The 144,179-nt window shown below is 31.0% G+C and overlaps 2 protein-coding genes and 1 long non-coding RNA gene across 4 annotated transcripts; all 3 read right to left on the reverse strand.

Annotated features, from left to right (window-relative positions):
- Window positions 1-371: 371 nt before the first annotated feature.
- On the reverse strand, window positions 372-1,846 carry LOC139907649 (uncharacterized). Its single transcript, XR_011784375.1, has 4 exons — window positions 1,354-1,846; window positions 822-980; window positions 726-768; window positions 372-661 (listed from the first exon to the last, which is right to left on the reverse strand). It is a non-coding gene; the product is annotated as an uncharacterized lncRNA (long non-coding RNA).
- Window positions 1,847-18,867: 17,021 nt separating this feature from the next.
- On the reverse strand, window positions 18,868-25,408 carry LOC121132490 (uncharacterized). 2 transcript variants are annotated; one of them, XM_040727897.2, is made up of 7 exons: window positions 25,142-25,408; window positions 21,404-21,678; window positions 21,106-21,344; window positions 20,848-21,044; window positions 20,662-20,776; window positions 20,316-20,471; window positions 18,868-19,528 (listed from the first exon to the last, which is right to left on the reverse strand). In XM_040727897.2, the coding sequence occupies exons 1-7, from the start codon at window positions 25,406-25,408 to the stop codon at window positions 19,275-19,277; spliced, it is 1,503 nt and encodes a 500-aa protein (XP_040583831.1). In that variant the 3' UTR covers window positions 18,868-19,274. The 2 variants fall into 2 exon arrangements, with proteins under 2 accessions (XP_040583831.1, XP_040583832.1); XM_040727898.2 differs by lacking the exon at window positions 20,316-20,471 and having other exon boundaries at window positions 19,056-19,528.
- A 94-nt stretch (window positions 25,409-25,502) lies between these two features.
- LOC121132491 (protein MTSS 2-like) lies at window positions 25,503-119,880 on the reverse strand. The gene is made up of 6 exons (XM_040727900.2): window positions 119,570-119,880; window positions 46,387-46,448; window positions 37,833-37,906; window positions 31,063-31,147; window positions 29,125-29,216; window positions 25,503-25,666 (listed from the first exon to the last, which is right to left on the reverse strand). The coding sequence occupies exons 1-6, from the start codon at window positions 119,651-119,653 to the stop codon at window positions 25,503-25,505; spliced, it is 561 nt and encodes a 186-aa protein (XP_040583834.1). The 5' UTR covers window positions 119,654-119,880.
- Window positions 119,881-144,179: the final 24,299 nt, after the last annotated feature.

The following is a 144,179-nucleotide window of genomic DNA, read 5'->3' on the forward strand; positions in this document are numbered from 1 at the left end:
GGAGCATCTAAATATTTACCTTGTTCCCGATTATATACCAAAGTTGAAGAAGCACATTACATAGGTGATAATCTCAGAGTATCTATCAAATAACACTCCCCTTAAATAGAAAAAACAGATCTGGTTGGGTTTCAATCACTGATGTGAAAATGTATCTTGAAATAATTTTAGTACATGACTTCTCCTCCAATCGTTGTCGAGCTATATGAATAAATTAATCTAAATGTATCATTTGCATATCTGGAGTGCTGACTTGGAGACACAAATAAATAAATTCTTAGTATAAAGAATAATAGTGACAATTCCCAAGACATATTTATAAGTGAAATAAGTGTTTCAAGATAATAAGTAATCCCCGTCCAAAGTTGATTATTTCTGTTTTTTATTATAAAATAAATAATTTATTTAAATATAACAAAATATTTAACTACGTGTAAGTTTCAAAATTATAAATAAAATTTAATACATGAATTTTGAATTTTTTTTTTTAATAATTAAACAATACCTCTTTTTCAAAATATGTGTCGTCTACTTTTTTTTTTTTTTTTTTAATATTTTTACTGCGTTGTTTTTTTTTATTGTATTTTTTGGACAAGGCTAGCTATTCCATTCCTGATTCTAATACGTATCAGAAGTTGATGGTTTTGGCATAACTTGACTTCTATTAATTGCAATAATTGTGTATTAATTAAAATAGATTATGAATAATTGAGGGTTATATTTACAGTTCTGATTCGTCCCTGTTTTTTCTTTGTTGAATGAGTACTTCTAAGGGAATTTAAGGAATTAAATTTAAAAAAATTATATTCACTGATACATGCTTGTTATGTTTCATTTGACTGTTTAAAAAACATAAAATGGAAAATATTGCCGACCACTAGATGGTTCGGCTTCATTTCCACTTTTTTCAGCTTCCTCATGTCCGTATTTATCTGGTAGGTATTTCCATTTTTAACCAAATCTTCAACATTGCATTTCATCTGTAGACAAAAATATAAGAAATTGAATAAGTTTATCTATATTAATTTTATATTTCAATAGCGAGTAGAAATACAATTATTTTTCTTCCTTAGCCCGAGTACTTTCATGAACACATAAAAAAAGAAAAGAAGAAGAATACATCCCCCTTAATAATCAAGCACCCTTAGTCATCTTCTGGATGATATCGATCATTACTGATTAAAGGGATGGCGGGTGGGATAACAATTATCTATCTACTCGCAAGTGAAATATGAAATTAATACAGGTTATCTTATTTAATTTCTTACAATAGAACGGGGATGCTATATTGCTTTTCTCATTAAAAATTAAATTTTTTCTAGGATTATTTGAAAATGTGCTAAGGGAAATTACCTTTATATTAATTTCATCGATAGGTCTAGGTCCAATATTATTAAAGAAATTATTAACATATTGTCTTTCACTCCAGTGAATGGAGAAGGAGGTCAAGGTTATGGATTCAAGACTGATTTTCAGTAAAAGAAGGCTATGTAATATTTTTATTCTCACTATCAACTCCATATTTTGATCTTCTTTAAAATTGGATTTTAGTCTGCACTGAAACAGTGAACATATCTAATTTAAACTAAAAACTGAGCAAGAATATCCTTGTGTCCTTTGGTTTCGGTTAGTAAAACGATATGATAAATTCATGCATAAGTATTTATCATTCACCTGGCAGTACAAACAAGTTCCTATAAGATTTTTACTTGCCTCTTTTACTATGTGAGACCTCATTGCTTGATTTAATTAGTATCTTAACTTCCAACAAATAACCATTTACAGTTTTACGTAATAATTAATAATATAAAGAACATTGTGTTACATGATTTTGTGGTGAAGCAAATCTGGAATGAAAATTAGACTACGTACATTAATGTGTATAATGGAATAGTCATAACAGCCAAAAAGGAATTACACCCATTAACTACGTGGATTAAAGAAGTTAATTTTCCTTTTTAAACCAATGTCTTTATATAACCTAAACTGAGTTTAAAAAAATTTCAGCGTAGTTCTTTTTTAAGTTGATAAAGAAAATATTTTTGATAAATTATAGATTTAGCTACTATGTAGTTCTTAACGGTTAAAGAACTTGGACTGCTGTGATAGAGCTTTCAATATCGATGATTCAAGCATAATTATATTTACTGTAATGCAAGGACGGGTTTCTTATATGTTCAATTATGTCAGGTGTGCTGAGACGTTTTTTTATGTAATTTTTTGATTTGTGACAATTGTTAAAGTTACACAAAACCCTTAATAAAAATTGGTTAATCACAGACAATTGGAACATGACGTTTCTTCGCAGTGAGTGATTGTATCTTAATGTGAACCACGAAACATTTATAAGCTTACAATATACGACTTTTATTCAGAAGGGAATCTATGTATAATCCGACAAAATATCAGTCACAGTCATAAAAGAGTATTCTATAATGTCCATCAGGATTGGGATGACTTTTAGAGGTATTCTGAGATAATTATATTACTATTAATCTGAAGTTGATTAGAGTATCTCATTATTTAGTCTAAAATACATTTAGATTAAAGATACATTATACAAAAACATATTCATGACTAATACTTTATTTATATTATGAATCTTAAGTAATCACCAATTCGCCAATACCAAAGAGTATTTTCTGAATAATCACGATAAGCTAAACTAAACTCATGGTTGCATTCCTTTAACATGGTGCTAACCAAATTAATTAGGAAAATAATAATTATTGCAATCATTTTCTTAATTGGAACTTAAAATACTCATAGAAAATGTTAAAATAAGTAATTAATTATAAAATATTATTTCGAATAAATAATCTAGTTGCTATGGCACTTTTCCTTCTTCACTAACAAAATAATCCCTTAATGCATATTGAACAAGGTTGTGCCGTGTTCAGGTTCTGCGGTTCTATCGGTCATGGATCTTTCATTTCAACAGTTTTCAAAGTGGGGCCGAGAAGGGGGGCGTAGGGAGATGGAGAACTGACGATTGCTGCTTTCAGTCTACACATACATAGTACAAATGTAAAGGGGGCCTCAGCTAAAAATGTATTAATATAGGGGGGCTTGGCATAGTAAAGCTTGAGAAACCCTGGCTCAAGAAGTATTATAGTTATCATATTGCAGGGCCCCGACAAGCTTAATAGCGGATCTGGATCCATAATCTATCCCACCCTTTCGATCTTTTATTTATACCGTCTGGTACCTAAAACCACTTTTACAGATCCATAAGAAGCCCTTGGCTATTTTGAGCTCAGATACAACGGTATCACTCTGGCGACGCATACAAATTATTGGAAAACACTGCAATTACTCAAAAGAAAACTAAGAAAATGGACTGATTGATTTAAGTTATTTTATTTTTATTATATATATGTATTGTATTTTTTTACTATATTAAAAATAAGTTATAAAGCACAAGAACAAAGACCGATGAGCAATATATTACGGTCTTGGTTCGATTTTATTGGTTCCAATTCTATTAGTTCAAGAACCGGAACTGCAAGACCGCTAAGGGCATCACTTTGATTTTGAACTATGCATCATCCAGTAGATAGATAGATAGATCAAAAATTGTTTTATTGTTTTTCAAAGTACTCTCCAGTATGATTTATACACTTTTACATACGCTCAAACCAATTGTCAAAGCTCTTTTTCCACTTTGAATGAGAAACCTCCAAGACATGGTTTTTATACGCTGCAACAACATCTTCTGGCGACAAAAATCGTTGACCACGCATTTTTTTTTCTTGATATGTGGGGTTAAAAAGAAGTCATTGGGTTCCAAGTCAGAACTTTACAGAGGATGAACCATCAACTCGATGTTTTGGCTGGTCAAAAAGGTGCTGGTTTGAGCCGATGTGTGAGAGCTGGCATTGTCATGGTGAACAACGATTACTCTTTTCTGTTGTTCGTTTTTCGAATTTCTCCGAAGATTTCAGACAAAATAATTGTGATGTACCACTCAGAATTGACTGTCCTACGATGCTCAAGTAACAATCACCACATGACCAGTTTGCCCGAAGAAACAGGCGACCATTTGCTTCGAAGTGCTTCTTCCACGAACTACTTTCGTTGGATTTAGCTCGTCTTCGAAGACCCATACGGTCGATTGTTGTTTTGTTTCGGACTCATACGCATAGATCCATGATTTGTCACCTTTGACGATCTTATAAATGTCTTTTGAAGCACCGCAAACGTATTTTTCAACATTTCTTTGCACCAATAGACATGAGCCTTCTTTTGAGCGATTGTCAAATTGTGCGGGATCCAACGAGGAAAAACATTTTTTACTTGCAATATCGAATGTATGGTGCTGGAAAAAATGCCCAAGGATGCCTCTATCTCACGGTATGTCACATGACAACCTTGAATTATCACTTCATGCATGGCATCAATGTTCTCAGGCACAACGACCGTTTTTGGACGACCTTCACTGAATTCGTTTTTGAGCGAGTGTCGGCCACGATTGAATTTATTAAACCAGTTTTTCACATTGCAATAGGATGGTACTTCATCACCATACAAAGATTTAAGTTTATCAATGCACTCTTGTCGTGATAATCCACGTCGAAAGTTGTGAAAAATGATCGCATGAAAATGTTTACGAGTTAATTCAATTTTTTGGTAAATTAATTTTTTCAAGTCACTGTAAACAACACAAATGATGGACGTACGTCAAAACATTCTGAGTACGATTATGCTACAAAAATGTCAAACTTATCAAAGGAAATATCAAATTACACCTGGCAACACTTAGTGTAGCCTAGGCCAGAAATATATATAGCAGTCTACGTAAAATACTTACCGAGCTGATAGCAAACTAAAAGCATGTTCTACAACGCGTCCAGCTCTAGAGAGACGATAAATATATATATATTTTTTTTTTGTCGAAGTTCCTTCCTGGGTAAGGCTTTAATTAATTTAGGCTTAGCAGAAAAGTTTCATTACCCAAAAATACTAATTAATGGCTTTCGATTAGTATTTGTATTGGGTAAAAGGGAGAAGATTTACGTTGAAGTATATACTTTGGGCACATCAGTGAACACACTTTAATGCCGAAATGACCATTATTAAAACTTTAGTGATCATTGTTTGCTAATACCTTTGAATTTGCAAAATAGAGTGAAAAAATCTGTAAGAGTACTTATATCTTGCAGGTTATAAATTAGTACTAATATGCTCAACAATTTTACATTCTTATCAATGAGACTACAAACACATTTCTGATCACATAACTAATTAAAACCAGCAATAATTAAAAGATTACTTGACCTTGGTTATTAACATATTAGATGTGATATTTTTTTAGGTTTGGAAATAACTCGGCGGTAAATTTTATCTATCTATTATTCAAAAGAGAGAGTTATATTTTTTTAAATTTAAAAAGACCGATATAAAAATAGGTATATAATTTGGAGAAATTATTGTTATTGTTACATGAAAAAGTAAATAAACAAATTCAGATTGGTGCACTTTGCATTTACACAAATAAATTTCATAAAAATAATAACTTTTAATATAGTTGTTCTTACTTTGAAACAATTATAGACGCAATTTAGATGTCACATGATATTGCATCTGGGATAATCAAATTTGGCATTTTCCTCACACATTGGACATTTGCAACGTCTTAGCTAAGAAATAGACATAATGAGGTTGATACCATTGTTGCCTTTTGTCAATTTTTTGCTAGCTGTTCCTCTCAAAAATATTTTTGTCTCTCTGCTTAATGATTGATTAGCGCTTATTATATTATATGTCGAAGGAATTATAAATAAAGGAGATATAAATTTGTTCTAGGTTTCATGGATCACAAGGTTTGAACATCAGAAACCCTACTTACCAGATAAATATAAGTCACATCTCTTTCCTTCATATAATTATCTCTTCGTATACAGCTGTTATTGCATCCCAGAGATCCACTCCTCTTAGGCTTTTTTAATATTTCTAAACACAATTAGGAAGTGTCAGATTTAAATGGGCACTTCTTTTCAACTATAGTCTACCTTCTTGCTTTAGAGGAAGGGTTCCTAAACTTTTTCTGATTGGCACCCCCTTGGTTTCACTAGTAACTTAAATATAAGCCCCCCCCCTAGAAACACTTTTAAGTTTTTCAACTATCCATTGTGGTTGTCTCCAATTTCAAGATAGAGAGAGAAAGTATGACATAGGGGCAAACTTATACAATGTATCCAAAAACTATATTGAGCCAAGACCAAAGTTCAAGATATCATAACAAGATCCATGCCTACTTAAAAAAGTATTTGACCTGCATTGAGTATTATGCCATAAGGTGAAAATATATTTGATTGCTTTTCCAACATCATATTAGGTAGAGGGGCCATTCAGTGTAATTACCTTGATTTTCTTCAATCAAATGAAAAAGCTTAGAATTACCAACCGTGGGCTCTATGTCTTCTTTTTAGTAAGTTTAAACCTGATACGGATTATTTTCATTTTGAAAGAAAAAACTTATAGATTTCGATTTTGTCTAATGGGACTCAATACTTCGAAAGATGAATATTGCCAATGGGAAGAATATAGACGCTGTAGAAAATGTAAGACTTGAAAGAAAACTAAAGAAGCTCGCAGGATATAGCTTTGAAGTAAAACCACATTATTCCTGATGTTCTCTCTTGATATACTGTTTTCGATCCCCCTGTAAGTTCTGAAATATAAACAAACCCACTAAGCTCTCAAACAATTGCTCCGGATCGACAACCATTGATAACTGCTGCAAATAAGGATTCCAAGTATCAAGTAATGCTAACCACTCGAAGTCGAAGGTTGATATATTGTCTATCGATGGAAGAACAGAAAATGAGAAATGATAGAAATTGTTGAGATCTATCCATTCTTACCTTATGTAGAAATCCAAGAAGAGGATATCCTGGGAAAAATTGCAAGACTAGTGATAAAAAAATGGAATGGGAGATAATTCAATATTCATACTCATATTGATTGCATATTGCTTATGAGTTCCACTCATTACAATTTCCTATCGTTTGTTTATGTGTTTTTGTTTTCTAATTAATAATGAGACTCGAAATCATTTCACAGTGAAACACTTGCGACTGGAACACAAAACCTTAGTATCCAAAAATACCTTTTTATTAATATGATAGATAAGTTAAATCCTGTAAAACGAAATGGACTAACATAGATATCATCAAGCTTGCTTTGTAATCAACTTCAAGATTACTTGAGTAGGTTAGTACATGTATTTGGTTGGAGCTTCATATACATATATTAGTATACTTTACATAGCTATATATGTCATATATGAATGGAGGGTGTGCTCCTGAAGACTTTTTCTTCAGGGTTCTCTCTTTAGAGAGGTCTTTTAATAGACTCAAGTTCAATTTAAATAATTTTTTACTCGGCCTTCCTCTACTCTACTATGTGAAAGATGGAAGTGAGATTCATATTTAATTTTTGTTTAATTTAGTTTATTTTCTGAAGTTTTCTTTTTCTTTGGCCCTTCTGTTGGAAGATTTGGATCGGGAGAGTGAGGGTCCTTTTTAATAGCGACTATAGCGTATAATTGAAGTGCTGGTACAAAATACCATTTAAACGCTACCACCGACACTGAGGACCCTTCTAATATGCTATAATACACCCCGACCCCGGGTTGTGCAGTCCAAAAGCTGAGCTTAAAGCAAGTTAAATGTTTCTGCTTCCCTTGAGAATCCAGAAATCCTCATAATATCCAAAAATACTCCCTGGCCCTCATGATGTACGTCTGAAGTGCTGGGCCCCAAGGCAGTTTAAATTTACCGCCGTAGCATTTCTCAGCAACAATGACCCCTTCTAATATGCTATAATATACACACCCATGGGTTGTGTATAAGAATTACTGTGCCCAAAATTAGGGTAAATTCTTCTACTGCTGTTTCCCTGAGTATCAAGGAACCCTTCTAATATCCAAAATACTCCCCTGTCATCAGGTTCCTTAGGAAAAGTACTGGGCGTAATGCCACCTTAAACTCTACTTCCACTGCGTTTTTAAGTACCAAGAACCTCTTTTAATATGCTATGATACACCCTGGCATATTAATTGTGATCCATCCACATCTTAAAAGCGTATTTGCATAATACTTCATTACTACAATAAATAATATCAAATACATACCTTTTATTTTTCTGAGTATATCAATTTCGATTTAACACCAAATATCACACAAACGTTGGACAAACATTACAAAGGACTTGATTAGAAGTAGGCTGTGGGCCTGAATGTGTCATAGTATATTAGCTGGGGTTCTTGGTGCTTCAAAACGCGATTGCCGTTGAGTTTAAACTACCTTGGGGTACATCACTTTAAAAAAAACTTGAGCCTGGTATATTTAAAGGGTTTTTTGATTCTAAAAGGAAACAGAGGTTGAATAATTTAACACACCTCGTGGTCAGGAGCTCATCTATACAACCAATAAACCTGAGTTTGAAGGGGTCCTTGATACTTAGAAATGCGGCGATTGTTGAGTTTAAACTAGTTTGAGGCCTAGTACTTCAACTGTACGATGTATGTTTGATGCTTTGAGAATCTGCAACAATGGAATTTGACCAACCTCATGGGCCAGCCGTTCATCTGTACCACCTGTGGTTCGTGTCTTGCTATAGCATATTATAAAAGAGTCATAAAGGCTGAGAAACAGGGCAGAAGTGGAGTTTAAACTCTTGGGGGGGGGTGCTTCACCTGTATAGCCCTTGGACTGGGGATATTAAATCAGTATTTCATGGCAACTTTCTTCTTCATTTCATATCGTCCTAATATAATATAAACTGCAACTAAATTCTACACTATAATAATGTCTTACAATGAAATTATTCAAAATCATATTATTTACAGTGATGTTGCTATACGATGATATTACCCATTACAATTTTATCTCACAATAACGATATTACCCCATTTATATTGTCTGCAACCTTTTTAACACAATCATTTTAAAGTGAACCACTAAATGTCCCATATGGTGCTTCGACGAGATGTTCGTTCGGCAAATTGTCCTTAGGCAAAAATGTTTTTGGGAAAAAGTTTGGGATCAAGTTAATGATGAATACATCAAGTCAAACTTTAACTCTGATCTCACAAAGATGTTTATTGCATGTAATATAACCTTATCCATTGCTAATCATCTACGTTCAAAAAATTTATGGAGAAATACACGGGTAAACCTATCCCTTCCCGAGGAACCATCATTAAATTAATGGAGGATGTTGGTACTGATGTCATTTATAGAAATACATACAAAAATGTTTTGAGTCATCCACACCAAATGACGATCAAGTTATCAGTAAAAAGTATAAAATATTTACTAATTTCGAAATGGAACTCTGAATTTTGTACTATATAACATTAAGTATTCAATTTTTTTAAAATCTAACCCTAAAATATGATTCTATTTTAGCTAAACATATCAAGAATTATGATACACAACTCATTAAATAGCAAAAACAACTGCTTAAATGGTTACAACAACGGGGGTAGTGGCTTTGGATGGTTCGCAACTAGTTTCCTCACTTAAAGACTTGGGTATGATCTTTAGGTTTCCCAATATTACATAGTCAATAAATATTACTTTTTTTATCACTTAAGGCTTAGTTATGGTTGATAAGCTCCAAGAAATGGTGGTCAGAAAACTCATAAAAGGCAAAAACAACTGCTTAAATGGTCACAACAACGGGGGGTAGTTACATTGGGTGTAGCATTATAATTAGCAATTCTGTATATCCTTCATGATAATAGTATGTTGTTATACAAGCATAAATAACGGGGAAAAATCTTTTGATGCTCTTAATAAAGACATTACTACATAATTAGCTTTTGCTCTAAATCTTTAAGATGGATTTATTTGTAACATTTTTTTTATTAGTATATTTATTTTCTAATTTTATGATTTTGACATTTACTTTATTATTAATAGTTAGTTAGATTTCCTCGGTAGAGATATATCTATCCTGTGCACAATTGTATATAGCAACTTCCACATGAAGAAGAGGGGTGATTATCTTTTTGATTAAACTCCACGTCTCGCTTGTATTTTGTAACCTAAAGTTATGACATCTTTAACTGGATTCCGGTGTCAAAACAAGAAAATATTATTTAGATCAATCTATTATTTCAATATTCTGTATATATAATTTATTGTTATTAGTTATATGATTTTGTATATTTAACATAAATGTATGATGGTATATTTTTTAGTATGTAAATTATATTTAATTAAAGCCTTCTTTTTTAAACTTGGAACTTTAAATATATTTTGAAATACTCTACTTTGTCGTTTCATTAGCTATTATTCTGAGAATAAGGTTCATAATAAATTCCAATTTCATGGAGTGTGACGTTATAAAATCTACTGTAACGGATAAGAAACGTCGAAGTCAATTATACGTGATATATCTTCATTAAACATTTTGCTAATAAATACTTTCGTTATACCCTCAAAAATCATAATAAAGCAGGCAGAGGATAATTACATATGTATTTTAAACAATGATACCATATGTATTCCCCCCTTCTCCTTGCACGCGTTTTTCCCTACAATATTATCAACTTTACATATACGTTTACGCGCACATTAGATTTTATAACCCCCCTTCACACTTTTTTCAATGACAAGATATTCAAAAGTAATAATGGTGTCAGGAGTGAGGCTTTAAGATCTATAATTATTCGTACAGACTATATAACCATGAATTTCTAAACACCAGCACAAACTAAGTTTTATAAAATAACGGCCACCACATAGGCTTAGTTTGAAATGTATTATATTCAAGGGTGGGCCCCGTTCAAGTTCAGCAATATTATTGGTACTAGTTATTTAATTTCAACGGGTTTCGGTTCTTTTTTATAAGGGACTCAGATTGGTAACATGCACATAAAAAAAGGGGCGTCGCTTGAAAATTGGGGCCCAAGAAAGGATATAAATACAAATAGGACTGCAGCTACATTATATGCAGAGTGCGCAGTGCCCCTAGTTCCAGCAGGGGCACCTTAGACTAAGGGTGCTTAACACAAAGTGGGGGTCGTGAAGGGAATCTAGGGGGGCGCTGGAAAATGGATGATTGAGGGTTGCTTTCAGTCTACACATACATTGTATAAAGGAGGTCTCGGCATTAAAAGTTTATTAGTGTAGGGATGCCTCGGCATATTTGGGAAACCATGGATTAAAAAATATTATAGTTGTCATATTATAGGGCCCCGACAAGCTTGGTGGGGTACATAAATTCATAATCTACCCCACCCTTCCATCTTTTATTTACGCCGTGTGATGCCTAAAACCACTTTTCCAGATCCATAAGAAGCCCTTAGCTATTGGTATAACTCTGGCAACGCAAAAAAATCATCGGACAACACTGTAATTGCACAAAAAAACTCTGGAAATTGACTTATTCATTGAAGCTGATTTATTTCTTATAATATATATTGTATTTTCCTTATAAATTATATTAGGAACAAAAACAGAAGAACCAAGACCAATTAGCTATATATTGTGGTCTCGGTTCCAGTTCTAGTGGCTCAAGAACCGGAACCACTTATACCGAGAAGCCTGGGACTATATAAAGGGAACTTACAACTTCTTTTTGATTCAAAAAACCTATGGACCCTAGAAAGTATGAATTTGAATTCTTTTAATCAGCAGAAGGAGAGAGGTAAGAAAAGAATTGGAACTACGTGGAAGGACATTTCATTAATGGTCATTTGTATAGATCTCTCCTACGCAGCAATCGGATGTATGGATCAGCATCCATGCATCTTTCCCGTTGCTATGAATATCCAATTCTCACGGATACTTTTTTCAATGTCATATTCTGTTCAAGGGATCTCAACTCTTAAGGTGAGATCCGTTGAACAAGTGCTTCTCTCCGTGGAACCCATCTCCTTTAATGGAATGATCGTTCATTATGCAGATGCCTCTTCATATCAAGGTATGTGATAGTGACCTTTTATCTTGTTAATCATTGTCCCTATTCATAAATTCCCACATATTTTTTAGGAAATCATCGTATACTTCTACATATAAGAACTAAGGAGTTCCATAAAATCATAGAATAATCTAGTGTAAGACCCAGTGTGGAACAGGGGGAGTTCTCATCCTCTATCTACAACTCTTTCTTTGAAATTTTTGAAAGTCAACTCCGGTTCTTCTCCTACTCTATGAAAACTATTTTATAAATAAGTCCTTCGGTGTCCTTAATGTACGCATAAATAGCTCATCTTAATCGCATTTATATCAATTCCATTTATACGTTGGACTTCGCGATATATTATATGCTATACGGATCATTTTCAACCTTTCGACACTTCAAGCTCTCCCCTGATTTCTTTATATCTACTGAGTCTCTTTTGTCTTTGGAAAACAAGTGGTAGATGATTCTAGACCCCCAAAGATCTTCTCTTTTCTCTATATTTTGTTCTGAATCGAGAATCCTCTTCTAAACAACTAAATTGTGAGCCACCTTATTGGAATATATGACTAGCGAAGAACTAGGATCTCCACACAAATAAATTAATTTTAGGTAATACAGTTATTTTGAACAGTTAAGTGACTATGTGTTCTACAAAATATATAAGAGACTTCTTAACTTCTGTCTATTTCTGTTTAAATATCTGAATGCCATTGGAATTCACAAACTTATTGAGTCGGAAATCCTCTTCTTAACAGCTAATTGCTTGTGACTATATTGTAATATTACTCTCACAAAGATATAGTATCTCTACCCAAATAAATAAATGATTAAATGTTTGACATACAAGCTAATTATAAGTTGTTTTACTGAAAACAAAAGTTAACATTACGATTGTTTCAGTGTTGATTGAAAAAATAATAAAACATAAATGATATTCTTTAAAATTTACATTCCCTATTTATGAGTTCATCGTTATTATTGGTTCATTTGGTTTTATTTTGGACCTACACATGCTATTTCGTTATTGAAATTCTTGTAAGTTGAATAACTATTATTGGTCTGTATTACAAACTATTCCAAGCAATATGAAAGTAGGGATGGGATACTTGATTTCCCTAGTATTATTAAAATATACATATTGATATATATCTCACTAGATAGAGTAATAGTGTATTTCCATTATATTTGATCAAATGCAATATACCCATGGTTCAATTATTTGAAATTATTTTTTTACAAATGGCATATATGCAGTTAAACTTACACCTCCAAAAAATGATTTTAAAAACAGCCAATCGGTGAGCGAGATATGCCCTTTTAAAAAATTTTAACCACTGGGTGGCGTTCACATATTTAAAAACTTTAATCACTGATTTTAGAGATCATAACTTTATAATTTGATACCAAAATCATACTTCCATCATAACCATGACCTCTAAAATCAGTGATTAAAGTGTTTAAATATGTGAACACCACCTAGTGGTTAAGATTTTTAAAAGGGCCATCCCACACTAACCGGCTGGCGGCTGATTTTAAAATTATTTATTTAGGGGATCATATTTAAAAATATTTTCCATGAAATAGCATAGTTAAAATAAATTTTTATCGTTGTGGATACAAAATTGCTCGAAAATTTGTTGAAATATAATGGAACTACCCAATAGTCAAAATCACAAGGCAAAAGAGGTTTATTCAATGCATCATATTCGGTTAAGTTAGCAAGATTGAACTCTATATTTATTATATTAAAGATAAATAATATATTAAGATCGTATTGTTGCATTATGTTTTTCACATGAGAATTTCATGTTGAGTACATAATATCCACTTATTCTTAATATGCCACATATTAAGACACTGATGTTATAAATATATATATATCATCTATCTAAAGAAAATATATTGAAAAATACTCATAATTGACTTAAATGCAGTCGTTCAAAGTTAAAAGGTAACTAAGAGTAATCTACCGTATTAATAAACGTAGACAGATAGATGTTCTCCTTTGTTTGCTTTTCATACCTACTGGGATATTGTACAAAAATAAAATGTAAGTCCCCCTTTATATAGTCCCAGGATAAGGACACAACCTTGACTATACTCTCTATTATAAACAACAGTTTGAAATTTGTTCGAGGGGGGATTTATATTTATTTTTATAAATAGTATTTAAAAATATATCTTAATAAAATAAAGGTTGAGGTCAGGTGGCTTGGCCCTCCTACAAAAAATGCCTTCGGGCTTCCATCGATTACTTGATTCGGTTACGATTCCCAATTCCAATGAAAAGCTCTAGTAAATATGGATAAAATATAATATGGAAACAAGTTGAAGAGGTTGCGTCATTAAGTATGCTTTAAAAAATGTTCCGTTTCTTCATTTCACTCAAATTTTGTTTTATCTCAGAAGAGATCAAATCATATTTTTAATATGTTGCTTATGTGATTCGCATAAATTCTACGTTGCGTTTTCATGTAACGTCTGCATTTTTAATTTTTATAACGATGTAAACCCTTTTTTTCAATTAATATCAAGAAAAAAGTGAACTATTGGATTTCAAAATTGGAAAAACAAATACAATCATTTAAATCTCTCTCTCCATCAAAAATCTATCCCTTTAATGCCTAGTTTTATTATTTATCTGATACAAAATGTATTAAAAATATGTAATTAACTATTACAATGGACAGAAAAATATATTTTTCTCTAATTATCCTACTTTTCTTATCCCTTATTAATATTATAATTCTACAAATTTAGATATTTCTTTGGGATACTTTGATTATATTCAAATATCAACGTTTATCATTGACATCGAGAAGTTTTCATATACTATTTAATTAATCATTGCTATACAGTAGAATTGTAATAAATTTTATTATATATTTAATTTGTTAGTAGCTGTTACTTTTTAAAAGTTGTTCCTAGATATAAAAAAACATTTTCTGCAACGTTTCAATACCGTAGAAAAAATATTTGCAGAGTTCAAGAAGCATAAATTCTTTTTATAAGAACATTTTTAAGCGTAAAAGTTCAAATACTGAATTTCAATATCTTTTCTATTAAGCTAATGTTTCGAAAAGTGGAACCTCTAAAAAAATTTTTTAGTTAGAAAACATAGTTTGAACTATTTTATGATAAAGAAAATAGATAAATCATTTATGTCCTTGAGTATAACATTAACATTGTTTTTTTCGACTCAAGACAATTAAAAGTAAAAGTTATATGTTTTTTGAGAATAATTGAACCTTTTAATACTTAAATTTAACTAAAATTACAACATTTCTTGTCAATAATCACGAATGAAGTGTTATGTGTCACTTTTGTTTTGATTTACTTTTATTAAGTTGACCTAGGGAATCTTTTAAATCATTAATATACATGAATCGACGCTTTGTTAAATTATATTTTAGACTTTCCGCTATCAAATGAGATATTTTTACACTTTCTGGATTCAATATTTTTGGAGCCATGAGCTTCTGAAAAAAAAAAAAACGTTTAGAACTTGAGTTATCTTTATTTAAAGTTAAAAAGATAATAAATACATCTAATTTTTTTTTTCATTTTTCAGCATTAGGCTATGAAATATATCGTTCACGGACTTTTAGCCGAAACTTTTTTTTGCCTTCGGCGGAATGTACGTTGGGCAAATTATTCTTCGGCAAAATTTGTTTTCGGCTAATTGTCATAGAACAGAATTATCATTTATCCATATCTTCACAAGCAAGTGGTTAAAAACATTGAATCTTAAAAATAGACAAAAATAAATAAAAAACTTTATAGCTTTTTTTTGAAGGCCCTGAGTATGGAAAAGAAAAACTAAGACCATATTAGGAGTCAAGGGATCAAATTTTACTATTTCATTTTTGTGACATTTTTGTTTTTGAGCAGTGTAAGTAATTACTGCCTATGTAAATGCAATTCATCGTAGTTTTTCTTTCTTTCAATTATATGAGCATGGCCCAAATATGATGCGTCATCTAGAAGTATAATTTTTTTTATTAATTTGCTCGCACCCCATTAAAAGAACATAAAATAAAAATACTATTCTAAAAGATATTGAGAGAGCAAAGCTAATTAAAGCAACCTACAATTCAGAACTTTAATACTCGAGTGACTTTTCTATGGATTTGGACTCTCCTCGCATCCGTAACTTATAACTAATAAGTTTAAATATTATTATAATGTATATTTGTGAAATTAAGTTAAAAATGTATGGGTAAAATAAAATAACAACTAAAAAAAACTGATAATAATAGTAATGGCAGCTGATATTAACAAGAATTTTAATTCAGGTGTACCTTATGTATTGCTCCCGTCTTCTCCTTTAGCTTATACACAAATCCCACCTCTATAGATAAGTAAATACTGAAAATAATCGATTATGAGGTAGCGTTCAAAATGAAATGTTCCAATTGAAAATGGGTGTTATTTTTAAATGTGTTAACTCATTTCATTTTTACTTCAACAAAGACTATTATTATATTGTCAATTAATCAGCGTATTTTTTTTCTACATTTTCTAGAAGATTGATCTTATTTACTTTAGATCAACAAAGTCATTAAAAGCAAGAATTATGACATGCTTTTATCGAGATTTGAGTTATTCTACAAGGCGAAAAGAAAGACGATATCTATCACGGCGTTACCTTGCTAACACAAAGTTACTCTATGCATTTTTTTGATTCCCTTGTCTCACTTGATAAGCTTGATGGTTATTTCATAATCTATTATTTTTGATAAATAAATGTACTCGTTATTTATTGTTATTTTAGATCAGTGTAAATAAAGGAAGTAACACGTGTATATTATTCCAATTTATGCTTAAGCAAGGAAGGGAAGACAAGCTATCACGGCTTGAAAATCATGAAAATTATAGACGTCGTGCCGAGATTCGACGGTTCAGTTGACGGAAGACAAGAAAAAAGAGGGGAAGATCATACAGGAGTTGAAGCATTCTCCAAGAGTCCTTTTAAAGCTTACAAGACATTCAAGGCTAAGAAATGGATACCAGGGAAAACCTGTTGAGGTTTGTTTGATCGAAATCAAACCCCTCATTAGTGTGATGGGAGTATCGCATTCATCAGGCCTAATCATCTCACTTTTATATCAACAATGCTCAAAGGTGTGAGCTTGCGTATGAGAGCAACGCCGGGAGTAGATGGCATGAGACACGAGTACATTCCAATCACATAAACAAAGTAGTTAGTTATAATAATATACTTATGCTTCGTTTCCGCAAGGATAGTAATACATTTTCTTGTTTCAATTTTTAGAAAAAGTTGCGTGATACAATACACGATGTGCTATATAGAGCCTATCCAGTGCCCCCCTCCATATGGAAAATCCTTTCTACACTCTTGACAAGGCAGCTACATATGTCATCATTTTTTGAACTATAAATTATTCATTTCTTAACAACGTTCATTTAGGTAATTGGTGCGTCAGAAAATTAAAGAGGAGGAAGATAGAAAAACGTACAATTTGAGGTACATAAATAACTATCATATCTTCCTCACACCCAGCAACATTTACAATTAGGTATATACCCTTAAAAAGTTATTGCTCATAAAGACTTTAATGGAAAAGTGCAAAATATTGTTGAATATATTTTCCAAATGGTGAGAACATTGTATTTATATGTGTATAAGGTTGGAATTCGTGAGCATGTTCAATATGCAAATAAAAACCGAAAATAATATTGTTATCCTGACATTTTGAGGAATGCTTGAGAGGAGAGCAGCATGACGTTGCATTAAATTAGGTGTGAGGTAAAGGAAATTAACATTTACTCTACTCCATATCAAGCAAAAGATGTTTCTTCAGATTGGATACAATGGGTTGTAACAAGAGAGGAAATAAAAAGGACATTGGAAATAATTACTCTGTCAATCCTCAATTCTATTTAGAGTAAAGCAAGGCCTTAGAATTATAACTCCACAAAAAATCCCCAAAGTCTTTCATGAGTGTAGTAGGAAAGGAAGTTCACTAATTTGAAGTTAAATAATAATTACAACAGTTCGGGAATAGAAAATTCATTCTTTGTATTACCAATTCCAAAAAATCGGGCCAGCTAAAAATACACACGATTTACATCACTAGACCTACACTTATAACTACCCGAAAGATCCTCAATATTACTCTCCGTCATTTATGAACACATAAACTCGACGTTACACTATACTCAGATGATCTTTCCCCAAGAATGGAAGGATAAGGATAGCAGTGTTGGAAAAACAAAAACGAAGTAACAACACAGTTTATTTGGTCAACAATAACAAATTTCACACTCTAAAAAATACTTTGGATTTGCATCCCTACTCATATAAGTACATACATAATAATTTCCTTTCAAAAAACTTAACTGACTAAGTTTTTATGGATAACACTGTTTATTTTAATAAAAAAACTCAAAATCTTAAAATAGTTTGGGCTGTTTGACAGTGAGAGAAATACAAACATTAGGGTTTGAGCGGGATCCGAGGATATCCCGTCAGTAAAGGATAAATACTATGGAATTTAATTATTTCTTTTTATGTTTATAAAAAGAAATAATCTTCTTATAAATAAAGCAAAGTGTATCTGTATGATTGTATGAAAAATAGTCACATGTATATCATATATATTTTTTGATCTAAAAAATAATAATAAAGTCGTATAAAAAAAAAATTGCCCGCGTGTGGTTATCAAATCAGACGTGTATACAGGGTGTACACTATATAGCGCTCACTGATGTAAGTCATGAACATTTCGTTGATCAAAGAAAAGATAATGTAGTCGTATTACTGAATTGTTGCAGGCGTGTGCATGGGTACAAAGAGAATATTTCAGTTTTTTTTGTTATTATATCATAATTCATATGCATTTAAAGTATATGTTAAGATTTGAATCAAATCTAAACGCTGGTATGTAAAATGTCTAATAATAGTAAATTAATGAACCTGTATTTTATACTAAAGATTTTATTTTAATATTGTCTTTGCAATATAAGTATATTTACTTTTTAACCGTAACAATAAATAATATAAAAATAATTTTGTTAATATTTGATCATAACTGTAATAATTAAAACCCTGTATGAATCTTGGTAAAGAAAAGAAAAACACCGAATAAGAAAATATAATGACTAATAGATAAAAGTTTTCAAATTTACTTCAATCCATCAAAGTTCATAAAATAATATAATACACAGAGTTGAAAATCGATTGTGAACATCAATTCTTCTAAGTTGTCTATAATATAGAATTGAAAGGACAAAAGATATTCATTTTTTCAGCATCATCACTCCCCTTTAAAAAGGAAGTCCTTGGAATAGCATTGCTCACAATGCCATTCTCATTCATCAAGTTAGATTCATGGAGGTAGAATGACCTTTTTGTCATTTTGAGGACTATTCAGATTAGGGATGTTTTCAATGGATCCTCGAGGAGTGATATCTTCGTCCTGGAGTGCATTGCCATTTGGTTGATTTTTGAGTTGAGACTTGCTATCTTCACTACAGGAAGTGAGATCCTTGGAACACATTGAAGATCCTCGAATAGGTGGAATGGGCTTACCATTTAAGTTAAGAGATGATTCTTTATAAATCGTACTAGACAAAAATTGACCTAGAAAAATAAAATGTAAGGTATTTAACATAGCATATTTATTATTACCCATTTTGAGAATTACGTCATCCGAATAATTAAAATGTTACAAAAAAACAACAACTCATTTATTGATTGTACAGGGTGTAACAACGAAATCTACCACCTCAGATTTCCGCATTTTTCTTGCATATGATGCCCAAATAGGGTAGTGATTTTTTTTTGTGGTGAAGTATACATATAAATGTTTCATTTAGTAGGCAACACACCATCCTGTACTCAGCAATAGTAGATTTCAAGTCTATTTAATTTTAAAAGCAGAACGCAGGTGCGCTTCTATGATGGTTTTGGTGAATAACGATCTAGATATTAGCAATATTGATGTCTCAAAGATGACAGGGATCAACAGGAGAAGCCCCTGCCTTCTACCACGGCTCCAAACGACTGAGGATTGGCTCCGGGAGCAATGGTATGACTGAGCGTCCAAAGGTATTTGGACTCCTAGCTTCCCCGAACTAACAACCAGGAAATCCTTGATCTACTTCACCGTTCTGGAATGCAAGAATTTAGATCGGGTTATAGTTTACAGGGCCTGTACGCGGTTGATGACCTGAATCAAGGCCGTTATTGATGCTAACAGAAGCAATAGTGAGTGAGATATATATTAACAACGATTGTATCAGCTGCTCAGTTTTTGTTTTCTGAAGAAATCTTAATAAATTACCAATTTTTGTTAATTTTGTAGATAGATCAAAGGTGCCGGATCTCGTTGTTATACCCCATACATAAAAGATTATGTATATTTTACCTTTCGAGAAAGAAGGGTTAAATTTAAGGTTTAAGGATCGTCTTTTAAGGTTCATCAAATTAGAAGCAAGTGCTCTATTGTCCAATATATTTGAAAATCGATTAGAATTATGTGAAAGATGGATTCTGGGTGTATGGGATTGTAAAGTTTCTTGACCTATGGGTTGGACATACAAGGATTGTTTAATAAGAAAAATATTAGTCTTTATTTCATATTTCAATTTATTAGTTATTGTAAAAATCTTAGTTTTTAACAGTGGAATATAATAAATTGAAGAGGCGTTGTGAATAATTTTATTTCCCAATGTCCTCAGAACGTTGAAATAATTATTGAAAATATATATTACCTTTAAATTTAGATTGACTATTCTCCTCTAATTTCATGGTGTATTGACTTCCATATCCACTAGATGACCCAAAAGAATCTGAGCTCGAGCTTGAACCATCTTCATTTGTGATTGGCTAAATCAAGAAATTCATAAATGCATTGCGTGTTAAAAAGGAAGCTTCTTTGAAGAAAAAAAACAACTTACAAAACTTTGCTCAGTTTTTGGCAATTCTTCTACAGTTGGTGTTTTTAACTCATTTTCTAAATCCCTCGTGTCTGTTTTGTAATGCTCGTAAGTTTTAGTAGAAGGATCCAATGAATTTCTTTTCAGATTACACTTTTTGTTTGCACCTTTCATTTTTTCCAAATCTGTGCAATTCATGTAGATTGGATGAGGTATAACTGAGATAAGAGATTAAATATGCATATTTTTAAAATAGAATAAAAGATGATAATTAATTACCCATATCTCCTCTATCAGAATGAAAATTTGGAACACTTTGGAAATTTGAACCTGGTTTTGGAGTCGCATAATGAGGTCCAGAGTCAGTGCTTACATTTTGTGTCTTATCACTGGATAAACAACGTAAATATTGTCTGCTACAGTTCAAAGAGGGCATGGATCTATCTGCAGAAGAACATCTTTGCGACATGAAGACTCCATTCATGATTTGATTTGTATCAGATACTCGATAAAAAGGGCTGAAACAGAAATGTAATATATAACATTCAAAAGCTTTCAATTTCGATCGTGATTTCACCTAAAAGTCCTTTTAACCGTGGAAAATCCATTGATATCATTGGAAAATGAGCCATTAATGGACTCTAAATCTTCATTCTCTTGAACCAAATTTTTGGAAGCTAAACAGTGGCTCTTGCGTCTATAATTTAAATCCCAAGCCGTTGTTGAACATGGACGATGAAGAACAGCTGGATGCATATTTGTGGGTGCATTTTGAAATGAGAGGGATGAATGGGGTCTGGATTGGGATTGTTCATTACTTGGGGGTTTGTAAAACTGGGTTGTTGTAGTAGACTATGAAATGTAAAAGTATAAAGTGCTATTAAAAGAAAGCATTTATATAAATGTACAATCGATTTATATTTTGTACAATGTGGTTGGTTGAAAAAAAGTATGACTTAAGTTTGAAAATGAAGGTATATAAATGGACTCATAAACATGAGTACCCATCACTTATACACATCAAAATTATGAAATAAAATACATTATACATGTATAATTTTGTTTTAATGTGAGTAATGTTTCAAACTTTATATGTTATATATATATATATTGTGTACAAGTTGCAACAAAAATTTGATATTAATAATTTCAGAGGAAGGATTTACAGTTCTTGAGATAAGGAACATTCAACATATGTATTTTTTTTTAATGTTCCTTTAATTAGTTGGATGGAGTTGCACTGATTAAGTATAATTAACCATTTTAGTATTACATTTACTCCATCTAACCTAAACATTAGGTATTTGTACTTCTATATACCGAATATTGAACCTATAGACATTTAGTTCAGGAGAATAGTTTCTCCCAACCACGTTGTCCATTCAATAATGGAATATTCTATAGATGATCGATACATTAAAGGTGTAATTTTTGGCTACTTTAATACAAAGTACTAAAATATAAGTATTATGAGGCACATTATAGAATTAAAGTGCACACGGCTAAAATGATCAATTTTATTTTTAAAATAATCCATTTTCAGACAAAGAAATTACAACGTGTACACTTTCTTATGTAAGTTCTAACGTGTACAGACATTGCAACTTGTACAAACCATATATATGGCGTATAATTATTGAAATATGAGCGCGAAACTATTTGGGGAAGGGGTAAGTTGACGTTTGTAAAGTATTAGCAAGTTTACTAACTCGGAACTAGCTACACCTATTTGAGGTTGGTTAATAGAGTTGCAAAGGGGTTTAAAATTTCTATGAAACTTTGCTATGGGAATTTTCCAAAGATTTGGTTCTGTGATTTTGAAATGTTCCGTATACATTTAAAGGACAATATTTTTGTAACTGACGTTACTCAACTTTATTTCTTCTTGTATTAATAAATTCTAGTACTGACAGTCCGAAAGACCGATAGTCTTAAGGACCTTCCCAAAGTCTGATAGGACCAGTATTAATACTGGAAGATCAAACCTGTCAAATCTTATTGGAACACAATCTAAATGCAACGGTTTAATAACTAGAGAGTGTACACTCTAGAGTGTTTGAACATTTTATTTTCCAAAAGTAAATCATGACTGTACATCCAATCGTTTATTTCCTAAATTATATATTTATTTCTTCCATAAAAGGAAAAATAAACTGATTTCAAGGGCTAATTTTGATAATCCAAAATTAATTGATCAACCAAAAAATAAATTCAGACATTCATTAAATCATTTTTTTGATTTATTTCATAACTATTCCACTTGAGAAGTAGCCATACTTGGTCAAAAAAAGGAAGAAGAAAAATATAAATGGTTGTTTTGTGTATAAAGTAAGGTTAATAGAAATACAAGGTCATACCATAACCATTTTCCGACTGATTTTTGACTTCCACCACTTTTTTTAATAGTGACGTCAAAGAGCATATACTAATACTATTAATCATATAATTTTTAGTAATATATGTTGTTAATATACCCTTGTTATACTCTATGACGTCCAAATCTGTCTGTTTTGCCGAGCAAGCAGTAATGTTCATCAATATGAAAATTCTAGCAAGCCCGATTACATGATGGTCTTACCTTGTATTTCTAATAACCTGGTTATAGGGTAATCCTTTTTGGAGTATGCAGACGAGAATAGCCCATTGTAAGGTTTATCCGAATCTGCATGTACTGTGAGCTTTTATTAGAGATGAAGAAGTCAGAAGCTGGACATACGGTACACCTGAATTAAGACTTTTGTTAATATTAGTTCCCAGAAAAACTGAGATTAGTTTTGGATTCTGCGCACATAGCTAAATTCGATAAATGTCTTCAATTAATTTGTAAAAAATCCCCTTGGTTCGAATCACATTGTGCTTCTTGTGTAGTGTAAGTTTCTTGTCCAATGACAAACTCATCATGATAACTATTTAATGAACTATTAATTATTGAAATTTGTGGCAAATAATTAAACATTTTATCATATAAAATTGGATTAACATGAATATAAATCGCAATGACATAGCCCTGCAGCATAAATCATCATAGAATATATTTATTACATTTTTTTAGTATAGTGCCCAACCGGAAAACTATCCGTTTAAAAGTGTCTGGGCGACAATATGACATTTGGCAATGTGGCTTTTTCAATTAGGTTTTTGGTAAAGTGTCCTAGGACTAGTGTTGGATCGGTCCAAAGATTGATTTCCTATTAAGTCCTCCCCCCTTTTATTCTTTTTTTTGGTCCGATCTGTTTTAACATTCAACAGTCCTATGGACAGACACATCAGTCTTTGAGTCCTATGGGCCTAAGTATCTTTAAAGCTATTCTTCACTTATACTTAGAATTTAATAACATTAAAAATAAAAGAATAATGAACGTATAATAATAAGTTCTAGTCACTCACCTCCTACTTTAAAATATATCATTCTTGTCTTTTGAAAGAGGTCATGTTGAACAGCTGAAAGGACATAGTTTAGTAACTATGTCATTTCAGAGTTCTAGTTACGATAAAATCTGATAACAACCGGGACTAGGACTGATTTTTTTTTATTAAGACCGGACTTATAGGATTGCAGTCTTTTGAGTTTGTAAAACTGATCCAACACTACCTAGAACGGAAATATTATTAATTGATTCTAAAAAATGCAAATTTATTGAAAAAAACAAATGAAATTTCAATATTACAGATTAGTAATTTGCCAAAAGGTGACAAGTGCACCAACTAGCTCCGGATTAAGCGGAAAAACTAATTTTATATTTCCCGGCCCTTATTCAAACTAAGTAAATCATTTTCATTATTGGTTATATGGGATCATACGATAAAGTGTTATAAAGGTGTGAACGTTATACTACAAACGCTTTTCGTACAAAATTGCGGTTGGGTGGCTCAATCGTGAATTATTGTACGTGTCAAAGGAAAAAATTCGCCATATTCTACATTTTTACTATCTGAAAGGAAAAAACGGATCGAAAGCGACCAAGAAAATTTGAAACGAATGCGGAGCCGATACTCTAATGGTTTGTGTTGCACAACAGTGACTTCTACATGTTCCAGTGTATAGCCAGCGCACGCGGGAGTACAAATTTGGCCTCAATAGAGGCTTGTGAAAATTAGCTGAACGAGTTTTTTTGGCAATAGGGACAAGGTATTCTACGAGAAGGGCATTAAAATTAAAAAAATTGTTGGCAATAAGTTATCGAACAGAATCGAGGATACTTGGCTTAAATCGTATTATTATTAAACTTCTTATAAAGCCTTGAAATAAAGCAAAGGCTACAAAATTACTCTTTCCCATACAAATTATATATATAAACTCAATCTATTAGCTTACCCCATTTGGAATATTATTAATACTCATTGATGAATTTGTTGTTGAATTCGTTTCTAAAGAAGACATGGAAGCGTTTCTGGATCCCATGGAAGACAACGGAGTGGATGGCGGAGTGGAGATATATAAACTATACGAGTCATCTCCTTCATAATTACTTACATCATTCTGAACATATTCTTGAATAAATGTATCCGAAGATTCTTTTTGAGAGGTCTTCCGATTTAATTTATTCAATACTTCTTCGATTGGATAAATCTCTGTAAACATTGCAATCTCTTCAACTAAAACTGGTTTCAAAAAGGCAACAAAAGTAGAATAATGGTTTCGATTCTCAGTTAGGGCTTTCTTCACGGAGTGGCGTTCATTTTTTTTCAAAGTTTTTAAACTGAATATTTAGCTCCTTACTACATTGATCAAATAATCGTTGAAGACTTGCATCTGGAACTCTTTCTTTCCTAAGTTTCTTTTTTAATCTTAAAACCTGATCTGTTTTCTTTTTTATTTGACTTTTATTTTTCTTATAACCTAAAATATATCATAAAGAGAGTTAAAAACTTTTTTAAATTTAATTGTCGTGACCAGTAATTTTGCTGCAAACATTTCCACCTCTTGGTGATTTTACTGTATAACAATTGCCGTCTGTTTATGTCTTTATAGTATAGGTTCGAACTTTACCTTAAACCATTACTGTTGTATTTTGGGATTATATAAGAAGAAAAAACAAGAATATTCAGGACATAAAGAAAAAATATGGTAGGATGGAAACAATTGGGTTTATTTTAGTTTTCGTTTTATAACTGACTGTTCAGTTTCAAACATCATAAAATTTTATTTTAAATGCATAAATGTACCCCATATTACGGGCTATACTACTGTATACGTTTCATCAAATTGATATTAAAATTAACACATGGCCTGAATAGTCCCAGGCTTCACACATAGATGGCATTTTTTAATAAATAATCCTTCAAAAGACAGCTGTCAAAATTTCATGATAATCAGTTCATAAGTTCATAAGTTTATAAGATATTCTGCTAAATGTCACACTACTTTAGTTATTTCCATAACAATGGATCAAAAACAATTTTGAGTATTAATTTTAGACTACTTAGTGATGGGGAAAAATACTGTTTTAAGCTGAGAAAAGTGTTTTGGGGACTCCCTTCCATATATCGTATAAAAAATAATAATAATTTAAAAGAAGCCAATTTTGAACAAAAAACATAAACATGTTTTACTTGTTAAGCCCAGGACCATACTTTATGTTTTTGGGGTATTATTATATGCTTTAAAAAATATTAACTAAGAACAAAATCATTAAAATTAAAGTTCCAGAAATTTAAAGAAAATAAAATAAGTAGAACTTTCTATATTGGATCATTGTATAGAATAAATACAAAGAGTCACTTTGTCTAATGTGAAGTCAAACAGGACTAATATTGGTAAAATTGAATTAATCTATGGCTAAGGATTTCATTTTTGTAGGAAGGCGGGAACGTGATTTAAGGTATAACTGAATTTAGATCTTTTTTTAATATCAGCTACCTGTTATATAATTTTGAGGCTATACAATTAATTACTGCTATAAGGAAAAAAATTTGAATAGCATTAAAGGAGGGAAAATATTATAATTATAATTTTATTTTGTATTTTTAAAACAATTTTTACCACAGATAGACGACAATAGTTCTTACTTCAGAGGGGAAAATTAACAACACGACTACTTAGTAAATAATGAACCAAAAAACATTAGACGCAACAAGGGGTTTTCCTTCTTTAATTTCTAAACTTAGTTTTAGTTTATAAAAATGTCATCCCTATATATGGGTATGTCAACAATATATGTGATTGTTTCAGGTACTTTACTCTCATACTCCTTCATAGAGTTGTGTTTACTCCCTCTAGTGGGTCCTTAAAGAAGGTAAAATCAATCCCTCCTAACACCTTTGAGAGATTTTAATTATTCTGTTTTATTATAGAATAAATTATTTAATCAAGTAAAAATACAATATTTTCGTTATATTTGCATTATAATGAAAATAAGAATATTTTTGCAAGATATTTGTAATGCATTGAATATCTCTCTCATATATATGTATCTTATTTTGTTTAATAAACGATCGACATTTTTAAGAAAAATTACAAAAACTGACTGTCTCAGGGACCAGTTCCAAGGACTGACACTCCTAATGACTGATTGGACCGGTTCTAAGACTGGGATGGACCGGATAAATAAGGACTGACACAACAATCACTTTTCCCCTTCTCCTTTCCCCGTTTACAAGATACTCTTCGTTCCCGGATTTACTTGTTTCTTTGGTCAAGAAATTGCTTTTTTCTTCCATTTGAAGAAAAAGTCTAATGAAATTCATCATCTTAAAAAATTGACTTCTAAAGAAAATGGTAAGGTTTGACATATGTAATTAATTTTAATATCAAAATCTATTTAAGTAAAAGTTTTTTGATAAATAGTTAATAACTTTTTTAGTTATGTACGAAAAAGAAAAAGTCTTATACACTCATTTGACCCCATAAATGGCGTCAAATGGATGTACCTGACTTTTTTTATGAAACTTTCCTTTTGAGAACATCCTTTTTATAAGGGGGTTAGTGTCTAGGTTAAAAAATAAACCCCCTACAAAATAAAACGTATTCCCGATTGAGTGTAGATTCAAAAGAATAAGAAACATTTTTGTAAATGATTAACTGAAATTTTCCTTATTCTTTAATTACAAAATATTGCTGTTTAGTTGAATTTATTAAGTAAGTCAAGCAATGATAACATGGAAGCATGACATATTATTAAAGCTCATGTAATCTCTTGGGACGAGGCTCCTAACGAAAAAATACATCCATTAGACCCCATCCTACCCATTGTTTATAAGGATGAGATTTAAGAATTCTCAGATCCGAAATCCTGAGTCTATTTTGAAAGGACTAGAGCCCCCTTACTCATAGGCATGATCTTGGCAGCCAAAATGTATAGAAAGGAATGATTATTTCAGAACTAACAAGTCAAAATATAGTTTATAAGCATAATATATACGGGCAAATCTCCAAAAGGAAATAACGTTCGCAGTAAAATTACTTAGAAACCAGATATGTATTGCTTGGTGTCCGGTAAAATGATTGAGGTAAAAAGTTAATATCGTTGCATGGTAAAATCCTGGTGTACATTAACATTGTAAGACAAAATTGTTGAGGATATTATCATCGTGAAGCAATATCATTGTAAGCAATATAATCTGGAGTAATTTCATTGCACGACAATATAATCATGTGCAATTTATAATGTATTTTGACAACAAAACTATTGTATGATAAAGAAACATGCCATTTAAGACCCCATAATATAACCCAGTCCACAGGTTGTACAAGTGAACTGTTGGGCCTAAGGTAGGCCACATTAAACTATCGCCGCGTTTCGAAGCATCAAGGATCCCTTCTACTACCCTTTAATACAAAACGGCCCGCAGATTGTACAAGTGAACTGCTGAGCCCTAATGCAAGTTACATAGATTTGCCACTGCTGACTTGACTATCAAGGACCCCTTATAATATTCCAAAATTCACCCCTGACGGTTCCTTGATGCCTTGGGAGACGGTGATGGAGAATTTTAACCTTTTTTGGAGCCCATCCGCTCACCTGCACAAGCATGGGTCGAGTGTATTTTTGATTCAAAAAAGGAATTGGGCGTGGATCTATGTTTATCTCATAAATGTCTAAAATTATGTGCTGAAATTTGGTACTCTAGATCAACTCATAAATTTGAGCTAGTGTGCCAAAAATAATCCCAATCTGAGAGGGTAAAAAATACATTTTTTTTGGTTGATTTGGGACAGAATTACCCAAAATGATGTGGCTTTACCAACAGGAACTATTGTTTCACAATCATGAAAATTTTACCACACAATGATATTACTACAACGATTTTGTCCAGAAACATTTCATCATTTTACAATGAATAAAACGTACTTCTTACATTTCAAATGTTCTTTTTCCAAGAGAGTTGTACTTTTCTTCCATTCTTCTGACTTTCCTTGGATAGGGAAGGACAAACAATCCAGTAACGCCCTAAAATAATAAAATTGTATTTAAGAAAGTGAATGAGGTAGATATTTGTATAAGTCCAAACTTATCTTAAGAGGTATATTGTGTTTTTCAAAAATTAAAAAAACACTTAAAATTATTTGTGAACTACTTGAAATTAAATGAGGAAACAATTAATTTTCCGAGTTTTTCTTGTATTAATATCCTTTACACACGCAATAAATCATCTTTAATTAGAGCAACCATAGAGCTCTAAAAAATATGTTATATAATTGAGGACTTTATGTTTGATTTAAGAAAAACTATTAAAATAAAAGTTTTATTAAAATCTATTATTTATATATGAATAATAAATCTCACTTTATTCTGAGAATATTAATTAAATAGTTTAAAAAAAAAGATTCCCCCTTTTGCTATTGAATAAATACTATCTGGAATATAGAACAATAAAACAGTCAAATATATATGAATATGAAAAGATTTTAAAAGTTTTCACTCTCTCAATAGCCAACTTTTATGTGTAAATATGGTGCATTAACATAAAATTAATTTTTATCAAAAATTATAAAAAGAAAATCTCGAATTATTTTTTTACTTCGTACATAGATATAACTACATATTTCATAGACATTTTTGAGTCAATAACAGGCTTTGTATTCAAATTTGTGAGATGAGTTAAGATATTCAGTAATTTTAGCTATAGTTTAGAACCTTTAATTGATTTAGAAGACTTACAGGGCTCGACATTAAAATATGTGCCCTCTTTGGGTCCTCCAGGAACCAAATGTCGCCTTCATATAATTTTTTTAATCCTATGTAATATTAAGACAAAACCCATTCATTTAGTCTAATTTCGTTACAATGAAATAGCTATACTCGGAGCTGCCGGAGATTCTGTTCACAGAGGAAAACTATATCGAGTAAACCTCAAGACACATGACTTACAATGACTTTGCTTTTAATTTGAAATAATATTTTAAAAAGTTACATATTTTTGTAAATACGAGATAGCTACGTCGCAGATTTAATTATCCAGCCCTTTATATTGGCCTTGAGACGGTCTTTCAAACAAAATCTATGAATTTCTCATTCTTTTATTCAGACAAACAATTTGGGCTACTTATAAAAGATTAATAAGAATAATTTGTTCAAGGAAATGGATGATAATTCGATAATTTTTAGAAAAATTGTGTCTGGGTTCATTTTGTGTTGACGGACACAAATGCTAATCCACAATATTCAATAACACTTTCAACCATAGGTTAAAGTTGTTGGGAATTCCTTAACATTTCTTAAGACAGATAAAAATACAGAATTGTTACAAAGATGAACTATACCTAATAGTCTGTTTATTATAGGATTAACATAAATTAAGAATTGTACAAAATCTTTTTCATTAATTTTAGTTCAAAGGGATTCAATTGCAAGAAATAAGTTTTATTGCATTATTTAATGAACAAAATTGCTCAAAAGTGTTCGACAATTGAATAATCATATATAACTCATTAATTATATGATATTATATTAATTATTTTTTCCATAATTTTTTAGTCGCTTACTAATTTTCTAAGTAATAGACGAAATAATAGCTGAAAGTGCAACCATTTAATTATTATGTTTTCATACATTTTCATAAAGCGATCATTTTAAATCTATGTTTTTTTATTGTTAAAATATATATGAATAAATTTTAATAATTTATTGTCTGATAAAAGACCTCAATTTGTGGTTTGATTAACCCCTTAACTCCATATTTGATGAAATGGGTAAATATTTTAATTTTCTAATTTAAACATATATTCTACACGTTTTTAAATATATACCCATAAATCCTTATATATACTTGGCATTTCTGTATTTTAAAACTCACCCAGCTAAAGTTTTCATTCTCGATTCCAAAGCTCTATGTCGAATAACAATCCTCGTCAAACTGGTTCCAATATCACGCGTATTACCTAAAATAATGAGTTATAAATAAGAGTCTTCCTCACATTAAGTCAGTAGTTATAGGTTTTAAACAAGTGCCCAAAATACTAAAGTGTATGATTATTTTTTGGGCTGGTGAGTCGGGTATTTTTTATTAGTAAGAATTGGACTCCAAGGGAGGGCAAATATATTTTTTAGATAAAGTTGATTCTTTGAAACCATGGTAATTAAAGTATTTAATAATTAAAAACGCCAAAATAGAATTTTTAAATTGAAAAATCAATTCAAATGAAGAAAAATCTCACAGCTTCTCGCCACATTTTCTTTTATTGCATTTCATCCCGTTTTTGTCAAAAAATACACATAGCTACCCACTCATTACTTACACTGCACCTATATAATAAAAAATAATAATAACAGTTTGAGAAACAAAAAAAATAATATGATTTGATGAGCAAGAGAGTACACGTTTCTACATACCACCTAAAGTCATATTCATTTTTTTAAATGTTATATAAAGTACTTCCTCCCGTTTTTTTAATATGAGTTAAATTAAATATCTGCAAGATTTCAATTATTTTATACAGTGCTCTCTGTATATTAAACTCCCTTTTTTATCTTTATACTGTTTTAGTATAATAATCAGGGAGCACTTTATACAGTGCAGCCGGTCACGTATTTTCAAAACATTCATAATAAATTATTTTTTATTTGGTAGAATACTCCTTAGTTGAGTTAATGTGACTTTTTATCGGAATTTTCACGAGAAATTAGAAAGATTTTTTGTCTCATGGTTATATAGTGAAATCCCTCATTCCCTTTGTGGCAAATCATTTTAGATTGAAGGAAGCAAGAGTTAATGTTATTATAAATATTCAGGAATTTAACTTTGATTCATCTATGGAGATTAATAATAATGAATCTAACTTTAGTAGAGGTTAAGCAATGAGTGTGTGTAGCTGAAACTCCCTCAAGCAGTGCTCTAGAGACTAAGGTACTAGCTGGCTCACCACGTCATATTAAAAAAAGTCTCAAGTTGTTATCATTAGTGATTAATTCTTATGGAGAGAACGTTTTAGTTTCGACTAAAAAAGTGTGAGTACCCTCATGAAAAACAGAGTAAGACTAATGCTTTCTTGGGGACTTATTTTCCATATTATTTAAGCAAAGCTTGTCTGTTGGTCGACGCCTAACTACCCAGTCAATACTAGGTAATACTGCTAGCTAAAAATATCACACGTATTGTAATGTAATATTTCAAATATAAATGAGTAGTTCTTATAGTTTTATAATCATTCTACACTTGCATCTCGTCACATATTTTATAGTCAACTTATTGTTTAACTTATAAAACTTGCTTTATTGAGGTTTGCGAAAGGAAAGTCATGTTGCTGCACGCTGTATTAAGACTTAAATAAGTTCAAAAATATAAACTATTTCCCACAAATGCCGTATAGAAAACATCCTTTGAATTTCATAAAATAGTTATGCCTAAGAATTTCAATTAAAATATATAATTGACTACGTACAAATTTAAAAAAAATATATTTAGAAATATCTTTTCAAACAAATGTCGCAATTTAATAATGAAAATCCATAACAAAAGTCATTAACACAGACGCTGAATATTATGGGGCGAGTCAATGTTTTGCAAACATTCTACAACAATTATTGTAATAAGAAACTTATTTATACAGCTGTGAAGGAATAAAAAAAAATAAAACAATTATTAGACAATAATTGTGTTTTTATGAGAGCAAAGGTCTTTTTCAAGGCCATTAATGTAATATTAACCGTTCATCAAGTCCATTAAAAATTGTTATTACTGTTGTTTTACTTTCAATTAGTTTTTACTTGACCTTATACATTAAGTATGAAAGGTAAATGAACTAAATATATACAAAATAGTGCTTCAGTAAGCATTTGTTCTATGTATTGCAGGCTTTTATATCTAATAAGGGAGGACCAAGCTAAATAAATATATTAGCCAAAAGTTAGTTTGACAGTCTTTAGCTTGTTGTTTAAAAATGGCGCATGCAGAGAAGAATTTTCCGAGAAACCTCTACTTATGTGAGTAACATATGTAAAGCACTGTTATGTATTAAATAAAATATTATCATAAAATTTTAAGAATGATTCTCCCTGCATTCCCTGGTATGTATCATTGCACACTTTAAAAAAAAGGGGGAATATAAGCTATAGAATAGAAAAAAATATTCAATTATATTCTCTAAATCTTATAATCTCCTTTTAAAAAAATCTGTAAATATGCTGCTAGATAAATTCTTAAAGTTTTACGGTCTTTACTTTTTGTTTTATAGAAATTAGTCGTTTGTTAGTAAAAAAAATCGTTTTTAGAAAAATATATAATTCCCCCCACACACACAGACATTTGCATAAAAAATATAAAATAAGTACAATATAATATAAACATATTATATTTTTACTTAATTAAATAATTTATTTTATTGTCTAACAGAAAAATTAAAAATACCCTCAATGACGTAAAGAGGATCGATTTACCTTCTTTAAGGACCAAAAAATGGAATGGACTAGACTGTGTCCTATATAAGGACTGACACAACACTATTTTACAGGTTAGCTGATTTTCGACTATACCTATCTAATTTTTGGTTGTATGGCTTGAAAAATATCATTTAGGTAAAAAATGTAAAGCTTTGCTGATCTTTGCAATAGATTAGCCGATTTTTTTGTAATGTCAGAAATATATGTAAATAAAAAATTAAAGTTTCGATTTTGGTTGTGTAAATTGATTACATTCAAATTTAAAGCTTCAATGCAATAGCTCAAAGCACTGTCAGAGTTGGATAAATCTTATAGCATTACTAAACAGGTGGGAGAAAAAGTGGTCATTTTTTCTTTTCTTAAAAAGGAAATAAGTTAGTTTTTTCTAAAAAAATTCAAAAAAGTTCTTAGAGCAAGAACGGGAGATTGAGGGGCAATTATCTTTTTTCTTTTGTAGACCGCCTCTTGTTTTTTCTAACATTGTTAAGTAAAAATACATTTTTAATTGGAGCATCCTCAATTTTACTGCTGAAACTTTGAAAATAATATATTAAGCACCCTTGAAAATAAACCCCTGAAACTATAAACTATTAAATATATTAATATCGTTTGTTGTTGAAACTAGCCGATTTTAGAAGTGCATAGTCAATTTTGCTTAAAACTGCCTGGCAATACAGCTCAGGGAGTGGAATTATTTTGGCGACTGAGGGTTGAGGCTGGAGGAGATCATTATAAATCATTACAGTATAATCATTTTCCGGAATATCCTGAACAGAAGTTGTAGTGTGTAAATCCGTCTCTCCTCACGAATTTTTACTCATGAACATCGACGACCTTGCATAATAAGTGAACTAGGAATTAAGGACAAAAAGTCGTAGTGTCTTACATAATTATCTCCTCGGGCCTCATTCCTTAGTACACAGATCGACTGCGAGCATCCCCCCCGACCGATATACATCATAAGATACCTTATCACAACTTCTTCCATATAATGAGACCTTCCATCTATTTTCCTGATCCTTTGTCAGGGCATATGCAGGATTTTCTATATATCTGCTTTTTTTTTTTTTTTTTTTGGGGGGCTGCTTTGTTTTTGGAATTCTTTTTTTAAAAAAAATCAAAAAATTGCAATTTTTTGAAAATAAATATGAAAAATTAATTTTTCTTAAAGTTTTAATTAAATTAAACTTTAAGAAAAAATACTTCAAATATTACATATTTTGGAAAAAAATTCAAAAATATAGAGTTTAAGACAAAAAATTAAATTTTTGGACAAAAAAAAATTTCAAATATAAAATTTTTTGAAAAAAAAAATTTAATATTAAATTTTTCGGAATTTTTTTTCTAAAATCTACTGTTTTTCTCAAAAAATTTCAAAAATATTTACTATTTGAAAATTTTGTATATTTGACATTTAATCTAGAACTATTAACAAAAAAAAAAGTTTTTTTTTTTTATCAAAAATTTAATGTCAAATTTAAATTTAAAAAAAAAATGTCTGTACAGGTTGTAACTTGTATAAGCAAATTGTACAAGTTTATGTTTTTTCCATCTTAAATAAAATATGATAAAACAGTTATTATGTATTAGTGAGCAATACAACCCTGGATATTTGAACTTGATAACGTGCCGCATTATATTAATAATTTGTATTAAAATAGCCAATAACTACACCATTAATATATATTGATTTTCCATAGAATATTCAATTACTGCATTAAACCATGGATTACTTAACATCAGGGTAAACTATTCATTCTTCTAATCACTCAACCTCTATATTGTAAACAGTCTGGTTTTGATTCATTAAGTTATATTATTGTATCGTCAATCAGTTAATTTTCATAATAAGTTATCATTCTTCCTAGATGTGAGATATGCCTTCAACTTGCTTGATTCCATGTTTCCACGTTAGAAAAATATCTGGTTGAAAGCTCAAAGATAATGAAATAAAAACTTCGTTATATAAATTTCCAATATCAAACATGAAAATTCTTAATAAATGGAAATCAGCTAGATTTGATCAAGACTGATGTTGAGTAATCCATGATAGGATTTTCAAATGAAATAATAATTATAGAACTGAGTAAGAAATTATAATTATATTCTAGCATGCTATTTTATAGGTGAATTAGGCTACATCGGAGTGATCATTGATCAACGTAATTATGAGTTATTCCAATTGAAGAAGATTCATAGCAGTACTATCTATATATAATGTATTAAATAAATATCAGGAAGTAAAGGTTGAACTTGCCGTCACAATAAATTATATTCATAATCAGTTAAAAATGAAAAGAAATGTCAATTCAACTTCATTATGTGCCGTATCGTCAGTTCGAGTAGTGGTCATAATAACGATTTGTTGCAGTAAAATAGGCAAAAGATGGACTAATGGTGAACATCTTGAGTAATCCACACTAAGGTTCTTAATCCATAATATAAGTTTAAAATTCCAGAGGTTAAAGGTACATATTCAAGCTCTATATATGTAAAAGGGAGGAGGATGTATCTTCGATAATAAATTCTTAAAAAAAAATGAACCATAAGCATATACTCATAATGGAAATCCAATCAGAAACGCTATTTTAACCATATTAATCAATTAGAAAAGGGAAATCAAACAAATTTTACTTTGAAGTCATCTATAGATGAAAACAAGTTCATCAAGAGACGCTCTTCTCCAATACAGGAGAAATATGATGAACTATTAAGGAACCGACAATCTCATTATTATGTTATGGATATTCCCTCAGAAAATGTTTCCCTTCGATGAGGTTTAATAAGAAGTTTTCTACCAAACGAAGTATTAGAGGTGATATGTGATCAGAAGTTAGATTTGAAAAGGCTTGAAGGAAATCCTGTACAAAAAATTAACTCTTTCTTCGGCAGAATTTATTCATACTTGACAATTGCTTCTGGAGCACTCTTTCAAGTTTCAAAACCGAAAAATAAAATTTTCGGGCAAAATATTTTACCAAACGATCCACAATTTCATGATGGATGACTTAAATCACAGATGAGAGTTTTTAATGGAAGATGGGATACGTCCCTGTCATTGCGCTTATGATTCATTACATTTTTTCACGAGTTAATTCTTCTCTTCTACAATTAATATTTAATTGAATAATTATTTATTTTCAAGGCTCTGTCGAGGAGGTTGTGTGACTGATTTATATCCAAATTTCTAGTAATATATGATTAACCTCGTTTAAAGTACTGATCATTCCACATTTAAAATTATTAATTTCATTTTTTGGTTTCAACTTGTACAAGATTGCAATTTGTACAAAGTATATATATATTGGGGGATTTTCTTTCTTTGAAGAAATTTTGGCTATATATAGCAACAGTCTTAAAACAATTTCACTCCACAATTTTAGAAAAACAATATTGAATAAAATACTATGGAAGATTTTAATATTATGAAATATTTTTAGATTGTAAAAAAATGCGTGGAAATAAAATGACAATGATAGTCTGGAAATATTAAAAGATAAATAACAGTTGGTAGGATTGACTTATTTGGCTAATTACAAAATGATTTCAAGCCTTTTTTCAGTTTCTTTTTGGAGGAAATTTTGCTTTAAACAATAAAAGTAACGACATGTAAAGCTTTAAAAGAAAGTGCGAAACGAATCATGATGTAATCAATATTAGTACAAAGTACTTAATATTACTCCATAACTAACTATTCAGCCCCTATGAATTGACCCTTAACTAAGAATTTAACACGGTAAATTCTGCGACTGGAAAAAAAGTTGGAGTGACGTCATCAGCGGTGTCGTAAAAAGCGATATTCTGCCTGAGAAAAAAGACCATGGATCCCTTCAAGCTAACAAGCATGTTTTGCTACTTTGTTAGAAAAAACTCAAGCTTTTCTAACAACCTATTGTCATGAATAAAGAAATTAGTATTTACCATATTGTATAATATTATGTTGAAAGTAGAAAATACATATACGATACCGAAAATGCAATTAATTATTATTTAATAGTAACAGTGTTATAACTTTTTCCCCATTTTTTTAATTAATTTTTTTTTATCGCAGTTGTGAAAAAGTATCCAAGGGGTCAAAATTTTTATGCATTTCTTAAATAGAGAACAAATAACGTTAATAATATTAATCCGTGTTTTATACCTATAACTTTTTTTATTAAATTTACTTAAGTCAATAAAAGAAATTACCTTTTGTACTTGAAGCAGCGTCTGCAATTTTTTGAAAGCTATCCAAAAAAGAACTCAAAACGGTGATGGTATTTCTGAAAAAAGAAAAATATATATACATACACTCATTTTATAGTAACAGTCTTGGTTGGTTTATCTGTAAGTCTTAAAAACAGAGGCAAGGTGCAATGTTAATAGTGCACCTGGACTTAGATCAAAATATGTTTATGATATACAATGGTGTTGTATTAATAAAATATTGTATGCGTATGTATGTAGCATTGAGCGTGTATACAGAGTGCACTGTATATAGTGCTCCCTGATATATATATAATATTTTTGATCAAAAAAATAACTATGTAATTGTATTAATAAAATATTGAATATGTTGCACTCTTTCTGTATATTTATTTTTTATCTCTTCCTGATGTATATCATAATTCAAATACATTGTCAGTATATGTTAAGATTTGAATAGAATATAAACGCTGGTTTGTAAAAATGAATTAAATATTGCAGGCGCTTTGTTCGGCGAGCACTGGTTTGTGTTTATAATTATTCTTTCATTCTTGAAGACAGAACACATGAATATGATTATTATGTGATGAGCAGTTACGTGTGAGTGTGCTTATAAAAACGGAGAGTAACATTGACGATTTCTTCGGGAGTTATCTTCTTTTTAATAGAAGCAAAATTTGTTTTCTAGCCTGAAGCCTAATTTCTCTGATCAATGCAGGGCACTAATTCTAGCACAGGATAAATGAAAAAAGTTTTCTTTTGCAATTGTATTTGATGAGGCTAAGCTAATGGAAAGACTGAAGATTCTAAATTACCTTTGTAAATTGCACTTAAAATGTTTTGCGTCAACATAAAACACTATTGAACAAAAATCAAGAAAAAGAAAAATCCCGATATATTTTATTTATTCATATATACTGGGTGTTTTTTTAAACCCCGAACAAGTTTATACCTTAATATCTTGCCAACTTTGAAATCTACATTAATAAAAGTGTGCTCATCAGATTCACGTGGAAAAACTTAAGAACAGTCTAAGAAAAAATAAAAAAATCTGAAGATGTCTTCTGAATGCAAACGTCGTACAGCCTTTACTGTGTCCTTCCGTACAGGACGCACGCCCAAGAGATTATTGAGCTTATAAAGTAGCTTAAATCAATTGTTTACGATGTTGGCAAGGCTCTCAATGTGTATGATCGATCGAGAAGACCTACAAGGAAGACTCAAAATCGTTTTCGGCGTGCGTCCTACACTGCTGAATCCTTGCAGGCTTCTATTCACGAGACAAAGGACAACATGGACAAGGAGTTCATCATTTAGGCTTGTGCCAGGTCCAAGGCCAGGTTGGAGGCTGTGGTTGAATCTGGATGAGTGATTGACTTCACTATCAACCCTTACATATAAGAGCACAAGATTTGTGAATTACCAAATTTATCTGGGAAATAAATTGTATATCCTTAAAATATCTAGATTAAAATCCTCACCATGTACAAATGTTCCATAGACATTCAATAGTCAATAATATTATATTTATTTAAATTTGTGGTATGAGTGAATATACACATGAATTTTACCTCTACATTAAAACCCTTATTTGATATAAAAAAGACTTATATTGACATTTTTTGTTGAGACGATCAATTTGAATTAACTCAAGTACAATTTGTGGGACACCCAAAGTGTTATTAATAATTTCCCAAAATTGATGCTTTATGGTCACAAAAATATAATGACAATGAAAAAGATGTAATTGTATCGTGTATAACGCGTGCGGATCTAAACAGTCCTTTTATTTAACAGCACAGTTCTCAAATTAACACGGAGAAAATAGTTATCGCTCTAAAAGAAGACTTAATAAACTCATTTGTGTTAAAAATGAGCACATTCAATGTCATTTTTACGAATTACAATGCCCATTTAATTGGTTAGATGGAGTTGCACTGATTAAGTATAAGTAAACATTGTAGTATTACAATTACTCCATCTAACCTAGGAACCTTTTGGTGAAATCCATAAACATAAAGTATATTTCTTTCTCTAGGAATCACCGGGGTGCGATCGTCCGCACATCAAGCTCAAGAGAATAACTCCCGAGCGTGTTGGCAAAACTTTTTTTTACTTTTTCTCTACATTCTTGGCAATGGAACAAACGATTTCAATTTTTTTTATAACTGTCTCTAAAACTGTTATTTCAAGTATAATGAATAAATTTAAATCAAAACATTTAAAAAAAAATTAAAAAAATTGTTATTGAAGGAATATTCGTCATTTTACAAATCCCTGCCCATGTATAATTCATTTTTAGGCTATTAATTGTGGTTATCTCAATTCTACTGTTATTGTTGGATGGATTTCGGAGAATTGTATTTTTTCAGAAACTCTTAGGATATCTTTTTGATTTACTTGTTATAAAATTTTCTAAGTTTGAAAAGTAAATAACTAAAATATCCATGTAGTTTGAAATTTAAATTTATTCAACTCATTGTCGTGAAAACTTCTTCTTGGAGATAAAATTTCGATTTCCTAAAAAATGATACATAAATTTTCTTGAAACGTTAAAAATAGATAAATATAGACATCAAATAATATTAAATATCTGAAAAAAGTTTTGGGACGATTTTGTCCAAACAATCATGTTTTTATAAGCCTGCATTTAAAAGGAATAGCAATTTATCACGACGTTACGTCACATATACAAAAATTTACACTGTATCAAAAAATTACCAAAGTTGCCTGCTGTCGATGTTTCAGCTTCTTTTCTTTTCAACGGTGTACTGAAAATTTACAAATTGATGAGCTCTTCATTTACTGCGAACAATTCCAAAAAGTTATGGAATAATAATGGCTTCGTTCGAAAAAGGTGTAACAACCAATTGATTTTTCCCGTTTACTTTTCGGAGGAAAGGTTGCGTGATAAAATAAAAGTAATAATGTACTATATTTAGTGTCAAAATGAATGTTAATATTCTTATTTTTTTTATTGTTGTTAAGGAAAAAAGGTTTATTTGCAAAATTGTAGTAGGAACTGATACTTTGTAATATGAAATGAAGCTACATTTCATTGTGTATAAGTAATATTTATTCATTTGAAAAATACAATTATCAAGAAAATATATAACCCTTCTCCCGACAAATTAATGATACTATTCAAATGATCAAAGTTATTTGGAATAAATTATATTATAATTAGAGATTATAAATCTTTTATATTTCCATAAAAAAAATTACACCCCACGAACTTTTATTAAATTCCAAAAGTTGAATATTTTTTTCTTCTAAATTAATTAAATTAGATGAATACTTATGTTTTTGGACTAGTTTTGTGTTTCAGTTTGAAAATCCTATACCAGTTTGAGAATGTTATGATTTTTAAGGGCCCTCTACATATGTAAGTTTGGTCTGGAATAGTTTTAAAGAAAATTCGGTCTATTTCTGTTCGTAAAGAAAAGTTAGGTTTGGATCAGTCATACATAGAGAAATCTGTCTCATTAAAAATTCCATGAATTATTGATGTAAGGGTGTCTGCACGATTTTACTGGGGGGAGGCTTGGTCGATATCCTTTGAAAAAAATTCAAAAAATTAAAATTTAATGGAATTAAAAAAAAATATATATTCATAGCTATTCACAAAAAGAATGTTAAAAAAATCATAGCTATTCATAGAAAATTAATTTTTTGGAAAATGAATTTTAAATTTTTCGGTAAAAAATTTGCAAAATTCAATTTCAAATATTAACTTTTTTTGATTTTTTTTTCAAAAATACATAGTTATTCACAGAAAATTTAATTTTTTTGAAAAAAAAATTCAAAAAAATTAATTTTTGAAATATTAAATTAAAAAAAAATTGAAAAATTAAATTTGTTGGAATTTTTTTTCAAAAATTTATAGCTATTCACAAAAAATATAGTTAAATTTGTGTTACTCTGCTGTATAATATGCCCCAATGACGATAAATTTTTCTTGTAAAAAGCAAAACTTCCTTTTTTTGGAGGAGGGGGCTACATCCCTTCCAGCCTACCCCTACAGACACCCCTGTAATGACTAAGGTTGTGTTACACTATATTATACATTGAGCTACTATGACGTGACATGAAGTTAAATATGTTGGATAAATCATATTTGGGCAACCCATAAATCAGGAGTGGGGAAAAAAATCGATCCACGTTTTAAAAACAGTTAGGTTTTTGTTGCAGTCTGAGATTGGGATCTGGACCAAAGTATAAGTCCAAATCGGTAAAGAAAAAATGACTTCAGACCAAATTGAATAAAAAATATGCACTTCCTTTTTTATTCTAACATAGGGAATTTTCAATAATTACCGCCTAATACTTGTTGAAAAGCTTTTTTTACATGCACCTAGAGCAAAACTGTGAGGAAACAAAGACCGTTTCGTCAATATTTGTCCTATGTAGTCGTCGACATCGGTGTCACCTTTATTATACCACACAATCTTTACTCCGAAAAGAAACAAAATTAAGTATACCCAATTGACCAATTCTTCCCAACTAGTGTTGTGTCGGTTCTTATCTATTCGTTCTAGTCCAGTCCTACAACTTGTCCTTTCAGTCTTTGGGACCGGTACTTAAGACATTCAGTCCTTGGGACCGATCCTATAAGATATGTATGTATTTAAATTCCTATTTTCATTATAATTCGAACATATTATATTTTTACTTTGTTATACCTTTAAAAAATAGTTTTTTAAATTCTAAACTCTTCTTCAGGTTGCAAATACAACAAGTCCAATGTCATATTTTGAGAGAAAATCAGCTTATCTGTCATGGCGTTCATTAAATTAGTTGTGAGATGACGGAAATAAATACAAGTTCCACTCCATATCAAGCAAGAACATAGGATATAATTACTTCATTTTTGACACTAAATTCTACTCTAAGTTCAACAAGGCCTTCTATGTATATCGTTTCAGCGTTACTCTCCGTCATTCATAAGCATAAGCGCTCGTGTGTACACTTAATGTTTAAATTTTCTCTCCTCAAGAGTTAAATAATTAATATAATAATTTTATAAGCAACAACATGCTTAGAATTTACAGTCCTAACTATACTTTTACCCTAGCTTTTTAAAGTATGTGAATCATAACTATTTAGAAAATTTTGTTTGTTGGGGGTTTGACATTTACTTGCTTGTCTAAATATGTTTTACATTTTTTTACATGCAAGTTGATGTAAGTCTGAGTAATCAAAATTAAATCCTGCTTTCAATATGCTTTCTTTACTTTCATATAATGAAAGTCTTTTTGTTACATACTGTTGCCTATTGGGATCCAGTTTATTCAGGAGGCAAGGGAAGTAGGTACAATTAGGTAAATAGGTGCTACAATGCATTAAGTTATTGGTTTATACCACTGAAACTTCTTTATATTTAACCCTCCGTTAGTGGACTGTTGTATATTATAGGTGGAGATGAAAATTGCATTTATTTTGTGCATGTTAAAAAAAAACCGAAAAATCATTATGGTAACTCTGTAGCTTAGCTGTTAAGACGTTTCTTTACATTAGCTACAATCAGGTTCGACTAAAGAGGAGGAGAAAAATAAATAAATAAGGACATTGGCAAGAATTAATTTGATGTCGATTTTCAATTCTACCGAGTAGAATTAATTAATTAACATAGAATTTCAACAACACTAATACTATAAATAGATGTGTGCCTGAGCTCTTTGATCATTAATGCAGCCGCCCTTATCAGTAATGATGGCTTTCAGGAGGTGGTGGAAGGCCTTGTACCCGCTGCAGATGTAGTCCTCTGTCATGGCGTCCCAGTGCTGACTGACAGTGGCTTTGAGGGCCTTGGTGCTTGGATGGAGGTGACTACAGGCCTTCTCCAATTATAACTTTGCATTAAATCTTCGTGGTTACTCCCCATCTTTTATGAGCCCACACAAATGTTAATTAAGGGTTTGAATGTAATTGAAAAGGAATAATGACAACAGCTTAGGAAAAGAAAATTAATTCTTTTATAAAATTTGGAGATCTCGCTCATAAGTAAATTTTTATTAACTATAGCTGTCATCATTATTCTTTTATTGCTAAGAAAGAAGAAAAGTATACAATAATCACTAGTGCTTGAAAGACAAAGAGTAACACTGACAATTTGTTTTGGAGTCATAGGTGAAAGTCCTTTTTGGACTGGGAGTATAATTAAGGATCGATATTGGAGTAATTCCTGCCTATATTATTGCTAGATACAGAATGGGGTTCCTGTTTATTTCATTTATCCAATAAATGTTGGCAACTAAATAAATGAAACGCCATGACAGCTAAGCTGCTCTCCTCCCAAACATTCTTACAACTGTCAGGGTGACAACTTTAATTTTTTTGGAAAAACATACGGGCGGGTCATATTATTTTAATCTCTGGACATGAGCTTTAGTTACACACGCTCGTTGTTACCAAATAAATTCGTTTTCAACTTATAAATAAGTATTAAGATACACTTCACCTATTTAATATAGATATCATAAATTTGGGGGGATGGGGTCCATAATTTACGGGGACTTATACGATCTCAGCGCCCTAAAGCAATCTATAAGGAAGAACTCTACGGATAAGAATACAATTTATTATACATTGTTGTATTTGTACGATAATGCTGTGATATAAAGGATGCGACCTCTATTTAACAACCAGCACAATTTTTCTAATAATTTATTTTCTCCCAACCTAATTGTCTAAATCATGCCAAATGAAAGCTGAATCAATCTTTTTTCATAGTTATTCTATGTTATTGCCTTCAGTATCAGTAAAATCCCCGACTTGATTTTGGAAACGGAAGCAGGTCTTGATGACAGTCTCCTATAGGAGATTCCAGAATATATCATGGGTCCTGGACATTCCATCCGATTTTGAGTTGCAGGATGAACTGTTGGTGTGTCGCTCAATGGCACCTTGCACAATTACGCCCAAGGGTTAGAGCTCCAGTGTCCTTGGAGGACAACCACTGGGTCCAACAAAGGGGGAAAAAAAATCAGCCAACCAAATCAACGTTTTTTTTTTTTGCAGTGTGACATGCAACAGAGTCTTGCAGTCACCTCAAGACTCTTCCGGTTTCTTCCCAACTCTCTAAACAAAGGAATTGCCAGGGTTAATCAGTTTGAAATGTCAACATTGTTTCACGGATTGCAACAAGGACATTCTGCTTTTTCCACAATTGTCCAAAAATACTTCGTTGCTCGATGCCATTTTTTTGACTCACGCTGAACAATTGATGCTAGCTGCAAAACCAATAAACAACTTACTGTATATGTAGATGTGTGTTAGAAAAAAATGAAATTCTAGTGGTTATTCATGGGTTTATGAACCCACTGGCTGGATATTATATATATTATTTATAAAAGTAATGTAGTGAGGAGGAAGGAATTCTTTTTTTTTATATGTTATCAGTTTAATTTAGGAAGAAAAAAATAGGACAAATAATGTGGAAGGAAAAAAACTCTTTGAAAGAAAGGTTCATAAAAACTTTGGCAATGGAAACTGTGTTTTTGGAGAAAAAAGTAGGTTATAAATATGTACTTATGTAGGTATATAAAATAAAGAGTTAGCCAAAACGTCTTCAAAAGATGAACCCATATTTGAAACATTGTACAGCTTACAGATATGACCAAAGTTGAAGAAAATATGAGCTGTCCGACTCCAAAAAGGCTAAAGGCGCGTAACCACATCTGTCGTACGTGTATATATAAAAGGCTCGAAGATGAAATCCATGCCCATCTTGGGCCTCCCTCGAACCAAATGTCGTCATAATATTTTTTTTTTTTGAAAATTCCGCGTAATATACAGACAAAATATATTCATTCAGTCTAATTTCGTCACAATGGTAGAACTATGCTCGGAGTTACCAGAGACTCTGGATATGGCTTTAGTTGTGTTTTAATTAATAATCAAGGACAAATTAGCAACCATGATATCTATAAGAACACTGGTCTGACTTTGTGCTACATCAATGAAAACAGGAAGAAACTGGAGGATTCAAAGAACCACGAGAGAACTAGTTCGAGGTTGTAGAGGTTACAAGAGGACTCCAGGAATGTCAAAGACGCCAAGTGAATCGAGAAAGTGAGCACCATCATTAAACAGCCCTCTTCATCTTGTTCAACATAAAAACAAGGCTCTTACGACACTTAACAATGTCCTTAATCTTCATCACATCAACTCCAGCATATAGGAGATCTGAGATACCTTTTAGCTTGTAGCTCGCTCATGATGATGAAATGACTGAATGATTAGTTTAGTTTGCTTATGTATAGAGGATGGCAGAAAAAAAATATCAAAAAATTATCTCTAAACCTTTTCGTAGTAATGAGAGAATAAACATTAATAAACAGTCCACGTTTTGTTTTCCTACCCTCTACTCTACGTCTTTCATTAACACACTCATATGTAGGTTTTCTTTCTTCAAGAATAATGAATACAGCCTTGAAAAATAAAAAAAGCCTGCTTAGATTGCCACATAGAAAATATTAGTCCAGTGTTTAAGGCATATTTTCAACAGTTCTATCTTTATGCTTTTAGCCGTATTATTAAAAAATATTGCACTTACTTTAGGGTTGCATGAAGCTTTCCTGCTCGTCCCGCAAATTCGTCAAAGTTAGGAATGCTACTCTGTAATGGAAAAAGAAATTAATAGCCGAGAAATGAAAATAAAATGTTGGTATAATAAGCAGTTGGAAAAATATAATTTTAATACTACATTAAAATAAAATAAAATAAGCTTATCATTTGTTAATTAAAGATGAAAAACAAATCCCATTTTAATTGTGCAAGGATTTTAAAGATTCATCCCCCCCCCCTCATTTCCAAGAACTTAAAAACAACCTACGTGGCTTGTCAACATAAAAACACTCTTGAACAAAAATCAGGAAAATTAGAACATTCCAATATATTTTTTACTGTATATATACATACAGCCTATTATTTCATAGACATATTTGAGTACATAATAGGCTTTGTAATCAAATTTGTAGAAGTAGTAAATATTTTAGGAATAGTGTACAAATTTTGTAAATTTAAGGGATTTATATTGGCCCCCATATGTCCCTTTTCAAAGAAAATATATATTTGTTTCCTCTTTCTTTTATAGGGACGATCCTTTTTGCCTACGATTTGTAAAATACCCAAATAATAATTTGTTGTTTATAAATTGACGACTGACAATTTATTTAAATTTGTGGAATGATTTAAGATACGCAAGAGATTCAACTATAGTTTAAAACTTTTATTTTATTTAAGAAACTAAAATTGCTCATGATAAAGACAATTTCAAGCATAAAATCTATCAATATTTTAATGTGGTGATCAGTTTTGGTTACTTTAAGTGCAGTTTGCGGGTCCTCAAAAGAGTTAAAATTAATAATATACAAATAGAAATCTCCATAATTTGTCTAAGAATACATATCATTCTATTTTGCTTTTGTGTAGATGATCCAAATATATTCGGCAAAATTTTTAAACAAGGATAAATTGAAACAAAATATTTTGTACTTATTAAGATACTAGAATTTGTATTTTAGTTGGGTTTTAGAAAAGTATAAATTTTTCCATTGAATAATCCAAAAATAAAAATCATCAAAACTTCTTTACATTATTCTCTTTTTTTGCTCCATAGAGGAAGTTTAGAAAGTAAATGGAGATATATTGGCTATAGGTTAAGCAAAAGCCTATCGAAATTATTATTTACAACATAAAGAATAATAATTAATTTTAAGGTTTACTTACTAAATGAGAAAAAAAGACAAAAAAAAAAGTTGTTTTAAAAGAAACAAAAAACGTTTTTGATTTTTTTTGAAGTTAGAATGTATTCAAAAGACAAAATTTGACTGTTTTTTCCCCAGTTATTATTTTTTAGACACAAAGATAACTTTTTGATCATTTCAACCCAAAAAACTTTAAAAAAAAAATAAAACAGATACCATTTCGTATAGAGAAAATGTGTTAATCTCAAAAATTGAGACAATAACAACTAAATAATTCAAAAAAACTTTTATTTTCTACAAACCTGACAACAAACTTTTAGTAACTTAAAGTTTGATTCTCTTTTTGTTTGTATATATATATGGGGTCCATTGAAATCTGAACACTTAGCCAATTCAATAATTATTGAAGGTTGAATGATTGAAATTAATTCATACTTCCATATAATAAAGCATACACAATTTTTTCCAATACAATACAAAAATCTAAGCACTCTATCTTACTTACAAGTCGTGAAAATTACACTTAAATGTGATCGACGAATTTCCATTTGCACACTCCGAGCAGTTGGGCGTCTCCAGAACCACCGTATACGCTGTCAGCATGTCCAAAACGTTGGAGAAGAAGAAGGGCTTCATCAAAAAGGCTAAACTGGATAAGGAGGAGTTAAAGAAAACAACCCAGGCCAATCCCCTTAAGTACATGAGAGGCCATACAAGAGATCTCAGGGTTTCACGCCAGACAATCCAGAGAGCTATCAAAAAAGTGGGTTGAAAGATCCTTGTGAGGGTGGAGAGACCACTTGTGACACCAGAAATAAAAGAAACTCATCTCCTCCGTTGCAAGAATCTTTTGAGTTATTTAGAAATATTTTTTGACACTTTCGTCCTCCCTGCAGCCCTGATGCCAAGCCCCTCGACTAAACTTTTTGGGTGCATGTCGAGGGGAAGGCCTTCAGTGTCTGTCATCCAAACACTGAGGCCCTTAAATCCACTCTCAGTCCGCACTAGGACACACATCTATTTAAAGTATTGATTTTGTTGGAACTCTATTATTAATTAATAAATTATATCTTGTTTAAATTTAAATTTAGAAGTGTTCAGATTTTAATGATTTATAAATATTTCGGAGTATATAAATGTTAATTGGTCTCTTAAAATAAAGAAATGTTCAATTTATGTTTTACGATATTTCGATTAATTAATAAGATGAAACATTTATTGATTTTATTATTATTATTATTGGATCCCATAAATATTTAAAGTCCTACGATCAACATCATCAATGATACTCTAATTTTAAACACAATTTAGAATAACGTATGTTCCTTATTTACGAGCTTCAAATAGAAGGGGAAAAAAAAGAAGATGTATAAAAGATCAATCTTGCCCTCATCATCGTTTATTTATTTTTCTAATATCTTACAAATAATCGTACAACATAAAAAAACTGATCCATGAGGATATAAATAATATTGACCCAAATAAAAAAATATATAGATATCTTCAAAGATAATGATCCAAAAACGTTGGGGTCTACAGTATCCTCCTCCACGCATATACATATAATGAAATACTTATCCCATAAGTACCCTATATCATTAAGATTCCTTTATGGTGGTTAGATAACACTCACTTCTGATCGTTGGTATGATTGTGCAATTACATATAACGGAAAAATTCCCTCCAAATGATAAGAGGAAAAAAAGAAAACACATTGACAAATAAATAAAATTTCAAAAATCTTTAAATTTTTACTGTGGCCATAATTTTCGTCATATTTACTTGAAAATTTAAATGAATTCTGCGTATGAATGTTAAAAAGACTCATTTGATGTAATCCCCTCTAACATCAATGAAAGACTGGATCTGGATCCGGAAGTTGGAGCCGGTGTTAACAATATAGTTCCTTGGCAGGTTAATACTTTCTGAAACATGACTCCTGTAACCACGGTCTGGATTAGGACACCAGCCATATTTGAGATCTCTCGATTTGAAATTCCTTGGTTAGAAGGAGTAAATGTAATACGAAAATGTTTACTTTCCATACAATTAGTCAGTGCAACTCCATCTAACCAATCAAAGGAACCTTAAAAAAATAATAAGAAGATTTTCAGGCGAAAAAAAAATGTTGGGAGCACGGATAAATACTTTAGTCTTTAGAGCACTTACTAATAAAAACAAGCAAAATTCATTTTAATATAACAACATTTAATTTTATTTAAATCTTGAAATATACAGAAGCTGCATATTAATTATGACTAAAGAAGGGATCTGTGTAAAGAAAAGATATAGATTCACGATATAAAATGAAAAACGGTGTATGCATGGGCTCCTTCTTCTATTTTGTTCAATATTTAATAAGTAGGGCTGTTAACATCTCCCTCCTAAAAATGAATTTTCGCCTCTCTTTGGTGTACGAAGGTGGTCTGAAGATCTTCTAACCTAACAAATATACAATACATTTTTTCGGATTTTTTTATTTTCCAACATAATCTCCTTCTAACACTACAGACTTCTCCCAGCGATGCTCCCATCTCTGTAACCCATCCAAATAGTACTAGGCGTTTTTTTCAGCAAAGTAATTATGCACAAGACACTTTTTGTTTTTTGGCTCAATTATACCGAGTTGGATTGACTTAGATGCGTCAAATTTAAACACAAAAAGCCTTTATATGTCTGCAATTGTTTTGATTTATTTTAAGTTTACAATTTCAAAAACTAATATTTAATGATAGCCCGGTTCTCGATTTTGTTCATTTTCACAAGAACAATCATATTAACTCACTTAAACGACTTTTATGTAACATTTACACGTCCAAAACTAGTGCTACTAACTTTACGTTGAGGTTGAAAACTTTTTGGATCAAACTAAGTACATTTTGAGCAATCTGGAATCGAAAAAGAAAGATGGTTTTTGTCTCTTCATGAACTATAAATTTTGTACAAAGAGTATAGGAATCGACTGGACTACTAATATATACCTTATCCTTCACATGGCCCCAAAGGAAGAAGGGGATAGGCATTAAATCACAAAATCTCAGTTGTCAATTGCGACCACCTCTTCGAGAGATAACACGATCTGGACACTTTTCCAAACTTTTCCCATAAAAAAACGATAGTTTCTTAGCTTGTGTGGTACGTAGCGTCATTTTGTTGAAAGTAAACGCTGTTCAGATCAATACTCTCCAATTCTAGTCATAAAAATCATTAATGAGCTCTTGATAGCGCAATCCATTCACCAAGCTCTTGTGATTTAAGGATACGGTCCTGTTAGCGTAGCTGTGGCAGCCATTTGCCTGATATTGTTTTCCATTATTAATGGCAAACCTTTTTCTTTACATTGAAATAAATATCCGATCATTTATCTCAAAGAATGCCACATTTCTTTGAATATAAAAAAAACACCTCGTATTAAAAAACCCTTTATTTACCTTGTACACTCAATACTGAGCTGTTACTTCTTTTCTGAACAAACCTTGGAGTAATTTCCCTGATGCTCATAAATGTTCTTACGAAACTCAAACAGTAGCTCATATTCCTAAATTCATTTTGTTTTATTAAAATATAATTATTTAGGATTTATTTAAGAGTAAAATGAAGTTAATGGATGAATTATTCAATGATGTATAAATCAAATAATAACTTTGGCAACATGAAATTAATATTTTAAATAAATTAACATGAACTAATATATGATAAAATGCATGCCAAATGATGCATATCGTTTTGAATTTTACAAAAAGAACCCTCTCCAAAGTTATGACTCAATATTATTTCTACAAGCTGTTTTATATGGCAATAAGTGAAAAGTGCACAAATATTATCCCCTATTCGAAATAACTTTATAATATATCCATTTCCAATGTAGGATGTACTTCAATATGTGGTGTGTCAACATAGAAACAACCTTGAATAAAAATTCAAGAAAATCCAAATTAATTATTTTACTTCATAATTACATGGAGATCAATCTTCCATTTACACCTTTGAGTCAATTATAGGCTTATTATTCAAATTTATGAGATAAGCTATGATACCTAAGAAGTGTAGCTATAGTTTAGAAACTTTATTTGATTTAAAAAACTAATATTGGTCCCCATATGGTTCCTTCCAATTACATCAAATCCATTAATTCTTCATTTTATTATTTTGAAGATCAATTATGGATAATGTAAGTCCAATTTCCGGAACCCCCAACGGGTTAATAAGAATATTTTGTTGATAGAAATTCCCCAAAATTTGTGAAAGTAATGTAATTCACAGATATCCTTCATTCACTTTGATGATTCTAGACACCTGAGGCTCTGGATGGAAATGTAGAACTGATGTTATTAGGTATTATACATTGAGTGGATAATAAGGTCTTACCAAGCTTTTAAAAAGAAATAGTCTTACTATAGAGACTGTTGATACGTTTAATGGTAAATTACTTACTATATTTTCTTCATTTTTAATATTATTTTTCTTAGTGTGATATGCTTGTATGCGGCTTCCCTGTTATGCATATTGACAGATTTTATCATTACATACGCCACACTCAATTTGGAGAAAAATCATTATAACTGGCTTTTGAGTTTAGAGTATATGTATTTTAAAATTAAATTTCGTACATATTTTACAAATTAAAATATGCTAATTTTTTAAAATGAATATGGAAACGTAGGTAAATTGAGATGGAGACAGATAGTAAAATTGGAATAATATGGCTTTTACCAATAACGCCCTAAATGCATTGGTATAAAAATGAAAAAGTGACTTGCATTAATTCATCATTATCAATTATCCATTTTCGTGAATATTTTCATATCGTTGATTAAAAGGATGAACTGCAATAGTACTATTATATTCAAAAAATATCAAAAACATTGAAAATATGTAATTACAATTGGTTTGATGCAAATATCCGTACAGTGTGCAAGGTAAAATTGTCGACTTTTTGAAAACAAACAAATTGGCTAAGCCTTTCTAAGAATGAAAAGGATTACAATAAAGAAAGCCTTTTCCACGGACTTCTTTATTGAGATGTCTCTCTATTTTTCAAAATGATTTAATTTAGCCACCACCATGGTCTCTAACTTGTGCCTAAAGGGCTCCTCAGGATCCAAATTTCGGTGAGGTATAGTGCAGGCTCTCTTCTCGACTACTCCCTAAGTTGTGTAGCTTGGGGAGGAGGGTGTTTTTAACTAACGAGGACCAGAAGGCCTTGAAATTGGCAGCCCACCACTCCTGCGACTTCTGGGTCGGATGACCAGATGCTTGCTGACATATACACTTGACATCCTTGAAATTGGATCAATCTAAGGATTCACGACCGTCTGCAAGATTTCCACGTTCTCCTTTTGTTCGATTTTGTGTCCCTTTGGGAAACCAGTAAGAAGACATGGCCTTCTCATCCGAGGCCACAACGTTCAGCATCATAATGTCTTGAAGATGTTTCGTCCTATTTATTGGAGAGACTATGGTAGGTATCTCAGCTAAGTAGCGGTCATTTCGGGTGTTCCTAGTCTAGTCAATGGTCCAAAACTTCTTACCTGAGAAGATGCGAACTGTTTACCCATTATGCGTTAACTATGTAAACAATTTGATCTGTTTTTGTCGGTGCTAATTTATTAATTAATTAATGCGGGATAGATGACATATACTACTTTTCTTCAGGCAAGAACTTGATCATCAATCAACCTTAGGGATAATTTTAACTTCCCCGATGAAGGATTCGCCTCCAGACAGGGTTCCTTTCACCCCACCTCCGAGTGAAGAACCTGCACTACAGTCCGAGGAGAATGAGGACCAGGCTTAGGATGAGGATGACACCTTGAGGGAACGCCAAGGTAATTTGTCTTTTATTCGATTAAAAACAAGAAAATTTGACTGCTCCTTTCTGAACCCCGATAATATTCTCGATTACGATGTGGCAGAAATTGGTATAAACAAATTCGATTTTCTATCATATAATATTTCAGAATTAAATTCAGAGATGAGAACAGGGAGGGTCATCATAGGTCTCGTGACCCCTGTGATCCAATTTCCAAATTTAAAAATATCAATTTGTCACTAACATACCAAGAAACTTCAACCAAAGAAGAGTTTTCTGTTGCCATACATGGAATGCAAGGTATTTTAGAAATATATCCAATTAATTATTTCATGATTTTAACCCTAAGATGCCTTGGAAAGGCCTCCTTTGAAGAAATACGCAACTCACTTGACTTCTTTGTCCATAAGGTCAAATATCTGGTGTCAGTTCGCTCTAAAATCAATGAGAAAAGTCTCCAAATCCATCCAGATTTCAAGAATAGAGAAATAGGAGCCAGTATTTTCCTTTTTTTAGGCCTATGGTGATTCAAAAAACCTACCCGCCTTTCTACCTTTCAGAAATTTAATAATTAAATTTGAATTTTAAAGAGCAAGGAAACAATGTTCCCAATGTTTTAAATTTGGTCACATCCTCAACGTTAAGGTTGACGGATGCTCTCCCAATAAATATATATATAAAATTAAAAGTGGGCATGAAACGAAAAACTTATTTTATGATATATTCGATTGTTTGGTTTAAAAGTTAGTTAGTAAAAAAAAACATGTTCATTTAGTTTAATTGATTTTTTGTTTGTTTTTTACCAAATAAATAGAGAGGGCGAAGAAATACAAAATTGCTCACAACGCGTGCTGTATTACTTTATTTGCTATGGTAAATTAACTAAATTAATAGGTTTGTTAACTTAACAGTCGATTTTTTTTTATAAAATAAGTTTTAATTTATAAACCCACTTTTATTGATATATATTTTTTTCATCTGATTTTGATGAGTTATGGATGAGTTTTATTACAGGTAGGAAGCTTTGAACGGAAGGAGCTCTTCAGATTCCAGTTACACAAAAATATAGCAGGGTATTCTGAATAGTACCTAAATTAATGTCGTCGTCAGTTAAGGTTTTGGTTTGGTTTATTTTTTTATAGCAAAACGTTCTACTGTACAGTCTTCTTTATATAATGTGTCCTTGCGAATCGTGAAATTATATGAAATGCAGGTATGGTGAAAGGAAAAAAAAAGCAAAAACGATAATGAACGTGGTAACCCTGACAATTTAAATAAGTTTTTAGAAGAGAGCAGTTTAGTTATTATTTCGTTTTATTATAATAGCTGAGAGAGCTATGAGTTGAGAGAAATAAACACGAATCCCACTCCGTATTTAGCAATTATATAGGAAAGATTTACTCCATTGTCGATCCTAAACTCTACTCAAAGTTTTTCAAGTACTATGGATTATTTATTACTTATTGTTCTCTATTCATTGTCATATTTTTACAGCCTATACTTATTATTTATTCTCTGTCATTATTGATCACACCCACTCGTGGCAAAATTGTATCCTTATATGTTCTCTCCGAAAGTTTGAACGAATAATGATAAGAACTTTAGAAAATAAAGAATACAGCAAGAATATGCTTATAATTTACTACCTTACTTATACGTGATTAAGATACAATCCCCATTTATTAATCAATTACTGACAAAATTTGAAATATATTTTATATTTTACGATTCGAAAATAAATGACAAAAATAGACAAATTGCATTAGAGCATGATAAAGCTCTACGTAGGGAGTTGCTTAAGAATTTTTACTTTTTTGAGTGATTATTTTATTGAGTAGAGAAATAAAAGTTATATTTCTTCAAGTTATTTATCTTTACCTGTTTTTGTGGAGATAAAGATTTATTTGAGAGTATTACATCTTCCTATTAATGCTACTTAAAATAACATGTTCAAATATTTATATTAGGTTGAAATAGTAATAATTACAAATTTATATTTTTTTCTTTAATTATACCAGTCAAGTTATAAACACGTTTTTTTTTAAATTTCAGTACTTAACCTTGAGAAATTTCTACGTCACCAAAGTTGAAATAAAGTCAATTACTACTGAATTACGCCTCTTCCTAAGAAATACAGGCTCAGTTTTTCGGAACCGGAGTAGTGATGTTAATAGGTAGCATTTTGGGGAATTTAAAAAAACCTGAAAACCAATATGGCAACCCTGACAATTTGAAAAATATTTTGAAGGAAAACAGCTTACCTGTCATGACGTTTCATTAAATCAGCTACAATCAGATGTGATGAGGGCAATAAACATGGACATTCACAAGCATTACTCTCCATCTGGAACTTAACCAGACTGCATATGTGCCTATTTCATAAAATTAGTTTTTTATTTCAGGGCCGTCGACAGGGTGTTTGATATGGCCTAAACATAAGGGGTGGGGGTATTTAAGTTAACTAATAATTACATTTTTTATACTAATTAAGAAAAGTTTGCTTTTCCTCCAAATCCTCAATTTAGAGCCTGCACTTAAAATCTTAGAACTGTCTGACTACTTGATCTAAAAAATAACAATGTAACAAACAAGCGTGTGCAGTTAAAGCTGAGTGCGTCATATCAAAAAGAAATTATTCAGGAGAGTATATATTTATATTATTAAAGCAAAGTTTGTCTGTAATTATTTTTCTGTTTGTCGAAGCCCAATAACTCCAAGCCGTCCTAGTTATTACTGCTAGGATAATTATTTCGGAAAAAACATGGGCCCATACTCCTCCCTTGGTATTGACGGCCCTATTTTCGAAATATGACATTTGTGTCATTAATGATTAAGGCAGATTAACTGAACCCCTGTCCTAATCTGTCATTGCCATAAAAAAATGTTGTGCATCCCTGCTTTACAGTATATTATTCCCTTAGCAAAACGATCAAACATTTTTTAGACATTCAATTTAATTTTTTGATCAATTAATTATATTTTTAATATGCAAAAAATACTACTGCATATATATATAATCGAATATAAAGAAAAATACTAGTTGAGTTGACGTAAAATTAAATATTTTTTATTTTTTTTGCAACATGCATTGCCATTAATAAATATATATGTATATAATATACGGGGTGTATAAATAATTAAATCACAATTTTGATATTATCCTCATGTATCAGTATTACTTGTACGAGTGTAGTAGGTGTTGCATGGAAACTAGGATACTTCTGTTAACATTTATTATTGGAGGTTATGTGAAACAATCATAAAGCTTAAAATTGCGTCAGAAACTATATTTATACTCCGCCTTTGTTTCAATTCTTAATTAATTCTTCTGTATCCAATTTTTTTACTAACCACCAAACTTTGTAAATATAAAAATTGAAATTCTTAGCTTAAGATGATTGCATTTGTTCATGGAGAAAAATAATATGAAAATGGAAGAGAGTGCTTCTTTTTGTAGTAACTACCTAAATCAATGTTTTTTATTTCCCAAACTGTTATGAATATCATTTTATCATTGAAAAGAAAACATATAAGTATAAAGTAATTTTTTCGGCAAAAGAACGATATTAATGACGAGAAGGGATGGTTCATCTTACCCCCATCCCTCATACTATCAAAAAAGGGAAATGAAAGATTAACAATCAACAGTATGACCTTTACGAATTCTATGGAGCCAAGTACTAAGGTTGAGCCCAAATGACCTTGATTCTATATGTATTAGACGCCCATACACCCTTATTTACTTTGGTCGGAAGGATATTGCGTAGTGAGATACTTACAAAACTCAAACTTCCATATTCCATTGAGTTAACCGATAAACAAGGAAAAACATTTGTAGCGCTGGTCGAGTCAAGAGAGCTGATAAAAGCCAATAATTTGCACATACCCTTCGAAATAAGGGTGCCTGAAGTGACAGGAGTCATTCCAAGTTAAGCACGCAATTGGACTTTTTGCAGAAGTTACTGCTTATGGAAGAGAGCACGACAGAGAATCGGATAAAAAAAAGAAGCTTCAACCGCCAGAATTATCAAAGATTCGAATAAGGAAACACTCGAAAGCGTCTCCTCAAACGCGATAGTAAAAACGACTGTAAGACCAGAAAATTACTGTGGGAAAATAATGTTTAAGTATTATATGTATGGTCATCTCTTTATGACACGCATGAATCGGGATAAGTCACCTTCTGAGTATCGAAGGATCAATAGAATAGATAAAAGTGGCAATAGTTTTCTAATATCTCTTAATCCCGAGTACTAATGAAGTAAGATACGATGTACTCTCAAACTAATATAATGTAGCACCATCCTAAAAATTTTTAACAAGCTTTAACATGTTGATTATCGGTATTCTTTTTTCTTCAGCATGCTCCAAACGCTACCGATTCGCATCACTGAAGACTATTGTACTATCGAAGAAAAAATAAACACATATTACTGACATATATATATACAGAACTGTACTTAATTCCACATCTTCCCCCACCGAAAAAGAAAAAAAAGAATTCATTTTTTGTTATACAGATATACAACTACCTAACACCACCATGGAATTGTTTGATGTGACAATAATGATATAAGTTAGTAGAAGACATCAAACAAAGAGTTATCAAGAACATATTTAATGGAAAGAGAGAATACATCATTTCCTTTATCTTCAAAATAGCAGGTAGCACTCTTCCCATGAGACAAATTTATTCATTACTACATAATACACTTGTATATACGAATACATTGGCTTGTAAATCGTAAGCATTTTGGATATGAAAAAATAAACAAAAAAAAACCCTGACAATTTACAGAATGTTTGAGAGAGAGCAGCATAGCTGCCATGACCTTTAACTAAGTTAGCTGTAAGATGAAAGAAATCCAAATGATTTATCCTTAACTCTTTTTTTTCCATGAAATTTTTTTTCTTGGTCAAGACCAAAAATCTTAAATTGTGGGGGGGAGGAGGATTACAGCTCATTCAGCCCCCCTTCCTGCATCGGCACCATATATCAAACAAGGACAAACTCAGAATCACATCTTTAAGATCTTCAAGTCTACTTTGAGTTCAACAATTAATCAGCGTTACTCTGCGTGATTCATAAGTACACACACTCGTGACAAGTGTTGAGTCAGTCCTGATTCATTCGTGTAAGTTCAGTCCAGTCTTACAACTTGTCCTATGGACTGTCAGTACTAGAGCTGATAAAAAAAAAGAAAGAAAGAAGAAGTTGAATTACATCACCAAGGACTATATAAGTTTTAGGACTGATATGCAGGTTTGAACTGGACCGGACCAAGATTAAACTAGACGGGACTTCTATTTTCAATTGTAAATAACTTAATACTTATATGTTCTCTCCTGGGGAATGAAATAGTATCAATAACACCTCATGAAGATTAAAAGAAACACTGTTTAGGTTGCCAATAACACTTGCACGCTGAAAATGATTAGAATTTACAACCTATTTATACCAATACTTTGTGCCAGTCTTAAGGTGGCATAATGATGGATGGCAAAGCTCTGGATAATGAATTAATTTAAATATTTTCACATTTCTGTACATGAAAATATTGTATTTGATTCGTGATTATATTTAGACCACACATACAAGTTTTTTAGCTATTTTAGTTGTAAATAATATAACATTCCGTTATGTTAAAAAACAATGGATACCCTGACATTTTGAAGGATGTCAAAATTGCCGAACTAGCAGTTATTCGAATTAAAAAAGAAAAAGAAAATGAAACTGTTCTAATGTACATTATATATGAAACAGGTGTAATTTCCAACTTTTTTCGAATTTCGATTACTGATAGAGCTAAAAAGTTGTCTTGGAGTACTATAATTATCTATCCAATGTTGTATTGTTCTACGAGATCATCTTTAGTTCACACATCTCGATCAAATTATTAAAAAAGGTAAAACCTCTTTCCTTAGTGAATATAGATACTAAAAATACAGGGTTCGTTATTTTGCTTAAAGTAGTTTAAATTTCACTTTTACTAAACTATAAAAAATATCGGAAATGTTTATTTCCTTCAAATTTGTCTTATTAAGCCATAAAAAAGAGAATAAAGTTGGAAAAATTTGTTGACCCTCGTATAGCGCGCATCTTTTTTTTCTTATTTTATTCTCTCTTTTTGCTCATACGGGGGTTTTAGAAAAAAAAAATATTTTTCTTTTGTATAAGTTGGAACAATATCTTCCATAATTAATTTATGCAATATGATGATTAATGTGTTATTTTAATTGATTAAGTAAAGCACATTTGTCTACTTTCAAACTTTGAACTAGATGTACAACCTAAAGATGGGCTCCTAGGACAATTCCACTTTACATAGGTTACTTTCTTCCAATACTGCAGTTTTTCCGAACTTGTTGATATCGATATTCGGAAAAAGTGGGGAAACAAACCGCACTAATGTAGGTTCAACAGACTTATGTATACTTGTAAGTGTATTCATACATTACCCACCCTTTGAGTATGTTATATTTATACCGGGCCATGTATACATAAATAATAAAAGAAATGGAGCCTAAAGACTCTATTACTCCCCTCTAAAAGAGAATGTCGTGATGTGAGTAAGTGCATATTATCCTCTTAGCAACAGAATAATACTCCTAAAAATAATAAAAAACTTGTAAAAGAATGTTCAAACAAGGAATAAAAGCATAAATAAACAAATAAAAGCCGTACATATATCAAGGTGGATGAGGGTTAAAAATTGTAGGGCAAAAACTTTTAAATATGGATCATCTGTATAGATTCCTTGCAGTATTGGAAAATCATGATGTACGTTATACCGGTACAACATATATTAATACCGGGAGACTATAACTTAAACGGTACTTTCATTGTCATTGGAAAAGAAAAATATTTAGTCAAATTGATTAAGTATATGTGTGTGCATACAAAAGACCTGAGAATTTGGTGGGGAGTCATAATTGTAACTCCTTGTTGGACTTAGAGTAGAATTAATGATAGAAATCGTATTAATTCTAGCAACAGTCATTTTTATATCATATTCTCCTTCCTTTCTTGTCACAACTGCTTGAAGCTGATCTAATGAAAATTTATGAAAGCTAAGCTGCTTTCTTCCAAAACGTATTTAAAAATATCTATATATATGAAAAGAAGAATGACAATTGTCTGTTTTGGAAAAAAATTAGGAAATATTATACCACGATCACAGACAAACATCTCATAAATGCTTCTGTATGAGCATATGAATTGCACTTAGCCACGGAAAAGTTACGGATAGATTTTGGTGGAACAGATGATAACAGAAAGGGCAATTAAATTTTAAGATTTCAAAAGTCCAGTTCAACATTAAAAACGAATAATTTTCCATAACTCTGAAAAAAATTGGGATACATAACTCAAATTACTGTAAATTCTATAAGTATCATTAAAGGACTAAATATCTATTTAAATAAAAACATAGTTAAGGATACAGAAAATATCAAAAAGGTTTTGCAGGCAAAATATTTTTGGCGAAAGTTTATACTCTACCGAGTGCCCATTGACATTTGAACTCTTTGATGCTATTTCCGTCTAAACGTACATTGTATTAGGTTGTTCCAAAATTCAAAATTCAAAAAAGTACTTGATCATGTCAAATAGTATTCTCCGACTCGGATAACGTCGTGGCAATGGTCTCAAACTCTCACAATTGCCTGGAGAGTTCATTTTCGTTTAATAACTTCATCACTTCCTAACGCCGTAATTGAGGTCTTCATGGCTATCAAAATAGCTCCGCTCGCTCTAATCCCCCCCAAAAAAAAAAAAAAACAGCGTTCTGTACAAACAGCTGGAACTCCAAAAACTGTTTCCTGTGGTTCTGGAAGAGCTTAATCTGGGCCCTACAGAATTCACTCGCTCATCCTTGTTGGCCTTAGAAAAAGAATGGAGTACCCACACGCTGAGGAGGTTTTTGAAGCAGCGATCATCAGTCAGGATTAAAAAAATGTGGTGGGGAAAGCTTCGCTGAAACCTCTCAATTGCTCAATCAGGGTTTATTACATACCAGGTCCGTAACTTGAGCAATGTTATTGGGTGTCCTGGTCTAACGGGGACATTGTGATTTAGTATCATTTGTAAATTCCTGTGTAAAATTGCATTGTCCTACGAGGTAATCTTTAGGTATCACATCTAGTTCAAAGTTTGAAAGTAGACAAAAGTTCTTTAATTAATAAATATAAATACTAAAAATGCATTCTTAGTTATTTTACATAAAATAATTTTTATAGATATTTTGTATATCTAAAACTATTGCTCAACTAGTTTTTTTCTGAAATTGTACTATAGAAAACAAAGAGAGAAAAAAATCAGGAAAAATTTGATAGTCTGCGTATTGTGCAAATCCTTTTTCTTACATTTTTAGAAAAAAAAGACTTAATTTTTGATGATATTCTCACTTTTAACTAAATAGGGTAGTTTTAGAGAGAAAAAAAAGAGTTTTTTAAGGGTCAGAATAATGTCCATCAAAATTGAACGATGCAAAATTGTGAATATACTGTATATTACTCATTATTGACAAATAAAAATCTTTTGTGTCCTTTCGAACTTTGAACTAGATATGCTACTTAAAGATGCCATTCTTGTTGTCGTACAATTGGACAACTTTTCCAAAATAGCCGTAATCGAAATTCGAAAAAAGTGGAAAAACAAACCACCCTAATGAACACGTTTTTTTTTCTTTCTAAAATCCGATTAAAACAAAAATATTTGGAGGTCATTTATTAACCTGAATGATTCAAAGGTGCAGAAATACTCTCATAAGTTTAAGTTAAAAAATATAAGTAAAGCTTAAAATAATTTGCATGCAAATATTTCTGTTTTTCCTATAATAACAAAAAGGAGGAGCACAAATAAAATCACTTTATTTTTGTCTCGTAAATTTTTAGAAATGTTTGGCCAAGTTTTTACCTTTAATTAATCCTTCTGAAAGTAATTATATATCTTTATTATTATGTAAGAATGCCAAGTAAATTTTTTACACTTAACTCCAGCCCCCCGTTACATTGGCCTAATTGAATGACATCATAATGACGTCATAGGATGATAGGAAATATACAAAAATGTATCCAAATCAAGATGAAAGCATGTTTATTGACTGACAAATTTAAAGCAAAGAAGTGAGGTGATTTGTTCTAGTTATGAGTTGCTAACAGGGTTTGACTATACAATGTTCTGACAGAGTCTATTTTGAAGTTATAACCTTGCGATAAATAATTTATAGTCTACTCCACTCAGTCATATAAAAATATAACACACATAATTGATGTTCATGAATTTTCTATAATTTATAGAACAATGCTATTTACATTAAGAGCATTGAAATAGTTCAAAAAACTATTCTCGAAATTAAGAGTAAATGTATACATGTAATGCGTCAATATAAGAACAATCTTAAACAAAAATGAGAAAATCCACATTTATTTATTTTCTTCATTTACGACATTGGTGTTGTGTCAGTTCTTATATAAGACTGAGGACTGCAGTCCCCTCCAGTTCACTATCAGTCCCAAAAACTTATAAAGTTTGTTCCTTGATGACATCACTCAACTTTATTTCTTTTTTTTTTTTAAAATAAGTTCAAGTACTAACAATCCAACGGACTGATAGCACCTGTCCTAAGACTGGAGTGGACCTAATAAATCAGGACTGACAAAACACTATGCAACATGCAACCCTATATTTCAATCACTGACTTTGAATTCAAATTTTTGGGCTGAGTTAAGATACCACAGAATTTTAGCTATAGTTTAAAACTTTTATTTGATTAAAGAAACTGATATTTGCCCCGATATGACCTTACAAAAACAAGCCATCAATTTGTGATTCTAATTTTGTGAGATCAATTTCAGCTACTTCAAGTGAAATTTACAGTCAATTTTTGGCTTGTCTTAATACACCTCTGGATTGTATATTCAATGGTACTTAGGATTGACGAGTAACCTAGGCTCTTGTGTACTTGCAATGGCGTCTTTCTTTTAGTGTAAAGAGCTTCACCCTCTTCATTAATGGTTACAAAATGACTAAATGAATATCTTTTTTATACCCCTTTTTTATTCCTTTTGTTGTTGTTGATCTGGGATTAAGTGTTAGCCAATTAGATCGGAGATTGCTACATTAAGTGCTGAAAATGTTTGCACCAATTATGAAACCTTTAAAACTTATGAGTATCAATTCCTCATTATTTATTGTGACGATCTATTTTGACTACTCTAAGTGCAGTAATTCGAAAGGGTTAATATAAATAATTTGTTGAATAAAATTGAGGATAATTTGTACAGGAATAAATTAATAAAAGTTGAGAAAAAACATTCTAACTTGCTTTTGTGTCGACATATGTTTTTTAGAATAAGAAATTAATCACGGTCGTGTTTGAACATAAAGAACAAATCACTTTTAACATTCTAGGAATTGAAAATATTAGTTAAGTATAAAAATATAGTAAATTTATGTTAATATAATGTTGGATCGTTCGATTGTGTGTTTAATATTGGCTCCAAATGGGCCAATATAAAGTTTCAAAAATGGTGCGTATCTTGATTATTTAATTTGTAAAAAATATTTTAATAATGTATAAAAAGACACAGCTAGCCAAAAATATCATGAGGACAAGGATTAACACTTTTCCCCACCTCTGAAGTGCTTGAGCTAATTTAAACATAAGCTAAATTTAATATTTTTCCATCAGATGGAATAATTGTATATTTTGACTCATGAAGATAGGCTTTTCGTATTCTTAAGTACTATCCAGATGTTGATCCTTAGAAATCAGTGAAATGTAGTGGATTACAATTCTTCCTTGATCTTCCAGAGTGAACTTTTGCTACACATAATATTGATAAACATGAACTTCTTAAAGTACTCAATTAAATATTATAATAAAGAAAGAAACAGAAACAGGAATAGACAATCATGTACTTTAGACAAAAGAAAAAACTGCACTGTTTTTCTTTGCAATGTTGCCGGGTCAGAAATCAGCAATATCTACTTCTACAAACGTTGTTTCAACGACAAAGCCTAAAAATCTGCTTAATACATTTCTTTACATGCAGTAGAAAGACTTTAATTTAGTCTCGTAACACTAACAGGTTGTTTTATAAAGTTGATACGTCTCTTGGTGTGCTGTGGCCTAAAACATTAAAACATACAATTTGTATATAATTAATTTATGTGCACAGTATTTGAACACTGCAAAATCAAACCCATAATTCGTTGGAGATATTATAAAACCGGCCCTGCTAATTGGTACCATATTCATTGTTGCCAGGTGGCCCTATGGAAAATTGCATATATCTACCTCAAAAACTGATAAATATCCATGGCGGATATCAACACAAATGGCCTTCAAATCGGTTAAACTATTGTAAAGATCAACCAAGTTTTCCGGCTATTGGCTAAATGATCATTGTTTCGGCTAGGGATGTTAAAAATCGGCATAATTATGTCAACGATCCGCCATATTTTCTAGCTATTTTTTTAGTGAGGCATATTCAAAATCGGCTATTTGTAGTCGGAAATAATCTAAACTGGCAACACTACTCCTTTTAGATGTCCTTATATAGTGACGTGGTATCTTTGGAATCATAAAAAGTGACATCATGTGTGTGACAATGGGTATTGATATGACAAAGAATCTTTTCTTAATTTATATTCATTATTTAATCATTTGTGGGTATATAACAGGCAACCAATATTAACAAGGGTCTTAATTCCGTAGTACCATTTGTCTCTCTCCCTTCTTCTTCTACACAAATCCCATCTCTAGATACACCTACATATGTTGTAATTAAATCGGAAGTGTTTGATAGTTTCACGTTATCATATATTTTTGTTAGATTTATGGCTTGAAACTGTAGCTCAGGTTCTCTCTTGAGGCAACATTTATGGGGCATGAGATATGTATTTACTTTTAGAAAGTGATGAATTGAAAGGGATCTCACTTTACCCATAATATTTCGTAGGTGTCAGGACTGTTTAACTCTTGAAGTATATATACTATAGAAAAAGGTATGCATTTTTTAAGGTTTCATTCTTACTTTAAAATGAATTTATATAACTGGATATGTACATCCTGTTTAGATCTATACACTATGTACTTAAATACATATTATAATGAGATATTTGAGTGGGAGAAGTGAAAATGGAGATTTAAATTTAATTAGAGATTCGTGAGGATTTTCTTAATTCCTGAGACAATAACAGAATGACTTTGAATTTTCGTTTCTTAATTATCACTTAAGATTTTATATTTGTATGATATGTATTTCTATTGAGAGACTGACACAAAAAATGAAGACTTGAATATATTATACAGAGTTAAACGATATAATTGTCGCCCTAAAGTAAACAAAACTTCAGCTTAATTTTTAACTTTTTTGCTAAAATAAATTCATGCAAGTTGATTATGTAGAAGAGCTGACATTTATCAATCACCGTCTTGACGATTAGGCTTGCTTTGGTGTTACGGATGGTCATGTTGGTGATGCTCTGACCACACAAAAGTAGTCGTGTGGGTTCAGGTCGGGGAAAGGGGAGGGGCAGTCAGAGAAGGTTACAATGTAGTAGCACGCTTTCTGAATCCTAGCCTGGAGTTGGTGGCCGGTGACGAGTCCTACTGCCAAACCCAAGGTTTGCAAGCGGCCACTTGATTGCACCAAGGGATCATCCCACTTTCAGCACGTCTAGCTACACTTACGGGTTGACTCTCGAGACGACTTCAAAGATGTGAGGTGGCATGATGTGGCCCTTACTTGAAACCAAAGTAAATACCATAACTTAGGGCGAAAATTTGGTTTTCATAATTCTGGGCAGCTGGGAATGTACCTCCCAAGTTTGAAAGACCCAAGCTAAACTCATGCCAATAATAGTAAACAATCGCTATTTTTTGAATATACCAAGTTCCAAGTTGTACAGACTTAGCAACTTTTACACAACATAAATTTACATAACTATTATAGGCCTCCCACCTTTCTCCCAATGTGTTTCAAATCTTATATGTTTTGATAAAATGTTTTCATCTGGTTATGTTTATCCCTGATCAAAAAAAGAAAAAAAAAAAAAAAAAAGCGAAGGTGCCGAAACAATGAAAGTAAATAAATCAATAACGTGAATGAAATGTCAATAGTTAATTGTTAATGTTTATATAGATTACCTTTTGATGTATTATACAAAATAATAATATTTTTCTTTTCATATAATGAAAAAAGTGAACAGTGTTGTCTGAAAAAAGATCAATTTTCAATTATAATTTCAATATCATATATTTATGTGACAAATAAGTTTAGCTACAACTTTATTTTTCAATTTTCTTCACACACACCTTGAGAACAATTACTTTTCAATGAGGCTACCCTATACGGCGATAATGGCTTATAGGTGGCGTCTAAAGCCTGCATACCCACAGCACATAGTCTTTTCGGTAAAACCATCCCAGATCTCATTAACAGAGGCCTTCAGGGCAAGTTGTGGTGGATGGTGTAGACTTTTGACTCCACGTACGGCCAGAATTTAAAGTCAAATAGGCTCAAGTCAGGGCCCTGGAGGAGTCATATTGACTTTGTCCAGAAGTTTTTCCCAATCCCCTTTACTAGTTTTGTGCCTAAGAGCTTTTTCTTAATTCTCACTTCTAGTTAGCCGCTCCTTGACGAGATAAATTGTGTTCCTGAGCACTTTGAGCTGGTCAGATATTTTCGCCTGGAGAAGTGCAGATTCTCTTTAACTGAACTTATGTTCCTGAGCTTCTATTCACAATCAGCACGGTCAATCCGGTGGATGTATGAAAATAAACATTAACTGAAGGAGTTTGAGATGCAAGTTCAAGCTAAGAAATTGGTTCATATAACCTTGAGTTATATGAGTTAAAATGAGTGTTCTAATTTTTAACAACCGGTATACAATAATAAAAAGAATAAAGTCATGCAAAATATGGTATAAATAACATATTTATACAATTGTATTCATAATCTAAATGTACTTATTAATTACTGGGTGTGTGGAAATTCTGTGGATATCAATTTAAAGACTCAAAGCTCGAGTTTGAGATAAGATACAGAAGTTGCATAAATTTATTTCAAATCTTTCCTCGTTAACATTTTTCTTTAACTTTATGGAGGCTTGTGAGCGTTTCACTATTTTGGCGTTCCACTCAGAGTTCCGTTCTTTTCTTTTTCTTCAATCAATCGTTACACAATCAGTCATGAATTCCGTTCTGTTCTAAGTTCCGTTGAGCGTTCCGATCATAAAGTAGTACCAAATACACTGTACGACAAAAAATCCCGGCTTCCACTTCGATATTGTCAGCGAGGCCTCATTTGAAAACTAAGTTTCAAGGTTTTTTTAATACAATAATTTGGTGAATATTAGCGTTCAAGTGAGCTACAACTGACTAAAATCAGTTCATTTGTTGTCGAGATTGAGGGCAAAAGTCAAAGTATATGGGATTTTTTTTGTGCCCAGCAAAGCAACAATACAAGAAAGAAAGGACCGTGGACTAGTCGATAAACCCCAGGGAAAACCACTACCTCTCTGACCCCGTGGATGAGGTAACACCAGTCAACGAGACTAAGTCCCCAAGGTCTGCTATATTGCCAGGGATCGCGGGATCAGAAAGGGAAGATGATTTGGTTATCGAAAGCCCTGAAAATCGGAGTCAATGAATACTAGCACCAGGACGTTCTCAAGGAAGTAGCCTTCCCCTGGGGGAAGTCCATCTACACAGAGGGAAATAATGTGTTGTAGTGTGTCATTTGCCACATCAGAGCTGAAGTTATTATTTTTAGCAGCCCATTTGCTAACATTCACGGTCAAATGATTTAGAATTATTGAACGGGTGAAGTTCATGTGTTTCAGTTAAGGAAGAGTGCTATAAACTTTCATGTACGATAAAAGCCTTCAAAAAGTGTCCCTACTACAAAATAGGTCCCATAAGCGTTCGTCTTTGCTCTATTAGCCCTTCAAATAATAAATAAAAAACTAGACAAATATATATAAACTTTGATTTCTTCAATTTTGGCTAAGTACTATTCGAACAGAACGTTAAAATTTAATTTTTTGAGTTCAACGTTCAAAGGAAAAAAAAAATCTCTCCCGTTCATTGAATGCACATACCACGGAACACCGTTCAATTTTGGATTCTGTTAACAAGCTCGACTTTATGTACACAAAAAATACAAGCCTCAATGAAGCTTGGGAGAAATTATTGAACTCAATGTACGTCTCGGTGGTTCCCAACGAAGGAAATATACTTAATGTATTTGGACATCCAAGAAGATTCCTAGATCAGACGAAGTAATTGTATAGTATAATGTTTACTTATACGTAATCAATGTAATTCCATCTTACTAATTAAAGAATCATTACAAGCCCTTTATTGGAATAATTGAAAATGGAGGCTCTTAGCACAAAAATGGAAAAGCGGATTAAGGACATCTTTGTGAGGTTGAGCGTGAAAGTCAAGACCATGCACAAGGTTAGGGACATGCTGATGAAAGGCGACACGAGTTTCAGAGGTAAAATGAGATCAATGAGACCAAGAATAACAAGAACAGCAGCCAAGATAGAAATAACTCTAGCTCTGATTGAAGCCAACCCTTCAACGTCAACCAGTAGGCTTTCGAGGGAGCTGGGAGTTCTTGAGAATACCACGAGGGAATTACAGAAGGAGGACTTTAGCCACAGTTAGTTTTCTAAAAAAAAAAAAAAACATGCACGGAATTTCCAGTCCGGTATATAATTAAATATTTTATTTCTTTAAAAATTGTATCCTATTGTCCTAGTTTGCATTTAAAACACGTATCATGACTTGCAAATTAATTTTTCCATTTTGAAATTTTTTTGGAAAAACTAATTTAATTATAAATAAATAATATAACAAATATCGGAAAAATCCAGTGACAAAAATTTCCATAAACTTTGATTGATTACATAACTATTTTCAATTACATACTATTCTTTATTTAATCGCAGGTCTACATTTACTGTTTAACGTCTAATAATAATTCAATAACCCCAGAAATAAAGCACTAATAGCTATTAAGCAATATATAGCCGAAAAAATATAAAGCAAACAAAAATAGGAAGAAATTGTAGAGGTTTTGGATTGTAGAATCTGTCTAAAAAGACTGTAGTCCTAGAACTCCAATTCGTATAAATATGCCAAAATCAGTTATTACATTTCGAGAAAAGGCATGATAGAACGAAAGGTTGTTTATTTTGTATGTCATATAACATTATTTTGACTTTATTTATAATATGTATGTGTGTCATAGTGATTGGGTTCGGTCTAAAAATCCTAGACTGGTCTGAAACTGTTAGGATTCTTAGTGAACCAAACTAATTTTATCTCTTACAGAAGTTGTGTGGGTGCGTCTCAAAGAAAAATTCAGTCTTGACTGGTCCTAAAGAAAAATTCGGTCTGGATCAGTAACATTTAAATTTAGTCAAGACCAATTTTGGAGATGAATGGTTGATTACGTCATTTGTCTTTTAAAATTTTGAACAGAGACTTACAATAACGTCACATTAAGTTAAATTTGTTGCATAAGTCATATTTGTTCAACACATAAATCAGGATATGGCAAAATTAGACCATACAAGGTGAGGACTCAAAAATTAGAAAATTTTAAAAGCCGTTTTAACTTCTACATATTTAGATTTTGTTCCATTTTTAATTTTGGCAATTCAACAATTTTATAAACTTTTTATTTAATATGTCCCCCTCCATTCGGAATGATGGCTTCAATACTGGGACAAATAGAAGCACAGCTGGCCTTGATAAAGTTCTCCTCCGTGATCAGTGCCTTCAGGGTATTGACATTCAGGTGATAAGGATTGTTGGTGTTGCCCTCTAAGAGGCTCCAAACAGCAAAGTACACGGGGTTCACATCGTATGAGTATGAAGGACAGAATTCTTCACGCCACAAGTCAACTATGTTCTCCATGAAGAAATGTTGTAACTTCTTGCATATGTGCACCGGGTCGCAATCTTCGGTAAACACATAGTTGTCCCTGGAGAACGTGCTCTTCCAACATGGCAAGACATGGTACCTGGGGAAATTGTAGTAGACGTTCAAGTTGACTTTTTCGTTAGCCTTGACGAAGTAGGTAGGCATCTTGCTGCTGTTGGACGCCACGACGCCGAGGACCATGGCCTGAGCGGGATGTTTGGTCCTCAAGTTCCTTCAGGCTGAGCTCTTGATTCAGCCAAGAAAATATTATTTCTCCTGTTCAGAACAGCGTCAACTGTGAAGATCTTCTTGTCAGAGATCTCAAACACTCTCTGTCGTTTTACTGGTTGCTCGAACATTTTAGATCGCACAAAAACAAAATATATATCAAATTGTAGCTTTTTGTCAGCTCTTTCGAACAGCGCCAAGTACAAGGCTAGACGAACTGGAAAAGTACAAGGCTAGACGAACTCGAAAATGATTCTAATTTTTGATTCCTCATCCTGTTAATGGAACACCTCCCCCCAATTGTTTTATATCACGTGGTTACCTTTATTGTATACCGTAACCTTTCATACAAAAAAGAAAAATATGTCCAAAATCTGTTGACAATTTATCAAATCTTTCAAACTATGGTAATAATATCGCATAAATGTTGAAAATTGTACACACCTTAACAAAAGCTAATTCTAATTAAACCAATCAACGTTCAGAACACTTATTAGGGTAAAAGAAGCAAAAGTATATACAGCTGACGAAAAAATACACTTACTATTTTTGTGTTAGCAAGATAAGATTATGATTGATTGCGACCAATAAAATCAATCCACGTATTCAAAGCAATTAAATTTAACTTCAGATGGGGAGGGGGAGGGAGACCTGGTCTTGTACCGATCTTCAACACTAATGTGTACCTATAATAAAGTGGCACATTACTTTCTACTATAAAAAAATAAAGATAATAATTTCTAAAAAGAGAAAGAAAACCTTGTTTAAAGCATTAAAAAGTTGTAAAAAAAAGTACGTGGAATTCTCATCCTTTCATACTTCCCCCTTTATTCAAAAATTTCATTAAATTTGTCTAAAGCACCTTCATATTTTCATTTTTCTTTAAGACATCGGGAAAATGAAAGATATTCTTTTTCATATACATAACAGAGTTATTTAACTCCATGTTTCCACATTTAATTACTTATACGATCACTTTGTATAACTCTTAAATCTATGTTACAAGATTTACATTGTGAATGGACAAAAGGATTGACTAAAGTGGTCTAAATAGTTTCCAACTTCAACATGAAGATGGTAGCACTCGTAAATAAAAGTTAGTCACATCCATCTAGTATCTGTTGAAAGTTTCTCAACAAAGTTTCAGCCAGTATCGACACGCAGTTGCTACCTATCAGTTGCTAGAGTTGCCAATGCTGTCGAGTTCCTGTTTTAACAACCCTAGACCCCCTTTAATTAAAGACTGCAAGAACCAAAACTTGTTTAAAGAAGAGAAGGTGTCATTTTGACACTCCCACACCTGCCCCTTTAAGTTCCCCTTATATGCATCCCATGGACTACTTCTTTTAGGGGAAGTTAGAAAGGAAGGTCTCTGCCAATTCCCACAACAGCATAGACTCCTTGAAGGCCTCCATTATCTAGTACTGGTTCAAAGTCTTCCTCGCGGACGTGGTCAAGGCCTGCAAATACTTTAGGCATCGTATGGAGCGAATGATTTGTGAAAATGGCAAACAGATTCAATATATTTTTTTTGTATTGTGTTATTACAAACTGTAAATAGTTTTTCAAACCTTTACTTGCTTCCCTTATTGATTAGGATGAAGTTTAAGATAGTTTGGATTTACTTGAACGACCCTGTATTTAATAAAATACTTCAATTTGGCAGTATTTATTACAAACTTTGTCATTCAGGAATGTAAGTAAAAGTTTCCTGAGAATTGATAAATCCTAATTGTAAATCACTTTCAATATTAAAATTAAAGTTCAAATATTCAATATTTTAATTTATAAACGTCCACATGGACAAAGGTTATTTTACATCATTTCTAATAGCTGGGTTATTAATTTAAATATGATAAATAGGACACAAAAAAGTCTGGTCCTATAATTCACAACATATTTTTGAATTTTTGTCAAAAACAGCATGTTTTGAGACTAAAATGAACGAATTTTGTATAAACAATCTATTAATATTATTTGCAATACTAGTATATTAGATAATTGATCCTAAATATGAACACAATAGTCTGCAAAAAAAGCTTCAAGGAGGCCGTGATATTCATGGAAGGTGCTTTTGTTCTAGGCCCCCGACATGGAAGCACACTGTTCTCTTGACAGAGTCCTTTAAGGTCACAATATTTGGTTGCCAGATTCTGTAGGCCTGGGATTATACTTGCTACCTGATACTATGATCCACGGGATTCAGATCTGGTGATTAGTCAGACCAAGAGTTCACCAAAAAACTGAAACTAAACTAGTATTTCATTTCTTCATCATCTTTACTGTTAAGAGTGGCATTGTTTGGGCTAGTAGAGAGACACAATCAGCCTCTTTGATGCTCTTTGACAGGGCGGAACTTGAGACCTTCACATGCATGACAATATCTATCATGAAGATTTGCACCGGCTCTTTAAAGGCTTTTTCTACAATTTTGGTAGTCATTTTTGTTGGATTACCACTCTTACGGCTTTTTCAAGGTCCTCGGATTTCTTAAGACACTCCTTGACATGGTAAGTGGTTTTCTTTGAATCCTATTTGGCCTTAATAACTGATTTTGGGATTTCTGGTAGCAATAAATGTTGCAATATTTCGTTTTTTTTGTTCTTGTGACATGAAAATAAGTTCTAATTTTTTTGTGCTTAAGGCAAACAAAAGAGGAGACTCCGGGCTTTATCCAGAAGGGAGAAATGATTAAATTCTTTTAGTATACGCTAAGGTATTACATTTTAAAAATTGTCCCCAAATTTGTACTTAACCCCATATTATTTCGTTTATTAAAACATTTTCAATTTTTTACGGAAAATTTTGGTGGATTTTGTTCTTTTAGTCTTACATTTAAAAGAAATTCATTTATTTAATTTTCTACATAGTGTATAGGGAATTTTCTGACTGTACTGGCCCTGGATTGTCTGATCTGTCTATCCAACCTACTCTTTTCACTTATATCAAACCAATTGACTAAACATCGACCACGTGATCAAATTTTGTCCAGATATACTATATAACTTTTTTACTACTAGCCACGCTGATGATAACACAAATTAACATATAAATAACTAGGCAAACTGAATTATTTCATCATATTAATTGAATTACCAAGATCAATTCAACAAAAGAAGAAGAAAAATCCTCTGTTCTCAAAGTTGGAATAGAAAATAAAGTAAATAAAAAAACATATAACCTAGTCTGTCATTTTTTTAGAGTATATTTTGCTCAAAAACTTAATTTATTAATCTGACCCCAGTAATCTGACATTAACTGAATAAGATGTAATTTTATAAAAATAAAAAAGCTTTCTTAATGGTCACAAAAAAGCTAAAAAAAACAAAAACAGAAACACGTATGTACAAAGATACATGTTTTTTTTTATATTACTTACAGCTCATGTAATTACAAAAAGAAAATTGCAATGACTTTTTTAATTAATGTAATTGAACTTAATTTTTCTTTTCCTTATTTTTGTTATATTATAAAAAGTAATTTTCAAAATAATGTATATCCCTACGAATGACCCATTTTTCTGGCTGTGAACCATCAATTTTTCCCCTATTTTTTATCAAGGGTTATGGATCTTCATTCCTTCTCCTTTCCTTCACAGCAAATTTCATTCCGATACATTTTTTGTACCAAAAGCTATAAACTACAGATATATTCGTACATAAATTTTCAAATCCACTTCCGTGTCGTCCTAAAGTAGAAAACTTCCCTACTTATTACAGTAACTATCAGTAGTACATGTCGTTGTCCTTAGTAATTAGGCGCGATCTAAAAGACAGAATTTTCGTTAATAATATTGAACATAACTTCTCAAGAAATCATCAGTGTTACTCTCTGTTTTTTATGAGCACATAACTACTCAAATACCTATATCAACTCAAATCTTTTCGGTCATCAAAAATGGAAAAATAATAATACGAGTTGGAGAAAAACAAAATGTCAGGGATGATTAATGAACAGTGTTGAGCTGGTCTTTATTTAGGACCGAGGACTCGTGTTGTGTCAGTTCTTATTTAGGATTGAATACTGCAGTCCCGTTCAGTTCAGTCTCGGTCCAGTCCAGTACTACGTATCAGTCCTAAAAACTTATAACGTTTGGTCCTTGATGACGTCACTCAACGATATTTCTTCTTTTCTTAAAGTCAGTTCTAGAAATTTCCTCGAGGCGTAAGACGTATCTTATATTTCCCAAGGGATGAAAGAAAAAAATAACGATAATTTAGAATATAAAATAGTTGTAGAATGTCCTGTTATAAAATATAACAAAGTTGATCTGAGGAATATAGGGGAGTCATTAGTAAATGTAAGTATTTTGAAGCCATACATTTTTATTAATCTCCCGCCAAAAATATAAAATTTTAATTTTGAAGGAATTCATAATTATTATTGAATAATAATTTAATAATAACTGTCCTTGATTTTAATCAGGAACATCTAAAAGGATGACTGTATAGTTTTTCCATTTTTAGGAATCCAGTCCTAAAATACACTGTTACCCAGTGTTATCTTATATCTATGGATGTTTACTCTCTTAATCTTTCATTATTATATAAAATGTTTGATTGAATGCTTTGAGATGTGTGCAGATAAACTAACTCTTGAGGATCAAGGAAGATCTCTAATACATTATGTCGTATCGATTTCTATGATTCTATATCCGGGATTAGTTGTTTCTTCGAGCAAGGATATAGCATAACTTATAATTTTATAAGTTGTAATAGTTACTTTTTTTAAGAGGGAGGGGGGCAAACGATTTTCTCGGGAGGGGTGAAAAATCCCATAGATAGAGACTAGGAACTGTCACTCTCCTTGGTCACCCATTTATTTTTCATGGAACAAAATAAAATACAAATGGATTTTATCAGAACCACTCCTCTTGCCATAAAAAAACTTAAAAGCTGTTAGTAATTTAATTCAAGAATCGAGTTCTTCACTAAGATTTAAAGAAATAAAAAAATAGTTGTCTACAAAGTTGTATTATTAATTATTTATTTTAAATATATGATAACTTTGAAGGATATAATGTATTTTATAATAATTAACTAATTAGGTTAACGATACTTTATCAGCTATTCCATTATGTTCTAATTCTACAAATGTAAATACATCAATTATGGGAGAGGTTTCAAGACCTAAAGGATTGTACGTTTGAGGCAATTTAAAATATATAAGCAGTAGAAAAATCTGTATACACTGTGATACCAGTTTCAGTAAAAAAAAAAAAGAAAAGAAGATCTACATCTACTATATCGAAGCATTTGCAAAGGAAACATGTCATCAAAAAACCAATATCCGAAAGTAACAACCAACTGCTAACCGATGTTACACTAAGTTTTTAAATATCATTTTGCAAATGAAGCAGGTATTTGAGTCATTTTTTATGCTTGGTAGAGCTGTGGTATAAAGTTATTGAGTTATTTATATTTGTGTTTATTAAAATAGTCTGGTAAAATAATAAATCAATTAAAATTATTTAACTCTATTTTAAAAATCACGATTACTTTTGAATACATATATATATATATATTTAGTAAGACAAATATTATTTCCTTTTAATATATAATGCTGCTTTGAATATAAAAAAAATTATATAAAGTAGGAAATAAATCATATCGGAAATAAGAATTTTTAAAACTTTCCTTAAGAAAATCATCTGTAACTACGTATCAAGGAGGAATTAAAGAATTAATTATGTGCAAATTCTCAAAAAAGATCATGATCCAAAACGATGTAAACTCTTCAATATTTTCTCTAAGACAGGCCTTGGTTACTAAAGAGGCAGATTCAGAGGGTTCAACGTCTTTAAAAATTACTATAGAAATGGAGATGAGAGCTAGTCGTAACCCATCTACGAACTATTTACAAACAACAGGAAAATTGATATAAGTAGGTGAATTCCACTTGGCAAAGGAACGTTTCTCATGCATACTTGAAATATATTCCCAAATAGAAAGTCGTTCATTCGAATAATTAATTAAATGACTATCCATTCTGATCAAATCAAATAGTTTTCGTAGACACGTAAAAATAATAAAATTTCCCTTTTATTTATGTTGTTAATTGTTATTGTTGATTTCTTGTCTTTCTTTTATTTCTTCAGACTGAAGGACCGGTCCTTAAAGGAAAAATACTAGACCGACGGTCTTAAGGACCGGTACTAATATTGGAATGGACTGGACCGAATAAATAAGGACCCACACAACATATTCCAGTTCAGTCCCATCCAGTTTAGTCCCATTGTCAGTCCTTCAAGAAGGTAAAATCGATCCCTCGTGACGTCAATGAGGGTGTTTTTCCTCTTTTAAATTATTCCATTATATAAAATAATCAATTTTATAGCTAAGTAATAATATATTATTATCTGCAAGATATGTGCAATATTTCTGTATTCCATCACACTTGCACGTCAAATTTTAACCCTGCTAAAAAATGAGCAAGAAACAGGACTCCAGATAGTATCATCTAGTTGCAAAGGAACAAGCTCAGGATGACAATTGAGTTAGCGTTATTTCATTTCAAAAGCCCTCTCCTGGTCTGCAGTAAAATTGTCAAGCGTTGACCAGTCCGCAGTAATAAAAACGTTGGAGACCACTTAATTAATTAATTCAATTAACTCAGCCGATGTTAAAAATACAATGATTAGGGAAAGCATGGAATTTTTTTCAAACAATGGACATCTCTACCGACTAAGATATTCAACTGTAATTGAAAACACTGCCTTGACTTCCTTTCTTCAAATATGTGAAATTAAATTTACAACTTTAAGTTATGTAAAATAAATTCAGGCCGAAATTATAAAAAAAAGATCATCTATCCCTTAAATTACTGGAAATACGTATTACGTGATACTATGCAAGACAATATCTACCCATACATATTTAAAGATCCTTACTAACACAAAAAAGAAGCTATAAAATAAATAAATAAATAAGTATTAGAGTTTTACTTTTTTCAATCATTAGACGGTCTCAAAAAAGCAATATCTGCAAAAATGTAAGTTTCCATTACCTCCTTCTGCTAGGTGTTGTAGCTTTAATTTAATTAAAGATACTTTTTGTTTCCGAGAGTAAATTTTTTCCCGACATCCATTTACATATCCAAATAAATGAAGATTTTGTGATACTATAGCTTCATAGGTGTCAATTTACAAAGTAAAAATACAGTGTAACGTGACTTCAAAAATCAAAGATGTGGAAAATTAGGTCAAAAGCTCATTTTTGTCAGGAATGGTATGACATTTTCACCCATTTTTTTCCATTTTCCATTTTCATTCAATGTGGTATAGGTAGAGATGGGATTTGTGTAAAAGTGTGAAAAGAAGGCGGGAGCAAAACATATGGTATAACTGAACTAAGACCATTGTTAACATTAGCTGCCTTATATATGATTTTCAGGTGAGAAAATGAATTACTGTTATAAAGAGGAGAACCTTCTACATTTACAATAATAATATTAGTATAGACAAAATATTATAATTATATTTTAAAACATATATATTAATTTTATTTTGCATTTTTAAGTCAATTTACACCAAAGATAGCCGATAATTCTTCTTTTAGAGGGAGGTAATAACACACCATGACTTATCGAATAATAAATAATTTATTAACTATTTTACCATTTCTCATTTTTAAAGGTAGTTTTTTCATTACAAACATGTCAACTCTAATCATACTTAATCACATCAATTCCTTATTACCCATTAAAGGAACAATAATAATAATTTTAAAAAAAAGTATAGTGTACATTGACTTCAAAAATCAGGTTAGAAGGTTATCATATTTCTCCGAACGAGGATATAAGATTTTCAGCTATTTTTCTCAAATTTTACATTTTCATTCAATGGGACACGAACAAACTAAAAAGTATTTAGTATCCGCAAGATGGTGTGACAGTATGTATTTTGAGGGTGAAAATACATTAAAAACGGTATGCCTATTAAGTTTATTTTTCTAGCGCTCAAAATACAATTTTGAATTCGAATTTACAAATAATAAATACACATTCAATAATATTATCATTTAAGGAGTTATGTTATTTTGCCATAAGACTGCTCCACACGATTATCTAGTGTAGAAACGAATATATGAATATTAGATCCCCATGATTATACACCGTAAACAATGCTAATGCTCCATTAGAGGTTTTTTCACTTGAACTAATACAAAATGCTATCCTAAAAATATCCACAACTCCAACTGATGTATATTTTGTTAGCTGTCGATGTGTCTACTGTTGCAATTATTCTTAATTAACCTATGTGTCTATAAACATTGGATATTAATAACTCCGAGACAAATTTATGATGACATCATTTCTATGGGGTATCTTAGGAGTATTTATGATGTTACATCCAAATATTGGGACTAATAAATCCCTTTTATGTACAAAGTAGTAACCTAAATCTTTAGGTAGCATAAAGAAATCATCATAAACGGGATTTGTATGGAATTAAGAAAATACAACTCAAAACCAAATTGTGAATTGTTGAAATACTAAATTCAGCAATATTTTTTATTTAATATGTCCTCCTTCACAAGCAATTACAGACACGACACCCCAGAAGCCTATTGGCAGCTCTTGATGATGAAGGCCGTATCCATGGCGTACAATGCTGTAAAGATAGCAGTTTCATGTGAATCTAAATTTTGGATTAGAGATGCAGTAAAAATTATTCTCCAAGACGCACCAAACAGTAAAGTCCAAGAGATGAAGGTCAGGGCTGGAGGAGGCCATATGGAGGTAGGGAAGAAGTCAACCATATTCTTGCAGTATAAGTTTCGGTTCTTCTTGGTTGCAGGAGAGGAGGCGCTCCTTAATGAGCTTCTAGAATGAGTGACTTTAGAGAAAATCAAAACTTGTTCATTTATGTTTCAGGTGTTGTTTTGTTGCGTAATGAAAACTCTTATTTAAGCAAAACGGATAAAATCCTTATTAAATGCTACTGCAAGTTTTAGCACCCCTCTTTGTAGAGCTTTTTTCTGTGTAGATGTACTGATTAAGAAGTTATGTATGAACAAAGCTTGATATTCTTTGATTGTTTGTCACTTCTAAAGTATAAAATTCAACATGATGTTACTAAAAAAATCAGCATTATTGTTTCTTATGAAGTAACGGTAGACGTGTACTTTTTTCTCAATTTCATTCATGTGTGATTTTATGTTGCCATGGTAAGTAAATACTTTTTAGTTATATCAAAAAGGATTATAATTGTACTTTTAGCATCTGAGACATAATCCATACTCACCTTGTATATTCGATAAGTAGATATATATTTATATACCTATACTGTTAAAATTATTTAAAAAAGTAATTTCATAATCCCTGAAACTTTTTAATTATGTTAATTAATTTATAATAGCTTCTGATATAAAATAGTTACACATTTCATAATTTATTCATGATTAATGATATGTGTTTACTATGATTAAGCCCTCATATACTTAATGCACAGATTAATACTTTTATTTGTATGGGTACCAAAATATACATAGAGTGGGGACCCAAAACTTGCTTTAGCCTTTAATTACAATTTTATCTCCTTTATTTTTATTTTCGACGTTTCAATATGCAACCAAACGATAGTTAAAGCAAAAATAAACAAGTTTTGCTTTTAATAATTGATTAAAAATATTTATTAGTTAAAAAACCGTCACCAAACTTAATATCAACAAAAACCAGGGAAAAAGACATACAAAATGAAGAATACTCTATAGAAAAACGTCATTTGAATGTATATGATCCAAATGGAGGACAAGACTCATATTTCTTTTCTTATATTTAAGTATCATCTAATATCAGAGGTGGAAAAAGATAATATGCTTGTCAGAAACTTCAAAAAACTTCCTCTAGCGACGGCCTTTAGAGGCAGCAAACTGGTTTGTGTATCAAAGTTTAGCCCTTTTTGAAGGATGATAAAAAAATTAGTATACCTAGCCACGTCCAAAGTCAACCAATTTCCAACTTCTAATACCAATATACAGGGTGGTCAAGATAAATTAGGAAAATCTTTACAAGCTTATAACGAGCGAACTCAATGGGGTAGAAACATATTTTTATTGTTTGAAAGCTACATTTCACTACATTCAATTATTCATAATTGGATCCACCTCTGCTGGAAACCTCGGCCATACATTGCTGGAAGCTTTCACAGTCCCGGGCGACCTCGTACAGATCCAGTTGTGCCATTGCTCTGGTTTTTCATTTTTAATTTACATTCCCTGGATGGAATGAGTAGCCTCAGAAAAAAAATACAATTTAAAACAAGACACTGTCCAGAAAACCAAAAAAGTACAAGATGTCTCGCCCACAAAATGTTCTCCCTTTTGGAGCATTAATTTTTGTCCTGCAAACAGCCTGGACTTGAACTCATCCATCTCTATCTCTAGGGGATGATTTAGGATGAGGAATTTGCCAAGCATAAATTGTATGTGTAGGCCTTGAAGAGACTCATTAAGTAGAATGGTAAAGCTGGAACTGCACGAGGTAGCAGGGCCTGCTAAAGCTGCTGGTGCCATGTGGCCGAGGTTATCATGAGAGGGGGATTTCATTATGAATAATTGAATGTTATTAAATATAACTTGCAAAAAAAAAAAAGATTCTACCACATCTAGTTCGTACATTATGCACCTTTTAAAGAGTTTAACAATTTTCTGGACCATACTGTAGTATAATATTGTTTTAAATACGGCAGTACCCTGGTATCACTCTAGTATCGGTATACTGAACTGCAATACTACAGACATACAGCGAGCATGATTTATGGAAGTCAGAGACGGTTCAGATGGAACAGAGGTTATGTTTACGCTCCGGGTTGTTTCTTTGTAAGCAGGATTACGGACAAAGTTATGGATCAATTTTAGTGAAACTTAATAGCAAGATTATATTTGTGAACATTAAGAGGACATTACATTTTGAGAGGTCAAGGTGACTCAAAGCGTGTTTTTATTTCTATTTTTTAAAGCAAGATTACAGAAAAAAGTTACATATCAATTTTGATGGAACTTGGTAAAAAGGTGTTAAAAATAAAAGCCAAATAATTTTTGAGAGGTCAAGGTCACAAGCCATGATAAAAACGGATAATGGAACATAAATTTTGAACAAATTGAGAAATATTACTCAAACGAATGTTAGTTTACAGGAAAAAAATATTAGGCAGAGATTTGCGCTCTAAATATTTTTTTTTGTGTAACTCTTAAGATGCAAAAATTTATACTCAGATCGGAAGTTTAAGGAATTCGCCAACATTTTTCGACATATTTATATATTTTGCTTTTGTTGTAATATATATCTAATCCTTTTTTTTTTTTTTTTGCTTTTTTATTATAGTTTTTAAAATATGCAATAAGTAGTTTTTTTTTATTTATAATTCATTCATTTTCCTTTTCCTTCGTTCATAAGAAATGGTAGATTAGTCTTAGAAAAAGATAATTTATCCATACAAATATATGTATGCAAAAATATATAATACATAAGCATAAGATTAATTTCTACATCAATTTGATATATGCAAAGCCTTTTTATAACTAATCACGGTTGGTATGTAGGAAGAAAAAAAAGAAACCATACAATGTCATAGAAAATCTGACAATTTGACAAATGTAAAGGAAGAGAGCAGCTTAGCTGTCATGAAGTAGAAAGGGGACCCAACATAGCAGGAGCATTTAAGTACGATTTCTTTACTGTTTTGAAGCATAAATAAACAAATATTGTTTCTATCCCATGTATCTTAATGTAAAAAATTTGCAGGCAACAACAAAAAGGGCAATACGTGGGTGATTTTCTCTGCAACGGTACCAAGAAGACCGTTTACATATCTATCCAGACTACCTACAACATCAAGAAGTCCATTAAGGAGCCCCCCCCCCTCTCATAGAGCGAAGAAGAATCAAAACTTATGCAGCAGTAATATATTTAACTTCTGTCGATCTTCCATATGGTTCTCCTCAAGGCCTGACCTCAACCCCTTGGAATGTGCAGTTCAAAGTATCTTGGAGAAAAATGTCTACCACTCATCTCATCAAAATTTGGATTTTCTGCGAGCTGCCATCACGACAGCGTGTTACGTCAATTACATGGTCTTCATCATCAAGAGCTTCGAATATGTTCGTGGGGCTATTAAGGCTGTTATTGCTTGTGAAGGAGAACATAATGAATAAAATATATAGCCAAATATAGCATTTAAACATATGCCAAATCAGTGTTTAGGTGTCTTTCTTGGGTCCATAAAAATCTTGTTCTTCGTAATTTGTTCACGCCACTGCAAGTTTTGGGTCGCCACTCTATACACTTAGTCAAAATTGGAGAAAAAACACAGAAATAGACTAGAAAAGGAAAAAGAGTTGGTGGTTATACTCTTTTTTTATTCTATACTAGGTCGTCGTGGTACTAACTAACATATCCCTACTAAGTAAGCATTATTGCCTATCTTCGATGTTGATAGTTTTAAAAATACACCATCAAATAAATGTAAATGTATTTAGATATATTTATACTATTTGTCCTCAACTAATGTTATTTGTAATGTTGAAGGTTGTCCTCTGTATTTATTGCAGTAATTCATTCCCCCCTCCCCCAAATGATATACCCCTTAGCAGATGTCAACAAGGTCTTTAATTCAGTAATACCTTACTTTACTTTTACCTCACAATCACCATAAATCGCATCTTTAATTAATATATTAGCTACAAACAGCTGTAAGTAGTGCCACATTCGCCTAATGATAGACTCCGGGATCAAATTATTTGTAGGCATTCCAGCAAAAAATACCAATTTTAATCTCATCAGTGACCCTTAAGCATGTTGAGCCTTTTGGTATCAACCCAAATTAATTCTTGATTAAATCAATCCTTGCTTTTAGAGGAAGGAAATAAACACAAATCCAGCTCTATAGTCGACAAAGATATAATCAAAAATGACTACAGTGTTGTTCTTTAATTCTACTCGGAGTCTAACATGGACTTACTTTTATAACTCCCTTAACAAACGCTACCTTATTTATAAACAGACACATTTTTTACTTAGACGTTGTCTTCTCAAGAATTAAACAATAATGTACCTTGATAGGGGCATGTGGGAGACGGGGAGCGCAGAGGGAAAAAGAACTGGGGAACCCCCTTCTTACGTACATAAAAGGTAAAAAAAAGTTAAGGTGTGTCAATAGTATACTTATATCTTGAATTAATTTTGTAAAAGTTGTTTTTTAACTTTAAAGGTTGATAAGATTGGGAAAGTATAATCTTGAAGAAAAAAAACATCACACTATATTCTTAACACTACATAATGATATCAAGGAAGGAAATGGATGGTATGTTGATATAAACGAATGAAAAAAACTAAGATGCCTTCTGAAATGGCTAAATTTGCACGAACAACGACGTTTGAAACGCAAGCAAAGGTATATTTTTTTATAACTCGAGTTATTAGTGCCATGAATGAGTATATGTTGAGCCTTTTTATAAATTTAAAAAAGAAATACTAGAATGAAGGCAATCATTTTGTAAAATACCTCTGATTACAAACTATGTACATTGTAATTATATATTTGACCTATAATAAAAAACTTTTTAATTTGTTTAGACAGTTGCTTATCGGAGCAGAATAGTCCAGTTAATTGGATTAAATAACAAATGAACAAAAGCATTTTTTCTAGAAAGGTAAGCAGAGACTCATACTTTATTATTTTAAAACTATGAAGTACTATTTTAATGATCATCTCACCTACAAAAATGTGAAAGCACATGCTACTTATAATTATTTTTTTAAAGTAAGAAAGTACATATTAGTGTTGAGACTCGGTCCAAGGGCGAATTGTTTTCATGTTCGTGTTAAGTGATTTTGTCTAGACAGATTGGGACCAATATTTTAGTCCAGGCCGAAATCTGTAACTGTAAACCGAAATTTCATCGTTTTCAATTCGTGGAGCGATTTTTTCTCCATTTTTGATTTATAAGCTGTTTACATATAACTTATGCTAGTCATTTAATTAATATAACGTCATTGTGCCAATGTTCAAGAATTCGAAATACAAATAATTAGAGTTGTGTCGGTCCTTATTTAGGACTGCGGTCCACTCCAATCCCACTTGACTGTCCTTAAAGAATGTAAAATTAGTCCTTTGTGACGTCTTGAGGGGATGTTTTCTTTGTTTAATTATTCCCTTATTTAATAAACGACATAGCCTGGAGTAATAAGGCGTCGGCTAAAAAACCAATTTAGCTTTGATAACTCTGGGGAACATGAAATTTCTATGGATGAAATGAAGCCAAGAATATATTTTATCTTTGATTGTAGAAGTCAAAATTGATTTTTGTTTTTATCTGGGTTATCGGGGTTCCGTAAAAATAGAGACAATAATAATTCTGTACTATTATCGCTCAGAGTCAACATCTACTATTAAGAGACGCGCCAAATTGAATTACGATGAATACAACTGATGTACAAAGATTTATAATTATAAAAATGTTTTTATTGATTCTGTATCTTGTACTCTACACGACACCTTTCCTTGTTATGCTAAAAAATGTCCAAAACAACACTATTCTTTTGTTCCTCATAACTTATACTCATCATTCATAGTGATAAAGAATGTAATATCTCATATTATAGAAAAATATTCCATTTATTATGTTAAAAAAATACCCTTTCAAAAAATATGCATATCCGAGGATTCTGGTTCGATTTTGTATTTTTTGAATTATCCTATATTTATATGGGTGTACTAGGAAATATGCAATATTATTTTAACGACGTTTATTATTTTAATGTAAAGATAATGAAACCGTATCCCGCAATGAATAATAATAATTAATAGCACTATGTAATAACGTGCTTCGTACAAACTCAAATAATTATATTTGAAATAATTAAATTCCCTACTCATAGTGAATGGACGTCTTCATTATTTCAATCATGAAATATCCTTTCCAAGGAAGGAGTCGAATCCGCTCTCTTATTAATCTTCTTTATTTTCCTCAGATGAATTTTTATCCCTGTTATATGTACATTTCATCCTTAAAACTCTTATACAAATACGTAAATATTAATAAGCTAGAAATTGCCATGAAAAACTAAGCCATGAAATTAAATTCTGCTTATATCTCTTCCACCTTCTACAGTGAGATATCTTTTTTTTTTTTCAACAATCATTTATATTATTTTATACTTTAAATTGTGCACACTATAGAACTCGTTCAACTAAATTGGTATAGTTTATTCCATGTAACTCAACAATTTCTGCACAAATTGATAACTGAGTTATTCTAGGATGATCTCTAAATGATCCACCGCTGGACCGTATTAGAACTGAATTATACTACGAGATCTGTACAACCCGAATAAATAAATACTACAGCGGTCTGGTATAGGATTTTCGGAAACAACCCCAACACATTAATACACGCATTGAATCATTAATTATGATATTTTTTCGTGACTTTCCCATAAAAATGTAAGTCTTGAAGAAACGAAATAAGTAAATGATATGGGTAATAAATTTAAACTGAAAAAATGTCTGGGTCAAAAAGAAAAACATTCATTAATTTATATTTTAATCAGATAAGGTAACAGAATACTGTTGGAATCTATGCCTTCATCCAAATTCTTTTGAAAAAGATTATGAACGGGATTGCATTATATACATAATATATTGTGTCCATGAATATCATACATACTTGAATAATATTAGATACTCAATATCGTGAAAATATCTGTTTTTTTAATAATACAATTGGATAATTAATGCACGCGTTGTATTTCTTATTTGTATGTAGCAATGAAACAATTAAAAAAAATCCCTGATATCGATTCCCATGCGATTCTAGTAAAAATTCCCCATCCCGATTTTTTAATATTTTATATAACAGTTAAAAATACGGTGTAAAAAAATATCCTTCATATATTTAATTTAAATATTATTGACATTGAATAAAGGAAGGCGATTCCTCTGCCCGGCGGGCTTTTTCCAACCCGAATTTTCCCATGACGAGTAATCCCACGGTTAGGGATGGACATCGGGCAAGTAAAACGAGGGAGTGAGACATATGGTACTATTGATTAAAGTTATGGTTTTGGAGGATAGAATATCACGTGATTCTGCTTTAGAAATGATAATTTTCTATATTTCAAATAACACTAGATCAGTTAATACATATAACAAGTAGTTGAAACTTTCAAATTCAGGAATACTTGATTTACTTCGTGAAGCTCATAAAAATAACTTTCATATTTCTATTTTATAGATCCATTAACATTGGGGTCTCCTAAATTTCTTCTCTTAAAGTTGCATATATGATGTGTTATAGAATGAGTAATCAAAACAAATGGCTAGCACTTTAGCTGTAGTAGTAGATTACTAGTAAATTGATAAGTTAAAGTATTATAACCTACATTTTTGATATTAAGTTTAAAAAGTATGGGTAAGATCAAAAACAGCTGAAATAAGAATTAACTATTACAAAAAACATTAATTAGAAATTTTAATAGAAGTTAAACATAGAAAATCAAAGTAATTACGTAATAATGAAAAGTGATACGACATAGATGTTATTAATGTTAAATATTACAAATGGATTCAATAAATTATCATGGGCAAATGTAAATTATATTTATACAAAATATATTGAGACATTTTCACTCAGAAATAAATATACTAATCATTAATAGAAATAAAATCTGTCTTCATCGTATCATATTTCCAATACACTAAAAATACATACATAAAAAATCAACATGTATATGTTTGAATACATGGAGCACACCCAAGTGTTTATCCAAAAAAAATCCGGATGTTATACAAACACCTTGCTCATCATTTGAAGCTAAAATTTGAGATAAATTCAGGTAGTTGTTCTTCGTTGTACATAAATATAGATACAACTTAACTTACAACTACGAAAATCAGGCCATGTATTTTTTATGAGACGAAAATACGGAAACTCTGCAGATATGTAAATGAGACATTTTTATACAGAAATAAATATACTTATTATCAAAATAGAATATGCATTGACAGTGCAGGTAATACCATCGGGAAAAGGGAGGTCTTTAAGAGTCTGGAATTATCTTCAACTCGTTTTCCAATGTCAAAAGAGGCACACAAGTAATAAAGAAATCAAGGGTCCAGGTTATATGATTATCCATATAGATAACACATCACAAACTCCACCTTAGAAATGAAATTGTGATTGAGATAAGTTATTTCTGCGTTATGTAAAACAAGAAAACTCAAGGACTCTTGTAAATGAAATATTTTTCTTAGAGTAAGACACAAGTAGAGTTGACTTGAGAACAAAATGACTTCATAATTTCAATGAGGGAGTTGTGGATGAAGGATGAGAACTCTGTCTGTTCCTCGTTTGGGCTTTAAGTGGATTATTCTGGTTTTTTTTATGGAACTCATTAGTTGTTATATCAGTAGACGATTATTCCGTAGAAGATTTGGAGGATTTTTTGTATTTTTAAGTATAGAAGAAATGGTTCACGATGTCAGAAGTAACTATCACATACCTTGATGGGAAAGGGCATCTACACAAGGAACGATCCGTCCATTAAAGAAGATGTGATCCTCCGATTGAGGCACACAGAGACGATGATCCCTTGAACAGAACATGAAGAAAGGATCAGAAAGTGTATGACTAGACTATCCAAATAGGAAATATTAGCTCCTCTACAAAATGCATAGATGCAGATCCAATGAATTGCAATCCAGGCGGAAGGGGAACTTTGTTATGGCACTTGACTAATAAAATTACAACAATTATTAATGAACATTGTATAAAAAAATTAGAAAGAAGAAAGAAAACACTGAACAACCGTTTTCTTTGTCTAAATCTCAAAAAAATAATTTATTTGACCAAACATGCCCATCCTTACTCACGGCAAACTTTCCATAAGCAAATTTTTGCGAAGGTGAGCTTGCACTAATACTGATGTATGTCTATTTTTTCAAATGATGAAGAAACCCCTAATGTTTTTATTTTATGAGCATTCATTTGGACTAAATTATATCTCTTTTAACAAATTGTATAGGACTAGATTAAATTACTTGATACCCATCTCATTATATAGAATTATATATTCAGTCACGTAAAACTCATGGTAAAAAAAACTTTTTTCTTTTAAGAGATAACATGTTAGTTAAATTGAAAAAGAAATGTTTAATGTAATGCATTTTGATCCTTTAAATGGTTAATGCCATCGACAGTATTTTATAATTGTGGTTGTAAATTAAAGGATATTTACTTTTGTTGAAACTTGGACCGATTTTCTTTTTTTTGTTCGGTCTAAAATGATTTTTTCTAGTACAATTTGGACACATATTCGGTACAGACCGCATTATCAGCACATAGACTCTAATTTAATCTCGTTTAATTCGTCAACCTATTTTTTCAGTCTCAATTATGAATCTATGATTTGTAAAAATATAATTTATACAATCCATTAAACTTCATATGACGTTAATGTACCAATGTTCTCAATTTACAAAGACATATGACGTCATCAGCAATTAATCTATAAAATTACTTTTGCCAAATTTAAATGAAAACATTCAGACTGATTTTTTTATAAGACCGATTCATAACAAATATATATTAGAGATCGATCTAGATTGAGCTTATTTAGGTCAGTTCAGACCAAAGTTTTTTAAAGTACCAAATAATTTTGGTCCACTAAAAATCATATCGGTCCCACACAAAAGCTCGGAACAGATAGTTTCATAGTATCGTAGCAGGAATAATCATAAAATATATTTATAATTTCGAAATATAGACCGATTTTTTGGTCCCAATCTACGGACATATAAATATGATTTATACAAAACATTTAAATTGATATAATATTCATAATTTTGAAAGATATATGAGGCAATCAGTCGTTTAGCTATTGAATTTGTCTTAACTAAATTTTCAATGAGATAAATCAAAATTGAATTTTTCGTAAGACAAATCGATTCAGAATTTTTCTTTGGGACCAATGTGGAACCAATTTATCTTTAAGACCGACCGGTCCAGAGGAAACTTCTTTAAAGCAACCTTAGCCTGTAGACCGAAATGTAATCGTTTTCAAATTGTCGACTCAAACAAACATAATGTCAGAAACAAGTCCTCTATAGAATTGGTCTAAGGCTGAAATTAAATTAGAGCAACTCAGACCGATTTTTTTGTAAGATCTATCCAGAGCCAGACTTTTCTTTGAGACATGTCCGGACCGAACTTTTTCTTTTGTACAACTCAACACAGATCTTCTTTAAAGGACTGAATTAGTTCGGATATTATATTATATTATTATCATAACGGTATCAAACCGGTCCAGGTTTTTCAGACCGAAATCGAACACTAATATTTACGTCTTACATTTCCGTCAATGGATGTCTCATTACTTTTATGTGAAAGAGAATAATTTATTTACGTGTATGAACTATGCATTTCATGAAGAAAATGATCTTTATTTTTTTAACGGTCCATTAACTCGGTAATAGAATGAGTATTGTAATGATCAAAAGGAAATGGGCGGATAAATATATTGACTGACCAATGTTACCGATCGATATTTTGCTTTTCAGAATGCTGAAGATTTCAAATAAATTATATGAGAAGATAGAATAATTCGAAATGTAACATTAAATAAGTAAATATGAAGTAAAAGGGATGGATTAACATGGACTATTGGAAAATCCTAGCACTGTTAACTTGTAGTGTGTCGGACCGACACTATAATTTATTCGGTCCAGTCCAGTCTAAACCTGCCCCAAGACCGGTCCTTAAAAATTATACTATGCAACAGGATTTGCGACTCTCGGCTACAGCCCAAATTTATTATTGTTATTTAAACCATAGAACACAAAAAATGGCCTTACAATTTTTGATTGCAGATGGTTTGACCTTCAAAACCTTTTTGTAAAATCACGTTTTATGAGTATAATTTCCATTCAGAACCATTTTTTGAAATGAAAATTTAAAGGAATAAAAATTGAACATTCCAGCATTTAAAAGATACATTATTTAGTAAGTTATCTTGAATAGAGTTCCTACAAAATGTCTCTAATTATACAAAAATCCATTCTTAGATCAAAAATGTTTTAACAGATACTTATTTTCGACTTGCTCAGATGCTTTTTAAGTTAAATCAATGTCACTCTTTAAAAACTTTTTAAAGACAAATAGCAAGATTTTTTGGCTATAAAACAACAGATTTTCTCCTCAAATCAGTCAAACTGTATAAACTCCCAGAATACACGAACTTTTTAATATGGTCATACAATGAAACACCCTTATTACCTCTTTTCAGATAGAAGGAAGCAAGAATTTGTATTATTATTATATACACAAGGGTCTAACTTTACTTTATAAATATTGAAAATAGAATTTTTATTTGTAGGATCACTAAACGGCCCTGTTTTTTCGGAAGTATGTCCCCACTTTCAGAATTATGGTCACCTTTATGGATCAGTTCCTTATGTTAATAATGACGTCAAATTTTAAATATTTTTTTTAATAGTTTTTATTGATCCTACGCTTTAATAAAATTGTTTTCGATGTGAAGAAAGCGAGGAAAATAGTAGTATCTTAAGGTTTCAAATAAGAAATCTCACAACAAAGAAGATTTTACAGCATTTGTGGTATAACCAATCATCACTTTTTATTATTATACCCCAGCCTTGCTATACGCACTCAGGAACATTAGAGATGTGAAAAATGTCTAAATCCTCTTGAATGTAGATAAAAAAAGAAATACAAATAGCGTAAACATTGATGCATATCAGGTAACAATGATCACAACTCATGTTAATCGTAAGATATTTTTTAGCTTGACCATTCTTTTGGAGTGTCTTTTCTAAGGTGTTGTCACTTTTATTTAATTCCTGAGAACTGAACCACCTTTTCTACTACATTCAATTATATACAAAACCGTATTGAAGAATTGTGTGGCTCATAAAATACGGAGTGTAACAAAGGATTGGTTACGCAATTATAATAGTCAGTCCTTGTTGGATTCAGAATTGAATTGAAGATCGGTATTGGAGTAACTCTTGCTACTATTCTTTTGTATTTCATTTTCCCCTCCCCATCCTGAAAGCCTCTTGAATCTAATCTAATGAAACACCATGCCCGTCTAAGCTGCTCTCCAACAAAACATTATTTTAATTGTCCGAGTTACCATGTTGATTTTGAGTTACGATCTTTTTTAACATGCCATAAGTCCTAATTGTTTTTGTCAATAGAGATCGCCATAAAAAAAAATTGTGTTTTGCGATCGCTAAATCATTAATTAATAAAAGCAAATTACCAACATATACTATATTTTAAATGTATGCTCAAGACGATTTAGACTATATTTACTGCCCTAACTATTATTGCCTTTGGCTTGGGTCTTTTAAGCTTGGGAGGAAAAGGCCTACCAAAGATTGGGCTTAGTAAAACCCAGTTTGTGTACATCACTAGTTTTCCATCATTCAATTTGTTGTTCAATAAAATAAAGAAAATTAAGATTTAATTCAATTTTGTCTTCTCCAAATAGCAATATTTAAAAAAAAGTTATAATACATTGATATTTTATTTTAAAAAAACAACTTCATGGGGATATAAAGAAGTAAATTAAATTAAAATACAAAATAAGATTATATGTTTTTTTTTTTGTTTCAATTTACCACTTGCACAAAGTGAAACAAAAATTTGTGACAAAGCGTATGCTGCTTTAGAATAGTGAGAGTCTTATATGGGAGTTTTAAATTATCTCATTAGTTTCTATAATGAGTGAATTATAGTTTTGTAATTTTAATTAATAGAACAAAATTACACTGGATTATTTATTATTTATTTATAATAACATCAACTTTTGTTATCTTCAATCTAAAAAAAAAAGCTCCATTAAAGAAAAGTCTTTAAAAAGGGACATTGATTCAACTGAAAAAACCATCTAGCAATTAAAAATAATGTATGAATATTTGAAAATCGTGTCTGATCATCTTAACGACATTCATTTGATCGAGGATTTATTCGTGTGAGCTAGTTTTCTGCGGTACTAGGAAAACTACCCGTTGAAAATTGCCTGTATTTTGTTCAAACTTCATAGTGGATAATAACATACTATAAATTCGCTTGGTATTATTTCTGACAAATATTTCAACATATTTGTTTGTTCCATCCCCCAAGGGAGTATCTTCAAGTTTTAGTAATGTTATTGCAATACAATTTCTTTGCAATTGTATTAACTTCAATCCAATCTTCTAAGAAATGGTTCAAGAGGATAGGTAAGGAGGAAGGGGATAAATAGCTTAGGGTCCTTAAAATATAGTTGAATACGCTTCACCTTCGGATTGACCCAGGGGTACTATGGGATAGCCAAACATCACTCCCAATTCATCTAATACATCCAAGGAACCCCTATAATACTAGGTTTAATGCAAATAACATTACTTTTATTTCTATAGTCATATCAATAGTTATTTTTTCTGTAATTTTGTAATGGATACACTCAGTTTTAAATTACTTTTTCGTTTTTCTTTTTGGAAAGGTTGGAGTATCTAACAGATTTATGTTTGAAATAATTTATCTAATCCTGTGAGTAAATGGTAAATAAAATAAAATTTTATTAATTATAATTTTGTTTAAAGAATTATCAATATTTTATAAATTTTTAAATAAAATAATACAATTAATTGGTAAACTCGTTATTACTCAGCAAAGTGGTGTTTAAAATCAAATGGCATAAGTCAAGCAGGATCAGCTGAAGCTCTAGCCAGATTTCGTGAAGGGCATAATTTTGAAAAAATCAGTACGAATGATGGCACAAAAATGCTTCCATCGATGGTTCTTCGTAGAGTAGAATCTTGAAAAAAGAATACACACTTTCCAATCATTCTCGTTGTCAATTTTACTAACGTAAACCTTTGATCCATGGGTCATCTTGTTCTTTTTTGTCTAATAATTACGTCATTAATCTTTTAATGTTTATTATTGGAAAAAGTTGGAGAAATTTACCTCGCCAAAAAGAAACTAGCTCAATAAGTCCTTGCTAAAATAAATGTCGCTAAGATGACACTCGCTAAAAATAACCTCACTCAAAGGGCCGTTTGTAAATATTATCTTGAACACAATGTGCGTAGGTTTGCGTTTTGGTTGTTCCTAGGGCCAGAAATAAACTTAATACATATGGACTTCATAGGTCAGACGGAGAAGTTGTAATACTATTATACTTGCTTATGATTAATCAGTGCGACTCCATCTGACCAATTAAAGGAACATTAAAAAATCCCACAAAAGCAAAAACAATGTAGCCTTATTTATGAAATCTCTGAGGGGTCTTGGATGTATCATCAAGCGGGTGTAGCTAAGGTTGCGCTCTAGAGACTATAGTACTCTCTGGCTCATCAGTCATAAAGTCATACTTTGTTTTTTCTCGAGTTATTATTATTATTTTTTATTACTTGAGGAGTGAACATATATTTACTGAGTAACAAGGTCTGATTTTACTCATGAAAAACAGTGAGTAACACTGAGGGTTTCTTAGGTAATTATCTTCAATATTTAAAAAAAACATTTGTCTGTTCAACAACGCCTAATAGCTCCGGACAATGCCGGCTACTACCACTAGTTCAAAAATCAATTTTAAAAACAAGAATTTATTTTGAAGTTCCAGGTCCAAGCTTTTCAACCTTTTTGGCAGGCCAAGGCTATGCTTTTATAGATTTTTAACAAGTTCTTGATAAAGCAAGCTAAGCCAATATAGGCTTATTTACTACACTTTGGAAAAGTTATTAAGGGAATGAATTTCGTCTGATTCTCTTCTTCTCTTATTTCTTATCTGACCTCTTAATATCAACACATTTACACTCGAATCCTTACTGTCTATTAGACTAGACGTCTTTCAATAAGCAAATGGCTTAAACGTATAAATCCATTAAGAAGAGGAGGATGGGTCTATATACATACATAGTGTTGTGTCAGTCCTTCATTACTCGGTCCAGACCAATCTTAAAATCAATTCTTGGGACGGGTCCATAAGACCATAGCTATTCCGGACTGTAACACATCATACAAATGATTTAAAAAGGAAGAAGTATAGTTGAGTGACGTCATGAAGGACCCAACTTTAAAAGTTTTAGGATAGGTTTAAGAGATAGAACGGGTCTTGGATCCGGATCCAAAGTACCCGAGTATGGTATAAGTAAACTTGCATTATAACTATGTTTAACTATTGTTTAGAATGGTTCATAGTTTAAAAGGAGCTAATTATAATTCAACCAATCAACGTTCAAAACACTCAACAGAAGAAAAAAGGCAAAAACATTGACATCTGTCCACAAAATAGACTATAATACTGTTCACATGCAAATAATTCCTAATGGTTATGTTTTAATAATAATAACAGTGCATTATTTATTGTTTTGGCATGAGTACTCTGTAAAAATGTAACCTGAACCTGGATGTTCAGTCTTAAATTAGGACCAACACAACACTACATATACAATGTAATTAAGAAGTTATTTTCATTCTCATTCTTCTTTTTGTCTTTAAGTAATGGCAAGGAAAGCTGTTTTCTCTCTTACTTACATACACACATAAAGGCTCACGACAAAGGGATATAAAGCAAGACAAATCGTTCTACATACGTAGAACACTAGAATTACTTTTTATGAGTAGAACCCTTTCCAACCTCATTTGATGGAAGTAAAATCAATAGTCTATGTCTAGGATGTGGGATATAAGAATAATTTGTACTTATTACAGCATTTAATTCAAAATAAATGTTTGCCTAACAATTTTTATAAATATACATTTATTCCTCACTAGCTGTATTACTAGGCATTCGCCGAATTAATAGGCTTCTGCTACACGACAAATTTTGCTTTAAAAATATAGAAGATAACTCCACAAGGAAACTTAGTCTTATAACTGGTCATGTCCATCCTTAAGACCCTCGGTCCTTCAATTGCCAGTACTAGAACTGATAAAAAGAAAATATAAATTTTAGTGACGTTATCAAGTACCGAACTTTACAAGTTTTAGAACTGGACTGGACCGGAACAATATTGAACTGGATGGGACCAGAGTCTTTAGTCCTAAATGCGGACTCACACAACATTATTTTTGCCCATATACTAGGATCTATCCACCTGAAAGACGAAAAGTAACACTGAGGATTTATTGCGATTGACATAATTTTTATACCATTTTATCTATCTCCATTTTGAAGATGCAATATATATTTATGTTCCACTTTTCGATAGTGTAGGCTATGTAAGTTGTGCATTACGCATGCGCAAGAGTTCCGAGCAGGAAATAAAGGCTGTGAATGTAAATTTGTTAAAATAAAGCAGAATCAAATGATTATACGATCATATAACTGCGGCTCATCTCAATACAAACTTAGTATGTATGATTTGGGAACACCTGGCCGTTCAACATAATGTAGACTGTATTAACCTGTCCGACCAAACAATTTGTCACTCTCAGACCGTGGGACGAGTAATAATGTAAAGCTTTGAGAAGGGTTCGTGCTTATTTCCTTCATCTCATAGCTGCTCGCAGCAAATGTAATAAAACGTACTGAGCTACTCTTCGTGAAAACATTCTTTAAATTGTCAGGGTGACCAGAAAAATGTTCGATGTATTTTCATCATTGCATATTATTATTGACAACATACTTTATTCTATGGATATTTGAGGAAAATATAATGATACTACAAACTAGGTTAACGCAGTCTGTAAAATGGAAGGCAAATACATATATTTAAATATATTCTGTTGTATTTTGTGCAAAAATTAGAAAGTTCATTTCTTTCCTTCTACGTTTCATCTCTAGAACAATGCCCATATCATGTAACTAACAGAATTACAATTAAAATAAGAGAACCTTATCTGATTTTTTGTTCGTTATTATTATATAAGTGTATGATAAATATTCCCGTTCCTAATTAATAAAGTTTCGAATGTTTAGTCACACTAAATGTTTGATCATTTGCAGATTTTTTATGTCGGTTAACTCGGCCTATATATCTAATTATAGGATTATTTTTTTCATGATCAAGCCAAGTTTTGAGTCCCAAAAGAGAATAAAGGAACAACTAATCATTAAATTGTCTTTTACGTTTTTTTGGAAAGTCTAAAATAGTTAAATTAATAATTTATAGCGAATGGCAAGAACTGAAAAAAGATAATTGAAGGCTTACGTGCCTAGGTAAAATGTTAATTAAGAAAACAATAGATTTTGTTGCGAAAGTCTTAAATGACATGTCAAATTTTAACCTTAGTGAAAGAGATTTTTGGCGGAAGGAATTATTAAATAAAAGTGAATATGCAGAGGCGTCCTCAGAATTAATTTTGTTTAGTTTTGGTTTTTGAATTTTTTTCAAAAATCGACAACTATTCCAAAAAAAAAAAAAAAAAAAAAAAAAAATCCAGAGCTATTCTCAAAAAATTAAATTACTTTCAAAAATCTACAGCTGTACTCAAAAAATAAATTTTTTTTGAGAAAAATTTCAAATATAAAAGTTTTTAGTAAGAAGCTAAAATTCCTTAAATTAATTTTTTTTGGGAGGGGTCTACATCCACTTTTGCCCCCCCCCTGTGGACGCCCATGATATGGACCTAGAAACTGTTACTCTCATTCTATTAGAGGATTGGAATATTGATGCTTGTGAAGGGTTTCGGTGGATATTTCTTGTAAGACGGTTTTTTGGGGCCAGATTGATAGAAAATTACCAGAGAGGATATGAAGATTACTGGAGAGTCTGAATAGTGGTTTTATGGATTTCTCTCGAAACTGGTTTAAGTATAGAGTGTCATTACCAGCACTCTTTCTCATGGCAGTATCTATGGCAAGAGTTATATAGAGAAGATCTGTTTGTTTGTTTTTCTGCAGAAGAATAGTAGACCCCACAAAAATATTTTTTTATGAATAGAGTAAGACAAGCCAAATATTGGATCATTTGACTCAAGTTATATATATGAAAAATAAAAGATTTTTTAGATTGAAGAGATTCAGTTATATTTGTAGATTATTAGTCACGGTTAATTACGTCTTGTCGATACTATATTTCGGACACTACTCCTGAACGGAAAAGGAAAAGAATAGTCTAAAATAAAATAAATAGAAACAATAATAAAAAAGTGATCTGTCGGTTTGATTTGTATTCACTTCATATGTATACCAGATAAAAAAGGTAACTAATTAATTGTAGAGTATTTTATATAAATTTAGATGTATCAAAACACTTTATTGTCAGATAGTTTAGTCTTAACAACATGAAAATAATAAATGTATTGTGAGACTGTCATAACAATAACAATATCTAGTATGTGACTATTACCCTCAAATAATCTTGAATGAATGGGATCTTTAAATCTTGAAAATATTTTTTTTACAAAACAATACTCTATTTTTATATTTTAGGATTTTATCTCCCTACATTTGTTTTTATTTTATAATATTTTTTTAAATACCATTGATAGTTTTGAGTGAGTATAGTTAAAAAATTGTAAGTAAAACATATGTGGTTGTACGGGCGTACAAAAAACAACTCCTAGTAATTAATAGTAGAGTTGTAAATTCTAAATATGCATTCACTCGTGAAAGTTTTTGTGGCTGACAATCTGAACCATGTTTTTTTTTTCAAATTTACCGAAGCTGTTATCATTATTGTTTAATTTTTCATAGGATAATATCTAGGTATGGAGTAACCAATTTTGATTATTTTAATAAAAAACTGAGGGAGAGTGGCACTGATAAATAAAGAAGGGATCTATGTAAAGAAAAAAGACGAGGTTTAGCGAATAGAAAAGGAAAAATGGTTGTTCTGTCCTGTATCTTTTTCTTTGTTACTTCTTAACGAAATTAAACGGAGGTTTCGTTTTTTCCTCAGATTGTTTTTTAGTCGCCAGGATTGCAGGAAAAGTTACAAATCCATTTTGATCAAACATGATACGTATATTATATAACCTAACGACAAGATCCCTTTCAATTTTGATAGGTCAATGTCAAATTTCAAGACCAAAGTGGAAGCGAGACATATGGCAAGAAAAACACTTTTTAACATAAGTGAACATTTAAGTATTACTCAGGATGTAAATGAGTGTATCTATTAGCTGTCCCGTTTTTTGTGTACTCGTATACTGAAAAATGAATTTTCATTTCCTTAGCTGTAGTCTTTATTATTTAAATCCTGAGCAGTTAACTTCCTTTCCTACGACATTCAATTAATTGAACATTCGTATGTCCTCATAAAAGACGGACAGCTCCCCAGGGATTTGATGGGAGTTATAACTTTAAGCCCTGGTTGGACTTCGAATAGAATTACGGATCAACATCGGAGTAATTCTTCTTAATGTCCTTGTTTATTACCTTCTATTTTTCCTTGTCACGGCTGATTGTAGCTGACTTAATGAAACATCATGACAGCTAATGTGCTCTCCTAAAAAAAAATCTACAAATTCTTAGGTTTACCATGTTGTTTTTTAACATACCTAAAAAAAACACGATTTTCCGGTCCTAAGTATTATAATTAGTCCATCTGACCTAGGAATTGTCCTTGAAGTCCATATATATAATGTATATATCGTTCCCTGAGAGCGACTGAGTATCTAACCTACACATTGTAGTTATTTGAATTCCAGCTCATTTTAGAGAACCGGGTCTTTTGGCCCTTCTCACTCAGAAACGTCTTTCGGCTTCCAAACGGTTCTTCATATTTTTTTGTTGCTTTAATATATATTAAAATTAGAAAGGCGTCCACAAAGGATCGTTCACAGGGGGTAGGCTAGATATGGTGTAGCCCCCCCCCCCATATCAAACATTTTTTTTTTTTTTTTCAAAATGATCATATTTGCTTCCTCATTTTTCCAATTTTTTTTCAAAAATATATTTTTGTTCACATTTTTGCCAAACAATTGAATATTTAAAATTGAACCTCCCCACAAAAAAAAAATATTATCCTGCGGACGTTCTTATCACAGGATTATATATTGGAAAAAATAATCTGCGGCATAATGAACCAAATGACCTTTTTTCGAATAGGAATTCATAAATAGAATAAAAAATCCCTCCTATTTTTGCTGCAAATTTTTTCATCCTTAAAAATAAAAATTCCTTCATTTGGGGGGTTGACCCCCTGCTGACCCTCTGAGCTTGTTTTTGATTTTTGAGGAACCGGCTTCCGTTGTTCACTTCAAAGAGCCGGCTTTAAACAGCCGTTACGTTCGGCAACCACACATGTCTAGCACATTGATTTCAGGAGAAGTATTTCTCCCGAGCACTATAATATGTACTTCTTAACAGGTTAGTAGTTTTTATCATTAAAGATCATGTTTTTTTTTATAGTTAGACGAGAACTAATGGTCTTTATAGAGATCGTACGTACGTTTTATAGCTTCACTTTTATGTGAAACGATAATGATATTATTTGAGAAAGTATGAGTACACCTGGGTAAAAAGTTGAAGCAAGGAATATTAATGATAGTTTTCTTTGTCATATATTTTATTAATGAAGATACAGTTTAATTTTTTTTTTTTTGTTCACATAAAATAATGTCATTCACACTGATACTGACTACATAAATAATTCAAGCGGAACAGTGTGTACAAGCTGTAATTTATTGGCCTTATAAAATATCATTTATCTATAATAAATCTGTTGTACTCAAAAACTACAACTGTGGAATGGTCAATACTTTTTTTATCTATTAATAAACTATTTTCTTTTTCCTTTTCTCAATTAAAGAATACATAAATGACTTTTTTCCTCATCGAGGATTCGTATAACATAATCTACAAGGCACTCAATATAGCGAAAACCCAATTGAGTTATGTATCTTACAAATAAAACTCTACTAAAAATCTTCGAGATTACTCTCTGTTTTTTATGAGCTCACACAAATGCTCAATCAGGTTTTGAATATAATTGAAAATAGTAAAAAAACAAGTTCACTACTCAGGAGTTAAATAATAACGACAATTACTAACGAAATTAAAATTCATTCTTCAGATGAACAATTAGTTGCATAATGTAGATTATTGACATAACTATTCAATACTGATTATCCATTTGTCATTCAAGGAAACTTTCATTTTTTAGGTAGCTCCAAAATTTGAGGGGTGACACCATATATATTTTTATGACGTAAAAATGTTAAAAGTACTGCCTTGAATGTTTTTTTATGCTGCTGCTCCTGGTTTATTACCTAAAGCTGAAAACGTAGCTGAATTTTTTGGGATAAATTATTCTCTTAAACTCAATGCTCGTAGATTCGAATCACGGTCGCTCCTAAGGAAATAAATATAAAATATAATAGATGGGCTGAAAGGTCCTGGCCTGTTTTTTTTCGCTCAAAATTGGCCTTTCTTAAAATTACTATTATTTCATTTTTTTATTCACTTTATAGAGCAGATTTTTCAAAACACTTTTGAAGGCATTGCTTCGCTTCAACGGTATTTTTCCCATCAAGAAGCACAGTAAAATTAAAACACAAAATTGTTTTTAATCTGTTCTTTTAGAAATAACAAAAGTAGCGTCACACTTAGCTGAATCACTCAAAAACTGAAAAACTAATTGCCATCAAAGGAGGGAATTTCCTTTTCTACTTGATACAACATAAAAATAAAACAAAACAAAACATTTTTGTCTGTTCACAAGACGAAGAGAGTAACTTTAATCATTTATTGTGGAGTGATCATTGTAGGTCCTTGTTTGACGTAGAGTAGAATTGGAGATTGCATATGCCATTGTTTACAACTTTCTCCACCTCTACTCTCGTCAAGGTTTCTTGTAGCTGATCTAATAAAAGGTCGTGACAGCTACGCTGTTATCCTTCAATACATTATTTAAATTGTCAGGGTTATCATGTTCACATTCACTGTTCTTTGAAAATGCCCAAATTGGGAATGATTTTTATCACTAATAACGTAAATACAATTCCTGTTTATTGAATTTAATTTTTGCTAAAAAGTCGTTCCTTTGTTTTTCTTTTATATTTGTAGGACTCTTTTTCTTTCAATATGAGGACCAATGAGGCGTAGAAAGGTAGCTACACAAATGTAATACTGTAGCTATTATTTTGTATAATACACGCAATCTCATCAAAGCTGATGAATACTAATTTGATTCCCAAAATTTGCATATAGTATCGAATATTCAAAATATGAATGAAATGTTTTACAATAAAAATAACAAATCATGTCTTGTAGAATTCCAAAACTCATGTGGTTAATATGATTTTAAAATAAGATTTTTTTTTTTTTTCAATTGAATATATCCATACAATAAGTATGTATTTTAATTGATATATTTATATGAGTGTAAAATCGATGGAATAGTAAAAAAAAATACCAAATTTAAATTACGTAATTATTATAATCGTTCAACTGTTTATTATGCAATTAAATACGTTTTATTTTTGATATTTATTTTTTACTCAGATCAATAACGACGTAATAAAAAAAATTTTCCCACTAATTGAGGGGAGAAATCCTTTGTCTATTTATTTTTTTGGTTACAACTTGTAATAAACATACAAATATTCCAATTACATTTGTAATCGCATGTTGTTTTATGTCGTAAGTTATGCATATATTTAACTTAACTAAATGAGCAAATTTATTCAAGTTTTAACTTATTAAAGGTAATATTTCGATAGGTTTATTACATTTTTATATACTTTAAACCTCATAATCATTCCACTCCATCAAAAATAAGATTTAATCCAAACTGCAATGCATCCTGTTTCATGATAAAAAGTACTCATTAATTACATATGATCCCCTATTTACAACATTTTGGGTTAATTTCTTAGTTAACCTAATTACAAATGTTCAGAAATCTCCATTTAAACTATTTTAAAAGCTGTGTATATTTACACCTATTGTTTTTATCCACGGAGGGGAGACCCACAATTTGTAGTAGCATGTCTAAGTTACAAAAAAAAACTACCCTTTATAGAATCAAGAAAAGATAACTAAAAACCAATTTGAGATATGGCTAAAAACTATATTTCGCTATTATATTAATTCAATGTATCCTCCTTCATATGCAATTAAAGCCTCTACTCGCGGGGGAACAAATTAGCAGCTCGTGACGATGAAGGCCATGTCCAAGAAGTACCACGCTGTTTTGACGGTAGTGCAGTACGGTTCCAAATTTGGATGGGAGTTGCAGGAGACATTCTTCCCCAAGTCACCTCAAACTGTAAAGTCAATAAGATTGATGTTAGGGCTGGAGAAGGGCCACATGGAGGCAACACAGAAGTCAGCCATATTGCTACTACAGAAGTTAATCTTCTTCTTGAGTGTATGGGCTGTAATGGTCTACTTGGTTGTCTGTATGGAGAGGCCTACGCTCTCTACATCCTTCTTGGGAACGACACTTGTACAGAGGAGATCCCACACACGTTGGCTTATTATTTATTTTTTGTTGCTCCGACAATTTTACACTTAGAGACAAGAGATAAAAACAAAACTGGTTTATTTTAGTTCTGGCTGTAGTTTGATTGGATAATGAAGCCTCACATTTGAAAAGAAAGGGGATACAATCGTAATTAAGTGCTAATGGTGTATTGAGTTACTACTCTGTAATGTAATTGATATATGTGGCCAGTCAAGACCAAAGTTAACTAGAATGTATTTTTTCAAAATTTAGTATGGATTAAATTAAAGTCAATTTATGTCATCAAATAATTTTTGTTAATAACTTGGATTCGCCGCAAATTGCACTTAAAGTAGCCAAAATTGATTTTCACAATAAAAGATTGATAAATTGTCAGATTTTACTGGAAGGATATATCTGTACCAATAATTAGTCTTTAAAATCTAAATATTGAAACTGAGATATCCCCTTTTTTCTTGATTTTTGTTTAAAACTGTTTTTATATTTATGCATCACATATGTACCGTATAACTCATCAGTGTTTCTACACTTTTTATACAGATAATAACGTTTAAATTTCGTGTGTTTCATAAAAAGGGAGAAATTAAAAAAACGGTTTTCTTTTAGCTGTTTATTAAAAAAATAAAATCAACCGTAGGTCTTTCAGGATTTCCAAAATACAGAAATGGAAAACCTTTATCAAAAAATCTTTTCGTGTATCAAAGCCGATGGCAATCCTCCGTGATTCTACGTAACTTTGGGATCAATAGGACCACTGTATACAAAGCCAATTAGTTCTATAACAAAACTTAATACTTTGTCGATCGTCACGAGTTGGGAAAACCAAAATCGGTCTGCACAGAGAGCCTCATAAGGAGTGTGAAGGCGAAGACAGACGCGAACCCTCGTGACAACATCTGCCCCATAGCCAAAGACCTTAAGATTCACAAAACGGCTGTCTGGCGCATCATTAAGGATGATTTAAGCCTCAAGTCTAGGATTGTTGTAAAAATTCCGAGTTTGACAGCTTTACGCAGGCAAAAGAGGCCAGAAGAATCGAAGATCCTCCTTAATAAATTGAATAACCCCAATAGCAAAGTCCTCATTTTTTCAGATGAAATTTTTTTCCCAGTTGACCCAGTGAAGAACTCCTGCAGCCTTCAGTACATCGCCAAGACCCCCATAGACGACCCTCCCGAGTTAATATTCTCTGGGTGTTCGAAACATCCAGCCAATGCTATCATACTCGATGTCATTGGTTCAGATGGTAAGGCGTTTCCTCCGGTCTGGATAAAAGGTACCTTGAATACCAATGCATATAAAATTATCTAGGCCAATAAGTTGTTTTTGCCCTCAACTGAACACACATCATTGGAAATTGGGCATGGATACAGGAGGGAGCACCGTGCCATACTTCCAAGATCACTCAAAAATACTTGACGAACAATTTAGGGGGCGTTTGTATTTTGGTCTGAGGAGATGTGGTCACCCAACTCCCCCCGACCTCAGCCCACTTGACTACTACGTGTGGTGTGTCGTAGAGAGGAAGGCCAACACTCACTACCACAGCATAGTGAAGGTCATGAAGGCCAAGGGAGAGGAAGAATCGGACAAAATTCCCCCAGACACCCACAGGAAAGTCGGTCGTAATCTTCGAACCTGTTTGGAGCTCTGAATTGCAGCAGAAGGGGGTTCTCTTTCTTTGTAATAAAGTAAAAATTGTCCAAGGACTTATGACAAGGTGACACTTAAAATATCTAAATTTTACAATCCAGTCAAATGAGAGTACAGCAAAAAAAATAAAATTAATTTTCAATTTATTGTGCAAATATATTTATTTTTGCGAAAAAAAGGACATGAAGGGTCGAAAAATATGAATTCCCAAGAGTTATATGTCTTTATGAAATGTAGCATAGAAATTTAAGTTATTTGCAATTAAATATACATCGTTGATGTTGATTTATGAGTAAATTAACATTAGGAGAAATAAATAAAGAGATTGCAGCAATATAATCTCCTCTCCCAAAAAGCAATAAAACAAGTTTTATACAATATTAAAAGTTTTATTTTTGTTTCATAATGATAGTACACATTTACAAATTTGTTTTATATATTTATTAAAATCATATTAAGCCAAAATGTCCATACACAGAATAAACAAAACCTCAGTATCTCAATACCCTATGATTTTTCATTGTTTTCTTTCCCTTAAAATAACCTTCTTTTTATGCATTTGAGTTGGATAAATTACTTTACACAAAAGCAAATTTTAATTAAAATACTTCTTATTTAACAATTGTTGATGATTAGTTGATTAAATAATTAGTTTTTGACGATTTTGCAAAGCTGTGTAACATGTTGGGAGTTCAATAGCTTGATTTATACAAACTTCCCAAATTTAGAATGCTTGAATGACACCAGTCTAGTCGTTAAGTTATTTGCGTTCAAAGCATTTTGCAAATTTGAAATTATGGAAATAAATTGACCAAATTGTTTTTTGTGTATTAGAAATTGAAGCAATTTACTAAATTTCATAACTAGCACAAATAAAAACTCTGGAGCTTAATTGTAATTAGCTTAATTTCATAAAATATTATGTCAAACCATTTTTTGCGGAAATTTATTTCTGACGGAAAATGGATGTTCCTCCCTACTCTAGCATATGATAGCGACTAACCCTCCAAGAACACATTAGTATCTTGCTTCTAGAATGAAACCCTGCTAGTATTTCTACAGCATGATTACCATTGTTGCAGTATCTTGTATCAGGTAATTCAAAAGTTTAGAGACAATTATATTAACTCAGGGTATACTATAGCAATTTAATTATTTTCCCTTTCTACAGAGAGCCTTAAGTCTCCTTTTCCTAATTTAAAATAAGCATAATAATAACCGATTGGAGATTATTATGTCCCCAAAAATAGCTTTTAAGGTCAAATATGGATCAAAGGCAACCGTCAACCGTGCCAAGGAGTATTATAATAATGATGAGGCTATCAAAGAAGCCTCAAGGAATTGACGGTCAAGAAAATGGAATACTGAAGCTGTAGTCAAAACCTTGAAAGAGCAGCCACATCTCTCCATGTTGAAAATTGCCATATATGTCCATACTTCAAGGTCTACCGTGTCAAATTGCATCAAAGAGGCTGGTGGTGTTATACGAGCCCGAAAAGTATTAACCAAGAAAGTAAACTATTAGTACAGTTCTATTTTTTTCTGGTGGTATGTCGAGTCCGAGTCCTGCAAAATCAGACACTCAAATGTAAACCCCCTTTAAGGAGCAGTGGGCCGCTATGTCAGAAGCCTACTTCAAAGCACCTGTAGAAAATTCTGCTACCGTCTGAAAGACGGTATTGATGTCTACGTTGGTTATATTCAAGATAAATTATCCTGGATATCGTTATTATAAATTATATCAATAAAATTGTTTTAATTTGTTACGGGGTCGTGAAATTTTATCGCAAAAAAATATTCACAACCCGGTATAAACCTTATTAATATATTATTTTAATAGGAGTAACAAATTTAAACTCTTCAAAGTTAATTTGAATAAGTGCAAAATATAACTTGAAACAATTTCTAGAATAAAAAAGAAAAAACTTTTGTTAACATTCCATTCATTCTTTATTTGTAATTTATTTTTCAAATACATACCTTGTGTGAAATGAAAATTATGGTCACTCAATCTTTACTTATGAAAAGTAAATAAATATCGCCTTGCTCAACTTTCACAACGGGAGCTATATGTAAATATTACCGCCCTTACATTATATACCGCTTGTTATTTTTTTCCTAATAAATGATACTTTTGATTTTGTTTCTATATTTATAGGAATGGGATTTTTTGTAGAGAAAATACATAATTTCAAATTGGAAAAGGGAAAAACGGTTGATATGTTTCACATTTTTCTTAGCATCTCCCTGTTAAAATGAATAATAAACTAAATACTTATATATATATATATGAATAAAGCAAAATTTGTCTGTAAAATTAAGTTCACTAGAACGTAAAAAATCCTTATTGATCTAAGAAATAACACTGTATTCATATTTTTTTACAATCAAGTGTTATGAATATATCATCGAGTTGCATGTTGCAAACTGAATGGAAGCCCAGAAGGAGTCAATAGTGTCATGTTCTTGGTTTTTGGATTCTCTCTCAAAGACGCCCACACCTAGTAGTTAAAGAAGTTCAGATCAGGCTAGCTACATGGCCACATTTCCTTTACCTTTTTGCTCTGGAAATCTGTAGCGTTTTTTTTGTTCTTTAAAACGATCATGAGTCATCCTCCTTACAGATGTTTTCGACCTACTAGACTTATCGGAAGCCTTGAGAACATCTTAAATAGTTGATTTGGGTAGCTTCGTAAACTCAATAATCTTCCTAGACATGTGACCGGCTTGGATGCACACAATAATGACCGCACGGCGTCTTTATATGGAGGACAATCCAAGGATTTTATATTTATGTTGTAGAATTTTGTCAGCTAAATTTTGTCAGTATAATACATAAATAGATTTGAGGGTTTTCAAGATATTGAGGTCTAAAAAAATTTCAGCTTTAAAATCTCCACTTTGTATATATTGAGACCGGAAAACGGCTTCATGATTTGAAAAGGATTAAATTTTGTTTTATGGTCTGAGATCGCAGTCCGGATCAAAATATATGCCCCAGAAATAATCAACTATGACAAAAAAAACCCGGTTTTGAACAGTCTCCAAATTAATTTACATATTTTAAATAAATGCTCAATTTTCAACATGTTCGATTCTTTAAGTTTATAAATTTTTTAATCACTCTCCTGAGACATTCGTTGTACAAGATCTATCGCTGCTTCTGTGTATATGAACGAATAAGATTGAACAACATTCGCAGATTTGTTATTGATTTATTTATCAAACAAATATACAACCTTTTACAATTATTATTTTTTTTTGTTTCAAAGTAAATATGCGAAATATTTTATTATATGTATTCTATATTATAGCAAATAATTGCACTAATATCATTGTGGGTTGTACATCAAATAAAAATGCTCACGTATTTTATATTTTTATTACGCATCATTAAATAATTTCTAACGTTTTCTTATATTTTTGCTAACGGATAAAAGGTTAAGAATAGTTTCAGTTATTACAAATTCATTTATATCGATTCAAACAACAATATATAAAGGTCAAAATATTTTATTTAGAATAAAATCATCAAAAAACTCATAACAAAAAAAAAGTTTAATACTAATAATGGCACTAATTATATGATTAGACTATTTTGTTGAACCAATAAGTTTTTGTATATATAATATATTACTTTAGACTAATAATTTTTGAAAGAATATTTCTTGTCAAACAATTCCTCTATTACTTCATAAAAAAGATTTAACAAGGTACAAAGAAAGGATAAAAATGAGACAAGTTTTATGATAACTTATCTTTTACAGAAAAGTTTTACTTTTTATTTATCTGCTGAAGTAGCAATAAATGAACCATTTTAATTCGATTCTATCTATCAATAACAAATTGTCTGAAAAGTCATGGGCTTAACAATGAAAACACGTTCTTTTCGTTCAACATTGGATTTTTTTATTATTATTATAATTCACTATATGAAGCAGAGTCCCTACAACATTTTTTCAAGCCATTGTTTAGCTTCAACGGGTTTTTTTTCTCAATAAAGAAGCTGTTTAAATTTTAAGCACAAAATTATTTTTGATCCTTTGTTTGAGAATTAACAAAAGTAGCGTCACACTGAGCTCAATAACTCACAAACTCAAGAGCAGATTGTCATGAAATTTTGACAGCTGTCTTTTGAAGGTTGGTGCTTAGTGAAAATGAAATGATTTTTTTAAATGGATCCATCTATGAGTGGAGTCCCAGACTCTCTTCAGCCCAGGTATTACAACACATCGGGGGGGAGTAGTGGACAACTTAAATTATAAAAAAAACCTTTCAGCGATTAAAATAGGAAAAAAGGTTTAGCTGCCCTTTTTTTTTTGGAGTTGGTAATCTGAAGAATTCTTTTTCTTTCCCTAAGCTGTTGTCATAATGACTTAGCTTCTGAGAAGTGAACTTACTTTCGGCTACTATGTTACACTACATTCAAAACCAGATTGAACAATCGTATGTACTTATAAAGAACGAAAAGTTACTCTGAGGATTTATTGGAGAGTTATAATTGTAAGTCCTTATTGAACTCGGAGTAGAATTGAGGATCGACATCGGGATCAATCTTATCAATGTCCTTGTTTATTTCCTTCTACTCCTCTTCCAACGTCACAGGTGATTGTGGATGATCTAATGAAACATCATGACAGCTAAACTGCGCTCCTCCAAAACATTCTTCAAATTGTCAGGGTTACCATGTTGATTTTTGCTTTATTATTTTTTTAACATATAAAAAAAGGCTATATTACGATCCAACATAGATATCATGACAGGCCTTGAGATCAAATATTAATTAAATAAATTTTTTCATGTCCCTTTGAACGGTCAAAAGGAAATATTTGTCCATTATGAATGTTATTAGCAACGTTCTAAATATATTGATATTCTTTAAAAAAAAAAACTCGTTTCTGCATTTATGCACTTATGAGTTGTTCACCTTGTGTGTAATCAGAAAACAACCACATAAAATAATATAATGGAAGGGACAAATTTCTTACAAATACATGTGTTTTGACCGAATGTAACACACCTTTGAAGTAGTTTTGTCTTGCCCTAAATCAAAAAGTAGTTTGAGAAAAATAGACAATGACTTGTTTTTTACATCGGAACATGATAAATTAGTAACAAAGAAATTTAGTAATTATTTTGTTAAACATTTAAAAAAAAATAATAGAAATGTCTTGTATTAATAGTGTGTGTATCATAAAATAACATAAATAGAATCTTATTGAGACATGTTCAATTTCTTTTTTAAGTCATAAATGAAATATTAATAGAGGAAAGTTTGTTTGTATGTATGGATATATGAAAATAAGTCACCAGCTGCATTTCGTATAGTGCTCCATCGTGTGTATCATAAATATATTTTTGATAAAAGGAAATGTTGTCATATTAATGCAATATTGCCGGCGTGTGTCTGTATAACAAAAGCACTGTTTCTGTTTGTTTTGTTATTGCTCTCTTATATATATCATAATTAAAGGAAATTTTCAGTATATGTTAAGATTTGAATAAAACAAATACTGGGTGTTAAAATAAATTTTCTTTGTTTCTATTAGTCAGATTTCTATAGATTAAAGTACTCATCCGTCGTCCCAACATATTATTTTTTCTTCTTAAACTCATAACATTATTCTTTTATTCTGTAGGATAGAACACATATAAATTGATACAAGTATAGACCAAGGTTAATAGAAATACGCATAACGCATGCATGTAAGACTGATGTTTTACTCCCACCACGCTTGTAATATTGACGTCATAGTAGATGAGTGTTTGCGAATTTTGTCTAAATCTGTTTTCCCTGGCCAGCAGTCGGTACAATACATTAAACTGAACATTCTAGCAATAGTGACGTCATTAACTATGAGTGGTTGCTTGTTTTGTCAAAATCTGCCTTTCTTGCCCAGCAGTTGGTACAATACATCAGATTGAAAATTTTACCAGCCCGATTATATAATGGTCTAACCTTTTATTTCCATTAACCTTGGTATAAACTAATTATGTGTGAGTGTGCAATTAAAAAACAGAGAGTAACACTAATTATTTCTTTGAGAATTATCTTCTCCATATATTATTAAAGGAAAATTTGTTTTTCAGCCAACTTTTATAAGGAAATTGTACTAGTTGCAATTTCTTTGTTTTAAAATGTATTAGTAATTCTAATTTCCAAATATCATTTCATTTGGATATATTAAAATAACATAGTTTTTATGTATTAATGAGTAATATAACTGTGTGAATTTGAACTTTAAAATGTATTATAGGATATTTGTATCAAAATAACTAAAAGTTACAGTATTAATCATCCATGGAATAATCAATTATTGCATTATCTTTATCCCAAGTACTGTAAATCCTTCAAATAAAAATTATTCATCTCAGTTTTCAGTTGCAAATTGTACAATTTTAATATAAAAGTTACCAAATATAAACAAAATAAATGAAATACAATATTTCATAGGGATAATTCATTACATTATAGGCTAGGTATTAAAATGTCTTGAATAAATTAAGATATTCAATAATTTTAACAATAGCTTATAACCTTTATTTGATTTATGATACTTAATTTTCTTCCAAAATAACATTTTAAAAATAATACAATCCTTTTTCTAATTTTTGTCTTGTGATGATGAAGTCCCATTTTCGAGATAAATAAAGGAGTTAATTAAAATAATTTGTTGATATAAATGAACAATAATACCAAATGTAATCAAAGCTCGATTTGGATAAAAATCTGTCAAAAGTGACCCACTTTTATTATTTTTTATGTGTATTCACGATTAAAATCCCGCAACCTTTTTAATACAACCATACTGTTTTGATTCGATTATTTAAAGAAAAACAAAAGTATATTTATACTTCATTTACGTCTTTTGCTGTTTGATTATTAGTAAATTAATTATGTTTCATTTAGACACCAAAAGGTATACAATTGAAGTTTCCCAAGCTGAGACAAGGATCTAAAAAAACCTATAAAACTAATTGTCTGTCCTAATACGAATACAAAATTGAAATAAACTACACAAAGGTTGTCCTTATTTTCAAAAGAAAATTTATTAAGGTCTTCTTTCCATCAAATCGATTTATACTTTAATATGATCACGAATTGCCTTTAGAGCACTATTAATTAAAACATTTTCAATCAATGAAATCTTTCATTAAACAATTCAGATTTCCCTTTTATCTTTAATATATCAAATAAGAATCTTCAAAAAAAGGTTAGCTCTCTATCTTCCTAATCATGATTAATCACTTTAAAGCATTTTAGGTCATATTAAATTTTTTCCCCTAATTATATGGAAGAATAATTATTTATTTACTTTACAATATTTACATGATGATTATATAGAGGTTGCGTGCCTATTGTATAACCAAATATTTAGTCATTGATAACATACAGAGTCGGGACCTACAACTTGCAGTATCATGACTTTATTACGAAATAATTATAGAATTATGGGATGAAGAAAATACAACTCAAAGTTAATTTGTGATATTGTTAGATAATATAATTAGTTATATTTTTTTATCAATATGCCTTCCTTCACAAACAATAACAACCCATACACACCAGCGAGTAGATTGGTAGCTTTAGAAAATGAAGGTCGTTTCCATTGGTCGCCACACTGTCACGATGGTAGCTGGGAGCAAATCCAAATTTGGATGAGAGTTGCAGCTGACATTATTATCCAAGACGCTACAAAATGAATAATCATTGGGTTTGAGGTCAGGGATGGAAGAGGCCAAGATTAAAGGAGGCAAGAAGTCAGGAGTTAATGGAATTCTTGATGTTGTAGGTTGTGCGGTTGTGCGGATGGAGTTGTCTCTGCAGCCTTCACGACACTGACTCTGGTCTGGAAGAGAACGCACACGCCTTCCTTATTTTGTTGTTGCTCCCGCATTTTTATACTTAGAGACGTTGAATAAACACAAAACCTGTTTATTTTTATTTCAGCTGTTGTTTGGTTGTGCAATGAAACATTGTAATTAAAAATAATGGAGGAAAAATTGTAATGAAATTTTATTATAAACTTTAGGTCCTCACTCTGTTTATTCAAATTTGAATGAGAGGTGTCACAGACACAAAGTCGAGGGGATTGTGGTAAAGGTTGGAGGAGAATCACATCGAGGCAAGCCAGAAATTAATCCTATTGTCTTGCGTCTGTCAAGGTTACAAGACGCAAATTACCAAAAGAGGATCCAGAATGACCAACAAAATGAAAGATAAGACGTGGAGGAATAAGAACTGATAATATATTCTATATACAAACGAAATCTATACTACTTTGACATTAATAATTAACAGGATATTTACAATTACTCCATTTTATAAATAAAATACACGCTTTTAATAATGATAATAAAAAAAGAAGGGGGAACGAGATCCATAGGATCAAGAAGCGTAAATACAAAACATATTATTGATACAGGAGTTTTCGGTCTTTTTGACTGCATGGGACTGTAATGGACTTTGTGATGGTATGGATAGTACGATGCGGATGCCAACGGTCTTTGCATCCTTCTCGGTACTGACAATTGCTTAGTAGGGATCACTCAGGATTTGCCTTTCTCAGTTGTTGCTACAAAAAACAAATTAAAGTTGGAGACATTGGATAAATATAAAACTTGTTTATTTATGTTTTAACGGTCGTTTGGGTTCGTAATGAAACCTTATAATTTAAAATAACTGGGATAAAATCGATATTATATGATAATGCAACTTTTAGGTCCCTATTCTGTATTATAAAATTATGTCAAGCCCAAGTTTTCAAAATAAATAAAAATTATGCTAGAAGCAAACATAGCCAGACCTCCTTCCTTTTCTGTAAATTTAATAGGTTTACTAATATTTTTTTATATATCAAAACTATCATTTTTTACCATTTTAAATAAATGACCCATGTGGGTATATATAAACATATATTGTAAGCCATAAACCCTATAATTTTCTATGTTTTTTTGAAAAAAGGAAAATAAAAGTAAGAGGGGACGGACGAACTGGCTTTCCATTACTATATCAAATGTTAAACGAAACAATTTATTTGATAATAAAAAATGGGGTCATAGCAAGAACGAATATATGGTTACATCCTATAGAGTTCACTCATACATACTCGTACATTATTCATATGAATGTATATGGATTGGTATTATAAGCAACTGGGGATATCTAAAAAATATATACACATAAGCCAATCGTTCCCATTGGCAAAAAATGTCCATATAAAAAAAAAAAAAGTTATTTGACAAATAAAGATTTATTTTTTTAAATTGAGTTTTCTACTTTATTTTTATGTCTTGCATATGTACTACAACTCAAGATTTAATACATATTTGATAAAAGATATATGCTCATTTGAGTGATAAATAAATCTTGATAGGTGACGGTAATCTTTCAAATTGTGAACACACTTTGTCACCTTCTCTTTGCATTCGTAAACTGTCACTTTGATTTGAAAATAGATTGTAAGTACCAACATATTAGAAATATACTTCTTTTAAAAGATCAAAGGAAGTAGTCTTTATACAGGGTGTAACTTGTATTTGCTGAATAATAAAAATATATTGTTATTCAATATAATTCTCTTTTTATGTCAATAACGGCCTCAATTCGACCTAAGAAACAAAAGCAGGTCTTGATGACACTTTCGATTTACAGATTCCAAAATGCCTTCCGTATCTTAGACATCATCTCGGATTTTGTGTTAGAAGAGGATTTTGTGGTGTGTTGCTCAACTGCGCCCTACACAAAAAAGTCTACGGGATTGAGGTACGGTGAGCTTGAAGGCCAATACGTGGGTCGAACAAAGTAAAAAAAAGGACATCCAGGTCAACTTTTTCTTTTAAGCGTGTCAGTGAACAGAGTTGTCATTATATCAGCTACAAATTGCTGTGACGAAGGGGAGATGGGAATAAACAAGAAAATAGACAAGAATTACTTTGATGTCAAATCGTCAATTCTACTGTAAGTACTACAAGGACTTAGAATTATAACTGAACAACAAATCATCAAGGTTACTCTCCGTCATTTATGAAAGCACATAAATATTCGACCCGGTTTTGTATCAAATTTTATGTAGTAGCAAAAGAAGTTCACTAATCAGGAATTAAATAAAAATGATAACAGCTTAGGGAAGAAAATAAACTCTACAGTTTACCATCGCTAAAAAAACTGGCAAATTAGCATCACTGGTTATAAATATTTTAACATTTACATGATCTTGTTTTAACGGTATTAAGTATTTATTAAAAAATTAATATTTCATCCACCGATTATCAACTGTCAATTAAACGGTAATCGGCCAAGTTGCTGATCAGTGCATCCTATGTACTTAATAGTGGATTGTTTACATAGCCAAGAATAGTGGCCCGTCTTGTGGTCAAGAGATTGAAACAAAATAGATAAAAATAGTTGTCTTTTTTTATTAATAGCTTATTAAGCTATTTGTTTGTTACTATAGCTAAATATAATGGTGTCACCTTGTGGAGGGCAATTGAAATTATATGGAACTGAAAATTGTTGAAATCCTCTTAAGTATATTCTTAGAAAAAAAGTATATATTTGTAATCTGCAAGATATTAGTGCTCCTGTTAGTGGGAATTAATATTGTTTACTAAAGGATCGAAAGTTGTGGCCTCCTGTAGAAAAATAATACAACTCACTGAATAATAAATAATATATATTTAATTTGTAAATTCAAAATTGTATTTAGGGCGTGAGGAGAAGCATATTATAATTAGTAATCTTTTCTGGTAAATATGACATCTATCAAACTTGTCAACATAAACTTTTCTTTTGATTACACAAACAAAGTTAGATATAATTTCTCATCCCTAAGGATCTTTTTTTTTTTGATGACTCATAGACCATTGGTATCAAAACTGTCTAAAAGAAAAAAGAAAATATTTTATGGCACTATAAGTTTTTTTCTTAATTCATATTTAATATTTTTATATCACGTAATATCTCATAAAACATTTATTGAAGATCCCTTGAAAATCAAATGTGAAAATGACTCATTAAGTTCAAATGAAAGTAGTTGTAACGAAATATAATGACAAAAATCAGTTAAAAATACTTTTCAAAACACCATCCCCCAAAAATATGCTGCACAAAAGGAAAAAAACAATTACTAAGTGTCAGTATTTTTGTACTGGGTGTATTAAAACTATTTCCCGATCACTTTAAGCTAATATCTCGAGGTTGCATTAACTAGTTTTTAAAATTTCTACGGTATATGATAGCCAAGAGTCTCAGGTATTGATCTTTTTTGTTTTAAATTGGTTCTTTATTTCATTTCATCTCCATTACAAAAAAAAACTGTCCCAGCCATAAGTCTGGGATTTGCTGGATAAAATGGTCTTAAGATGTTCTTAATTTGGTTCCCAGTCTAGTAAAGGTTCATGGCACCCGATTATATCATCCAGTTGAGGTCTAAATTGATCCTATAGGACAAGGTCAGCTTATTTATCAACAATGTGGTTCTCCAACAGGATAGAGTACCCGTACATACCGCCAAAGTGACCCATTCTCTAGAAGAAAATGACTATTAGGGGCAGCAATATAGACACCATACTCATCATACATAGGGCAATGAGACATAAATTATTTGAAAGAACAGTCTTGATACCTTTTTTGTTAAGTCATACAACTTTTAAGAAAACAATTCCGTCACGTCGTCGAAGAAACGTAGCGTGCTTGATTTTCTCCACACGGGAGTTCCTGTTTGTGAGGTGGTCAAGATTGTGGAAGTGAACACTACACTGTTTTGAGGATCAGGAAAACTATAAATGAAAACCTGAGAGTGTGGCCCACAACAACATGCAATCAGAGGAGTTCATGGGTGACTTAGGAAACAGTATTGAGTTATATCTTCAAAACCTCGATGTACAAGCTAACAAAAAAGCGAACAGTTAGCGAAGGGACGATCAGGAATGCCGTGAAAGACAATGCTACGCTTGCTAATAATGCCGATTCATAAGAGCAACGAAAAATGCCACCAGGTGGTCTCCTTCCTTAGCAGATCTGAATCCACTTGAGTTTTTAATTGAGGCCCTCCCCCTGTTGAGCTGAAGGCTCCACTGAAAAGAAGTAGATGGGCATGTCTAATGAGTATTTCATCTGAATGCTGTAGTCCTTCGAACCTCGTGTAGAGGCTGCAATTCAGGCTAAAGGTGGACTTTTGAATTTTAAGGAAAGAAGAGGCTTGTTTTTTTTTCGCAAGTTAATAAATTTCAAGGTACCAACCTTAATTACGTTTTGAGCACTTGATGATTTTGTTCATGTTTTTCCAGTGTGGTGAATTTTTGCTTACGCATACTGTATTTAACAAAAATGTATATGTATGCTGTGAAAAAAATGAACATTTGAAACTTATTCAGCCATTTATGTGTATGCTATAAATTTCTGTTTATGAATATACACAATCTAGTCTGAAGTTGTATCGTGAAATTGAATGAATATATGTATATTACCCATTAAGATCCTTTGAACCATTTATAAACATGTCGTTCACACTTGCAAATATACGGCTTTAAACATAAAACTTTATGCACTGGGAATTGTTTAATTCATTGTGATGGAAAATTAGCAAAATACAAACTCAAGGTTTTTCAAATATGGTACAAGATATGCACTAGGGATTCTCGTTTCCAAGGGAATTGTCCTTCAGCGAGGTCCCAGGATACCAATGTTTCAATTTAATAATCTTAGGAAATTTCAAGGAAAACTTTATCTCTAATAGCTTTTTCATATGTGGCCCCTCAACATAAAAACAAGCTAAAACATTATATAGAAAAGTGCATAAACAAATTATAATCTGTTCTTTTTTATACATATAGAGTCTGAATTTGATAATTTAAAAAAAATGAATATTTTTTCGTGAGAGCATAATTTAATTTATTGGAATTAATAATTGTATATTGAAAGTAAGAATGACGCACGGATTAATCGGAAACTAATCGGTAATTGGAAACTTTGTAGATGAATTTGTAATCGACAAATGTGCCCGTCAATACGAAAACAAGTTAGAACTATTTTTCTCAAAATTTAGTGTGGACTATATTTGTATTCATTGACCATTGATCCTCAATTTTTATTAACAAATTATTCTTATCAACCAATGGGTGCGTCGCAAATCGTTCTTAAAGCAGCTAAAATTAATTATAACTATAAAAGTGATTTATTTAAAGGGGCCACCATAACGGGCCAATATAATTAAAACAAAGGTTTTTAGTAATGCCTAAAACTATTAAATATCCTCACAAATTTGAATATTAAACCTATAATTGACTCAAATATGTCTATGAAATATAAGGCTGTATGTAGTTTATAAATGAATTAAAAAAATATAGGGATTTTTCGGGATTTTTGTTCAATGTTGTTTTTATGTTGACGTATCAGACATGTATTCAAATTTTCATTAATAAATTACTTACAGGAAGTTTACACTATGAAATAATCACATCCAAGATTTCTCGAGAATTTGACGTAGGTGTGAGATCCCGAGAAAACCAGATACTGACATCCAGGGAGACTAACCCATTTTTGCGCAAATACAGGATGTGACAACAAAATCCGTCGATTCAGATTTCTTGCGTATAAATTTATGAAATTGCTTCATTCTTTATTTTTGTAAAACATACGCATAGAGGTGTCACTTTGTAGCCAAAATACCATCACGGAGTCAAAAACAGAAGATTTGAAGCCTATCCCATTTGAAGTGCCACAACACAGGTACACTGTTGTGATGATTTTAGTGACCAACAATCTAGATATTAGCAATGCTGAGGTCTCAAAGATAACAGGGATGAACAGGAAAAGGGCTGTGAAGTTGAAGAAGGCTCTGGTGGAAACTAAGTAGCCCAGGATTGGCTATAGGAATACTGCTACGACTGGATATGCAATGATAAATGACCTCCTAGCTTTCCCTACCTGAATACCATGGACTATTTTGACTTGAAATACCTTGGGCAAAATGTTAACAGAGGTCCTCATACTAAAAAAGAACTCCCTTATCGACACTATTTCCCTGTTATAGTTTACACCGCCTGTGCCCGGTTCAGGGACTGAATTGAGGCATTTATTGATGCCAACCCAGACTACATTGAGGGAAATATAATTTTAATGATTGTATCTGCTACTCAGTTTTTATTTATTTTTAATCATAAAAAATGACAATTTAATGTGAATTTTAAGTACACAGATATAAAAGCACCGTATTTCGTTTTTGTATCCTGTACGCAGTGGCGTTACTAGGTCCTTTTTTTGGTGTGGGGGATTGGCCTGACCCAAAAAAAATATCATATATATATTGTGTACAAGTTGCAATTTGTATAAACAAGTGGTGCAAATTGCAATTAATTAATTACAACATTGGTCATTCTAATTACTAACCCTATTAATTGATACTATCATTTTATTTTGATCTATGAAAACTCCATGGTTATTAAGTATTTATAAGTAATGCAACTGTGGTCATTTGAACTTACTAATGGGCCACAAAATAACTATATTTTAGCATCATTATCAAAATAGACCAAAATTACACCATTACTATATGGATTGAATATTCAACCATTGCACGATCTTCATCCCAAGTAGTGTAAATCCTTCGTTTAAAGTCAATCATCTCATTTTTTGATTACAACTTGTACACAATATATATACTAAACAAATTTATAGAAATAATTGTATTACGATGTTAATAATTTTTAGGCCAAATCCCTTCACCACAAACAATGAAAGCTAGCAACGCCGCTGTCTGTAGTATTTAAATAAAAAAAGTAAAACTCTGGAAATTAAAAATTAATATTTTTTAATGGAATTATTATACGGAAGTTATATTTGTAACTATTTTTTGACATTTAAAAAAAAAAACTTTTTGAAAGAGGAGCAACAAATATTTGTTTATACGACCCAGCTTACTCAAATCTATTTATTTGCAATAGGATGAAGACTCTGCTTCTCCAAAACTTACAATATTTAACACCGGAATAAAAAAACCCATGGATTCCTTACCTTCATCTCGTACAAAATGTCCTGGAAAAGTCCACTGAGGGCTCCACATTCCTTATCTAAATTATTTTCAATAGTAAGTTCCATTTTGATATATTAATAAATATTAAAATAATTTGTGGAATCAAAAGAGTTTTATACAAATATTACAACACTGCTTATTGAATTAATATCATGGATGATGATTCCATTTTCAGGTGTATCACTATTCAAATAAAGAAGAAAAAATATAGTCTTTCACTCCAAATCTATGTATTTGTCTTTGTAGAAACACACACGCTCGTATTGACAGAATGAGAATTCACTCTACACTAACAGAAGATTCAAAAAATATATTCGATGTATGTATTTAAGACAACATGAATGTGAAAATAAGACGGACCTGAAAAACACGAATAAAATTGCGCACTCGAAGAAATTAATTGCAGGCTTGAGTGTGTTCTCATTAACTACTTAAATCACATAAACTGAGGATTGCGAAAAAATAAAAGCATAACATTCTTTGCTTTTGTTATTATACATATTTTATGAAGTAGAGAGTGATTCCTAAATTTATTTAATTCCTTGTGAAAAGCTGTGGATTTTTTTCCAAATGTTTTCAATTTTTTTTCCATGAAGGTTTAATATTTGCTATTTAATTTTCAAAATTTTTTCTTCAAAAAATTAATATTTTTGTGAAGAACTTCTGATTTTTTTAAATTTTTCCCCAAAAAAATTTACATTTCTTATTTAACATTTGAACTTTTTTTTTCAAAAAATAAAATTTTTGGTAAATAACTTTAGATTTTTGGAATTAGTTTGCAAAAAAATTTATATTTGCAATTTAATTTTTCAGAAAATTTATTTTTTGTACATGAAAATGAGTTTTTAAAATATTTTCCCAAAAAATTTAATTTTTCAAATTTAAAAAAAAAAAATTAATAGTTTGATACTTTTTTTTCAAAAAAATTTTGTTTTTTTGTAAATATCTTTGGATTTTCCAAAAAGAAGAAATAATTTTTGCAAATAGATGTGTACTTTTGAAGTTTTTATAAAAATTTAATCTATTCCAATTTTTTTTCCAGGAAATTTAATTTTTGGATTTTTTTTTGGAAAAAAATCAAAAAACAAGCCCTCCCAAAAATGTAGTACTACGGACACCACTGTTATCTTACATACATATGATGAATAATAAAATTATTCCTATTTTTGAAATGAGGTAATATGGAGATGTCTATTTAAAGTATAAATATGGCATATCCCTCCATTACAAAAATAGTTTAGGTTTCATTCTTAGTCTGTCTATGACTCACCAGAAACATTTTGAAGATTCTGGATAATATCAATATGAGGTTGCGAGAATTGATTGATGGTAGATGTGTTCCGAACTATATTTTACTATGTTGATGTGTAATGATGTAAGTCGTGTGTATTTTTTGTTAGCCCTCTTTTTTGGAATTGGTAATCTGAAGAATCCGTTTTTTTTCTTCAGTTGTTGTCGTCATTATTTAATTCTTGAGACGTGAACTATTTTTCCTACCGTATTGAATTATATTCAAAACCTGATTATGCATTCGTGTGTCCTCATAAAAGACGGAGAGAAACCTTGAGGATTTATTTCAGAGTTATAATTGCAAGTCTGTGTTGGACTCCGATTGGAATCGAGGATTGGCATTAGAGAAATGCTAGCAAATGTCCTTGCTTATTTACTTCTCCCCCTCTTTCCATGTTACAGCTGATTGTTGCTAATTTAATGAAACGGCATGTCCGCTAAGTTGCTCTGCTCTAAAACATTCTTCAAATGAGCAGGGTTTGCAAATATTCTTGAAATAAAAACCTTGATGATGAAGAAAAAATAACCATTTTGATTATCGGTTTCTTTTTTTTACATGCGCGTAATAGAAATAATTTTTATCACTATTGATGGGACCCTAAAAGTTTTTTATCTTCTCTCAACTTTGACTGTTAAAAGCGAAAAATACAAATGGTTTGTTGCATCTCGTTAGTTATTATTTAGAGAATAGTCTTTAATTACTATATACGGAAAAATTCATAATCTTTCTAAGCAATGACTTAGCTTAAAATGACACAAATTCTAAACAAAGCTTTGATTTTTATAAATTAGTATATCAATACTAATCTTATGTTCTACTTTTTATGAGTTGACATGCATTGCCTTTATTTCATCAAGCAAACTTTCGTATGAAAAGAAACAGAAAAAAAGGCGCAAAAACAGTTGTAGTTGGCCAGCTATGGGCCAATTCCACCCAACTACGGAATTATTATTCGATAATTGTTTGGGATTGCTCCCAGCTTTACAAGAGCTAGTTCTAATTAAACCAATTTATGTTCAGAGTACTGATTAGGGGAAAAGAATCAAAACCTTAACAGCTGACCTAACAGTTTGCCTGGACGTCAAACTTTCTCTTTCTATCTCGAAATAGGAGACAGAGACAGCGGATAGTTGGAATTCAAATATTGAGGCCTTTTAAGAATCGATCCGTGGACTAAGGTGTGTGGACGGACAAAAAGTAAATCACTAGGACTTTTTCATGTATATACCATTAACCAATGCAGTATAATTATAGGATGAACGTAATAAATACCCTAGAAAATAACTTTTATGTCATCAAATCCATTAACTTCTGAAACAGAAAATTATTATAAAAATACACAAATTGAAATATACAATACAAACTCTACAGAACGTAAAACAAAATGCATCATCGTCCATAATTTTGGAAAAAATTAATATATATAACTTCATTTGATTATAGGGGGAGGATTTGGACTCTACCAAAAGGTCATTATGGTTTCTGTTTTTTTTTTTTTTTTTTTTTTTTTTTTTGGGGGGAAGTAGTTAAGGTGTCATTTATGGGCGTATCTACAGTTAATCAGTTCTAGAAAACTCATACTAAAATTATTCAAAATATTTAAAATGCCCATGTGTAGTTTTGAAAAGACATAGAGCCAAACCAAAACTTTTTTGTAATTCTGAGACAAGTGGGAACCTTCTATCTGATTCGTTTCAAAAATTGGGATCACTTTAATGTATTATCCACTTGTGACTATTAACAATTTATTAAATCAATATGTATATATATATTTTTTAAACTTCTCAATTTCAAAGGCTTCATAACAAGATGATAGTAAGAAACTAAATTAAATTAATTCTTGATAAATGTGTTTATTGTTTTTATATTCAATCTCCTTTAGTTGAAGTATGGGGTATTGATATTTCCAATTAAAACAACTTGACTCTCCATTATTATTCGTACGAATTAGGAACATTTTCTACGACGAATTAAGGTCTTCTTCAATCAGCTTTGAGGCATGAGCATAGTGATAAAATACCAAGAATTTTATCTAATTAAGGGCGTAATTTGCATCTCATTGGTCATAACATCACATCAAGCTGCACATCTTTACTACACGCGTAAATTATTTAAATAAGATATACATATTAATAGTCCATGTTAAACATACCGAATTGTGTGGCCTATAATTGTATCTCCAATGCGGTAACTTTTGTAAAGTCCTTTATATGAGGGAAACATTCTCAGATCAATCATAAAGATTGTGACCCTCAGCAAGAAACGATTCAATAAGCTGGTAATGAAATGAGGAAGGATAGTGATGAATTGTTAATTTGCATCTCATTGGTCATAACATTACATTAAAGTATTTTAAAATTCTTATTAGGCCTAATTCATTATTTAAGTCTATCATAAATCAGAATATTTGTATCACAAATCTGGAGGAACTTTAATACTTCTTATTAATTATCCTTATGAATAATAATTTATTCTAGATGAGTTACAGTATTTAGAATTTACACTCTGATATAAATAGTGCTCATTGACTTTAAGTCTACAGTATTAATCTCATATTTTATTAAAAGCGTATATAATAATACATTTAGAAGAACATGAAAGTTAGAGGATTCAAGAAACTAAAGTTCTGGACATCCTCACCAATCTTATCTATTTTAAAAATCAATAATGCTTGATCCTTGAATTGAATTATAGTCAAAATAATCTTTCAAATCCACTTTTAATATTTTGAGAAGCTAAATATGATTATTTTTAAATTTATAAATTGGAATAAAATATTACTAAATAAATAATACTTTGTAAAATAATCTGTTCAAAAATACTTTATTTTTTAAGCACAGATAAAAAAAAGTTCATAAACCGTCCTTATGGACAGGTTAGGGAGAAAATTCATGTAAAGCTCTGCTCCTTGAATTTTGGTATATGATTTGAACTTCGAACCGGACTGAAAAAAATCGGGTTTGGACCTAGTGTCAACACTCAAAAACACAGCGAAAGTTGTTCTAAAAAATATTAACTTTTTAAATATTTCAAGCGCCGTACCCTTCTTCCTATCGTTTACTGCATTTTTAAATTACATATTTCTCTGCTTGAATAAAGCCTTGCTACAATTTATATTTAGTATGTATTTATCAAGTGATTAAATAAATAAAAGCATTTTATATGCTTTTGCTCTGCTTAAAAGATATATGTGTTTGAATATTTGTAGATTATGGTGCAGTATATACAATGTACAAGTAATTGTTTCATATTTTATAATATGGAAAGGACCATTCAACATGATATTTAACTACTATCTTGTAGGTAGTGTCCAACAGATAAATAAGTATGATACCATGATAAGGAAAGGTTGTTTTAGGATTTTTTGTATACAAAGAGAGGACCCAAAACTTGCACTAGCATTGAATTACAATTTTATCCCTATTATTTTTAATAACGGTTATAAATCTTAATTTATGATATCCAACGACAGCTAAAACAAAAATAACCAAGTTTTGATTTAATCCCTTATCTCCAAGTGTAAAAATGTGGGAGCCACTTAAAAAAAAAATAACTCGAAAAAAGACGAGTGTGCGATCCCTTTTGTACAACTGTCATTACCGAGAAGACTGCAGAGACTCCTGGCATCTCCATCTAGACTGCATACAACATCAACAAGTCCATTACAGCCCCACATACCCAATAATACCTAAAACTTCTGCGTCAACAATATTGCTGGCTTATGGTATGTCTCTATGCGGCCAACCTCAAGCCTTGACCTTAACCCCCTGGCCTTTACAGTCTGCAATTCTTGGAGAAGAAGGTCTGTCAAACCAGTCATCCAAATTTGGATTCGCTCTGATCTGCCATCATGACATTGCGGTACACCATCAACACGGACTTCACTATCAAGAGTAGCCAGTTTGTTCGCCGGCGTGACGAGGATTTTATTGCTTGTGAAGTAAAGCATATAAAAAAAAATAGAGCTAAATATAATAATTAAATATATCAAAAATTGGTTTTGGCTTATCTTTTCTTTATTCCATAAAAACCAGGTTGTTTTGAATTAAGTCATGATACTGCAAGTTTTGGTTCCCCACTCTGTATTCTTGTTGCTTTTAGGAATGCAACTTTAACAAAATATATCTGGAAAGATCATAAAAGTATAAAGACTTATCAAAGGGGTATAAAATACTTGTATCATTCATAGTATACAATTATACTTGGATTTGAAGTCACGTGAGCTTGAATTTACGGTCACTCAAGTTTAGCGTTTTATTGTAAAAGATAATATTTGAACCCAAAAATTTTCTTATCAAATATCTATTTATTTATATAATTTTAGTGATGGACATAGGACTTTATACTTTTATGATCTTTCTAGATATATTTTGTATATATTTATACAAAACATATATATTAAAAATATATAAATATATTAAACATTTATGATTTTAATTCACCTTGCTCTGATTTTGATGAAGAAAATGTTAAGTTATTTACCAGTAGTTGAAATGATTTTAAAATCATAGTTTATTTATTTCATGACTAGCAGTACGTGTGCCCGACCTTGTCTGGAGTTATAAGGCGTCGATGAATATACAAAATTACATTAATAATATAAATGATAACTCTCCAACAAATCCTTGGTTTTACTTTTCTTTTTTCATGAGCACTCACATGTAGTTACTCAATTCTTAATTGTTTGCTCCTCAATAAACTTTTGGAGGAGAAGCTCGGGTGGCAGATGGTGCAGGACGTTGAGTCAAAGTGAAGACAGAGCGTTAAGTCCAGCAGGCTCAAGTCAGGGCTTTAGGGGGCTACATCAACTTGGAACTGTAAACTTTTTCCTGTTTCCAACTACAATTGTTGCGTCTGAGAGGTTTCTCTTCATTCTCACTACTGGAAAGCCTTCACATACTACATAAACTTTGTTCTTTGACAATTTGAGTCGGTCAAAAATCTTAGTGGAAGTTATTCCCACCTTTAGAAGTGCTAAGACTTTGATCCGAACGTCTCTTGCTAAGGTCATTTTTATGTAAGTCTGACCTGCAATGTGGGTTAAAAAATATAATGTCAGCAGCTACTGTTGCAATTTAAAGCTTTAAAATTGCTCCACACAAAATCGAGTTATAATAGTTATAACAAAGTAGTTCTAATTTCCATACAACACTTGGTATACAATTCATAGTGATCCATGAGGATTAAGTTAAAAATATTATTCTATATGCATAAATTATGTATCATTAAGAAATTCAGCATTAAAAAAATATGTATCAAGAAAATGTCAGTGCATATTTTTTCAATTTTTAAGAGTAAAATGTAAACCACAGGTTTTGTAAGAACATTTATTTGACAAAATCATCTAAAAATAGTGCTTAGCCCAACTGTTATACAATATAAGAGCTCGCAGCTCTAATAATTGCCTCAATATCAGTCACAAATCCCTTGCAGACCTGTATGACGTAGTCAAACTCGAGTTAGGTCCATTAATTCTCGATTGAAGCCTCAAAAACTGTACACTCATGTGAGGATTACCAAACACCTCCAGACGCGCCTCGATAGACTATATAATCAAGTTTTGTGTGTGTCATTGCCGGATTTCATCATCAATAAATAATAAATAAAACGACTCAAAATAAATTTGTGTGAGTCACACTCTAACTAAAATATCAAACTTATTGAATATTATAAATGCAGTGTAATATGAAAATTTATTTTAAACTTTTTAGAAAAAAAAAATGAACCTCATACGCACGGTACCAGGTTGTCCCAAAGTTTGGAAATAATTTTTAAAGCTAAATAACCTAACGTATAACAAAACAATTTTATTATTTTTTTCTACTATAGAAAGCCCTGAGTCTCCTTTTCTGTTTATTTTAAATTCAAAACATTAGATTGTGTTATTATATCGCAAGAACAATATAGGTGAAAGATTCCAACCTTGTTGGCTGTCGAATTCAAAATCAGTTATAGTGATGGAATATGGCTAAAAGGCTACCATCAAAGACCGTCTGGATAAGAATGAGGATTGTAAGGAAGCCCTCAGGAGTGTTCGAAAGTGAAAACAGAATACTGATACTGTAGTCAAAGCCTTTAAAGAGCAGCTGAATCTCAAAATGAAGGAGATGACCAAAGACGCCAATGTCTTAAGGTTCACCGTATCAAGGCGCATCAAAAAGCAAGTGGTGTCTCTCTACGAGCCATCTTACTTTTTATCAGCCTATTCGGGCAGATAAGGTAAAATATATCATCTTGGCAGCTTCCGCTCGCTATGTCCCTCTCGCCATGTACATTCCTGATCAGGATGTGAGTCAGGAAATTATGCAGGAGAGGAAATTCTTTACCTATGTATGAATCTTTGAATCAAATCACGAATTTTTGTATCTCAGACATAACAATGTAGATTTTGCATTCGTTTAGCATGCATCATCCAGTATTCAATATATAGTGTTCCCTGATGTATATCATATATCAATACAGTATAGAGAAAATAAGGGAGCACAATATACAAGGACCAAATGAATTATATATCGCATGTGCTTCGTTCAACTCATACTTAAAAAAAGCTGGGAGTACTTTATATAAATTTAGAAAAATAAATATGACTTTAGATGAGGTATATCAACGAGCTAATGTACTCCTTGGCTCATCAAATCATTTTTTTTTTTTTTTTGCAAACTGTTATTATTTTTGAGGAGCAAACAATTAAGAATTGAGTAACTACATGTGAGTGCTCATGAAAAAAGAAAAGTAAAACCAAGGATTTGTGGATGAGTTATCATTTATATTATTTATGTAATTGTGTATATTCATCCCGTACACGTACCGCTAGTCATGAAATAAATAAAATATGGTAAATAACTTAACATTTTCTTCATCAGAATCAGAGCAAGGTGAATTAAAATCATAAATGTATAGAAATGTTATCACGACACTAAATTTTTTTTTGGTATTTCCACATTTTTTTAACTTAAAAGTATTAAACAAAGTATTGTTTCTCGCAATATTTTCCATTCATAAATCCTTGAGAAAAAAAAGAAACAACACAATGGAATACATGCTCAAAACTCAAGAAAACAATTTTAGTTTAGTTTTAATAAATAAGAAGCTTCAAATTTAATAAGGATGAACTTAGGCTTGATTTTCTTACAATTAATTTGATGACGTAATATTACTGCAAATACTAGTTTTAATACAAACATAAGTATTCTGTGACAACTATGGGTTTGGTATACCGAACAACAAATATATGTAGTTTTTTGGCGCATGTCATATCTTCAAAATAATATTGTCCAAATTTTTCCTATGATACAAGCTCAAGCTACTGAACGCTGAGTAAGTAAGGGAGGAGAGCAGGTTAGCTATCATGACGTTTTATTAGAAACTTTTCGAAATTAAAGAAAGTGAATTTTTTGGTCGATTTCTTATTCCAGCCATTAAAAGACTTAAAATGATTTCAATTCAACTTTCTAATCAAAACAGAACAAAATATTTAAAATAAGTAGTTTACTGTTTTTATTAGCAATACATGCATTACAACTCCATCGATGAAAGAAAGGGGACTTACTATTATAAAAAGTATTTCCTAAACATGCATAAAGTTATAGGTGCGAAATCATTTTTAATGGACATTGATTAATACTCTAATTAAAACATCTGCATTATACTATTACAAAAAAAAGTCCTATAGACAATCATTTCATCTACAAAAAAAAAAGCTACTAATAAGACCTTTTTTTTTTAAATGTAAAAGTATTTTGCGGTTCTTAATTAAAAATAAAATATAATAAGCCCTCTTCTATCCTTTTTTTTAAAGCAAAATATTACAATGTCTTTTCAATTACACATTTTAATATCTTCTTTCCTTTTAAATCAGCATAGTAACAAAAAATACTTTATTAAGGCTGACTAAATCAATTTTTTTTTATATGATATATTTATGTACATTATTAATGAAGCAAAATTTATCTATATATGACTTATTTTTAACAACGAGCATGTTTAGCTGAAGCTCAGCATGCCATTTTATAAAAGAAAATTGGAGTTAAATCCCCAAGAAAAAAAGTTCATTTAATAAAAGCACAAAAAATCCTGTAACAGGTTTAATATTCGTTATTATTATGACCTGTACGTGTATTGAACTATTGTAATTACAAATTGTTTTGGAGAAATAAAGCATTATTAATTATTTTCCATACTCGAACATTTTGAGTTTTGATCAACGAGGATTAAAAAAAATTGTTTGCTTAAGCTTTTTGTTTAAAAATAAGAGAAGAAGAATGTTATTCCTGTAGATGTTAAAAAAACAACCTCTGTAGGTCACAAAAGATGACATTTTGAGTTAAATTGGTCATTTTTATGTTTCTCATTGTAAAATCAATCAGAAAGAAACCATTTCAATCCAACAGAAAAACGTTTTAAAACACAATTATGTACAAAACTGTCCCAAATCATTTTAAAGATTGTGCACCTCAATTCAGAATCCGATAATTAAGACACAATTAAGTAATTTCTGCTTTAATTATTTTTTTATATTATTTATCTTTATGTTAAAATCCTTATTTTGTTTTAGAAATATGTTATATGTTATGACGTCACTTAAGTACAAAAATCAAAATCAAAAGCTCAAAAAGTTAAGTATCTTGAAAGAAATACGATGACAACCTTGTATTTGATTAGAATGGTCAGCTTTTTAGAAACTATGGCCCTGGACACAGTTGAACGGCTTAATTTGCTAAAATCCGCTCCAGTCGTTGATCATGCCCTTTAAATGTAATTCAGATGTACTTTAAGATGGACTGGATTTAACTGAACGATACTGTATTTAGGTTTATTAAACCTTTGAATTTTTCCCGTGCAATTTTTTTTATTGTTGGTATCAGAAATAATAGTTTTAATTTTCTAAAGCTGCTATTTTTATTCTTTCATTCTAGAGGAGAGAACATATCAATATTGAGTAACTACGTGTAAGTGTGTTCATGAAAAACAAAGAGTAGCAAGATTTCTTGAGGAATTATATTTGATATTATTAGCGTCAGGTTTTTCTGTTCGTTGACGCCTAATAACTCCAATTAATGCTGTGTAGTATCACTAATATATAAATACAGCAAAGTGTGTATGTTCGGCAACACTTTATATCTGAATATTTGCTTAATATTTTATAACTGAGGTAAAGAAATAATATTGTTGCATTAATGTATGTTTTAGCTCAGGTGTCATATTTTTACATAGGATCCATACATATATGTACGTCCTATTAACAGGGAGGGGGAGATGGTACCGGCTGAAAGATTGTTTAAAATGGTAATTATAACTGATTAAACGAAGAGCAAATAAAGTTGAGTAACGTCATCAAGAACCCAACTATATAAGTTTGAAGGAATGATATGTATGATTGACCTTGACGGAACCGAGACAGAACACGAACCACACCGTTCATGTTGCAAAAATAGGACAAGAAAGGACTATTTTTAACTTAGTATAACTTGATACCATCATTCCAAATATGGCCTTATTTCTCTGTTTACCTCATTCAGAAAGGGTACATAATTTTTTGCAATTTTTGGCTGTTTATAAAAAATTTATATAAATTCCAAGGTAGAGATAAATAATGTGAATATTCTTCAAATCCTAGCTTTAAAAAAATTATAAAACCAATTTTAAAATGTCAGTATCATGCTTATAGCTCAAGTTATATTTGTTTAAAGTTGAAAATAGGTGATTTCTATTTTGAGGCCCACACCTTCAAGAAAAATATATTCAAAAAGTTGAAAAGTATCTCATTCGATAGCTGAAAGTTATGAGATTTAAGAGAGAACCAAAAAAAAACCACTCTTTATTGTTGTCAATTTGAGATAAGCCCACGACAATACTTCAAGGATAAAACTCATTTTTGTATTGATCTCATAAGAAAAGTTCATATATTTTAATACTATGGCTAATAGGAAGATAAGAAAAGTATAAGAAGGAGAGAAAAAAAAAGAAGTTGTATAACTTAAAAAGTGTGAAACAAAGTCCCTCTTGAGACTAGGATCCGGAATTTGGGATTGGTATTCATCAATAGAGAAGAGTACATATTTGGGAAGGAATCCCTGGCATCAAAATCCCCACTGAACTGACCCAGACCACAAAGATTTGATTTTGTGAGGATCTGCTAAGAGGGTTCCTTCACTCAGGATCGTGAACAAGTCATATTATGTCTATGAAGCTTTAAATACGAATGCATGAAATCAAGTCATAATGCATAGATCTCTAGAGGAGGGATGATTATAGTCCAGAATAAAAAGCTAACTACTATTTGTAATCTTCATTCTATGATTTCCTTAAAAGATTTTATTTATCTTAATTTATAACCAGAGTCCCATATATTGATTAATCTATTTTTAACAAATGACAAAAGTGGTAATGCAGGAATGTTTCATACCATTAAGTTAGTAAGATTTTTTTTTTTTTTTGGATATGCTGTAGATTTCTATAAATTGTAATTGATATGTAATTGTTTCAATGACAATATATATATTAATTATTATTAATTAATTTTTTTATTCAGCTTTATTTCTCAACCTCTGTAAATAAGTTCCAAAGTCTTTAGAGAGTTTTATTTTTCAGAAACTTGCATAATAAAACAAGTCATTTTTTTCAATTTTAAAGCACATTCATACAATATAGTTCCACCTATGTAGATTGTTTTAATATATTTTATAATTTATTTTATGAACAGTGTGATTGTTGAACCTTATATATTGCATAAATTTCGTTTATCGTAATAAGCAATTGGATTTTCGTGGTTGTGCAATTTTCGTATCAACACGGTTCTACGAGTTAGTTTTCTCTGATATAATGGGTTGTAAAAAGAATAACTGTACTAAACTCACTTATGATCACTTAGATAAGATAATTTGGATTGCTATAACCGATCCGAATGCAAACTTTAAAAAGATAAGTTAGAAGTCACGAGCAAATTACAGTAATTAGATATGTAATATTATTCAAACTTATCAGGTTCACATGATTTACTTTTCAATTAAATTAAATCAAATTAGTATGACCTGCAATATTATATCTTAATCTCATTTATCCTTATAACCAAAGACTTTTGAGAATCCTGACATGAACTTTACAGTCTTTCAAAAATTTAGCCCTTTATTGCCAAGTTTTATTATATATTATTAAGTTTATGAAAAATATGTAATTACATCGTTATACATTCGTATTTCCATGTTGAAGATTCAAATAAACTATTACCATGGAAGGAATTATATATTTTTAACAAGTATCCAATATTTTGAGTCCAATCGCTCAAACCTAAATAATAAAGGATTTTTAGAACATATTTCCTTGATTATATTCAAATATCAGTGTTTATTGTTGGCATCAAGCAGTATTTTATCTAAGTGTTAAGTCTTTTTTTATTCATAAAGCCACTTATTAAAGTTTAATCAAGATTTATTTAAAATTTATCCGTTTTATGTAGTAAAAAAAAAATATCAATTTTGACATCCCAAAATAGTGTCTCATTTAATGATGATTCACTTTATGATGTCAGTGAAAAGGCTATATCGATATACTTCTGTATATTTTTTTGATAGAAATACATTAACGACGATAAATCAAGTTATAAGTATCATAAATAACTTTTACAAATTATATTAGAATTTTTTAACATAAGGCTTCGATATATATTCACATAATGTAAACCTATCTTCAACACCTAACGCTTAAAAAATCTTTTAACTTTAAAATAGCTTAAAATAACAAAAAAAGGGCTTATTTCTAAAAAAACCCATGAGGTTAACAGAGAAAAAATGAGGCAATATATGCAATCAAAGGATCAACCACTACTAAGTTGAGCAAATGCTGTTTTTGTGCTTAAAAAAATTGTGATTTTGTTTGACAGTACTATTAGTATTATACTAAAAACGAAAGTTTGAGTCTCTGTTGCTCCTAAAAGAGGAAATATACATTATCGTTACAGACTTTAAGACAATTCCAAAGTTACAAGGGAATAATTGTAATACTAGAACATGATATTTAAGAATATATATTACAGTTAAAACTAGTTTCCAATTTATTATTTAATTTTGAAATATAAAAAGAAATAACTTAAAATTTACAATTAAAATTATTTACTAAGGGGGATCTGATATTTCACTGTACACTGGGATCTCGCTCTATAATAATTTCCCAGCAAATAGTTAGTCTTTGTATTATTTACATACAGTTAAACCAATAAAATATTTGATCTATGGCAAATTTTGTAAGTTAGCCTACTGACCAAAAAAGTGAATGACCTATAATTTTGATGGTATGTTTATTTTTAACAATAAGATGCATTTTATGAACCCAAAAATTTGATGTGAAGTGGTACTTACTTTCAGTAGATAAAAGCTCCCAAAAGATTATTCTTTCATACACCACAGCTGACAGTGGCGATGATGTCCTTGGAATTAAACTCAGCATTTTTATTCCTCCAAACACGGCAAGTTGATTTGATTTCATCGAGCTTGATTCAGCTCTCACATTGCCACATTCTCTTTTTCCCAAACCTTCTTTGAATCAATCAGATCTTTGTTTACATACTTAAGACGGATCTTTATGTATTTATAATTTTCATAAGAAGTGATCATCTGGATTTTTTTAAATTATCGATATAGAAAAAAATAATTCATTATATTACTAAAAAATGGCTATATTATTGTGGATCTTGCGTTGTATAACGTATATTTACGCTAGATGGCGTTAGAAGTATAATATTTCGTACTAGAAAAACTTTTTTTGTAATTGCTTGACTCAGTATTGTTTGAAGGCGTCAAAGATGGACACCAGTCATTTCAGGCGGTGGAAAATATGAATAATATTTATAGTTTTCACACTATAACAGCCAATCAACCAAAATTTTGGTTCCAAAGATTATCATCCCTTTTGAATACCAATTGCCGAAAATATGAATAAAATTAAGGCAATTGTCGATCCGACCGTCATGTAAGCATTGTTTTCATTGCCATGGAGATAAACAGTAATGGGAAAATAATCTATGCATTAAAAATAATGAAATTAAATACGTATTTTCTCCACTGGATAACTAACCCTTGATATTGTCTAATATTAGAGTTGGATCGATCTAAAAAGACTAACTAGTCGGTCCTTCGGAACGGCAAAAAAGGTAGAACCGTTACAAAAAAAAAAAATATATATTGAAGAGGCGAAATTTGAGAATCAGTACTATGACTTTTACAATAATCTATAATATACAGACCAGTACAACATAATTGACATAAAAGAGCTCTATTTTACTCTCATCTGACCACATAACCTTCTCCTACGCCTCCTCTGAATCATTCAGATGTCCATTGCCAAACTTCAGACAGGCCTATATACGTTTATAACTTTCCTTTGTTATGATTCTCTGGATTTTGTACCTCCGCAACGAAGTTCAAAGTATATTAATTTTTTATCACTGTTTGTTAGTTAGTTTGTTAGTCACCAGGATTACGACAGAAGTTACATATCCCTTAAATGTATTTTGTTGCAAATATGCAACCTACAGAAAAACACCTTTTTATATGATATTTAAGTTAAACGAGTCATATTGTAATTTTTAATATCTGAAACAACTGTGTTAGTAAGTGTGAACATACCTTTTTGTGATTTTACATCAACAATTACACTGAGTTGGTAATTGGAAAAAATAAAATCAGTTCTTTTTTGTTTTGTAACTTCCATGAAACTTTTTTCACCTAATAAAATTATTTTCAAGCCAAAAAAATAGAAATAAAGCATTTAGGGGTTCCATAACTCAATTTTGATTGTGGGTGGAGGTTTTGACATAAAAACACTCTACTGAAACCTATTTCCGTCGAATATTCTGTTTTTCACTATTAAAATATACCTGAAAAGTACAAACTGTCTTTTTCTTTTTTTTAGTAGGCAAACGTACGAAATCTGCAAGGGATCAAATACTGGTTTCCTTAACTGTACATCCGTTATGGCTACAAACAAATATTTATGAGTTATATGAAATAAATCCAAATGTAGCTTCCCAAAGAAATTGACTTTATTTTCCTTTTCGGATTAAGAGAATTATTAGCTTTTAAGGACATATATGTTCTCATCAATTACTTAACTAATATATTTTGATGACACATTTTGGACATAAATAAATGCAAACAGGCACATAAAAAATAGGATTGGATTTATGGACACTGTGTATAAACATACACACATTGACAGTTTTCAAATATTAATTAATCATTTTTTGCATTATTTGAAGGCTTTTTTTGTATATACAGGGTGCGGCCGTTGTTTCACTTACGAACTTTGAAGGCACCGTTGCGCATGTGCACGTAGTACGTTGCTTGTTGTTTTGGCAGTTAGCCAGAAGTGTTTGGGGTAAGTTTAAAAAATTGATATTGATAAACGAAGTATTTATTCCACAATCTCAAAAAGAAAGAGTGTCGTTGTTGCAATCCATGCTGCGGTAAAATGTTGAGATTGCAAAGTTCTTAAGTCTAGACAAGCCCTTTAACTCGAGAGTCAGGAAGGAGCGGGAAGAGTTTGGGGTGATTATAAATCACAAAGAGTGTGGACCACAGCATGAGATCAGGCTGCCAGAAAGGTTTGCAAATTTGCACTATAATTATTGATGATGAACCTCTTAAATCTATAAGAGCCATTGTACAGTCCTAGATTGAGGAAGTTACAGTTGGGAGGCCAACAAGATTCTGCTCCATGCAATACTGCAAAGAACCCGTTCACATTTTTTTTACTTTGTTGGACCCAGGGTTAGGCCACCAGGGTCACCAGACCTTAATTCTATAAACTTATTTTGTGTGATTGCAATTGAGTGCGACAGATTCTCCTGTAACATAAAATCCGAACTTAATGTCCATGATCCAGGATAAATTTCAGAATCTCAACCGTCATCAATACTTGGTCTCGTTTCTGAAGTCATGTCAAGGCTGTTATTAACGCCAAAGGCCATTATATTAAATACTAATAATTATTTTTTGATTCCGCTTTCTTTTGACATTTGATATTATTAAAATTGACAAATAGTTTATGACAAAATCTTTTTTTAATTCGATATATAGACTATATGATATCAAATTATTTTTAAGCATTTCATCCGTTACTTTATAAATGTAAAAAAAATAGTAAAAAGTAAAGTCAAAACTTGTTTTACTGTACCTGTTTCTCTGGAATTTCTGCAATTATGGATAATAATCCTTAAAATTCTTTAGCACCTCATATGTATTTTTTATTTTGTTTAGTTAAAATAATTCATTTATATTCAACAATACAAACAGTGTAAATAATGAATACAAATAAAGATGAAAGTATATCATATAAATAAAAAGCCACAGGACCATTATTTAAAAAAAAAACATAAAGGAACATTTTTGTTCATATTCTTCATGTCCTGAAGTAAAATAACCTAATATAATATTTAAAAAAAGTGTAAACAGCTAAAGTTAATAAAACGACGATATATTGTTATCATTTACTTGATGAGATTAAAATATTGTACGACCTCGAAGGAGCAATTTCATGATATTTCCGGCCCATGTCCACGACAAAGATGATGATAAAGGGATTTTGATAGAAAGTGCTGAATATCGAGCAGTTGCGCTTATCATTATAGCTCTTAATTCTTCCACATGTAATGGAGAGTCAATTGTTAATTTTTCACCATTCAATGATTTAATATTTAATAAGCAAACTCTATGTCTTTGTGACCCGGGAATTATTTTTATTTCTCTTATAAGCTCCAAATAATATATTTGCCTTTACCAAGTTAGAAGAAATATCTTTTGTCACACAAACGTTGAATTGGATAAAATATTTGACTACTCTCAAAACTCGTCATTCAGCAAAAGCGTGTATGGTAGAGTTGAACATAAAACGGCAGGCTTTGCACGGATAATAAAATTTGATATTGTCAGTGGAAATTTGAAATTGTGCCGTAAATTTGGTACCGTCTGAAATTCTAGAAATTGATTGGTAAATTCTTCGTTCACATGAGCGAGGAAGATCGAGTAGTACCGTATATATATCTGACACATACTTCACTTCCACCGATGAGTTTTGGCAAAAGCTCATTTTTAAAAAAACATGGTTTCGAAGGAGTAAAATATTTATGAGACCTCTCAAGTGGAAGAAGGAATCTAAAAAGATCCAAAAGATAGATTCCTGGCTTAATTCATGATAACTTAAATTTTTATGATGGAGAGCAGTCTTCTGTAATTAATACAGATTCCCAAACTTATTAACAAAAGACATTTTAGTTCTATTTCTGTGAATTATATCAATTGTTGAATCTGAATGATAAGTAGACCTTTCCATAAAATTATCTGGATAGACGCTAGAAGTGGCGAAAAAACTTCCAAATCCCGATTAGCTGAGGGTGTTACCATTTGGATCAATTCATAATATTTTGAGGACGTGAAATTCACCCTCCAGTTCTCAACGTGTATACCCCTAATTCCTGCACAACCTTTTTGTATAATTTTGGAATTCTACTAGATGAAAGGCAGAGCCCACCGCCTAATTTATAGTATGGACGCTTTAAAGCAGGAATATAATTTTTTTGGAAGTGACCCTTAAACCATGTACCTTCTTGCATCATTGCAGATTCTTCTAGAAAAGGAATGGAGGTAACTCTGTATAATACAAGAGGAACAATTTTCAAATTATATAAATCGAGTACGTTTTTGTAGAGATAAATGACGCCATTTTTGGATCTGTATTTAATTATTTTTTCCCTGCAAACAAACATAATTATAAGCAGTACAAAACTTTTATTTCCATTGTAAGTATGAATATTTTATTTTCGCAAAGGCTTTAGTCAACTTAGTAAAATACATAACGTAATATTATATGACATCCTGCTATATATTTAAGACTATTGAAGTTTCATAAGAGCATTATGATATCATAAAATATACTTTAATCTCCATACAGTCTTAATTTTACGTTGATATATATTATATGAATAAAGATTATTTATACCTAGTGATGAAAATCGTGTGTATTTTGAACGTGTTAAAAAAAATAAAAATCAACATAGTAACCCTCACAATTTCAAGAATTTTTTAAAGGAGAGTAGCTTAGCAGTCATTTTGTTTCATTAAATCAGCTACAATGACCTCGGACGAGGGAGGAGGTCGAGAAAGAAAGAAAAAAGAACTTTGGCAAGAATATCTCAAATGTTGATCATTAATCCTACTCTGAGTCCACCAAGGAGTTACACATTTACATAATTCCACAACACAACCTCAACAGGGGGGTCAAAAAATTAATTTTTTTCGAATAAAAAATTCAAATATAAAAATTTTTGAAAAAAAAAAATTCCAATATTAAATTTTTCAAAGAAAAATTTCAAAACCCCATAGTTGCTCACAGAGAGTTAAATTCTTTGGGCGAAAAATTTAAAAAATCTAATTAAATTTTTTGAAAAAAAAATAATATATTTAACTTTCTAGTAATTTCGAAACATTTCTTAATTCACGGGGCTACAGCACCTCCAGCCCACCACTTGCAGACGCTCCTGCTCAATGTGCTCTACGTCCTTTATAAGCACACATGAATGTTCAATCAGGTTTTGAATATAGTAGAAAAGGAAGTTTATTCCTCAGGAATTAAATAATAATGACAACAGCGAAAGAAAAAAATACCTTCTTCAGATTACCAATTCCAAAATAAAGGCCAGCTAAAAAATAAAAATAATTTACATCACAATGGGTATCTCTCTAAATAAATATAAAGTATGGAGATCAGCATCTCAAAAAACAAACAAAAGGGTAATACGAAAGTCAGTTTCCCAATCTTTTGGTAGTATGTACCTACACAACATTTTCTCAGAAAAACCTTCAAACCTCAATAATTATTTTCTAATGAAAATAAAGAGATTCTGTAAATTTGAATGTCTCTTGTATGGAATAAAAATACTTTAAGTCAGATTTGTTAGAACCATAATCAGTTGCGCCATTTTCAGCATTAGTAGTTATTGCCTATTGGCCTATTAATGGTGAGTCATCCATAGTCTTGCCAGTCAAGTTGTCCCAATAAAATAATACTTGCCTAATAATTGATTACGGGACTGTCAAAACAAAAAAAAAATGTATTTTAATTGTGTTCAGTCATTTACATGTCCTCAATCAAAATATGAACAGGGATGGGACCTTTGTAGAGTGCTTGTAGAACACAACTGGAATGTTTACATATAATAATTTTATCCGTAGAGTTGACATGTTTTTAATAAAAAAACTACGTTTAAAAATTACAAAAAAAATAACGGTTCTTGCCTGAACTCTTTCTTCTTTTTTGTTCATTATTAATTATTTTGGCCTTTGTTAGGAATTTTTTTGCTAATTCTTTCAAAAAATTTAGAAACAAACAAATTAGACGAAAGATTAGAAATGAAAAAAATAAATATTTTAAAACCCCATTATATTTTTTCCTTCCTTGTAAAAAAATGTAACAATACACAAACCCCAGTAAAAAGCAATTTCGTAATTTTTTACTTTATTTCAATGCTTTTTAAGAATAGTTACAATCAACCAATTGAAGCCAAGTATGCCCAGCTCTGTTTAGATTCTTGTTGGCAATAAGTTATCTATTGTCAAGAAACTGGGAAACCCAATTGTTACTGCCCCTTATTGAGGCCCAATTTGTATCCCAAAGTGCGTTACTATAAACCGGAACAGGTATTAGTCACTTGATGTCATTTCCGGACTATAGAGTGAATGCATAAGAATTTCCCATGCGAGCTCCTGGCAAGTTATCAAAGATCTGTTCGGCCGAGAGTTGTGTGTATGAAACACAATGCTTCTCCTATTCACCAATACTGGCCTCTTTTGCTTGATTCCGCTTCAAACAGTCAAGTTATTTACAGTAGAGGAAAAAATCTAAAGTTTGACCATAAGGAAGCAGCTCATAGATGATTATTTTCTGCCAATCCCACCAAACCCACAGCAACACCTTTCTTGCGGGTAATCCTGTCTTGGATGCTTTGTTGGTTTCGACAACAATTTGCGTTGCTTGACATTGACGTAAGTGATTCATTTTTCATTGCCAATCACAATCCGCTTCCAAAATGACGTTTTCCACTCTCAAGTTGTGAAAATGTAAAGCTTCTGGAATTTCTTCCAGATATATTGTCAAAAAATCATTTGTTGTATATACTAACACATTTACAACACTTTATAGTATGATTTGATGTGAAAAATAATCAACAAGATCAACTTATTTTTAAAAAAAAACCTTGTAAAAATAGAAATGCGTAATTACTTTTTTGCATCCTAATAAATAGTACAAAAAAAGAAAACTAGGCATTGTTTCCAACTGCAAATGATTAGACCTAGCGTTGAGACTTGGTCCAAGACTGATCAATCTTCTTATAACATCAAAATGTTGGGAAATATTATTTTTTCTCGAATGTTTTTAAGCACCCCCTATTAAAGGAGTGAATTAGTTATGTCTTTGTGTCAATGGTAATAATAATATTTTTTGTGTATGGGTGTATCAAAGACAGATGTGAGACATATTTTTAATAGAAACTCCGTCAGAAAGCTAACAAGGTAAATTCATGTGTTTGGGGCTCACAACTTGATACGTCCCACAGTTGTACAATCAAAATAATATTTTGTGCGTCCTCATTCGAAAGCTACAATTTCCATGAATGTGATTCGGCTCAAGAAGTTTTCGCTTTTCTTTCATATTAAAGTTTCAAGCCAATAAGAGAGTTTGAAATTTTTGGAGTTTCAAATAAAACTATTTCATTATAATAGCCAATTTAAAATTTAACAACACTCATATCTGAAAATATACTTGGCAGTCTTAAAACTAATAAATGTATATAATATATATTTCATTTGTAAATGAGTTTGAGTATTGATAGATTCTGAAGTCCTTTTTATTTCTAAATAAAGATAAATTTTTGAAATAATATTATTTACATGAATTATTAATTTTGATACAAGACACATGGGATTCTAGACACATTGAATAACCATCAATGCAGCTAGCTTGTTTTTTCTTTATTTCTTTATAGAAGAATGGAGTAAAAAATGAAGTGGACTCTTTTTCCTTTATCTTCAACCCATCACTCCTTTAATATAAATTCCCCTTATGTGGGAATCAAAACCATGTGGGATTATTCCAGGTCATTAGAATTTTATGGTTTTGGTCAATCAATTTATCAATACAATTAACTCGGCCAAAATAAAAAACAATAAGTGTGATTAATGTTGAATACTAGCCCAAAGTTGTTTTACAAAACAAGGAACTTCCAGCCAAATATATGTTTATAGCAGAAAAAATCATTCTACCGAGCTTATATTCATAAATACATTCAATATCTTAATTACTTAAGTAATTATGCCCATCGTGAGAATAAAATGACAAAAGTAAGGATAAAAAGTCGCAGGCTGTATATTATTAAAGAAAATTTTTTCTTTGTTTCTTGGTAGTCTATGCCTTATAACTCCGAGCTACACCCGGTACTCTCCCTAGTAACTTAATAATGTAAAAAGAAAGTTAATCAAAAATAAGCTTTTAAGTCTTTATTTATAAAAATGTTGTACAATTATTTTGAGGGATTTAAAGGAAAGTATATCTATATACCTTTGTACATAGATTATTGTGAAGTAATATTTCTACTCTTTCATTTTTTGTTGACTAAAAATATGACTTTGATCCATTGCATATATCCTATGGCTTAGTCTATGCAAAAAAAAAAAAAATAATATTTAATGTTCTAAAAAGTAAATTGATTTTCTTTTAAGTCTAACTAGATATCTGTTAAAAGATCTAAAAATATTAAAATATTTACTGAAGAAAGCCTAAGGGCTATTACAGTTTTTAGCCCATCTTAATCTTTTTTTTTACTTCCCTGGACGAAATAATGACATTTTTTTAACTCTCTTATATGTATTTGGGTTAATTTCTACTAAGATATCCAGTCATTTGAGCAAGTGTTGTCTTAGCCACATACTAAGAAATACTTGTTTGATCATTAATGATTGTTATGTTTACTTGCAAAGTATCCAAGAGGTAACTGTAAGCCCTTGTTGGACTTAAAGAAGAATTTTGGATTGACACTTGGAGAAATTCATATCAATTATTTTGTTTATTTTCTTTTCTCTCTCCTCCCTTGCCACAGCTAATAATAACTGATCCCCTCCAAAACATTAGGTTTTACCAGGGTTACCCTGTTGACTATCGTTTTTTTAATCAAACTATATTCATATTTAATCCTATATATTTTTCTGTTAAATTAATATGGAAACAAAAGTATTTACTTGATTTAAGTAGACAAACATTATCTATCCTTCATAAAAAACCAGGACTGTGAAATTCATAAATCAGAGTTTTTATAAAATTATTTATTTACAATATTAAGCCCATCACATGCCTCTTTTATAAGTAAAAGTATACATTCAACTATTTGAATCCAATAAGTGTGTGGGCTTTTTTTGTCGTAAAATGGTTGACAAATGGCCGTATGAACTTTCTCAGTTCTGTTATTTCATTTGTAGCAGAAAATTTTAAGTTCAAGTTTATAATATTTACATTAATGTACCATCATTTTATGAATAATGTATGAAGCTCCTATGTAAAAAAGTCATAAAATACCTAAGATTTTCAGGGATTCTATGAAACACCTACATAGTAATTACACAGTTTGACTCTAAGATATTTCATTTAAAAGCACATTGTTATTATTAATATTTGAAATTAGACCAACTGATAACAACTAAGACTTTTTCATTTCGTCATATTCTTTTTATGTCCCAATTTTTTCTTTTTCACGTTATTAGTTATTTCAGTTCTTTCTTAATAACTTACAAGAAAGAAATAATGATAAACGAATCTTCGTCTTAAAGCTATACAAATAAATCATATCTGAAAATATCAATTTATTTTCCATCCAAAAATGAAGGAAAAAATGATGACCTCCTTTTCACACAAGTTTTTATTCTTGATTTCTTTTATATGTAGCAAAAGCTAACAAAATTAATTTATGTATATATGTATACGGACATATCAAAAAAGTTTGTATATGGAAATTGTGATTGGAAATTTTTTTTGGCTTACATTTTTTAATAAATTATAAATTTAATAGTTGTCAAAGTAAAAAATAAGAAGAAGATCCTGTATAATATGGAGAAAAGTTTTTTGATGAGTCAAAAGGTCAATTTTTAGGTTCGTCCACAAGGGCAAAGTAGAACTATAAAATCAAAGTTTCACTTTGCCTCTTTCTTTTGCCCTTTTGTCCATTACGTAATCTTTTGTGCGTCACTGGCCTATTTAGACTTAGGGTGCTGTTGATCAATGCCTCATTAATTCACAAAACCTTTAGCTTCTTTTTCGTAAGAAATATAAATTACTCAGCAGGAGAATCCAGTCTGGGGTTTGGCCGTGAATCCTGGACTCATACAATTACATGAATTCTTATTAATATATATTTATAAGTATCGCATGTTTCATTTGGAGTACTTGTTGGGTCATTGTCAACACAACAAAGTCAATGGATTGATAACATTCATCGTAAAAACAAATCTTTAAATAACTTAAACATATGAAGAAGTTCCCGGGTATTTGAAAGGGCCGATAAACCTCTTATGGATGTCCAAGGGCTATTAAACTAGATACGTCGATGTATTGTTTAGTATGGGAAGAAACGTGGAAATTTCAAGCATACTAACTTCACGACCTCATACCTCAAAAAGTTTAGTTCGAGGTCATATGTATGGGTCCTGAAGCTTAATCTTGAAGAAAAATTTTACGGAGGAACAGCCACATGAAAAAAGTCAATTTTTAACTCTTTTTATAAGATATGGACAAAATGATAAATACATATATTGATCAAGTCTACAGCAGATGTAGTGACATATATCTAGAAAATAAAATTTTTTGAAATTTTTTTTCAAAAATCCACAGCTGTTGATAAAAACTGCAATTTTTTAGATACAAATTCTAAAACGAAATTTCAAATATAACATTTTTGGAAAAAAAATCAATTATATAAATTTTTTTTAAGTCTATCGTCATTTACATACAATTTAATTTTTGAAAAAAATTTGAAAAATTAAATTAAATTTCAAAATATTAAATCTTGATATAGATTCACAATTCAGAGGGATACACGATAGGCAAAGTCAAATCTTAAGACCGATCATGTCAGTCTATGGTACCGGTCCTTATGAATGTCAGTCCTTCGGACTTAAAGTTCTAGATTTGATTTAAATAAAAAGAAATATGGTTTTTTGACGATAAAAAGGAATGAATTTTATAAGTTTTAAGACTGAACTAGACCC

Source organism: Lepeophtheirus salmonis, chromosome 2, assembly GCF_016086655.4.
Source record: "Lepeophtheirus salmonis chromosome 2, UVic_Lsal_1.4, whole genome shotgun sequence".
Classification (NCBI taxonomy): domain Eukaryota; kingdom Metazoa; phylum Arthropoda; class Copepoda; order Siphonostomatoida; family Caligidae; genus Lepeophtheirus; species Lepeophtheirus salmonis.

Coding starts and splice junctions, on each gene's coding strand:
- LOC121132490 (XM_040727897.2), bottom strand. CDS start 25,408: ATGTTTACAGAGATTTATCCAATCGAAGAAGTATTGAATAAATTAAAT. Junction 21,679..25,141: donor TTAATAATATTCCAAATGGG/GTAAGCTAATAG, acceptor TACATTTCATAG/TCTACTACAACAACCCAGTT. Junction 19,529..20,315: donor TAACCCTTCTTTCTCGAAAG/GTAAAATATACA, acceptor TTATTTTTCTAG/GTCAATTTTTGTCTAGTACG.
- LOC121132491 (XM_040727900.2), bottom strand. CDS start 119,653: ATGGAACTTACTATTGAAAATAATTTAGATAAGGAATGTGGAGCCCTC. Junction 31,148..37,832: donor CGCTGCTTCAAGTACAAAAG/GTAATTTCTTTT, acceptor TCATTATTTTAG/GTAATACGCGTGATATTGGA. Junction 29,217..31,062: donor AGAATGAAAACTTTAGCTGG/GTGAGTTTTAAA, acceptor TTATTATTTTAG/GGCGTTACTGGATTGTTTGT.